Source organism: Carcharodon carcharias, chromosome 3 (assembly GCF_017639515.1).
Source record: "Carcharodon carcharias isolate sCarCar2 chromosome 3, sCarCar2.pri, whole genome shotgun sequence".
Classification (NCBI taxonomy): domain Eukaryota; kingdom Metazoa; phylum Chordata; class Chondrichthyes; order Lamniformes; family Lamnidae; genus Carcharodon; species Carcharodon carcharias.
The window spans coordinates 193,338,733-193,482,911 of NC_054469.1; positions in this window are offsets into that span (position 1 = coordinate 193,338,733).

Consider the following 144,179-nt stretch of genomic DNA (forward strand, 5'->3'; position numbering starts at 1 on the left):
GGCTTTGCTTAGTTACAGGCTGTAGGGTGCCCAGGACTACGACTTGTAATGGGGTGAGAGAAAAGCAGCTGGTATTTCTAGCGAAATGGTGAGTGTGTTGAGAGAAACATCTTTACAATTTTGCTCTAAGTACTGATCTTAGGAAAACCCCAGCAATAGCCACGAGATGGAATCAGCCTTAACGATTATTACATTCTCTAAATACTAAACAACAATCTCAAAGGAATGAGTAAATAAATGAACAGTTGCTCTTCTCCTTCCCAAAATGCGTTACTACTTTACTAAAAGCTATCATTACTATAGAACCATCAACAATGAGTAGCAGTGCTAAGATCACTCAGTCAAATTATTTACAAGTCAATTAACAATATTTGCAGGTTATATGTGATTGGACTCTTTCATAATAATCAATCGTACACTAACCTTGTGTTATATTACTAAACTAATAACCCAGAGGTCATGGCAAGTTGTGAAATTGAATTCAATAAATATAGTCTGATGTCAGGAAACAAATGATGATGAAAGCTGACAAATAGTCATAAAATCCCAATTAGTTCACGAATGCACTTTGGATAGGCAAATGGCACTCCTACCCAGTCTGGCCTACACATGACACCAGGCCTGCACAATGTGGCTGATTCCTCATGTCCTCAGGACTACAAAGCTTGAATACTGCCCACAAATGAATAAAAATTGACTTTTGATTGTAGTAGACTATTCCTTTTTTTGTTTTTTATTTGAGATTTGCTTGTCAACCAGCAAGACCAGCATTTGTTGCCCATCCCTAGTTGACCTTAGGAGGTCATGGTCAGCTTTTTTCTGGAACCACTTTTGTCCATGTGGTGAAGGGAACCCCACAGCGCTGCCAAGGTGAGAGACAGATAATATATTATAAATGTTATCACATTGCATTAAACAGGCAAGCTGAAGGGATCCTAAGAACCTATCAATATTCATTGAAGGTGGACCAAGACAAAAGGATTCAAAGACAATTTTACAAGCAAATGGGCATTGCGTCACAACCTACTGGAATTTTTCAGGTGTTTATTAAATTAGTGGATAAAGATAATCAGTGGTGTGTTGTCACAATTAAAGTATCCCTGGTCTAAGGAATGGCAAAGGGATTTTTTTGTGAATTGATGTAAGATATTTCACATTGAAACTGGAAATATTAAACATGCATACAATTAAGTTATCTCCATTCGCAAAGGTGGAGAAAGAAAAGGATTTGGTTGCAACTGCTGATCATGCATTCCAGATTTCCCATTATCCTAAGGTGGCAGTCAACAAAGTTAATGAAGTGCTGGGGTGCAGCTGAAAGAACTTTGACCAGAGCATTAATCTTCCAAGGCGCCCTTGTGATGCAGGCCCACATTAGCAGAGGCTGTGGGGTGTAAAACCTACCTAAATGACCAAATGATTGATCACCTGTCCTAATGTCTCCTTTACCTCGGTGTCAATGTTTGCCTGATTCCAATAGCTGTGAAGTGGGATGTTTTACCATGTTAAAGGTGCAATGTAAATGCAAGTTGTTATATGGTAACTCCATCGTTCCCAAGTTATATTTTGCCATTCTTGACTGGACCAATAACAAAAGCAGATTTTTTAAAAATTTGAAACACACTTGCATTTACCATATTCACTTGCAGGCTGGTATGAGGGACCAGAATGACTAGGTTAACTCTGTTGACAACTTCTCTCTGTGCAGCTTGGATCTGGTTTAACTGGAGAGTTCCTGTGGGTCCCAATTAAGTCCATTCTCCATTTATGCACATCTTCCAGTGACACTTCCAATGCTTCAGTATCCTAGGAGGAGAATTGTTCACCTATTCTCTGTGTCATGGTGAACAATTAACCCCCTTTTTATACCACCACACCTTCACCTCTAATGGTACCTTACATTTCCTTTAACAGCAATAGCTTGTATTTATGTAGCAACATTAGCATCATATAACTCTCAGTTGCTTCAGAGGAATGTTCAAACAAAATTTAACACCACATTATATAAGGATATATTAGTTTCAGGGGCCAAATGCTTGGTCAAAGAGGATTTTTTTTAAAGAAGTCATGAAGGAGCAATGAGAGGCAGGGAGGTTCAGAGAGACAATTCCAGAGTTTAGGGCACCAGACAGATGATGGAAAGGCTGTCAAAGGAGGAACAATGAAAATCAGGGATGTGCAAGAGACCAGAAATGGAGAAACAGAGATTTCAGAGGGTTATAGAGTTGGAGGAGGTTACAAAAAATAGAGAGGGGTGAGGCCTTGGAGGTATTTGAAAACAAAGATGAGAATTTTGAACATATTTTATACCCCCTGCCAAGTGTACCACAGGGCAGACTCTCTAAGTCTGGTTTTTGGATGTCAGTACAGTAGCCTATTCAAATTCTGCTCCCAACTCAGTGCAACACCCCACTCCATTATTATTACAGGTTTAACAGCTCAACCTCATTTTTACCAAGGTTTATAAATCAACACGTTTGGCAGAATCTTGTTGAGGCATCGGGGTGTCACCTGATGGACCGGTGGAAGACCCACACTGCCTCTTTTCAGGGAAAGCCAATGGGGGAGATGGTGGCATAGTGGTATTGTCACTAGATTGGCATTCCAGAGATCCAGGGTAATGCTCTGGGGACCTGGGTTCAAATCCCACCATGCAAGATAGTGAAATTTGAATTCAATAAAAGTCTGGAATTAGAAGTCTGATGATGACCATGAAACCATTGCTAAAAACAGACTTACCTGGAAAAACTCAGCAGGTCTGGCAGCATCAGCACAGAAGAAGAGAGTTGACGTTTCGAGTCCTCATGACCCTTTGACAGAACTTGAGTTCAAGTCCAAGAAAGAGTTGAAATATAAGCTGGTTTAAGGTGTGTGGGGTGGGGGGGCGGAGAGAGAGAGAAGTGGAGGGGGGGGTGTGGTTGTAGGGACAAAGAAGCAGATCATCAAAAGATGTCGACAACAAAATAACACATAGGTGTTAAAGTTGGTGATATTATCAAAACAAATGTGCTAATTAAGAATGGATGATAGGGCACTCAAGGTATAGCTCTAGTGGGGGTGGAGGGACCATAAAAGATTTTAAAATAATGGAAATAGGTGGGAAAAGAAAAATCTATATAATTGATTAGAAAAAAAAAGGAAGGGGGAAACAGAAAGGGGGTGGGGATGGAGGAGGGAGCTCAAGACCTAAAGTTGTTGAATTCAATATTTTATGCTCCCTCCACCCCCACTAGAGCTATACCTTGAGTGCCTTACCATCCATTCTTAATTAGCACATTCGTTTAGATAATATCACCAACTTTAACACCTATGTGTTCTTTTGTTCTATTGTTGTTGACATCTTTTGATGATCTGTTTCTATCACTGCTTGTTTGTCCCTACAACCACACCAATCCCCTCCACCTCTCTCTCTCTCTCTCCGCCACCCCCCCCACCCCCCCCACCCCCCCCTCCACACACCTTAAACCAGCTTATATTTCAACTCTTTCTTGGACTCGAACTCAAGTTCTGTCGAAGGGTCATGAGGACTCGAAACGTCAACTCTTTTCTTCTCCGCCGATGCTGCCAGACCTGCTGAGTTTTTCCAGGTAATTCTGTTTTTGTTTTGGATTTCCAGCATCCGCAGTTTTTTTGTTTTTATGAAACCATTGCTAATTGTTGTAAAAGCCCATCTGGTTCACTAATGCTCTTTAGGGAAGGAAATCTGCTGTCCTTACCTGGTCTGGTCTGGCCTATGTGTGACTCCAGACCCACAGCAATATCTGTCCTCTGAACAAGGGCAATTAGGGATGGGCAATAAATGCCTGCCAGCAACATCCACATCTCATGAACAAATAAAAAAAAACATACACCTTTCAGGCAGCAGTGAGGTCAGTATCTGGCCTTCACCTGGAATCTAGACCCTGAGGGTGGAAGTCTCACTACCATGAGTTGCAGACCAATCAGAGGCTGATAGCTCTTGCACTCAGCAGTGCCACTGAGGTGGCTGTTGCCCAAACAACAGGTGCCAGAACCTGAGGATTGCTGAGTGTCCCAGGCCACAGGTAGATATTGTGGTGAAGGGAAGGATAGGGGATTTGCTGGGTGGGGGTTTGCGGTGGCGGGGGGGGCCGTGATTGGGAGAAGGGCTGTCAATGTGCCTGTCTTCCCCATGTCCAGTTTCTCAATCAGGCACTGAGTGCCTTTGATCAAGGGCACCTCCCCTGACCCTGGCTCAAACATGTCAACATGTTTGCCTGCATCTGGATGAATCCCAGCAGTGGCAGGATGAGGTCATTAATTGGCTACTTAAAGGCTTCAATTGGCAGGTAGCACATGAAAGTCAACCATGGGCCTTCCCATCCAGAGCTTAATTCTGGCAGAGGCAGGAATATGGTGGGATTTCGCTGTACCACCATCCCATTTAGGTTAATGCCTCACCACTTCCAAGCTCATCACCAGCAAGAGCACATGATTCTGGCCATTATTCTAGCCTTGCATAAATACCAATGAAACCACATTTGCAGTATTTAAGCACAGTTTCAGGCACTCATCTACAAAGTTCTTCGAATCAACATCGATGCATTGGAACAAGTTCAGAGAAGAGTGGTAAGAGTAATTCTGCTATCTGGACCCTGTACAAATAAAAGAGACTCATATAATTTATTTTAATTTGACTGGAAGAAAGATTAAAATGGGAGACATTACAACTTTTCAATAACTGTTGAAGGACATGGATAATGTTGATTTTGGCAGGTTATTAAGCTTAGGATGGAGGTGCAGGACATGTGTAAGCCCACAAATTACACTAGGAATTAGATTTGACTTTTGTCATAGAGGATTGTGTGATGGCTGTCACTTTAAGATCAGTTCAACTGAATAGGGGTAACATGACTTGTTCAAATAATGTGTGGCTCGTGTGGGGGAATAAATTCTAGGGAGGGGTTCCCTAGAAAAAAATGGCTGTATGAGGGACTAGCTGGACACAAGCAGCCACGAAGCTCTCATGTAAATAAACTTTGTTTTGTTTGAATAAAAAGCCTCCCAGAGCGTGTTTCTGCAGAGTGAATATAAGGAATAGATGCCCAGCAAAAGCAATTAATGACGTCTTGATCAGATTTCTAAAAAGCAGTGTTTAAAAGCTGATTTGAACTTGACAATTAAAAGGCTGGATATAGACAACCAAATAGTTTTGGAACTTCTTGGGTTATCAGGTGGCTCAGTTGGTAACACTCTTGTTGGTAGCACTCAAGGTGGATGATTCATGTCCCAATTCAGAGACTTCAGCACATAACCTAGGCTGACATGCTTAGTGCAGTGCTGATGGGTTGCTGCGCTGTCAGAGGTGCTATCTTTCGAAGAGACACTAAATTGAGGCCCTGCCTTCCCTCTCAGCTGGATGTATAAGATCTAAGACTCAATTTCAAAGAGGAACAGGAGAGTTCTCCCCTGTCTTGACCAATTTTTATCCCTCAATCACAGAAACTTAGGAGAGCATTTTCCCCTCATCTGGGGGTGGAGGGAGGGGTGTTGTACGGGGCAGGGCTGGGGCGGGTATGGGCGCAGACCTGATCAGCACCCCTGATCGGGTCTGCACTGCCATTTTACGTGAGGTGCGCCCAGAAGCGCTGAGCAGTCCTTGTGCGGGGGTTGGTTCCCTGAGTCGGGCCCTGTGCTCTTTCGAGCATGCACGTGAAAGAATGCAGAAATCTCCCTGCGGCACAGAGCTGCCTCAGGAAGATTAGTTTAAGTTCCCAAAATTTTAATAAAGGAAAGAAAAAATTTTAAGACATGACCCCTCATGTGCTGGGACATGTCAATGAACATTAATGAAAAAAATTTATCTAATTTATAAACCCGTCATGAAACCTCATCCTGCCCGTGGATGAGGTTCCATGAATAATGCTCTTTGCCTGCCCACCAACCTTAAGGTTGGACGGGCAGCTCAGCTTATTAGTTTAATTGATATTTAAATGGCCTTAACAGGCCTTTGACAGTTTGGCGGGCGCTCAGCTGAGTCGGCTTACTGCCTGCCAAACTGAAACTCTAAATGACGCGCGGCGACTTCGGGACGCACACCTGACGTCACTGCGCGTCATTTTACGCCTCGGCGACTGGGCCCCACCCCTGCTCGCTGAGCCGAAGATTCAGGCTGTAGAAACTAGGAGCAGTGGTAGGCCATTCAGCCTTTTGAGCCTGCTCCACCATTTAATATGATCATGGCTGATCCTCTATTTCAATGCCATATTCCCGCTTTCTCTCCATAACACTTGATGCCCCTAATATCTAAAAAATTATCAATTTCTTTCTTGAATATACTTAGTGACCTGTCCTTGACAGCCTTCTGTGGTAGAGAATTCCACAGGTTGACCATCCTTGAGTGAAGAAATTTCTCCTCATCTCAGTCCTAAATGGCCTGCCCCATATCCTGAGACTGTGGCCCCTGGTTCTAGACTCCCCAGCCAGAGGGAAAACATTTTTCCTGCATCTAGTCAACATTCACAAAGCAGATTATCTGATCATTACTGTTGCCATTTGTGGGACCTTGCTGTGTGCAAATTGTCTGCTGTATGACAACAGAGAAAACATTTCTAAAGCATTTCATTGGCCGTGAAGCACTTTGAAGCATTCTCAGACCACTAAAAGTGCTATATAAATGCAAGCCTTTTTTCATGAATTGGTGTGATTGTATCTTACATAAATAATTGACTTGTATTAAACAACGTGGGGTGTAACATTTTGTTACTGGAATTTGACTTATTGACATTGGGCTGTCTAGAATTTTGTTTAATCATATTCAAGAGTTAAGTGAAATTTCAATCAGCTTTATCAATGATGATTTTAAACGCAGCTGGTTGTTTCCCTCAAGGCACAAAGCTAAAGAAGAGTCCAACAGAGTAATTTTATGTTGTGCATGGAGGAATTGGACTTCATACCCAAATGAAATTTTCTGTTCCTGTGTGTCTTTCTATAAGAATGTCTACACAGTAGGGTGGCATTTACCCAATGAAGCTACACTACTTGTGCAGTTCTCTTTCTTGTGTCAATGCTTTCCAAGTGCACAAATTACTTTTGATGGATGCTATACGTCATGTAGGGTTGGACTCTTTGTTTAATTTGGCCTTTGGTTGAAAATCTAAATTTTGCATTTAAATTAGGAACAATACCAAATCTCCAAGGGAACAACAATTTGTACGTGTGAGAAGAGGGTGCTGATTGGTTGGCATGTCATATATTCACACATAGGGCCATGTTCTTTGCAAACAGAAAGGACATGTCCACGCATTGCCCCTTTTTCAACTAATCAAAAGTTTGGGGGTCAGCCATTCCCTAGCTCATTTCCCATGGCAGTGCCTTGACCAATCAAAGTTGACCTGCCTGATTTGAATTTAAACAAAGCTTAGCAGTTAACTGTTCCCTGGTGCATTCTCCATGGCAATGTCTCTACCAATGAGAGTCCACTCACCAACCAATCAGCACCCTCTACTCATGCAGTATAAATTATTGTTCCCTTTGAGTTTGGTATTCTTGTGAATATGTCCTGATGAGTTCAAGATAAAAAGCTTCAACAGTGTGTCTCTTTCTTCAGCAACGCTCAAGGTCTGTACGGCCAAGCGACTATGTTGATTAGGATTAGGGCCAAGATCATAATGGCAGAAGGGTGTCAGGGATTGAATGGACACTTTTGGACATGGTACAAATATTCTCAGAAAATATAAGAACATGAAAATGGAACAGGAAAAGGCCTCTATGGTCAACAAGCTTGTCCCTTTTGCATGGATCAACCACCTCTAGTGGTTTCACACCTTTATTTTCAATCCTTTCTTTTTAGTATCTGGAACCAAACTACATGATTTGCTGCAGTGGATTTTCATGGTAACTTGCATGAAAAAGCTCTACTTGACTTTTCCTAGGACTAATGAGCTTCCTACTTTTTAACCGGTGTCGTCTCATATCTGAATCCTTCATGATAGTGATTGGTTTTCCTGGATTAACTTCCTCCGATCTCCTTCCTAATTTTGAACTCTTTGACAACAACATCATAAAAACCTTGGTCCTGGGGGAAAATAACTTTCTTCACAAAAAAAACATTTACTCTAAATCTGAAAACAAAAGCCCAGAAAATGCTGGAAACACACAGTCAGCATCTGTGGAAAGAACAGACAAGTTAACATTTTGGGATCAGCCTTTCATCAGAACTCACTGGTAGGGAAGCATTTTTTTGTGATGTAGTGTTTGCAGCTCAAACACCAAGTCCACAGGTTTTGACTCACTTGCAGAATGTCTCAAGCCTTTTCCCTATCTGTTTCCAATTTTCTTTACCTTACGCTGCACCTTATGTCCTTGACTCCTTGAATCAACTTGATTGTTTGGCTCTGTTCGCTCTCAATTGCATTAATATCTTCCCTATGATTTAAGTGACTAGAACTGCACATAAAACATCTCACGGGATCTAAACAACATTTTATACAATAATACAGCCACTCTGTTATGCTCTGCTTTTGTGTTAATGTAATGCGATACCTTATTTACTTATTTTTTATTGCAGCCAAGTACAGGTCCTTATTTACAATAAAGAGACAAGGAGCTTGATTTATACAGCACCTTATCACATCCCCAGGACACCTCTGAGGGCATTGAAGTCAATTAATTATTTTATTAAGGGCAGTCACTGTTGATATGTAAATGTGGCAATTATTTTGTGCATGGTTAGGTCCCTTAAATAAAATGAAAGACCAGATGGTCTGCTTTTGGTGGCGATGCCTAAGAGAGGGATGCTGGCCCAAAGGATTGTATGAACTCCCCTGCCCTTCTTTGAATAGTGTTATTAGCTCTTTTATGTCCAACTGAACAGCAAGCAAAGGCATTAACATCCCATCCAGAAGTTGAATTCAGGGCACTGCAGCACTCCGTCAGCACTGTACTGGAGCTTCAGCTTACTTTGCGCGTTCATGTCCATAAGGCTCGTGTGGGCCTTGAGCCAGAAACCCCTGCCCAGGTGTGAGAATGCTACCAACTGAGCCAAGTTGGCAGCTGCAAAAAGATCTCTTTCTGATGTTCAGCACAGCCTCTTTTGGTGCTTTGCTCCAGTACTGATTCATTTTAGACTTATCCATGTTGACATGTAAAGCAAAGCTTTGAATCATATCCCTTCCCAAATATGGAATACACATCCTCAACATGGAATTGGGCACACCCTATTTGAATTCCCTCCAATTGTTGCCTGTCAGCTCGCCTGATGTTGGGAAATTGTTTTGAACTAGAAGTACTCCCGCTAGACATTCTTTGACAATTATAGACGACTGTCGTTGTTGCATAACCATTAAGGCAACAATAAACTAGTTTATGCCATATTTTCCAATAACATTGTATGTTTACTAAACAATTCATCCTGAGGCAGAGTATTGACTGGAACTGGTAAATACATGCAGTGCATAAAAAAACAGCACATCACATGCCTCTGAATCATTCAATCAGTGATACTTTCTTGTAAACAAATAGTAACTTTTCCGAAATATAGTATGATTTTGGTTATTTCTGTCAGGAATGACCTTGCAATAGACTCGTTTATTAAAAACTTTTAAAAAAGCTTGCATTTACCACTATAAATAATCACTCCCTCCACCACCAGCACACCATGGTTGCAGTGTGTACTATTTCCAAGATGTACTGCAGCAATTTGCCAAGACTCCTTTCCCTACCTCCCAAACCCCATGACCTCTACCGCTCAAAAGGACAAGGGCAGCAGGCACACCACCATCTCCAAGTTCCCCTCCAAGCCACACAGCATCCTGATTTAAAAATATATCACTGGTCCTTCATCATCACTGGATCAAAATCCTGGCACACATCCCTTCCAAACTGTGGAAGTACCTTCGCCATACAACTACAGAGATTCAAGAAGGCAGCTCATCACCTCTGTCTGAAAAGCAATTGGGGATGGCCAATAAACGCTGGATTTGCCAGTGATGTCCACACCCCATGAATGAATAAGTACATTTATGAAAAAGAATCTATAAAGCACCTTCCACAAAGCCACTTAGCATTTTACAGCCTTTTGAATTATACTGTCATTATTGATGGAATGCAGGAAATGTGACAACAGTTCCCACAAACAGCATTGTGTTAATAGCCAGATAATCTACTGTAGTGATACTGGTTGGGGAATTAATGTTGGCCAGGACAACAGGGAGAACTCCCCTTCTCTCCTTCCCAGAAAGGGTGGATTGGGCCTCAGTATAACATTTCCTTCGACAAACAGCAACTCTAACGTTATAGCTCTCCCCCAGTACCAGAGTGTCAGCCTGGTTTAAATCTTTCTGGAATGGGATTTGAGCCCCGCAAACACCTGACTCAAACTACCAACTAACCCACAGTCAAAATGTTGAATATACATTGAGTAACATTGAATATACAACACAGAAACAGATCATTCAGATCAACTGAACTACGCTGATGTTTATGCTGCACACACTACCCCACAAATGGAAACTTATTCTACACATCTGCCCTATCAAACCTTCTCATTACCTTAAAGACCTCTATCATATCACCCTTCTCTTTTCAAGAGATAAAAGCCTCCAGCCTCTTCAGCCTTTTCTGATAAGTGTAACGTTTCAGTTCTAGCATCCCCTTTGTGAATCTCTTTTGCACCTTCACCAATGCATCTAAATCCTTTCTACAGTATGGAAACCAGAACTGTGCACAGTACCACAGTATTTGCTGTTGTCAGGAACTTGATCACAGAAAGGCAGTCATTTATTTCTTCACACACACTTGAAGCTAGCACTTAACAGAGGGATATTCAGAATCATGAGGGATTTTGATAGATTAGATAGGGAGAAACTGTTTCCACTAGCAGAAGGATTGATAACCAGAGGACACAAATTTAACACAATTTAATAGAAGAACCAGAAGGGAGATAAGGATGTTTTTTTCTCCCTATTATGATTTAGAATGCACAGCCTGAAAGGGTGGCGGGAACAAATTCAATAGTGACTTTCAAAAGGGAATTGGATAAATACCTGAAAATGAAATTCATGCTATGGGGAAAGAGCAGGAAGGTTGGACTAATTCAGTAGCACTTTCAAAGAGCTGACATATGAAAGGCACTTGGGCCAAATGGCTTTCTTCTGTGCTGTATGATTCTATGATTGTATAATAAATAGTGATTATGTAAGAAAACAAAAATACAAGCTGTTTTGAAAAGTTTACTGATCCTGTCAAACCAAGAGCTGACAACAGATGAATTAATGTGTTATTTGTATGGAAAATGCTGTCAGGAATGTGCATCTGACCAAGCAAATATAAAATTTGGCCTGTACTTACTCATGGACCATGAATCAGGGGATTCCTAATAAATTAACTTTTAGTTTTGCTGTATGAACCTACACCATGTTTTACACTGACTTATTTGGAATATTAAAACTGAATAACATTTTAAGTGTACTGTTGAAGTATGAGCCCATGCAGCGCAGGGTTAAAATCAAAATGCCCGGCCATTTGTGTTACTTTTCCTTTAATTTGTACAACCTAATGAAAACTCTCTTCCATGTTCCCTTGCAATGGCAGGAAAAGCCTCAGGAAATGTGCTCATGTTTAAAATGTAACACGTTGCAATCATCCTCCCCAAGGATAGAAAAAAAATGTTGATCTCCACAGGAAGAGAGAAAAAAAAATCACCATCAGTTTTTCCCTACAGATTCCCTGATGATCCAAGATGGAACTGCTAAATTGTGTAAAATACACGGAAGCTGCAGGAGAAATTTGGCTTGCAAGCAGTTAATCCTTAAAACACACGTTGGACTGTGCGACGGGATATACTTCTCATTTTCTTTCATTTATCAATGAATAAGACAATAGAAAATGTCTGCAAGAGCTAGTTATCTTGAATGGCATAGGCATCATGACTGCCAGCAGAGACACACTGGCAAGGTGCCAAGCTCAGTGTGCCACTATTCTGCCCTTCCTCCCCCACTCCAATCTTCTTATCAAACTGAAGTTGAGGTGAACAATCTCAAGGCACGTGCATGACTTCCGAGGTTCAGCACTGGAAGGTGCTTACTGTGAGAAGCTCACTTTGTCATTCACACAATCTCGTTCCGTGACCTTGTTTAAGCATCTGGACTCTAGTCAAGCGGCGACTTTGTTTACAGTGCCGGGCGTGTGTGGAAAGAAAAAAGACTTCCTGATCGTGTCGTGCAACCATGAGGTCAAACTGTTCACAGGTGAATAAACAAACGTCCTCCAGCCTCGTCTTTGTGCTGCATTGCTAGTGTTGTCACCTACAAAGTAATATTGCTGCCATCAAGCTCACAGCTGAGGAACAACATCCAGTATATCTCGATCATCAGAACTTTGTCTTTTTTTTTAAAAGAGGAAAGGACAAGAAAAGAAATTTTTTCTAACCACTAGAGAGAGAGCAAGTGTTGCTATGTGAAGCGCTCGCTTCTTTCAATAAAACAGTTGACCACATCATCATTTTCATCTGATTGCTTGGTCATGTGACTTTTGGCTCTGCTGTTCCAAGAAGGTTTGCTGCTCTGAAGAATTGTACAGCTCCATAAGAAGAAAATCAAAAGCCGTAGGTGCCATTGCCATTGTGGACATAGGAAGATTGTTTAGGGGTTTTTTTTCAAATTTATTTAGGTAGTTTATTTTTCTTTGCTTGCATAATGTTTTATGATCTTGTCCAGCATATTCTCTTCCAATGCCATATGTGATCGGTTATTTTTTTCTTCAATTTTTAAAATCTTGCCTGCGTCGCTAATGCTGGATCTTCTTGCTCATCGCTCTGATTTGATTATTGCTGATCTCCGTTCTCCAGGGAATGAGACTGATATCTGTCTCCATCAGCTGGGATCAAGGAATGGCAGGAATGCTGAAAAATAAAACACATGACAAAGGCGTCACCAGAAAAGTGGCAGGCAGTGTTTGCTAGAGATTGATACAGGGACATGATGGGCTCTGGGAGTGGTGTGGAGATCAGCGAGGTGTGATGGTGCTTTAAGTTGGAGATAGATTGGTGAGATATGTGACCTCCAGTCGTGACAGAGGTTTGGGAAACATACTGCCACCTGATTGCTTGCTTTCTTTTCTTCAAATCATTGCTTTACAGACAATAGATGAATCTACAGGTGGCACCAAAATCTACAGACAGCGCATGAATTAACAGGCAGCACCAGAATCTACAGAAAGTACATGAATCTACTGGCAGTACCAGAATCTACAGATGGTACATGAATTAATAGGCAGCAGCAGGATCTACAGACAGTGCATGAATCTGCAGGCAGCACCAGAATTTATAAACAGTGCATAAATCTAGAGGCAGTAGCAGAACCTACACACAGTACATGAATCTACAGGCAGCAGCAGAATTGAAAGACAGTACATGAATTAACAGGCAGCAGCAGAATCTACAGACAGTACATTAATCTACAAGCAGCAGCATAACCTACAGATAGTTCATGAATTATCAGGCAGCACCAAAACCTACAGGCAGTGCTAAAATCTACAGACAGTGCACAAATCTACAGGCAGTACCAGAATCTACAAACAGTACATGAATTAACAGGCAGCAGCAGAATCTACAAGCAGTGCATGAACCTACAGGCAGTACCAGAATCTACAGACAGTACATGAATTAACAGGCAGCACCTTCAGAGGCTACCAAGAGCAAGAAATCTTTGTGAATAGTACCAATGTCTCGGGGAATCCAACGGCCGTACAATTTGAATCATTTCAAACCAGTTGCACAGTGAATCTTGTCATCTTGCAGAATCGCTGGTCGAGCACAATGTTGCTAACCTACATGCACCTAACTGGCTTGAAACTCTGCAATTCTCTTGCGAAACCTCTCTATCTGCCTTCCCTATCTCTCTCTCCACCTTTCAGATGCTGATTAAAACCCTTGATCAAGTTTTTATTCATTTGGCCTTTTGTGGTTTGGTGTCAAATTTTGTCTAATAATGCTTCTGTGAAATGCTTTGGAATGGTTTGCTGTGGCTAAAGGTGCAACATCAACTAAGTTGTTAAATACAGGGGGTGCTTGATGAAAAACAGGGCAAGTGACGTAAACTTTCCAATGCAGTTTTCTTTGACTGAAAATAAACATCATTGTTAGCTGAGTGTTTTTAAAAAATGAGGCATTTTTAACCCTTCAGTGCAGAAATTGGTTTCTGAGGCTCTTAATTATACATCAGATTTGCTGAGACAGCAAAGGTTCCATATAAATCCTTTGAAATAAAATCAGCTTTCAAAAAAACTATTATCAATATTTCCAGTCATACGGGCTCAATTTTCACCTCTCTCATCCCATTTTCTGCTGCTTTCTGATTTATCAAGCCCCTCCCCCTCCACTTCCAGGGGCACCCTGATGTTTTCCTGAGAAGATTTCTATAAAGGGAGGGTGAGGTGATTGGAGAGATGCCTGACTGGGCCTTTCTCAATTAAGGAACCTCGAATCCAGCACCACAAAGACAGCCCTGTGTGTGCTTGGATTATGTTTGCCCAGCTGTTGGCAAGGCATTCCTGCGGCGAGGTTCTAATAACCTCGCGCCGCAAACTGAAAAGGGGAATATAATCTGTTTGGAGTTTAGGAGTGTTGAGCTCAGCAAAGAGCTATGTGCATTAAAGCACAGCTACTTTTCTAATGACCATATGCACTACTGGCATTTTTTTGAAAGCATAAGGCTGGCAAATTAAAGCTGCAGAAAGAGCCCAATGGAAATGATCATCCCTCTGTTAACAGCTTTAAGTCCTTTCAAGTGTTTTCAGCATCTAAAATGTGGAGTTTGCAAATAATATACAGGGTTGCCAACCCTCCAGGATTGCCCCACAGTTTCCAGGCTGCTGCTGAAAGCAAACAACTGGGAGAAAGATCAACAGGGCATTAAAGAAAATGGTGTCATTTTTCCCCTCCCTTTTCTTTGAACAATTTTGTTCATTTGTTTAAAAAAATCAGAGAAAGCTATTTGGCAGGGCAGTTGGTGGAGGAGGAGGGGGTGGGGTGGTTGTGTGGTGGGGGCATGGTGGCAGTGGGGGAAGGGGGCCAGTTGGAGGCCAGTGATGAAATGTCCAGGAATATGTCAGACCACAGTTGACAACCCAGCGACAATGAACATCACGAAATACAATCAGGACAAATTGGATCACACACAAATGAAATGTGCCTGTGTAGAAGACAAGGAAGGCAAGTCACTCATATGCACATGTACAGGTATGATACAGACAGATGGGAAAATGCTGCTGCTAATTTATAAACAAGCCTAATTGCTTTCTTACAGAAAATGGTGTTGCTGGGCCCAATTTTCCTCCTGTTGGTACCATGGCCTCGAAATCAGGCGGTGTTTGCAACTGATGCCTGCACAATATGGTTGGCAGCTTCACTTCCATCCCTGCCCCCACTTAATTTTCTCCATCACCCTACTCCCACCTTCCTCAAAGCACTGATTCCTTACTGTATGTGTTGTTTGAACAAATAACAAATGGCACCCTATTTCTCCAGAGTCACAAAATGGCCACCAGCTACTGGCAACTGCTCCCTTCTGTGAGGAAGGTACCACAATCGGCTCATGATGAACTGAAAGTGCATGCATAATTAAAATATGATTGGAGCGCACTTCCATTCACAACAGTCTCCTTGATGAGCCTTATGTTTGAGCCTTGATGGAGTGTGTATATTGACATGCTTTTTGATTGTGGAGCTATTGCTCTTTGAGCCCAACACTGTCCTTATTTGACATCCATGTATATCTGTACTTCCATTAGGTGCTGCTAGATAGCAGTCGGGTGGTGGAAACCTGGTTGGCTTTACCCACCAACCCCTGCCAGAGGTGCTGAGGCTGACTGCTGCACCCCAACCCCTGCTCTGACACCAATCTGCTAACGCACTAATGGGTTCATGCCTGGATCCTTTTTGGTGCTTGGGCTCAACTAACCATAAGGTAAATTACCTGAGTAATAGAGGGAGCCAGTGTCCAATTGCATTTAGAAGCTAGCATTGTGGTGATGTTAGTGATATTTGAAGTGGGCAGCTCTACAATCTTTCGAGATTTCTGTATTCCTCCGATTCTGGCCTCATGTGACTCCCTAATTTCCTTCACACTGAAAATGTGCCTTCTGTCGTCTAGGCCATGGGCTCTGCAATTCCCTTTCTAAACTTCTCTGCCTCCCCACCTCTCTCTCCTCCTTTAATACACTCCTTAAAACCTAACTCTATGACAAAGCTTTTAGCCATCTGTCCTAATCTCTCCTTATGTGACTCAGTGCCAAATTTTGTCAGTCTATGGCAAAAGAGGAATACATTCAGGGTGCATTTGAACTGGATTGGGAAGTTAGCCAGACCTGAGTTCTCATCCAGTTCAGAGTAAGGTCTCTACTATATGGTGAGGGCTTTGGGCCATGATGGTGTTAACAAGTCTGCCTTAAAAAAATAAAGTTGACTCAGAGTCCAGCTGTCCATAAAAGGAAAAAAAAATCCTGTTGAAAATATGGCGCTATTATCACAAAAATAGCAGCACATTGAGAAGCAAATTAAGGCAGGACAGTTCAAAATTTCTAAAATGTATACTGCATGCCAAAAGTCTCGATTTTAAAATAAGTCATTTTCTTTTTCCTGTGTTGGTTTCTCACGATGTTCATGTATCAGTTAACAAAGAAAGATGGAAATAACTTATCACATTTTCAGGATGTCCCAAACAACTTCACCGCAAATGAAGTGCAGTTACTTGCCAAGCAGGTCAATGCAGCAGCCAGTTCTCAGTGCAACAAAATTCCACAAATAGCAAATGAGCTATATTTGATCATACAGATTAAGGGGTAAATGCTGCCCACTGCATTGATAGGATTTCCTAGCTCTCCTTCAATGGTGGCTCAGACACCATTTTTTTGTCCACCTGAGTTAACAGTTGTTTGTCTTATCTGAAAGATGGCATCTCCAACAGTGTGGCACTGCACTAGGATTGTCAGCTGGATTATGCGTTAAAATCTCTGGAAGTGGGGATTGAACCGCCCTCCACCCTGAACCCCCTGACTTGGAGGCAGGAGGGAAACCATTAAGCCAAGTTGACAAGCAAGATTATTCATCTTGCTGCAAGGCAGCCGAGAACAGCCAAGTCGTCATTCCACACTGTGCCATTCTTGTTCTGGGGCTTGGCTAAAGATGGCAGTTTTCGTTTGGCTGATTAATCATTTAACCAATCAGGAGGCATGACCTTGAAATTAGAGCTGGGCAATTCAGGGGTGATGTTAAGAAACACTTGTTTACACAAAGGATATTGGAAATTCGGAACCCTCCTGCCCAAGAAGCTGTTGAGGATAGGACAGCTGAAAATTTCAAAGCTGAGATTAATAGATTTTTGCTGGGCAGGGGTATTAAGGGTTATGGAGATCATGATAGGTAAATGGAGCTAAGATACAGATCAGCCATGATCTCATTGAATGGTGGAACAGGCTTGTGGGATACTATCCTGTTCCTATGACACAGGACCTCCTGCAATTTTTCATTAATACCAACATGACTATGAGGGTAACAGTATGTGTGGAAGCATTTCAAATTATACACCATGTCAGCTTTGGCTCAGTGAGTAGCATTCTCACCTCTTGACTCCAAAGTTTGTGGTCCAAGTTCCACTCAAAAAATCTTCGCTAACCCTTCAGTGCAGTGCTGAGGGGGTGCTTCACTGTTGGAGGTGCCTTCTTCCAGATGAAACATTAATTTGAGGCCTTGTCTGCCCTCTCAGGTGGAAGGAATAGCACTATTTGAACAATAACAGGGAACTTCTTCCGAGCTACTCCACAACCAACATCACGTGAACAAATTATCTGGCCATTTCTGTTTGTGGGAGGATGCCGTGTTCTTTACATTCCATGTGATCACATTTCAAAAGTACTTCATTGGCTGTTTATGTGCTTTGGGATGTCCTGAGATTATGAAAGGCGCTATATAAATGCAAGTTCAGTCTTGCATTTATAACATAAATGCCAGACTATGGGGACATTTAAACAGTTGCTGTGTTAAATTGCTTTTAATTTGCAGCTCACTATTAAGTCAATGAGCATAACCTGACAGATGTGAATGGCGTGTAATGTCAGACAGGGTAGAGGACATTATTTTGTTTGGATATTAGCTCAAACAGCTGGTCATTAATGAAGGGAGCCTCTTGTGCTGAGGCCACTTATGCATGTGAATAGCTGGCTGATTGATGCTGCCCCTCCAGAGGCACCCAGGTCTGGCAAGTGATGCCCGAGGCAGAATAATGTAGCTGCAGTTTGACTGCGCTCTAACAGAGCAGTATGTCATTGTGTCACCAGGCAATTGAGGTTACTTCGGGGCAAAGGCAGACAGACGCGACCGATAGCGTCAGTCAGCCATGGAGTCATTAGAATACAAGCTGACCTACTTGAAGTTCAGCTGACGAGGTGAAAGCTGCAGAATGCAACGGGACCCCTGATAGGCTGAATGTTGTTGCTAGGGGTTTGGACTGAAGCTTTCCCTCCCAATGACTGTGATTGAGTGATAAAATCTGACTGGAATTCAGAGCTTCAACTCAGTATTGTTGCTGTGTTTTCTTTTCTCTTTGCTGCTCTGTGTTTGAAGTTACAATAGACACACGTGTTTTATCCGTACATATTTTTGGAGCATATTAGATTTGCTAATGGCAACATCTTTGCTCATACTTAAAAGCTTTTTGTCTCATTGGGCTGTGCATAAAATACATATTTTTAAGTATTTTGCCAAGTATGTCCCCTTTAGGTGAACGCTAACTGGAATGTAAGTGTAGTATTGGATCTTGCCAAATGTAGTTATGAAGAATGTCACCCCCTACCCCACATAAGGTTGCCAATTCTGATTTGACATAGTCCTGGAGGTTGTGCCCCACCTCCAAGTGTCCCATTCAGCCAAACTGCCATTTCCCTCCTCTTCCTCCAATATTTTTTATAGCTAACAAACAAACATTAAAAACACATTTTTTTTGCATCCCTATGAGTTTTCTCCTGGGTTGCTTGCAACAGTGTCCGTCCAGGAGATGGATCTTTAACTTCTGGAGGTTTGAGGACAATCCTGAAGGGCTGGTGACCCTAGCAGCTCTCTACCGCACCCGCCCCCCCTCCGCCCTCATCACCTCCAAATGCAGATGCTTGCTGAGCTGCAGCTAGACAGGCAACCTTCAGAAAATCCATCCGGTTATACATGGCCTGTCTCGCTCAGTTTCGTGCAGTCACGAAGGAAATCGTTTAGGGAATTGTCAGTAAGTGTGTATAGCTTTGGAAAAAAATCAATCAGAAATAGGGCAAAAGGTGATCCCTTTAATTATAGGCTAACAGACCCAGATTGATTAGATATGAGCTGGAGACCATAGGTCCTATTTACAGCTGTAAATTATTTAAAGTCGCTGTGCTATTTTTTAATGCCGAGAGCAGTTTTGTCGCACGCAAGACAATATTGGGACTCCGACAATAGAGGATCAGGGCTGTTAAGTAAAAAAAAAAAGTGCTTTACTCAGTAGAGCCTTTAACCCCTTGGTCATATAGAATTGCATTGAATGTACTGCAGAAAAACAGGCCACCCAACATAAATGGTCTACACCAGTGGTCTACATGAGTCTTTTCCACCCCTTTCCATCGAACCTTATCTATATATCCTTCTATCCTTTCTCCCTTATATAATTACTTAGCTTCTCCTTAAATAAATCGATGCTATTCACCTCAACCACTCTATGTGGTAGCACATTCCACATTCCAACCACTCTCAGATAAAGAAATTATTCCTGAGTCCCCTACTGGATTTATTAGCACTATCTTTTATTTATGACCTCTAGATTTGGTGTCCCCCCACAAGTAGAAACATCTTTGCTATCTAATTAACCCTTCCATAATGAATCATTTAAGCTGTTACATATTATCCACAGGCAGTGCATTCTGTGGCAAACACAGCATTTTCTGAGATTTGGGGCTGAATTTTTAGGTGTTGATGGTGGCAGGCAGGTGCAGAATTTTGCATTGCTGGCTGGTGTGGTAGTTCCCCAGCTCCATCCTTGCCCCGGGCCATTTTCCTGGAGGCTGGGTGTGGTGGGGGTGGTGGTGGCGGGGAGTGGGGGCACCCACAAGCATTGGATAACCAATTCAGATGGTTAATGGTCAGCTTCCGGGTACCTGCAGGCAGCAGAGGACAGTTTAGCTGCCTGGTGGTGGCCTCCCAGTGGCAGACCTGGAGGCCTGTACTCCAGGCTGGCTTAGAGGCCCTCTCTTCCTATCTAGTTTCAGGTGCAGCTGCAGGCCACACTGAGGGGGAGTTGCCCCCCCCCAACCCTCCCACAGCGGTAGCCCCACTGCTAAGGCCTTTTTCTAATTTAAGATATAAAAAGTTGGGCGCTTTTACCTTGGGATGTCTTCGCCCTCACTTACCTGTAAGGGCATCTTGCTACTGCCACTGCTTCCAAGCTGCAGGGCCCCCAACTGGTCCTCCAGCCTCAAGATCCTGCCCGCCATCTGTAATTGGATTGTGGGCCCTCCCTTTGGCCATTAATTGGCTGATCTGCAGAAAATCACAGGTGAGTTGTCTGTTTGCCATAAAGTGCAGGCTTCAGACCCCCTTTTGAGCCTGACAGCGGGATTGAGAAATCCACACAGAAAATCCTCCTCTTGGATGGTTTAATTAATCTAGTGAGGTTGCCGTGATACAGACATGGGGTGGGGTTGCCAAGGTCTTTAACCATGAAGGGTTTGGTGCATTTGAGAGGATTTAATAAAAAAAATGTTTATAAATAAGCACCAATTTTTTCTTCTTAATCATCAATCACTGCTAAAAAAAATGAGTGGTGCTTTAAAAAAAATCAAACATGTAATAAATTACAGTGCTAATGGGTAGAAAGGAGCAATGCCTAGGAGACTGACAAAGCTTTTAACTGAACGTGGTATTGATGATAATGATTCAAATATTTGAACATATCAGCATCATTGTAAAAATGGGGACAAATGGCTGAGTTAAACATATGTCTAGTCTACCAACAGTGGTATGTTTTCATGACATCAAAAGAGGGCTGCAGACCCCCACCACCGCCACTTCCACTTTTCTTCCCCTCATCTCCTGATCCTTCACTCCTCGCTCCTCCTTCTGTCTTGGTTCATCAGCTCACTCAGGTCATACTTCTCACATCTCTTGTCAGCTAACAAGTTAAAGCCTCAGAACGAAATTTTGGGCCTACCCTTTAGTACCACATGCTGGGGCAGGATCTGATTGGACAGGCTGAATGTGTGCAGTGCGTGCAGGCCTGCAACAAGATCCTGCCCAGCTTAATGACAAGTTGATTAATTAATTATTTAAATTTCTTGTTCAAATTAGAAATGCAATCAATTGATCAGCCTGGCTCCTAAAACGGCAGGGATGCAGAAAGCAAGGTGGATAGCTGGCTTCCTTTAGTCTCTGCACTTAACCTTTTGACTGCTGAAGGAGAATTTCAACACCACAATGAAGAGCCTGGTTAGGTTACATTCTGCATTCCATTTTTGTTTGACATTATTGTGAACTGAAAGGTCTCAGTTGGTCAGTGGAGTAACATCTTCCCTTATAAGGACCCTCCTGAAAATAGCAAGCCATATTTGAACATATCAGCATCATTATAAAAATGGGGACAAATGGCTGAGTTAAATGTATGCGCGGTACCTCATCCAGTTATACTAGACAATCGTGGCAAATGTTCCAGATGCAGAGAAGAGGCTGACTGTCAAAATGGAAGCAGATCATCTGGTCAACACATAGGAATAGAAACAGGAATTAAAAGGTCTTTTATTTTCATTCCAACTGCCCCTGTACCCTCCCCCAACATCCCCCAACCCCACAGCTCCTCATTTTCAGGATTCATTACATGGATGGATTTGAAAGACGAAAATGGAACAGGAGGTAGGAAGGTTAAGCTATGGGTTTTCATCTTCGAGGCGAGAAGTGGGAGTCGGGAAAATTCCCGGCTAAGCCTGCCCATCCAGGAGAAAGTGCCTGGGATGAGGGGGTGTGGGGGGGTTACTGTGGGAGGGAGGGGGAGTGTGGAGGCAGGTATGGGGATGGGTGTGGGCTGCAGTCGGGCCAGTTGACCCAAGAAAAGGTTTAAAGGTAGCCACAGGGGCTGCCGAGTCTGAAGCTGGCTCTTTAAAAGGCCCATCTTGGTGCTGTGGGACTTTGTTCCAGTTATAATAAAACAAGAAAGGCCCTCCAGACCTCACCCCTCACCCCACACATGGTCTACATGTCCTATCCATGCCACCTTATGCCCTCCACCACCCTGCATGGTCACTCATCCCCTCATAACTTCCATGCCAAGCTATGACCCCCACCCACCCTCTTATGGTCCCTCATGCCCCCTTGACAAGGTATGCCCTCCTGTCCACCCCCATATTGCCCCTCCTGCCCCCATGCCAAGCTTTGACCTGCTCCTTTTCTTAAGTTCCTATGATGGCGACCTTTTCTTGTAGATCCAGGAAGAATCCTGCTCCTCCAGGCTCCACAGGTCATTGTTTGCTCTAATTTTCTTTTGGGGGAGTGGGGGAGGGATCTCCTCTTCACCCCATTGCTGGGTTCAACTGGGCAAGTCTGTAGGGAGCAAGGAGATACAGTTAAGTAATTTTCCATAATTCCTTAAAAATGCAGATTTTACTTTTCCACGGTACACATATATGATATTTAATAATTTTACTTAATTCTGGTCCAAATACTTCACGAGGCTTAAAACCATATGGCAATTTGTCCTAAATACAGCAAAACTGACCTCTGAAACAAGGGAGTAGAGAAATGTTAAGTACAAGCATAAACAGGAAGGATTAAGTTTTATGGGGAATGGTGTAGTTTATAAGAGAGGCTAAATTCCAGTGACCAAGATAGTCCTTGGGTGTAAATAATCTATAAAAATGAAGTGTATGCAAAATACTGTATGTTTCATAGCAAAAGAAAATCGTGTTTTTTTTTACATAGTTGTTAAAAAACATAATTTCTGCTAAACCTTTAAATAGACGCTGACGACCCCTCAGATTTCACAAGATCGCAGCTAAAGATGCATGAGGAGTGCCATTCAGCCCATCTTAACGCATGCATTCAGAAAGGCTCGACAATTTTGCTCTCTCAGGAAATCAAGGGATATGGGGAGCTGGTTGGGAATGTCAAATTGAAGCTAAAACGCAGCCACGATCATATGGAATGGCAGAGCAGGCTCCACAGGCCGTATGGTGCACTCATGCTCCTATTTGTTATGTTTTTACGTTCTCATGTGAATTTCACTCCCCCCCCCGACCATTTCACCCCACAACCACTTCAGTATCTAATTGTTCCCCATTGGGATTTGGTCCAATACTTTGGAAATCCATTCCAAGTCTCGATCAATTTTTGATGTGAACAAAAAGTTCCTGACATTACTCTTAAAGCAAGAACTTGCAATTATTTAGGGCCCTTCACAACATCCAGTGCGCTTTACAACTAACTTTTGAAGTGCAGTTAATTATAATGTAGGAAATGCAGCAGCCAAATTGCTCACAGCGAGCCCCAGTAAGAGCAATAAGATTCATGACCAGACCATAGGTGATGAAGAAATGTTGACAGAACCTCCTTTGTTTTTCTTTAAAAAGCACCACTGGATTTTTTCACACCCACCGAGAGGGCAGACTAAAATATCTGAAAGACAACACCTCAAACAAATTAATACTCCCTCAGTAACTGTACTGAAGTGTCAGCCTAGGTTTTGTGCTCAGGTCTTTGGAGTGATTTGAACACTTCATCTTAACAAAAACAGAATTACCTGGAAAAACTCAGCAGGTCTGGCAGCATCGGCGGAGAAGAAAAGAGTTGACGTTTCGAGTCCTCATGACCCTTCGACAGAACTTGAGTTCGAGTCCAGGAAAGAGCTGAAATATAAGCTGGTTTAAGGTGTGTGTGTGGGGGGCGGAGAGATAGAGAGACAGAGAGGTGGAGGGGGTTGGTGTGGTTGTAGCGACAAACAAGCAGTGATAGAAGCAGATCATCAAAAGATGTCAACAACAATAGTACAATAGAACACATAGGTGTTAAAGTTAAAGTTGGTGATATTATCTAAACGAATGTGCTAATTAAGAATGGATGGTAGGGCACTCAAGGTATAGCTCTAGTGGTTTTTTTTTTTTTTTCTCTCCGCCCCCCACACACACACCTTAAACCAGCTTATATTTCAGCTCTTTCCTGGACTCGAACTCAAGTTCTGTCGAAGGGTCATGAGGACTCGAAACGTCAACTCTTTTCTTCTCCGCCGATGCTGCCAGACCTGCTGAGTTTTTCCAGGTAATTCTGTTTTTGTTTTGGATTTCCAGCATCCGCAGTTTTTTTGTTTTTATTATTATTTTTTTACTTCATCTTAACACTTAGATGTGAGCGGGCTAGCACTGATCCACCATTGACACCTGAAGTTCTGCCCATACCAGTCTGAACTAGTGTCCATTTGTCCTCCTCTCACTGACAAATTTCTCACCTTCTCTCACAACTCGGACCTTGGATAGGTAGGATCAACCTTGCTTCTCTCCATTGCCTTAAGTGGTCGAATGTCCACCTGTTGTTTCAGTGATGAGAACTGGACTCAGTTGTCAAGACGCGATCTGATCAGAGCATTGTTCAGTTTGATCACAACTTCCTCTGATGTGTATTCTGCTGATTTGGCTATGTAATTCAACATTCTGTTGGCTCTGTTGATTGCTGCTCTGCATTGGTTGGATATGTTGAACATCGGATCCACTATGATTCCTGGGTGTCTTTCAACTTCATTCTTAGCTACTTCAACACCATTCATAGAGTGTGTGCCCCCACCTTTCCTTCCTGAGCACAGTACTTTACAATTGTGAGCATTCAATTTCATCACACATTGTTGTACTGCCCATACATATTTTGTCCAACTCATTCTGTACTTCCTGAGCTGCCTCCTTTAACTCCTAGTTCTGTAAATGTGATTAATTCAAGTTTTGATTCTGAATCATCCATGCTGCTATAATGAAATAATTATCTTGAAATGCTGAGAAATTCTACCTTATTTGCAATAATCAGTCAATTGAAACATATCACTGCATTCTGTTGATTGTGTGAGAGATCAGTGCATAGGAACCATTGTATAATTTCCTTCAATAGCCTAGACAATTAAATATAGAAGATTAAGGGTGAACCAATTCGGGTGTTTTAAATGATTAAAGGAGTTGATAAGGTAAATAAAGAGAAACTACTGCCTCTGGTGGGGAATCCAAAACAGAGGTGTATAACCTTCAGATTAGAGTTAGGGCTGTTTGGGGTAATGTTGCTTCAGACAAAGGCTATTGGAATTCTGGAACTCACCCTACAAAAGCTGATCAGGTTAGATGCATTGAAAATTTTAAAGCTGAGATTGATAAATACTTGTTAGGAAAAGTTATTTAGAATTATGGAACCATAGCTGATAAATGAAGTTAAGATACTGATCAGCCATTATCTATCTAAAAGATGAAACAGGCTCAAGAGGTTGAATGGCCTACTACTGTTCATATGTAATAAATTAGAAATTGAACTTTTACAGTGATTTGACACACAACAGACTTTTTTCATTTATGACATTTTTATGAGACATTTCTGAATTATCTGCAATGTTGTTACACTGTTTTTGGGCAAGTTGCCAAGGCATCAGCCCTGCCTCAATTGGTAACCGTCTTCTCTCTGAGTCAGAAGATTGTGGGTTCAAAACCCACTCCAGGACCTAGGCGCAAAAATCAAAGCTGGCAGTGCAGCACTGAGGGAGTGCTGCATGGTCAGAGCTGTCTTTTGGATCAGATGTTAAATTGAGGTGCTGTTTGCCCTCTCAGCTGGATGTAAAAGATCCATGGCACCATTTTGAAGAGCTAGAGCAGGGGAGCTACCTTCACTCAACATCACAAAAACAGATTATCTGGTCATTATCACATAGCTGTTGTGGGAGCTTGCTGTGGCTATGGTCTCGAGTCCACTTTCCCCATCTGCCCCCAATAACCCTTGACTCCCAAATGGTCTATCAAAAATCTGTCTAACTCTGCCTTGAATATATCCAATGACTCAGCCTCCACTGCTTTCTGGGGAAGAGAATTCCATAGACCAATGACCCTCTGAGAGAAATAAATTCTCCTCATCTCCATCTTCAAAGAGAAATCTCTTATTCTTAAACTGTGTCCCCTAATTCTAGTCTCTCCATTATTATTTGTATTACTAATGTTACCTCTTTAGCTGTAAAGCACATGCAGATGTTAATTAGTCATGAAATGAGCTACATTGTATGTAAGTCTTTCTTTTCCTGGTGGAACTGGTGATGCCAATTCTGATTGGTTATATTCCTGGATGTTTCATCACATGCCCTCCCACCTGGCCAGTCAAGTAGCCTTTTCCCTCAACTCCAATACTTTTTACATACTGAAAAAAATTTGGAGAAAATGAGAAAAAAAAACAATTTTTGTTTATAGCTGCTTTGACTTTCCTCCCGGTTGATGGTAGCAATGACCAGGAGTGATTAATCTTTAATTCCTGAAAACTGAAGGACAGCCTAGGAGGGTTCCCGACCAATGATATATTTAGAAGGAAGTGGTGACCCTTCAAAATCATTTACACCCGTATAGTCAACCTCCAATACACAATTTTGCATTTACATCCTCCCACTTCATTTCAATTCTGTGTAATGCCTTTATTGAGGACTTTAAACATCCCTAGCAACCAAATTCCTTTCTCCTATTTTGTGATGGGAGCAAGTCGTGGAGCAACAGGCAAAAATGTGGGAAGACCTTTTCTCCTAACTCAGGCTTGCCTCTTTAGTCTATTAGTTTGAACTAATGATGAGAGGAGAACATGTTCCATCGTTTGCAAGGAGAAAGTGGACACACATTCCTGTTGCCGTGCTGTGCTTTAGGGAGCTGGCCAAGGCAACGGGAACTCTTTTATGAGGCACAATGATCTCAGAGAATTCTGGAAAGTTCTGTGATTGACAGGAGAAGCAGAAAGTTAAAGAATGTGTGTTAGGAATGCACGCAGCTACAAATCGAGTTTAAAATACCTGAAAACTAAAAGCGATTTCAAACAGCGACTTTCCTTTTTGCAGTTGGTGTCAGGCCAGCTCCAGGGGGTGAGTATATGTGAATCCTGTGCTTCTTAATCTACTGGTAAAGAGCAAAGGAGCTTTCATTCTCTGAAGCTTTGATGAAAATCTGCAGTGTTTAAAGTTACAGTTCATTCATGTTAAAGTAAAACGCCAGCACTTTCACTGAATTATTTTTTATAAATTCCCATTATTTCAGCAAGGTTGACAGCAAAGTATTTGTTGCATTGCCGACCTGTGAGAGAACTATATTTTTTGCCCTGGTTTGTAAAGTTTCTACAGCTTTGGTTGTAAAGTGCTGACATTTTTCCTTATCTGCTAAAGGTGTGCAGTACTTCTACATTTTTGATGTGGTTAACATTTGCAGATGGATGTTTCTTTCTTTTGCTTTCTTTGCCCCCTCCCACTCCTACTCCCACTCCCAACCCTGGGGCAGCCAAATAAAGTTTAGCAAGGTGGAGTTTTGGATGGAGGGGCCCTGCCTATTGCAGGAGGCTCCACCCACTCCTACTCTGGCTCATGGTCAAATAACTCAGCAGGAACCTAGCATCCAGTCAGGATCTTTCTGGCTTGTAGGGTTTATTGCCATGTTGCATTCTGCTTTTCCACACTGAGGTGTATTAACATAACAGGAGTAGGCCATTCAGCCCCTTGAGCCTGCTCCACCATTCAGATAGATCTGACTAATCTGTAACTCTTAACTCTTTATGGGGTATGTGGAACATTCCTTGTTCCAGTCCTACTCCGGCACCCTTCCACAACTCTTTCTCCAGTACATCAATGATTACTTCGGTGCTGCTTCATGCTCTCGTTGGGACTTGGAAAAATTTATTAATTTTGCTTCCAATCTCCACCCCTCCATCATTTTCAAGTGGTCCATCTCTGACACTTCCCTTCCCTTCCTTGACCTCTCTGTCTCAACCTCTGGTGATAGACTGTCCACCAATATACACTACAAGCCTACCGACTCCCACAGCTACCTCGACTACAGCTCCTCACACCCTGCTTCCTGTAAGGACTCCATGCCATTCTCTCAGATCCTTCGCCTCCGTCGCATCTGTTCCGATGATGCTACCTTCAAAAACAGTTCCTCTGACATGTCCTCCTTCTTCCTTAACTGAGGTTTTCCACCCACGGTCGTTGACAGGGCCCTCAACCGTGTCCGGCCCATCTACCGCGCATCCGCCCTCACGCCTTCTCCTCCCTCCCAGAAACATGATCGGGTCCCCCTTGTCCTCACTTATCACCCCACCAGTCTCCGCATTCAAAGGATCATCCTCAGCCATTTCCGCCAACTCCAGCATGATGCCACTACCAAACACATCTTCCCTTCACCCCCCCTGTCGGCATTCCGTAGGGATCGGTCCCTCCGGGACACCCTGGTCCACTCCTCCATCACCCCCTACTCCTCAACCCCCTCCTGTGGCACCACCCCATGCCCACGCAAAAGATGCAACACCTGCCCCTTCACTTCCTCTCTCCTCACCGTCCAAGGGCCCAAACACTCCTTTCAAGTGAAGCAGCATTTCACTTGCATTTCCCCCAACTTAGTCTACTGTATTCATTGTCTACATTGGAGAGATCAAACGTAAACTGGGCGACCGCTTTGCAGAACACCTGCGGTCTGTCTGCAAGAATGACCCAAACCTCCCTGTCGCTTGCCATTTTAACAGTCCACCCTGCTCTCTTGCCCACATGTCTGTCCTTGGCCTGCTGCATTGTTCCGGTGAAGCCCAACGCAAACTGGAGGAACAGCACCTCATCTTCCGACTAGGCACTTTACTGCCTTCCGGACTGAATACTGAATTCAACAACTTTAGGTCTTGAGCTCCCTCCTCCATCCCCACCCCCTTTCTGTTTCTTCCCCCTTCCTTTTGTTTTTTTTTCTCCAATAATTTATATAGATTTTTCTTTTCCCACCTATTTCCATTATTTTAAAATCTTTTATGCTCTCCCACCCCCACTAGAGCTATACCTGGAGTGCCCTACCATCCATTCTTAATTAGCACATTTGTTTAGATAATAGCACCAACTTCAATACCTCTGTGTTCTTTTGTTCTTTTGTCTGTGACATCTTTTGATGATCTGCTCCTATCCTAACATCCCCTCTCTACTTCTCTCCCCACCCCCACCTTAAACCAGCTTATATTTCCCTCTCCTTGTAAAGAAAGATCAGTTCTGTTGAAGGGTCATGAGGACTCGAAACATCAACTCTTTTCTTCTCCGCCATTGCTGCCAGACCTGCTGAGTTTGTCCAGGTAATTCTGTTTTTGTTTTGGATTTCCAGCATCCGCAGTTTTTTGTTTTTATAATCTGTAACTCAACTTCATTTACCTGCCTTGGTTTCATAACTCTTATTACCCTTATCCAACAAAAATCTATCAATACCCGTTTTGAAATTTTCAATTGGCCTATCCTCAATAGCTTTTTGGGAGAGAGGGTTCCAGATTTTCAGTATCCTTTATGTGCAGAAATGCTTCCTGATATCACCCTGAATGGTTAAGCTCTAATATAAAGGTTATACTCTCTTGTTCTGGATTCCCCCACCAGAAGAAAGTTTCCCTCTATTTATCCTATTCAATATATTAATAGTCCTAAGCACCTCAATTAGATCAGTTCTTTATCTTCCCTACTCTGTGTCCACCCATTTTCTCACTCCTCCCACAAACAGATGCCTTAGCCAAGCAGACATGGCTTACCTCTCCTTGGCATTTTCTCCCTTGTTGACTTGCCTGCGATCAGGAACTCATTCCACTCTGTGGTTCGGTGTATGTGTTACTCTGCCCAGGCAGCCCTAACTTGAGGTACAGTAAATCCTGAGGATCATGAGCAGGAGTGAGGTCCCTGTAGCTTCTCAGGATTTGGTTAGACTCAAAGTTCAATGTTTCAAGTAACCTGAAGCAGGGACCCAGGTCAGGAATTTCCTCAGAGCTGCTCTGGTGGAACTTTGCAGGAATTACGATGGGAACCTCATTTTTGCAGGTAATCTATGGCGAAGTTAAAGTGGCAGAGCAAGAGCAACTTGTAGATAATTCCCAGTCTATGTTGACAGTCACCTTTGAACTTAGGTACCGTCCTCACCTAAAAAACTCGAGATCAGGCACATACTTTCATAGGCTAAGAAGTAAAATTCAGTTCAATGCTCAAAGAAGGAAGAAATCTTTTCTGCTGTATTTGCCATCTACATTTAATACATCTGAGGATTCCCAACTGCCCAGTAAGGGTGTGCCAGCTATTGTGTTGGTTCCCAATGTGACAAATCTGCATCATTTAAACTAGAATTCCATCTGTATGTGGAGTTGGTATTCTGCTCATGGACTTCCTCCAATGCCAGGATAAGAATCATAGAGATTAAACAGCACAGAAGAAGGATATTTGGTCCATTGAAAGAGATGTTCAATCTCCTCCGCCATTCTTTCCCCACAGCCCTGCAGTTTTTCCTTCCTGAGTATACAGTGTATTCCAAATCATTGCTGCTCTCTGTGTATAACAAGAAAGATCTCCTCATCTCCCCTCAGGTTCTTGGCCCAATTATCTTAAATCTGTGTCCTTCAGTTACTGACTCTTCTGCCACTGGAAATAATTTCTCCTCATCTACTCTATTGAAACCTTTCATCATTTTTAACACTTCAATTAAATCCCCCTTCCTCTAAGAAGTTTAACCTCAGCTTCTTTAGTCTTCTCATGTAACTGCAGGTCCAGACGAGCCAGTAAAGCTCAGGGTAGATTGTCACTCAAGGAGCTGACAGGTCAGCATGCTCACAGCCAATTCCCAAAGAACTGATCCAAACCTGTAGACCACTGGTGTTTGTAATTACTGCCATCAGTGTGTTTGGTTGGAAGAGGGAAAACCTCTTCCCAAGAGGGTTTTTGCTGCCTCCAACAAGAGTGTCAGCTCATTTATATCATAGGGCTGCTGCCAATGGTATATTTGCCCTATGAACCAATGCTGTTGCATAAAGAGGGCACAGCATTTGTTTTCAAAAGAATTTTCATGGGCATAAACCACCCACAGCTGTCGGCAGCATTGCTATAATGTATTTGTTTCTGGCAATGCTGAGTACCACATTAGTTGATTGAGGAATCAGCTTACATCGCTTGTCACAGTAATTAAGAAGGGATATATTGCTCTAAGTGATTGATACACCAGCATTGGACTTCTGTTATGTTAACTCACAATTGTAAACAGCAAACATAAGCAACACTTTGTCAACCTTTGTCAACCACATTATCCATTGCCCCAATTAAAAATACCAACTAAATGGGATGATTAACAAATTGCAATTGATATAAAAACAGTACTACTAATAGGGCAAAAGAGTGTAATTTCTCCCTAGCATATATCAGAAAGACAGCTCAGCTGGTCCCTTACCACTCTTTGGTATAATGTCAGTATACTTTGATCACGCACACAGGTGCATATCAATGATACATCAACAATTTTATGTCTGTGTCCACAACATCTTACTTCCTACTGCCAAATTATATATTACAATGCTGACATTTATAATGAAAAAATCCAATGTAAACTTTGTCATGGTGCAATTATACCCTCCCACCACTGGTTGCGCAGTAGTGCTTCAGTTTTTGTCTCCCACTTTTCCTCAGCTGGTGCTGCAGAAAAACTTTTACATTCCAACCACTTGCATTCTTCCCAACAGCTCTAAGTTTTTTGCCATTGAACTGTGTTTAGAGAAAAGAACTTGTAAATGAGAACTGAATTACATCAGCATGCTCTGGTCCAGTTAACCCCTGCCTTGTGACCCAAGTTCACTTGAAAACTGCATTTGATCTTGACCTCTCTAAATAAATTTATTTTCTATTCCTGTCAAACATTTGAAACAGAGTCTTGAAGCAACAAAACAAAGAGCACAGCCATCATGCAAATCTTTGCACAAATATGGCTACTTGTGAGGCCCTTTGTAACTTTACCCATGCTTCTCCAGGCTTCTTCACACTGACTTGTTCTATTTATAATAATACATTAGCCCAAGCTACAACTAATTATACACTGGTGCAAGCAAATGTTTGCATGATGGATGAAGGGTGTATTAAGGTGTGTGAGTAACTTTTAGCAACAGTGTCACCCGACTTTTACTATCAATGCCACTGTTTGACTGACAATACCACAATTTTTACCTGGCAAATATATGAATAAAACAGCAGGATTACTACAGTACTACTAACTTGAAATTAACCAGAAATTGTCAAGGGCAACATTCAAAGAGATAAACTACAGCTGCAAAGATAGCACATAGAAATATTTTTCCCTTTGCGTCCTGATCCTAAAATCCCAGCTGTAACTCCTGCTGTGAATAATCACTTGTTTATGGATACTGATTATTCGTCTTTCTAAGGGATTATTCGTGGGTTCAGCTCAAGGTCAAGCAAATGAACTTCTTTAAGTTGACTGGTCTGTGTCCTGTTGATAAAACAGAGGTGGAGGAAGAGGCCTCTTTCTGATGAGTTGGAGTGTTGTGCCCAATTCCGGACACCACACTTGTCAAGATCTTAGAGAGGTGCAGAGGAGAGATATCAGAGGAATTTCAGTAATGTGGCAAAAATGGGATTGTTCTGCTTAGAGCAAACAAGGTTACAAGGACACTTAATAGAGGCGCTCAAAGTTGTGATGGATTTTGAGAGAGTAAGCAAGGAGAAAAAGTTTTCACTTGCTGGAGTAGCATTGGCAATCCTTGGGTTTGTCCTGAAGTCACCAAGAATTGAGGGTTGACCTTCTGAACACTGCTGAGAGTAAGCCAGGAGAAGAAACTGTATAGACAGAAAAATTGTATGTTTTTAAAATTTGCTTAAAACATTTTTATTTATTAGTCATTAAAATATAGGAGCTGGGAGTATAGGCACTTTGTGTGGGACAGCTGGAGATCATGTGATCAAATCTCCAACTAGAGTTAACAACTCTAGGCTGGAGGATCAATAACCAAGAGGGTGTAGATTTAAGATGATTGGTAAAAGAGCCTGGTGAGAGAGGAAGAGTATTGTTTATGTAGTGAGTTGTTGTGATTTGGAATGCACTGTCTGAAACGGTGCTAGAAGCAGATAAACCAATAACTTGCGAAAGGGAGTTATATGTATTTCCACTTGATAGTAGATGCAGCCAAGCTCAATAAGGATAAATTTATCCTTATTCTCTGGTCAGGAACTGCATGGATCAGATGGAACAATGGAGAGTAAACTGGATGAAGTGCAAAAGCAAAGTTGCTCCAACTTCATCAGTTTTGCTGATGAGCAGGTTAGGTTAAAATTAATCCCAGTAACTCAGTTTCCAATTTTTTTATCTGACCTTCCATGGTTCATCATTGACCAGGGACCCAATTTGGCAAGAATCATCTAAATAAGTCTCCATCTTATCACTGCATGGCACATATTGGCACACCAATGGTCTGTAGCAATGCTTTGACACTGAGGTCAAAAAAATGACAGAAAACTGGTATTAGGTTACAAATTGGTACAGCTATACTTTTATTCTACATGGCATTTACAAGACCTTACAGCAAGTCTGTTGGCATAGCCTTCAGGGCCATTAATGATGTGGGTGAAGGCATAACTATGTAAAAAGAAGAAAGGACGTGTGTTTATATAGCACCTTTCACAACTTCAGATCTTTTCAAATTGTTCTAAAACCGATGAAGTACTTTTGAAGTGCAGTGACTGTTGTAACATAGGGAAACAGGCAGCTGATTTGCAAGCAGCAAGGTCCCAAAAACAGCAATGTAATGAGTGACCAGCTAAGCTGTTTTAGTGATGTTGTTTGAGGATTAACGATTGGCCAGTGCACCTTGTCTTCTTCAAATAGTGTCATGGGATCTTTAACATTCACCAGGCAAGATAGTAAAGGCCTTGGTTTAGCCTTTCATCCAAAAGATGGTACCTCCAATGATGCAATACTTTCTCAGTTCTGCGCTGCAGTGTCTACCTAGATTGTATGTTCATGTTTATGGAGTGGGGCTTCAACACACTGACCTGCTGAGTGCTACTTCAGAGCTACTGCTGAGTAAGGATTTAGAGGGCTTTCAGTAGCAATGAGAGCTGTGCCCTTAGCAACAAGAGTTATTCTTCTCTCTGTGTATCGAAGGACCTGAAGATCCAAGAGCACTACTTTGCAGTAGTCTACTCAACTCTGGCACTGAATGACATGTTCCCTCTGCAAACTGCTTGCATTTGCTTCTCCAAAATGGGCAGGAATGTTTTTTGCAATGTCCTCAGTCCAAATATATTTGCTTCAGTGTGAATTCCTAAACTTAGCTGGGCTGCATACCAGAAACACCGGGGAACAAGGACAATGGTGAATGGAGACAAACACTCCCTGTACTTGTACACCCCTTAGTGGCATGTGAAAGAAGAACAAGAGGTTGAGGAAAGGTTTACTAGCTCACACTCTGACTCAGGAATGAGAATGAGGGAGGTGCTTAAAGAGGGGCTGGAGCGAGGCTGATAAAAATTAGGCATAAATTAGACATCACCTTTAGAATGCATGCAAGAGACAATGGGTGGAACTTTCCATTCTGGAGACTAAGTGCAGCAGCGAGTGATTCCCGTTGGGCGACGGGTTGGATTTATCTGCCTGATTTTCTGCTTTTCAGCTTATTAATTTTGCATCAATGAGGAGCTCATTGAATCCTGTGGCAGGGTGGATAGGGGTTCATCTGCCCCACTGTTACCTAAAGGGGTCAAAGGTCCTGGTGCCATATTTAATTGGAACCCACACACACATTTACTCACTGCAGGGCACATGTGGTCTGACCATCTGCTTCACCATGGTGCCCAAATGTACGAGACCTTCAGTTCCATGGTTCAGTGAGGCCTCACTGGGGATTCTCCTCCAGGCCATCCAGGAAAGATGAGAGGTCCTCTTTCCTCAGAATTGGAGCAGAAGGTCTTCCCACCTGACCTCGCCAGCCTGGGAGGAGGTTGCCACGCCCATGGCCAACAGAAAAGGACCGCTCTGCGGTGCAGAAAAAGAATGAATGATCTGATGTGCTCCGCCAGGGTAAGTGAAACTTCTACCCACTCCAAACTCTCACTCTCCTAAGGGCATCAGGCAGTCTAAGGATTAGAGGCCATAGGGATGTCACAAGCCACCAGCAGATGGGACATCAGCACTGAATGTCTGCCAGCCACATTAAAATCACCATCTTATGTAAGTTCTTGCACAAGTGGTGTCTTAATTCCTTACTGGGGAAGGCTCAGCAGACACATTAGGCATGCATGCTCCTGAAACGCTCTTTCATCGATAGTGCTTACAGTGAACCCATCTGTCTTTATGCAGGACAAGATCTCCCACAACTGATGGCAGAGGGCGAAGACTGGAAGAGGTACCCCTGAGCTTAGGACACTCTGCTCCCAAGAGGAACAGGCAGCAGAGCTGGCTGGTGAGGACAGAATTCACTCCTGGGTGGAATGTGAGATCAGCCTCCACTATCAAGCCACTGAGGGTCCATCCAGTATACATCGACAACATGGGAACAATGGCTGTGAGTGATCTATTATGTTGGAACCTGCCTAGTCAATCACTAACTATCTCTTCCCTCTATTCCAGCCACCAGCAGAAAAAGGCAGGGGAAGACGACAAGCAAGTGCTTCAGCCCCAGCCCCCAGATCACCTCAGATGAGGAGACTGAGGAAGCACCTGAGGAAGATCCATCACTGTGTTCACCTGCACCCTCTGCTAGCACAGATATATGCACTTCAGTGGGTCCAAGTTATAGACTAGGCGCAGGATCTCAATCTGGTGATCACCTCACTGGCATGTGTCCACAGCAGATGGAGGCAGTGGTAGCTGAGGTTTCTCACATGTGGAGGCTTGCTGGAGACCAGGCCCCTGCTGAGTCCAATGATGAACCTTTGCTATTGGCCCTGAGAGAAATGTTGAAGATACAAAGACAGGCAGGGGAACATCAGGCAGAATTGTCAGAGGCAGTCACCAGACTGGAAAGAAGGATGGAGGAGCCCATCCATGCTCTGTCTGATGTTGTAGCTCTGGCCTGCGAGTGCATCAAAGTCTCCAAGGGAAGGGTGGAGGCTGTCTTGGAAACCTAGGCCCAGCAGTTTCTGCCAGATTTGTGCTCAGACCCAACACCATCGAGTTAGCAATGGGTGTGTTCCAGCATTTGTTAGGCGAGAAGGGGATGGGACACCTCAACCTCCATTAGGGTGTCCCTTCTTCTCAAGGAGTCAGGGAGGGGCCCTCGGGCACCCAAAGAGAGAGAAGGGGTGCCATTCGGACATCTCAGGGGCATCCACGCAGGACACTCCAAGAGTACCCTGCTGCTCTAAATACCCTCTGCCTCTGACCCCATCAACTCCAGTAGGCCAGGCCAAGTGTGCACCTGCCCCAGAGCAGGAGGTCCTTAGCAGGGCGGGGCCCTCCAGGCCTCAGGCTTCCAGAGGACATCCACCAAAGTCATTTCAGATAACAGGGCATAACAGTCAGCAGGCTGCCTCCACCTCTGCTGCAGCTGTCGGGGTTACACCTTGATGTAGTGGTGGAGTTAGAAAAGTTAAAAAGTTTTGAATGCACAATGGTGGCACAGGTGTTCATTCACTGTATATAATCTGCACTATTATAAATATATTTCGCATTTATCCCCCTCCAAGTTTCAGGTATTGAATGGCTAATCAATGTGATGCATTCATTCAAGAGCACAAAATTAACCATCACCCCCCCCCCACCCCCAAATTATCTCCCATCTTTTCCTCAGTTCCATTAAGCCTCACAAAGTCTCATCATTGTGAATTGCCTTTAGTTCCACAACTGCGAAATGAACAAATGCACTTCCTATATGAAAATGATGGCTGGATAATACACATGTAAACCTTGCATCTCAGGCAGACATTATTTAACCTCATGAGAATTTTCATCAAGGTTAGTGATTATCCTGATCCTGTTGCACTGAAGTCTATAGTTTGTAGATGTTACAAGTATTTGTCACAACCAATGTTAGAGTCTTTTCACCCAGGTGCACTTTGCAATGGTGTTTATTTTATGGCTCTGAGTTTTTGGGAAAAGTAGTCTTCCTCACCAAGTATCATTGCCTTTCATGCCCCCCTGCACCATTTCTTTGTTTCAGTGTTTAAGACTGAACATTATTCCTTTATTAATTTCCATCCTGCCCTTGCATGTCACTGAGCAATGGAAGTTGGTTCCACTTGGTGACATTTGAAATATCTGCTGGGGGGAATGAATGTGTGCTGTCAGAGGTGTGTGCTCATCCTGATGAAGCCATTTACTTACCTGTGTGGGTCCTACTTTTCTCCTGAATGCCTGCCTAACTGTGCTTTATGAATCCTTATGTGAATTCACAGAACACAAATCCATATGGAATTCATTGCATGACCGTGCACTCATTGACTGAGGGTTCATAGAAATGATTGGCCTTTGTGAGATGGACAATTTTGAGAACTGTAATGCTATGAAACCAATGTTCCAGCACATCTCCTAAGTGCTCAGCAGGATCTATGAAGAGAAGAAGTTGTCATTCACTGCTGTGTCAAAACTGACTGGGCCACATCTCTCCCAAATGCCAAGGCAACGCAGGACGTAAACTTGGCATGCTTCCTACTAATACAGGGTAATGAGGGCTTGTCAATAATCAAACGATGGTCCTGCTGAACCCCTCTCTCTGTGAGGACAATGCTAACATAACTCACAGCTTTTGGTGCATGCTGTCGAATAGCAGATTGCTGTGTCCTGATGTCCGATGGTATCTTGGGGCTTGGTATAAAGATGTGGCCCCTGCATTAATCATGCATGAAAGTCAACAGTTGGAGTGATGGTTCTGTCCAGATGTAGCTCCCTCTTGAGATGGTCAAATGTTAACTATTGACAATTGTTTTTCATATTTGAGCCACATTGCTAAGCTGCTGTCATACTGGCATGAGTGCATCCATGTGTACAGTAGCGTTTCAGCCTCCTAAAGGATGCCATGGCCACTGAATTGTTGCTGTCATGATTGAAAGGATTGCATGATGTGTTGTTGCTTAAGGATGTGCGCTAGTGGAGTGCCTATCACATGCCACAGCAGCCACATGCCCCTTGGCTACTGCGTCTTCCAAGGGTGACCCCATCATTAGGTCAGAAGGTTATTTATACCTCCTCCATGATCATTGTGAAATTGATAACCTTTTGCATATGTTGAAGATGACAATGAAGGTGTTGTTGTGTTCTCTGCATTGAAGCATGGAGAGAACTGCAATCATGAACTTTTGACTTCACCTTATTCTCCTTGAAACCTTGGAGCTATGAGGGTGTCACAGGCATGTCTGCTGCATTATGCGTGTGCAATGGCATCTTCATGCGGCTTGTCTGAATCCTCACCCTCTTCAGATTCACCCCTTTCCAAGTCCTCCTCATCCAAGGAGACGTCTAGCTCCTCCATTTCTCTCTGTAGCAACACATTCCCCCTTTGCAGTGCTGGGTTGTGCAGGGTGCAGCAAACAATGATAATGTAGGACACTGTCTGTGGTGAATGTTGGAGAGCCCTGTCTGATCAGTCCAAACATCTGGAATGCATCTAAGAGGCCAATAGTCTGCTCTATTAAGGACCTTGTGGTTGAATGTGCAGATTGTATCTCTTCTCAGAAGCACTCTGTGGCCAACGGGCGCCATTAGCCATGTCTTCCCTTATCATCAAGGAGCCAAGCCTCTAAGCGCCGAGGTCCCTCAAATATTTCTGGCACCTGGGATAGATGCAAACGTAAGAGTTGTGTGATCTCCCTGGATATCTAGCACAAACCACGCTGAATTTACTTTCTGTGATCACAAATGATCTGACCATCCAGAAAGTGAAATCCTGTTCTATTAAGGAATCTCACAGGCTGCTGCCAGGGAGCTCTCAAGGCTACATATGTGCAGCCTATGGAAATCTGAGGTCGCAGCAAATCTCACAGCTTTGGCAGCCTGGCTTGCTTCATCCATGCGGAACTGTAAGTAATGGTGAGATTCACTGAAAAGGGCATCTGTCACCTCCCTTATGCATTTGTGTGTCACCGATTGTGAGATTCTGCAAAGGTCCCCAGTGAAGCCCTGGAAGGATCCACAGGCAAAAAGTTCAGTGCAGCAGTGAACTCCGAAGTAACTGACATTGGATGCCCTCCAAGTCCGTGCAGTGAGTGTTCCTCATGGAGAATGTGGCAAATATGAGCTACCACATCCCTGGACAAGAAAAGGTGGCTATGGCACTGACCTTTGCTCATCTCTATGTATGAACTGCATCTTCTGTAGACTCTTGATCGTGCCTGATGTCCTTGTGGATTTGACCCCTCCTTGTCAGCATCTGGGACTCCCTGGGGCCTCGCTGGCTCTTGTTCCTCAGGGCGACAGTCTCCCCTGAGCTGTGCCAATCGGCAATGGGCCCTTCTTCTCCTCATTATAATCAAAGCTATCCAGAAGACAGCGTTGCCCGCAGCCTGCATTCTCCACTCCTCTTTGTATCTCTGAATGGATACAATTGAGCAATCAATGGTAGCTTCTGTTCAATAGTCTCTTCCATATAGAAGGCAGGAAGGCAGTCTCTAGCCCTTGACTTGCCCTCAGTCTGCACATTGCATAGCAAGGCTACCCCTTGCAGGCTGATATCATTCTAGAGGATGACACGCGGCTGAGGCTTTCCCTCAGACATGACTGCCCATTCACAGTGACGGTCTTAGTTAGGCTGATAAAACCCAAGTCCTAGGATCAACAGTTAGCTTGTGTTGGTTGTCTCGCAGCGGCCTTGACAATAGCTATCGATTCTCAATTCTCGCACTTATGTCATGACTGTGGGTATGGTGCCTGGAATGCCACGACCAGTGCACGGGGAATATGGAGGTTTGTAGGACGCATGTTGCTTCTGCGCAGCAGATGTGGCCCTTGATTGTTTGACCCTACATCCATTCTCAGATACTTCTATAAGAATCAGATTCCAGTTAAGACTATATGCACCGCAGCACCTAAACTTAATGGATTCTCACCTGAATGCACACCATTGGTAAAGGAACCAAGCTCGTTCATTGTGCACTAGACATTTGAGTCCAGCACTCAGCTGAGCCATGCTCTCCATGGTTTGAACAGGACAGTTACAGGGTGCCCCTTCAATCAGTCAAAAATTGCTGTGCTGAGCCCCTCCCACATGCCCAGAGACCCCTCCCTGATGGATCCTTTTCTAGCTTGTTTTTTAAACTGCGTCATCGTTAGGTGAGATTGAAAATGGTGCTACTGACTTTTGTTCATGAGACCAACTTCCAACCTCCCTCTGTCACCCACCATGTTCCTCCCATCCTCCTCATCCTCACCACCTCCTAACCCCTCTTCCTCCTATCACTATCCCAGCATCCTCCTGTTACCCTTGACCCCATCATTATCCATGTGGATATTCCTGTTCCCCCCACCGAACCCTTTAAGGTTCATGGCCCCATGCCCTTTGTCGACCTGACCCTTCTCCTTCTCAAGGCACCACACACACTGACTTTTCGGGACTCCCCATCCCGCCCCTCCATAAGACTGTCCAATACTCTCTCATGAATTTTCAGCTAGCAGCGTACAGGATCCAGATGCCTCCCCTGAACATTACTATGCCCTCTGCCTCACAATACCATGACTCAAACCCCAGGAACAAATTCCTTAGTTGACTGACCATGGCCTACACACAATTCAATGCATGACTGTCACCCAGAGAGGCCTTCCCCTGCCCAAGACTGGGACCAAGATATGCATGCCATACAGGGCCCTCTAATATGGCCCACACAGCCCCAGGATGTTTTCTTAAATACATCCCTGACAGCATGGCCTCAGCCCCAGGACAGTATCTTCGATATGCCCCTGACATCGTGGTCTCAGCCCCAGGACAGTGTCTTCAATATGCCCCTGACGTTGTGGCCTCAGCCCCAAAACAATGTCTGACTCTGCCTTGGAGTTGTTCCACGACAGTGTTTCACTCCACTCTGCTCCTCGACACCCCCGAGTCCTGCCTCAGTCTCCCCCCTCATGTTCCAAACCCTCCCCCATGCTGCCTCCATGTCTCCCCTACTGGTATTGCCTCCCATGCTCAGCCTTGGTGCAGCTTGTTCTACAGGCACCCAATATCTTGCAGCAAATTGACGCGAAAGTGTCTATGCATTGCAAAGCCGTTGATGAAATGAAGTTCACCAGGTACACGCCACTTATATGGGAAACAGGCCATTCTAATTACTTGCTGGCGGGGCACTTAATTTGGAGGGAGAACATAATTCCAGTGAGTTGGCCTTTTAATGAACATTCATGAGATGCAAATGAATGCAAATATGGTTCCTAACATAGATCAGGGGGAAACTCGACCCGCCTTTAACCTGCCATCAAAGTTGGGAGAACAATGTTCCAAACTAATTTCCCACCAGCCGGAAACTGGCTTTTTCCATCACGCCAAATTTATTGCTCCTGTCCGCCACAATTCCCACCGCTGGTGAGAGCAGAAAATTCCATCCACTGACCTCCGCATTTCTTCATTCATGGGAAATGGTAGATTCTATCTGCAGACAGCAGGGTACAAACGCAGAAGTATAATTGGAGAAGGCAAAATGAAAAACCCTGAGGAGTCAGTCACATCCCTCTGTCAGTCATTCAAACCACCAGTAACTGCACAAAAATCCTGACCCAAAATGTCTCCTGTTTCTCACTTAAGGAAGTGATTGGGTAACAGAGTGAAAGAAAGACAGCCTTTCATTGTATAGAACCTCATCACTTCCGAAGTTGCTTTACACCAATGAAGTGCTTTTGAAGCACACTGTTGTAATGTGTTGAAACACAGTAGTCAACTTATGCACAGCAAGGTCGCACAAACAATGATGAAATAATGATTAGTGTGAGAATTTTTAAATTTAAAAATATTTTGGGGGAATATAGTGGTATTCTGTGAAAAAGGCTGTGTATGTGTGTGTAATTTAATTAAGCTGGGCAGAGATTAATAGGAGACAGGTTGTCTGAGGGGTTTAAAACATGAATAGGATAGAGGCATTAGGTTTGAGGTGCAAGTGAACAGGTTGGATTTAACATTAACATTTTTAGATACGTTTGTTTGAATATCAAAGGGAAGTCAGATGTGACAAGAAACATGTTTACATCTTGCAGCAGTTCCATAGGTAAATCGAAGGGAGGATATTATATTTTATTGACCCAAAAGCAAAGATGGAAACATGAAAGTCCTTATATTTGGAAACATTTGAGTTTCAAAGAAGTGTGAAAACAATGGAACCTGAGATGAAAGGGAAAAAAAGGTATCTTAGAGTACTGTGGAGAGCTTAGGTTAGCTGGAGCTGTTTGAGCTGCAGTGGCTGGAGCTGGAGCTAAGCTGTTTAGCTGGAGCTGTGAGATGTAGCTGTTTGAGCTATTGAACTGGGGCTGAAGTGGTGAGATGTAGCAACTGGAGCTACAGCTGAAACTGTGGGCTGATTGAGGGTGCAGTTTGAATCAACCGTCCAGTGAAGCCAGAAAAGTCTTGGGCTACAAAAATCAGTTTTATTCTGAAGTTTGGATTTTTACGGCAGGGTGGAAGAGAGTTACCAGATCATGTCGTATGCCTTTATTTAAGCTACAGCAGTTCGCCTTGGGTAATATTATTGCATTTTTTTTATAGTTAGACATCTATAAGGAAGTGTTGCCTGGAAGGCGTTTACTTGTGGGTCTGGCCAAGTAGCGAGTCTGGGGGAATGTTTTGTAAGACTAAGCTTAACTGTGTAACTGTAATCTTGTGTGCTTAAGTTTTCGTTTATCCTTGTTAATAGAACTTTTAATTTTTAAAATCCCAAAAAGTGTTACTGGACTTATTACTGCTGAGATCAATACACCCCCTTCTCGTTTTCAGAATACAAAAATAAAGGGTATGGCCCATAAACCAAGCTTTCCTCTGGGATTAGGTTGTGCAGCAATTAACATCAGCTGTGGTCATAACATTAGATTGGGAAACATATCAGCCCAGGAGAACCCCTCTAACTTGCAAATGCTACTACTTGATCTTTTACATCTGGGGCCACAGATAGGGCCTCAGTTTAACATTTGATCTGAAAGAAAACACCTCCAAAAATGCAGTACTGCAGTGAACATAGGTCTAGAATTTGTGCTCAGTGTCTGAATCAGTGATGACAGTGCCAGCAATGCAGCCACTGCTGACGCCTAACTTAAACCCTTGCAATGCTTATTAAAACCATTGGAACCATGTACATTTACTGGCTTTCTCGGGTCCTTTGTGAGAAAATGTTTGAGCCGTACACTGATCCTGAGGGGTCTTGACAGGGTGGATGTGGAAAGGATATTTCCCCTTATGGGAGAATCTAGAATTAGGGGGTCACTTTTAAAAATTAGGGCAGAATGTTTAGGTCAGCAAGCGGGCGTGATCGGTGGGTCTGGGATTGGCTGGGGAACACAATGCCGAGCATGCGCTGAAATGCTCAATGCTGCTGGAGTGGGAGGCGAGAGGAGAGCAGGTGCTGATGTAAGCATGGGCACGGGCATGGGCAAGTGCTGAATGAAAGCTCCCTGACGGCAGAGAGCTGCCTCTGGGAGCTGATGACTTTAAATAAAGTTTTTAAAATCAGGAAAAAAATGTCCAAGCATCACAATCAGTCACCTGAAGATATACATGATAAAAATGCTGACCATAGATTTTAATTTTTTTATTTAATAACAGAACCCTCATCCCGCCCTTGGATGATGTTTCATCAAAAATGCAAAGTCTGCTTGGCCGATTCACCTGTCCGCCAGCTGTAAAGTTGAACAGACCACGAAAAATCGGAGACAATTGCAACTTTAATTACACTAATTGGCCTTTTAGTTGTCAGCAGCCGCGCTTCTGACTTCTTTGTGCATCTGCCAACTGAAATATAACGCGAGCGCCAGATGACATCGGGACGTTGGCCTGATGTCATCTCTTGCGATTATGCATCCAATTGTGATCGCCTGCTGACCTAAAAATTCTGCCCAAGGGTCGCTCATTTAAGACAGAGATGAGGAGAATTTTTTTCTCTCAGAGGATTGTGAGTCTTCGGCACTCTCCTCCTCAAAAGACAGTGGAAGCAGAGTCTTTGACTATTTTTAAGGTAGAGGTAAATAGATTCTTGATAAGCAAGGGTTGAAAGGTTATCAGGGGTAGGCGGGAATGTGAAGTAAAGGTTACAATCTGGTCATCCAATGTCTTATTGAATAGCAGAGCAGGCTCAAGTGGCCTACCCCCGCTCCTGCTCCTAGTTCATATGTTCTTATGTACACCACACAAAAATGTGTATAATCTGGTACAGATTTGACAGTCTCATTCAAAGATGCCTCAAGGGCAGTTTATGTGAAAAATAGGGGCAAAAGTCATACTGGGATCTGTTGACATGTTGCATCCTGAGTCTGCTGTTAAAGTATAACATAGGGGCAGAATGGAGGGAGTTTTGCTTTGCTATTCTTGGGAGTGATTGAAGAGTGATAAAAGTGGCAACAATTCACTTTGTTGGTACAAAATATAATTTCTAAATGAGATGAAAATAGAAAGCAAAAAATGAAGGTAGAAAGGTGGTGGAATATAAATATATAAATTCCCAGATAAACCTATAGATTAACATTCATGGCCATTACAAATTACTTTAAAATATACTGAACAAAGTGGTGCTCTGTGTATTCTCATGTCTGCACTATGGTTAGCAGCAGATGCTTTGCATTACTTCTTTTATTGAATATAATGACTTAGAATTTCACATTTTTCCAGGCTGTACATGTTAAATCTGATGCTCCATCAAGCTGTGTACATTTAAAACCACTGCAGTATGAATGTTCAACTTAAGACCCTGCCATCTTCTAAAAAGAATGTTATAATTTGAAAGCATAAACTAAATCCATCCTAGTTACATTATGCAACTGAAATGGAAATATTTAGATTACTTGCCAGAACTGTTAATGCTTTTTTTAAGAATCTCCACATTTACTTATTTGGTAAAGGCCTTGATGGTAAATTGTCTTGACTATTGGTATCCCCTGTTGAAAAGTTTGCTGATTAGTTGACTAGAAAGGTTTTGTCGATGAAAGTAGGTGTTGTGTTCCTTTTGTTCATTTAAGTCAGTTGACTAATTTACCAATTTAACTGTATATTTTTCATCTAAATTTGCTTCAGCGTGTAGTAACATAGGTGGATATCGCAACTAGATTCCAACGAATAGGAATATTTCAACTTCAGAGCATACCAGAAGATTGTAACAGTCTCCCTATGTCTTTGTGGTCACATGCCTTTGATGCCTAATAAGCATGTGGTATCATATAATAGCTGGCAGAATTTGGCAGTTAAAATTGCAATGTGCACTATTTTTGTAAGGTTGTCAGCCAGTGTACTTGAACTGAGTTTAATGATGCAGGAATTTTATATGAACCAAGTGCTAAGCGAAATAAAATTAAGCATATACATTTATTTAGCACCTTTTAGGACCCCAGAACATCCTAAAACACTTCCTAGCCAATTTAATCTCCTTTTGAAGTGTAGCCACTGTTGTAATGTAGAGGAATGGAACATCCAGTTTGCACACAGCAAGCTCCCACAAACAACAACCGGATCAATGACCAGCTAATCAGTATTTTTTTTGTAGTGTTGCTTTTGAAGGATAAATGTTGACCAGAACAACTCCCCTGCTTTTCTTCAAATAGTATCGAATCTTCTACATCTACCTGAAAGGGAGCACATGGCCTTGACCTAACATCTCATACAATAACAGCACCTTCAGCAATGCATCACTTCATCAGTACTATGCTGAAAAGCTAGTTTAGATTCCTACTCTTTCCAGTCAATATTCTTACAAATGGTATACAAGTCTACAGCTTTCTTGTCTATAAAATATGGCAAGTAACTTGAGGAATAGGCTGAAAAGAACTTTTAGTGGAATTGTCCCCCTGAATGTTATTACACATATTTTTTATCCATTCTTGGGATGTGGTATCACTTGCAAGGCTGGTATTTATTGCCAACCATTGAGAGGTGGCGGTGGTGGGCTGTCCTCTTCAATCACTGGTGTCAGTTTGATACAACTGAGTGATTAGACCACAGAGGGCTGTTAAGAGTCAACAATGTTGGTGGGGGAATGAAGTTACATATAGCCCAAACTGGGTAAGGACAGCCAGACAATAGTAAACCAGTTGGATTTTGGCAACAACCTGAGAGCTTTAAAGTCACTTTTTCTGATGTAAGCTTTTGAATAACTTCTCAAACTACCATGGTGGGAATTGAATTCAAGTTCTCTGATTACAAGTTTAGTAACATGACCATTACACTACCATATAAATTAATCCCATTGTATGGTTAAATCCGGATCAACTGAATAAATGCCTAGAAATCTTCGGGATGCCCTAGATCAGTACATTGCCTTTACCTCTGGGAGCAGTGTTTACAGCTCACAAAGGTCTTTCTCTCTATTGTTTGTAAGGTTCTGCTTGAAACAAGAGTCCAGATCCTAATAGTGTCAACAAAACTCCCCGTAATTGTGATAGAAATTAAAATGGCAGTCTAAGTGGAAGAGCTTTAAGAATGGCTGGTGTGGGAAGTGGAAACATTTACACTAATCAAGAGTCTGTATAACAGAACTTTACTGAATCGAAGATAAAAACAAAAAAACTGCGGATGCTGGAAATCCAAAACAAAAACAGAATTATCTGGAAAAACTCAGCAGGTCTGGCAGCATCGGCGGAGAAGAAAAGAGTTGACATTTCGAGTCCTCATGACCCTTCAACAGAACTGGCTGTTTATCTGGCATTAATATGATTTCTAAATATCTTGATGGGGGAAAACACATTATGGGCTTTATCTATTACTCCATAATTACATTCAGTGCTCCAGCACTCATTTACATTACAGTGGGGACACTTTTACAGTGTAAAAGCCCAGTGTTTTATACTTGAATAAGAAAGAAATACATGCAATTATATAGAACCTTTCACAACCTCAATGTCCCAAAGCACTTTATAGCCAATTAAGTACTTATGAATTTTAGTCACCGTTGCAATGTAAGAAATAAGTAATACTGTGGTTCAGGCTAATTGAAGTAGTTAGCTGTAATGCTATAATCAACCTGTGGTGCCCTATTTCAGCACAAACTGTGCTAGTTCATTAATCACTTAAAGTGAAAGAGCAAAATCAAGTGTAGTCCAATAGTGCTCATTCAAGAACTTGCATGGTATGGGTTTTGACCTTTCAGGCCGTTTCAAGAAAGGAACATTCAGCTCACTCTAATAGATATTCTCTTGGCCAGCCAAGTCACTTGATTAGAATAACCTGTTTGCTAATGTAGGAAAATCATGATGCCATTAACACCAGATAAGTACCTACTCACTCAAACCACAGAATTCCAAAGGGCCAAATCACTTACCAATCATTGCTATTGTCCAAAACCTTAGTCCCAGTTTTCATGTTTACCATGTATTAAATGGTCAATACATGTCTTTAGTTCATGGAAAAGGACATGTCAATTTAATTTTAACATGTGTTACTAAAGATATAAATATTGGCAACCATTCTTTTATCTTGCCCACTCTAACATGTTGCAGTCTAGAATTATTTATTATTTATTTTCTTAATGAAATCTGGAGAGTTCAGGAGGCATGGTAAGTAAAGGTTAAATTATATTGGTTTGGCCATCTCATTGTTTAGTAATGTACATTTAGAAATATAGGGCAGAATTTTACGTCCTGTGGGTGTAAAATAGCGATGATGTCAGGTGAGCATCCCAACATTGTCTCATGCTCACATGATCTTTTGGTTGGCGGGCGCAAGCGGATTCTGGAGCCACACCCACCATTAATTAAGACGCCACTTAAGGCCATTAAATTGACAGCGATTTTTTGTTGCTCGTGCGCTTTTGCTCGTCGGAGGGGCAAAATGGGCAGGCGGCCAGCTGGCATTTTCAGGAACCTCATCCATGGGCAGGATAAAAGGAGTGAGCAGCATTGCCAGTGTCAGTAGTGGAGAGTTTGATACATAGTTTGTTGCTGGTGGCTTATTGGTACTTGGCAGCTTCATCTCTGTTCGGGGCTTCATCCTTAGCATTTCCAGGCTTCATTTCAGGACTCTTTGGTGTCTCCAACGCCCCTGGAGGATTCCATTACCCTGTTAATTGGGATTGTGGACTCCACTGGAGGCACCTCCTCTGAGGAGGAAGAGAGGGGCTGAAAGGAGAGGAGGCCGGGTGTCCCAATGCAGCTTCCAGGGGAGGACCTGTGGGAGGAGAGGCACAGGCACAAGGGGCTAGCAAGAAGTCAAAGGCAAAAGGGGCAGCAGAAGACACCACAATCCTGCTACCACCGTTTACAGGCAGTGATGCAGCTACCTCAATATGTCTGAGGTGCAATGCCAAAGGAGGCTCCTCCTCTCAAGGGAGACCGTGTCCTCCATTTGTCACATGATTGAGCCTGAGATCAGCTCCAACTTTGTGTGGGTGGACACACCATGCCCGTGGTTCTGAAGGTCACAGCGCCCCTCAATTTCTATGCCTCTGGTTCTTTCTAGGAGTCAGTGGGGGATCTGTATGGAGTATCCCAATCAGCTGTGCATAGTTGCATCAGGCTGGTGATAGAAGCTCTGTTCAGGCAGGTACTGACCTTTATCCTTTACTGTATTGACAAGGCCAGCCAGGCTGAGTGAACCAGAGGCTTTGCAGCGATTGCTGGGGCACATCCAGGGTGCAATTGATTGCGCACATGTTGTCATCAAAGCGCCAGTGGGTCAGTCGGGTGCCTTTGTCAACTGGAAGAGATTCTTCTCCATGAATGTGCAGATAGTGTGTGACAACAGGACGCAGATTCTGCAAGTCTGTGCAAGGTACCCAGGCAGCTTCCATAATGCATACGTCCTGAGACAGTCCCAGGCGCCGAGGCTCTTCAGTGCTCCAGCCCGACTGGATAGATGGCTGCTGGGTGACAAGGGCTATCCGTTGAAGAGGTTGCTCATGATGCCTCTCCGCCACCATAGAACAGAGGCAGAGAAGCGTTACAGCAAGAGTCATGCCTCCACGAGGCCAGTGATAGAGAGGACCATAGATCTTCTTAAGATGCACTTCCAATGCCTGGACCTAACAGGGGGTGCAGTATAATACCCTGCAGAGCGGGCATCACTGATAGTGGTCACATGCTGCACTATCCACATCCTGGCACTGGCAAGGGGGGACCCACTGGGGGAAGAGGATCTTGATGCAGCTGCAGAGGCCACAGATGATAAGTCCAGTCATGAGACAGAAGAGGAGAACGCTGAGGGTGTGAACACAGACCTTGGTAACCTCCATGGCGGCAGGGACACCAGGGGTGCCTTGATCCAACGCTTCTTCAGCTAGGCTACCAAAGATCAGCTTTAACTGCATGTCAGGGCTGCTGCTTCCACCCAGGATGTTTGAAATGACTCTTTCATTTGAACCCAAAGTCCACTCAGTGCCTGTGCAATAAAATTAAGAGCCAATCATGTCCAGCATTTCTTACTAACTTACCCTGCACCAAAAAAAACTCAGGCCATTATAAAAAAAACAAAATTTAACTCATTTTGACAAATCCAAACAAATTAACATCACCTTCTCTGGTTTTCATTCCCAGGCCAGTAAAGATAAACCAAACATAAATGAACAGAAAGTCACCCGTGAACTATCCCTTTTGTGCTCATGGTGCCTTTAATTTATGTTTCTGAGTGCTACGTCTTGGTAGCCCCCCCTCGCTGGCACTGGCATTGGAAGCAGCCTGCTGACTCTGTTCTTTTGTTGACCTTGGTGATCATCCCCTGGCCAGTGGAGCCTGTGTTGGCCCTGCCTGGGAGGGAGCGGCCAGTGCCACAGCTGGCATCTCCCCAGTCATCACAGCATCATCAGATGCGATGGTCACTGGTGGAAGGGCGGAGGAGCTGCTGCCGTCATCCAGAGCACTCTGGGAGGAGCCTGCAGAGACGACAAGCAGCTTGTGTGCCAACATGAAGTCGCTCTGGACCTCCCTGCTCACTATTAATGGACGGGTGTCCAGCTGGGACACTGGGTACCTCGTCCATCTACCACACTGACACTGACCCCCTGAGGCCAATGCCTGTGTGAGGGATTTCAGGTCCGAGCACAACCCCAGGAACCCCTCATTCTGTCCTTGGAGCTGCCTCTCCATGAGAGTAGCCGCTCTCTCAATGGAGGAGGCAGTGCACTCAGCCATGAGGATCAATGCAGTGCTCACACTCCGCATGGACTCCTCCACAATGGAAACCATGGCACGAATACACCCATAGATCTTTGCCAGCATGTGCCACCTAATGGATGACTCCAAAGTCTCATCATCTGCCTTCGACTGAGCATTGTTGACTAGGCATCTCTGTCTCCGCCTGTTCCTCAAGTGTGAAATGCCCTCACCAATGTGCACCAACATTCTAGCCACTGATTTAGTGCCCACCTGGTATCTGCACTGGTGCCTGCTTCAGAGGGCAGATGTGATGCAGGTGCAAGTGAAGCCCAGTGATCCTCCGGCATCAGGATTGGCCTTTCGGAGTCCACAGAGCGATTGTGTGCTGGTGAACCTAAAAGGGAGAACAAGGGCATGTCACTAGTTAAGGTCACCACACAGTAACTGCTCATGCCAGGCACTCCGGTGAGACAATGGAGATCTGCATCATGGTGCCCTCGTCTTCCAATGATCAATGGGGACTCCAGATTCGAGGCTCACACCAATGAAGAGACTACGCTAGAATGGTTGTGCAATCTGAAACTCTCACCTCTGTGCACTGCACTCTTACCTTTGACTGGCACCCCCACCTCTCCACATCTGGTTGCAGAGGGAGCATGCTGGCTCTCTAGCTCGAGGGCGTCCTGCTCGAACCTGCTGAGCAGCAGCATGTTGGGCGGGCCTCCACCTGCTCGTGACCTCCCTGCTTGGTTATGGCTTGTCTTCTCCTGAAAGAACAGAGGCACATTGATCAGTCCACTCTCTACCTGCCGCGCCATTGTAGCCTGGCAAGTCTCAGCTGAGGAAAACCTCACAGGGCACATCTGAGTCGTGGCCTTCGAGCCGCAAGGCACTCAGTCCGAACAGCCAGGGCTCACCCTCTTGGCCAGCTCCAGAGTGATTGACAGTTGGCACTCAGACTCTAGCACTCCTGAGGTCCACGGGGGGTGGACGGCCACACCTTAACACATCTGCACGTTGATCCATGCCAACACAGACTCACTCTTTCTGAGAGTAGCTGCTCATTGAACTGCTTCAGGCACTGCACCCAGGAGCACCGCACCATGTCATGGCTGCTCACCAGCACTGCCACCTCCTCTCACGCTCTCTTAGTGAGGTGCGGCGGCCTCCTCCTCCCATCTCTAGAGGCAAGGCTGTCCCTCCTGGCAGCCACCTCCTCAAGCAGGATGGAAAGGCACTCATCCGAAAAGCGGGGGACCGAGTGCCCGCCCACCTGGCGTACCAGCTGCATTCAACTCCATCACTTGAGTTTGCTGACGCACAACAGGGCTTCTTCCATGGCAGCCTTCCAGGGACCACCTGGGCCACTATTAAACTGGCTGGTGGGTTGCCAATGGACCTGGCGGTCGACAGGCGCCTGCCCCTGCTTGGTCCTTCCTGACCAGTGACGAGCCACGTTTCACGCTGGCCCGCTAATGTGAAATCGCGGTCGGGGCCTGATCACAGGTAGTTGACAGTTTCCCAGCTGTTCCTGGGCCCGTTGACCGTGCCTGCCTGGTGACTTCAAAATCTCGCCCATCAATACAATCCAGTTCAGTAATCCTTAATTTATTACCTATTTTGAATGTCAGTCATTCAGTGGGGCTGTTGGATGCGTTGACTAGATACCGGGCCTGCTATGTTCTGGATCCAGCAATATCATAAAACTTGGCTCTATTCTGCTTCAAGTCTGCCTAACTGAAATCTTTTATCTCTCCTCCAATCAAAGACAGTTCTAGCGAAATAACATTTAACTTTAACAAGAGCAGAGATATCGTGCCTGCCTGGCTGTACCAAGCCGATTTCAGCCCTTACAGTCTATTACTTTTTTGTTTATCTGTGGCCTGGTCTCTAAACTTTGACCTTGTTTTTGACCTTTCCTTGAAGAGCAGCCTGGGTTCACTATGTTCAGTTATAGTTGAAAGAAGGTCATGTCTCCAGAGATGTAATGCACATTTGGTGTTGCTGTGCTGTGAACTTTTACACTGCACAAACGCTAAATGAGTGATAGAAAGCTGCTGATGTTGCAGAAACTAGCAGTTCTGTGCTGGTTGTCAGAATATATAAAAAGTAAACTTCAGTGATATCCCTTGGCCAAAGCTTTGGTGTGAGATATTCAGTTACAGCACAGAAGAAGGCCATTGTAAGACTATAAGAAGCAGGAGCAGAAGTAGGCCATTCGGCTCATCAAGTCTGCTCAGCCATTGGCTGATCTGATAATCCTCAACTCCACTTTCCTGTCTTTTCCCCATAACCCTTGCTTCCCTTACTGATTAAAAATCTATCTATCTCAACCTTGAATATACTTAATGGCCCAGCTTGTACAGTCCTCTGCGTTAAGTAATCCTATGGATTCACTACCCTCTGAGAGAGGAAATTCCTCCTAATTTCTGTGTTAAATGGGCCACCCCTGACTCTGAGATTATGCCCTCTGGTCCGAGACTTTCCTGCATGGGTAAAAAACCTCTCAGCATCTACCCTGTCAAACCCCCTAAGAATCTTAAATGTTTCAATAAGGTCACCTCTTTTTCTTCTAAACTCCAGTGAGTACAGGCCCAACCAACTCAAGCTCTCCTCATAAGAAAATTCCTCCATACCCAGGATCACCCTAGTGAACCTTCTCTGGAATGCCTCCAATGCCAGTATAACTCCTTAGATAAGGGGACCAAAACTGTTCACAGCATTCTACATGTAGTCTAACTAGTGCCTTGTATAGTTTTTGTAAGACTTCACTATTTTTATGCCCCATTCATTTTGAAACAATGGCCAACATTCAGTTTGTCTTCCCTATTACCTGCTGAACTTGTGTGCTAGCTTTTTGCACGAGAACCCCCAAATTCTTCTGTGTTGTAGCTTTCTTCAGTCTTTCTCCATTTAAATAATATTCAGCTCCTCTATTCTTCCTGCCAAAGTGCATAACCTCATATTTTCCCACCTTATGTTCCATCTGCCAAGTTTTTGCCCATGTACTTAACCTCTCTATATCCCTCTGTAGGCTCTTAGTGTCGTCCTCAGCTCTTGCCTTCCCACCTATTTTTGTGTCATCCACAGACTTGGCGATAGTACATTCAGTTCCCTTATCTAAGTCATTAATATATATTTTAAATATTTATGGCCCCAGCACTGGCCCCTGTGGCACTCCACAACTTTCAGGTTGCAATCCTGAAAATGCCCCCCTTATCCCAACTCCCTCTCTTCTATTAGTTAGCCAATCCTCTATCCATGTTAATCTACTTTATTTGAACTTTCAGAAGGCTTTCGACAAAGTCCCACATAAGAGATTAGCGTGCAAAATGAAAGCACATGGGATCGAGGGTAGCGTATTGAGATGGATAGAAAACTGGCTGGCAGACAGGAAAAAAAGAGTAGGAATAAACAGGTCTTTTTCCGAATGGCAGGCAGTGACTAATGGGGTACTGCAGGGATTGTTGCTGGGACCCCAGCTATTCACAATATATATTAATGATTTAAATGACGGAGCTAAATGTAATATCTCCAAATTTGCAGATGACACAAAGCTGGCTGGGAGGGTGAGCTGTGAGGAGGATGCAGAGATGCTTCAGTGTGATTTGGACAAGCTGAGTGAGTGGGCAAATGCATGGCAGATGCAGATTAATGTGGATAAATGTGAGGTTATCCACTTTGGTAGCAAAAACAGGAAGGCAGATTATTATATGAATGGTTATAAATTGAGAGAGGGGAATGTGTAACGAGACGTGGGTGTCCTCATACACCAGTCACTGCATGCAGGTGCAGCGGGCATGAAAGAAGGCAAATGGTATGTTGGCCTTCATAGCCAGAGGATTTGAGTACAGGAGTAGGGATGTCTTGCTGCAATTGTACAGGGCCTTGGTGAGACCACACCTGGAATATTGTGTGCAGTTTTGGTCTCCTTATCTGAGGAAGGATGTCCTTGCTACAGAGGGAGTGCAGCGAAGGTTTACCAGACTGATTTCTGGGATGGCGGGACTGACATATGAGGGGAGATTGAGTCGGTTAGGATTATATTCGCTGGAGTTCAGAAGAATAAGGGGGGATCTCAGAATCTTATAAAATTCTAACAGGACTAGACAGGGTAGATGCAGGAAGGATGTTCCAGATGATGGGGGATTCCAGAACCAGGGGTTACAGTCTGAGGATACAGGGAAGACCATTTAGGACTGAGAGGAGGAGAACTTTCTTCACCCTGAGAGTGGTGAGCCTATGGAATTTATTACCACAGAAAGTAGTTGAGGCCAAAACACTGTATGTTTTCAAGCGGGAGTTAAATATAGCTCTTAGAGCCAAAGGGATCAAAGGATATTGGGAGAAAGCAGGAGCAGGCTATTGAGTTGGATGATCAGCTATGATCATAATGAATGGCGGAGCAGGCTCAATGGGTGAAATGGCATACTCCTGCTCCTATTTTCTATGTTTCTATATACTACTGCCAACACCATGGACTCTGGTAATTTATCGAACACCCTTTGGATCTCCAAATAAATTACATCCACTGGTTCCCTTTTATCTATCCTGCTTGTTACCTCCTCAAATAATTCTAATTAATTTGTCAGGCATGGTTTCCCCTTCATGAAGCTATGCTGACTCTGCTTGATTATATTATGTTTTTTCTAAATGTGCTGCTAATACATCCTTTATAACAGATAATAACATTTTCCCAATGATATATGTTAAGCTAACAGGCCTAAAGTTAATTATTTTTTGTCTCCATTCCTTTTTGAACAAGGGTGTTACTTTGGCAGTTTTTCAATCCTCTGGGACTTTTCCAGAATCTAAGGATTCTTGGAAGATTACTGCCAGTGCATCCACTATACCTGCAGCTACTTCCTTTAATATTCTAGGATGCAACCCATCAGGTCTAGGGGACTTATCGGCCTTTAGCCCCATTAGTTGCCCTAGTAACTTTTCTCTAGTGATGTATTTATTTCCCCACCCTACCACCCGCAGCCCCCCCCAGCCTTTTCCCCTTGATTATTTAGTATTTTTGGAATGCTATTAGTGCCTTCTACCATGAAGACTGATGCAAAGTATTTATTCAACTCCTCTGCCATTTCCTGGTTCCCCATTATTATTTCCACAGCCTCATTTTCTAAGGGGCCTATGTTCACTTTGGTATCTCTCTTGCTTTTTATATATTTAAAGAAGGTTTTACTGTCTGTTTTTATATTACTTGCTAGTTTACCCTCAAAGTTTCTTTTCTCCCTCTTTATTATTTTTTTGGTAATCTTTTGTTGGTTTTTAAAACTTCCCCAATCCTCTAGTTTACCACTAACCTTTGCCACATTTATGTTTTTTCTTTCAATTTGATACTATCCTTAACTTCCTTGATTAACCATAGTTGGTTTATCCCCATCCTAGAATCCTTCTTCCTCACTGAGATATATCTTTGTTGTGAGTCATGAACTACTTTCTTAAACTGTCATTTCTACTAAACTCCTTTCCCAGTCCACTCCAGCCAACTCTGCCCTCATTCCTTTGTAACTACCCTTATTTAAATTTAGCACAGTTGTTTCTGACCCAAGTTTCTCACTCTCAATTTGAATGCTAAATTCTACCATGCTATGGTCACTGTTTCCTAGGGGATATTTTACTCTGAGATCATTTATTAAACCCACCTCATTATACATTACCACATCCAAAATAGCCTGATCCCTGGTTGGATCCACAATGTATTGTTATAGGAAACTGTCCCAAATATGCTCTATGAATCCTTGCTCATAGCTACCCCTGCCAATTTGATTTTCTCAATCTACATGAAGATTAAACTCATTCATGATTAATATACTGCCTTTTTTGCATGCACTTATTATCTGCTGATTTATTATCCTACAGTATAGCCACTGTTAGAGGGCCTATAGACTACCCCACCGATGTTTTCTTTCCCTTGTTATTTCTTACTTCCACCCATATGGATTCTACATCTTCTGAACCAAGATCATTTCTTACTATTGTACTTATTCTATCTTGTACTAACACAGCTATCCCACCATCCTTTCTTTCCTGCCTCTCGTTTTGAAAAGTCACATATCCCTGAATATTTAGTTCCCAGCTTTGATCTCCTTGTAACCATGTCTCTGTAATGGCTATAAGATCATACCCATTAATATCTACTTGTGCCGTTAATTCATTTTTTTGTTCTGAATACTATATGCATTTAAGTAAAGAGCTATTAATTTTGCCTTTTTACCATGTTTCCCCCCTTTGAACCTATTTGCTGCTTTTTTTTAATGCTTGTACACTCTGTCCCTTCCTGTCACACTCTGGGTATCATTACTTATATAGCTGCCCTGCAATGCAACATTCTTTGGCTTTATAAGCCTAAGTATCCCCTCTCCAGAACCCTCTCCCCCGCTATTTAGCTTAAAGCCCTCTCTGTGTTAAAGTTCCATGTTGTCCACAACAAGTTCCATTTGTGCCAAAGACTTAATTATGGCTAAGAGTAGCAAGCAGAGTATAATTTTCCTACATTACAATAGTGACCACAATTGAAAAGTTCTTCATGGGCTATAAAGTGTCTTGGGACATCCTGAGGTTCTGAAAGGCTCTATAATAATGCAAGTTTTCTTTTCCTTATTGCATGGGGCACAGAGTGGAGCAAACAGCATTAATACATTCTTCACAGTTTATATTTCTTTTTCTCCCTGTATTTCTTTCTCTCTCTCCACTTACTTCCTCTCATTGCTCAGTTGTTTCTGATTTATTTTTAATAATTAAAAAATTACATAGCATTCTTTTTATTTAATCATGTTAGCATTTTTTTTCTCTGTTGAACTCGCTCCTGTTTCTGAAGACAGTGACTTGTAATGGAGTACAGTTCTATAGTTTGTTATGATATGGCAGGTGGTATTTGCCGGACTGACCAAAACCACAAGGGAAACTTGACCATGCTATCTCAATGCTTTTACAATTTGTATTTATTACGAGATGTGTGCACTGAATTCAAAAGTAATGAGTCCACTAACACCTTTAGAGATTTTAAAAATTAAATTAAAATATTTATTAGTAGAAGAAAATAATTAAAACACATGCACAAGATTACAGTTACACCATTACTTAATATTATAACAAATCCCAAAATTCCTAATTAACCTGACTCTCAAATACACATCCCCTTTGAGGCAACAGTCCAAAATAGATTTTAAATGTAGAGAGGCAATCCAGCAAGGTTACCACAGCACCCACTCAACAGTGGCATTCCAAAGGCTTTTTAACACAACTTTGATTACTGGAACAGCAACCTTCTGCGAAGTGGCTAGAGACTCTTTCCCCAAGTCTATTTCACACGGTGTATCTTTTAGATCTCACACAGCCACCCCTGCTGCAACCTTCCATCCTTCTTCAAATATATTCCTTCTTCTTTAATCGGTAAATCCCATTGTTTCATATATCATTGCGATTTTCTTTTCTCATATAAAAATCTTTCATGTTGGCAATATGGCCTTTTCCTTTTGGGAAAAATAAATGTAATAATCTTGCCCTATTTATCCTGTCAGTTGTAAAACTTCATCATGTTTCTTAGAAAACCAAACATCTCTCCACTTATCTTAAAATGCAAATTTCATTCCCACCCTATCTACTGACTTTACCCTAGCTCATTCATTAGCATTTCAAACACCCTTTTACACCTAACTCTTTTGATAATTTCAGTCTTACAATCTATCCGACTCTTAATTCAATTAAATCAACCACACAGGCAGAACCATCCACACACACATACATGCATACACACACACAAACATAAACCAACTTTACAACACCCCACTATAATATTATGAAAAATATGGTAGTTTTGTGACAAGCTATAGCCAGTTCTGTGGTATTTTGTCAATGTTAACAAGGTATTTACCCATTAAATCTGATTCAGACTCTTTCAATGTTCATACCCAACATAGCTTCAATTTTTTTTTGTAATGTGTGGCTGATTCACTTCAGTGTGCGGGGCCTTTAAATTTTTTTGCACGTTTGTGCACCCAGTAACTTATAGAGGTCAATTTGTGTTCAGCTTGCTTGGGATCTTTCAGGTGGTGGCTGCGTAGTTTAGAGGGAACATTGCTCACACCCATGCATTTTTTTTAACAGGACTTGCTTATTAGGAATCCAGATTAGATCTTCCGCATCACCTCCTAAACCTGCATTATCCACCACTAAGAAGGACAGGGGCAGCAAGTTCATAGGGATAACGTCACCTCCGCATTATTCCCCAATTCATATGCATACCAACTTGGAGATATATCAACACCACTTGGTCAAAATTCCTCCTTAAAAACATTGTAGTAATATCTTCACCACATAGACTGAAGCAGTTCAAGAAGAAGGACCATCATCACCTTCTCAATGACAGCTAGGGATGAGCAACGTTGGCCTTGCTGGTGACACTCATATCTCACAAATGAATAAGTAAAATGTTGGAAGCCAATTATGCCAGGGTCAGTTATTAATGCACAAATGTTGACCAGAGTGGGTCAATTTACTCCAAAGAAATCAGTGGCTGAAAGTGACATTTATTAAGTACCATATCACACTGGCTCAGATTCTCACTCCCAGGTTGGGTGCGCAGTGACAGGAGAACTGTGTCCACAGTTTAAAAATAAAGAATAAATCATGAAACGTCCCTCCAGCCCTCACCCCTCACCTCCACACACATTCCCCATGACACCTCCAAGACAACCCATGCCCCTCATGCTCCCCATCCACTCCCATGGCCCTTCATGCCCCCATGGCAGGCTATGCCCACAACACACCCCCAATGGTCCCTCATGCCTCCAAGGTATGGCCCCCAAAACAATCCCTATGACACTTCATACCCCCAAACTATGGTATGCCCCCTCAAATAACTCCCATGACCTTGCATGGCCGCATGTCAAGCTATGTCCATCCACCCACCACCCTATGGGCCCTCATAACATCCATGCCAAGATATGCCCCTCCACCCATCCCCATAACCCTTTATAGTCCTATGCCAACTTAGTTCCAACTTATGCCAATGCATGCCCCCTGATCCACCATCCTTTGTCCTTACACCTACCAAGTCACTCATCAATTAGCATGATGGACAGACCTCAGGACCAATGTAAAGATGAGATAAATTAAGTTCTATAACATGGGGCAGGATCTTCCGGTTGGCAAGCATGTGTAAAATGACGCGGGAGGAACTCCCGATGTCACCCCGCGTCATTTCCATTTTGAAGTCAGCAGGGAAACAGCTGAGTCAGCTGCATGCCCATCAACCTATTAACAACTTATTGAGGCCATTGAAAAACTAATTGACATTATTAATGGACCCGCCAGTCCAACCTTTGTGTTGGCAGGCTGGCCAGTAGCCCTGGCTGGCTTCAGATAAGCATGAAACCTCATCCGCGAGCAGAATGAAGTTTTGTGAGGGCATTTACATTTTTAATAATGGTTTCAATAAGTTATGGACATGTCCCAACTCTTGTGACAATGTCACATGAGGGGACATGTCAGGGAAATCTTTCTATCATTTGTATAAAAATTTTAAATTTGGAGCCGATCTCCCTGAGGCAGGGAGATCACTGCGCTCTTTTGCACGCATGCACAAAAGAGCGCACTTGCGGCTGAGGGAATCCACCCCCCCCCCGCCCGCCCGCGCAGGGAGTGCATAGCGCTTCCTGGCAGATGTCACACTGGGCAGGCCTTAATAGGCCCGCCCACGTAAAATGGCAGCACATCCCCAATTGGGAGCACTGATTGGTGGTGCTCCCACTCCTGCTCTCCCCCCCCCCCCACCAAAAGGGGGAAAATTTTTCCCATGGAGTTCTAAGTGTCTATTGCAGATTTGACTATATTGAAAAAAACACATTTACATTCCTTCAACTAAATAAACCCTTATATAACAAACATTTCATTTAAGTTCAAAATTCCTTATAACAACAAGCACTTGAATTCATAGTCCCACATCAAAGAGTCTATTACCACTTGTAGCTGTCAATCAAACTGTGAAATGGCAGGCATCCTACTGTGAAAATGGTTGGTGGTGTGACCAGTCGTTCAGCAGTAATGCAGTAATGGAAGCTCTCAGGCTTATGTCAACAGGCAGAGTGAGCTAGAGTGAAATAACAAGCAGTATTTTTTTAACATTCCACACATTTTTTTTCCCAAAGATTTAAAGGGCAGGGCTTTTAAATTCTTTAACATGTCCTGACATGTCCTCTTGATAGGTGCTCCTGACAGTTTTGACAGTTGATTTTGACAGGTCCATTGACAGTTCCAATGAGCTTGACAGGTATGAGTTTATGCACTTCTTATGTACATTGATGCCTACCTTTAACAATTCCAAAGCACACATTACCGCCCCCAAAGGACAGCTGTCCTGCCTCAAAGGACCAGATCCAAAGGAGAACCTTACCCCTCTAAAGGTGTACCCCAGCTATCCAAATGAATCCACAAAGTTCAGAACTGTACTTAACAGCTCTAATTTGCACACTTTGGGCTGCACACTCCAAGGCTACCAAAATCCTACTTCAGTAAAGGAAGCTTATGATTTAACTAGCCAACGGCCTCTGTAAAGTCCTCATGTGTAAAACGTGCCCTACTCCTGTTCCCGCACCCTCCCCCCCTCCAAAAATGGGAAGTGCCAAGTCTGGGATAGTGTCTTATGAGTTTTTGGCAGTTCCACTATTTTAGCTACAATAGAGAGACTGCTCATCATGGCAAAAATCTGGGCCACTGTGTGCAGTCATGACATTTACCCAGTTCCACACCACACAGTGTGCATTCACCCATTCACCATTCCAATGTAGGATAAATTCTTTTCTTAGAACAGAAGAAACTTGCTGTAACTGGTTTATTTTTGGAAATTCCAGTCATATTATTATGGAATAAGTATTACAGAGCAACAGAAACAATTAAGGAATTAATGATGTTCACAAACTTCAACAGCATAAGCTGTAGAATTCATTGAGTTGTGTTAATGTGTTAAAGGTGAATGATGAAGATAAATTATAATTGCGACCAAATTTCTGTGGTACTTTTATTAGCTGTATAGCACTTTGAAAAGAAAGAAAGGCAGCCTATACGACCTCAGGAAAGTCCGAAGCACTTTACCCCAATGAAGTATTTGGGTGTACAGTTACTATATGTAGGGACATGCAAAGCTCCACAAAGAGCAAGGTGATAATGATCACATGATCTGTCTTCATGGTTGAGGGATTAGTGTTGGCCAAGGCATTAGGGATAATCCTCCTACTCTTCTTCAAAATAAAACCATGGATCTTTCACACCCACCTGAGGGGGCAAATGGAGCCTTAGATTAATATCCCATCTAAAAAACAGTACCTCCAACAGTGCAGCACTCACTCAGTACTACACTGACCATGTTAGCCTAGATTTTGTCCTTAAGAACTTAGAATGTGGCTTGACTCAGAGGTCAGAGCACTGACCTGTAGGGTTGGGACATCCTGAAGTGGTGAAAAGTGCTATTTAAATGTAAGTCTTTTTCTCTTTCTTTTAAACATACGGGAGGAATTCCATCATCATTCAAAATGGTTTCACCAGTATTTAATTGCTTTCTGGAACTGAGAAATGCTGGTTCTATTTAAGCACTTCTATTTCATGCCAACATGTAGCTGGAATGAGTTTTCACCTGCCAGGGCTCTAACTGGAAGCAAAACAAATATTTTTGAATTAAGGACAGAAGAGTTGACATTGTTAAAGCTGAAGTCAATGTTGCATTAGGTCTACATCCAAGAGTCTAATGAATGGTTGGCATTCCAATTAGGCGCAATAGATTGATGGCCGCTGAATTGGACAGCCTGTCAATACAATAGAAATACAAGTTGCTTCAGTATTGGTAATCTGGCACTAGACACTACCACATATAGTAAACATTATACAATGTTGTTTCGTTAAACCTAAGGCAGAATGTTATTCCAGAACCAACCTCAAGTCACTTTGGGCCTGAATTTCCTTTCTCCTCTACTTTACTCTTTCCTTGTAGCTGGTGTGTCTTTAAAAAAAAACTATTAACAATTTAGAAATGTATAGAATCTTTAAGGTAACAAAGTTTCCCAAGGTGCTTCACACATGCCCATGTGGAATTGGACACCAAGCCAAAAGAGCAAGATTGGGGGGTGGGGGGGGATTTGCCAAGAATTTTTAAAATTGTGACATTACTGGAGGGACAGCCAGACAATAAGTCGCTGGATCAAAATTCTGGAATTCCCTACCTAACAGCATTGTGGGAGCTTCTTCATCATCTGGATCACAGCAGTTCCAACACCACCACTCTCTCAAGGACGACTAGGGATGGGCAATAAATGCTGACCATGCCAGTGATGCTCATATCCCCAGAATGAATTTTGAAAAGTGGACCAGAGACAGCTGAAGGCTTTGCCACCAACAGTAGTGCAAAAGGTTAGCGGGAATGAATAGAAATCAGAAGACAAAGGAAGAATACATGAGAGTGGTTATAGGACAAGAGGAGATGGCAGAGGTAGGGTGGGGTGATGCCACAGAACAGCTAATAGACAAGGATCTGGATTTTGAATTTTCTATATTAGAGACTAGAGAGCTAGTGAAGTTCAGCATGGACATGGTTGATAGGTGAGCTGGACAGGATCTGAGGAGAAGAATTTTGGAAACATTGTAGATTATGATCAGAGGAGAATTGAGGATAACTTCTTCTTCTTGTGTCATTACACCTTCCCTCGCACTGTTCCATACAGTCTCTGGAAATCCGGGCGGCAATAAGTTGGGTGTGGCATTGTAAAATGATTCACAGGCAACACAAAGCCTGACAAAGACCGTGATGTAAACACTCCTTCTGTGGCCCAAAGGGGACTAGCAAGGCAGGGGTGTTAAAGTAAATAACTGATGAAATGGCAAAGGTATGTATATTGATTTCATTGGTGGAAAGCCCAAGGTTGGGCTGAAGCAAGCAGTGTTATTCAAGTAGCAGTAAGAGGCCCCAGTGACAGTTAGGATGAGGGGTCCAACAGAACAGCAAGGTTGCAAGTGGTTTAGTTTAGCCTGAGGGCATGGCCTGAAACCTTTGGTGCTTTTGGGTCAAAGTGGACGTGGACATAGATTATAAGGGGATGTCATTCTGTGGGGTCGATATTCAAGTCTGTGGTCAAACAATAGCACAAGTTCTCTGTTTGTGCCTTGGTAATGTTCTTGTTCAGATTTATGTTTCTTTATTCAGTTATTTGAATTGCAATATTCCATTTACTTACCTTTCCTGTTGATGATTTTGCATTGATGGAATTCATTCACAAGTAAAACATTCATTGTCTCAGAAGGGAGACAACACTGCAGAAACTCAATTATACCTCTCTTCACCATCAGGACCAAATAGCTGAATCTTATTCTTTGTGCAATTGTATTACAAGCAAGTGAGAGGAAGATTTTTTTTTTGCGACACAAAAGCATGTTCCAAATTGTTGTTGTTTTCATATCCTCAGATTCTTCACTTGAAGGGAGTAATATGAGGTAGTGGAAGAATTTACTAGAATGGTATCAGGAATGAGTGACTTCAGTTATGTAGAGGGAATGGGGAAGCTTGGATTGTTCTCCTAAGGTTAAGGGGAGATTTAATGGAGATGTTCTACCATATGAAGGATTTAGATAGGATCAATAACTATAAACTGTCTCCAGTGGCAGGAGGGTTGGTAACCAGAGGACACAGCTTAAGGTAATTGGCAAAAGAACCAGGAGAGAAATGATGAGTTTTTTTTTAATGCAGCTCTTCTCTCTTTCTTACGATAGAACAACAATTGTTATTTTATATTCGGATAGCTAAGCCAGGTCCAGGTAATTATATCAGAAGTAGGGGAATGTCTTGCTGTGGTGCATCCCTGATATTTGTGAATTAGGCATTGTTGTATGTTCTGTGGTCTGCACTGGTGACCGCACTGGTGACCATACTGGGGAGTTTTTAGTTTTCCATTTGTGCATCAAGTATCCGCATCAGCCACAGTTTGTGCAGAGGCAGATTAGGATTGCCCATGAATTTCATGGAAGATCAACGCTAGAGATTTTCTGCACCTAGTTTTTCACAAGGTATTTGTGACCTCTTGTAAATTCTATTTGGATTAACAAGCTTCAAAAGGCTTGAAGTTGTATCATTGAAGGTTGAGCGCTTTGGTCCAAAAGAGTTTGCATGACTTCAAGTCGTGTGAAGGGATGTTGTTGAGGTGTGGCGGATGGGGAGATGTTCATTTTCCTCGAATCACTAGACTGCCAGCAAGGCTACAGCATTGCAGTGAATGGATGAGGAAACAATAAAATGGCAGTTACATTTGCTAGCTTCTAATCCATTGGGACCATTCTAGAATCTTAGGAATTTTGGAAAATCATAACCAGCACATCCACTATCTCTTGGACATCAACAAGTCGAGTATGGCTACTTCTAGTTCATATTCAGCTATGAAGTAGATGGCCATCGCAAGTATCTAAAGCACTGATGCTGATGCTCCCCAGCTTATGCTTGCCAGTTTCTGGACCACGTTTACTCTTGTCTTCATCTTAGTTTTGATCTCCATCAGGTATTCACACATCTTACAATCTGGAATCTCACAACCTGAAAGAGTGGTGGAAGTAGATTCAATAATTACTGTCAAAAGAAAATTGTATATATACTTGAAGGGGAATAAACTGCAGGTCTGAGAGAAAAGAGTGATGGAGTGGGACTAAATGGTTTGCTTCTTCAATGAGCACAGGCACAATGGGCCAAATGGCCTCATTCTATGGCCCACAGCTGATATGTCCGACAGACTGCAAAATAGTCATCCTTTCCATGGTCCATAACCATTGTTTTAACCAGCCACTACGTTAATCCTATATGGTTACGGTGGTAGTTGGATAAAGAATAATATTCTTCATTGAGCCTTTAAATGAATGCATTACACCAGTGTTAGCAGTAAACTCCTATGTGGTGAAACTCATGTGCAATAGATGTTTTTATGGATGATTTTTTTCCAAAGCTATTACAGCCACATTGCCCTGTTCAGGCTTCCACATACATCTAGAAGTACCAATTCACACATTTATATTTAGGAGAGGTGCCCATTAAATCATGTCAATATACACATGATAAAATAAGGCAAGGACAAGATTTGACTTTGTTTGGGGTCAAAGGTTTTTTCTGCTGTGGAGGAAGGTGACTGTTTGATTGATATGGCCTTTGGTTTGGGCTTAAAACTATTTCCATATGATGAGGGGCAGTCAGTCTTGCAGACTAACATTTTTAAGTAGCTAAAAAATAAGAGATAGGTCTGGAAAGAATAACATCCTCTAAAAATAAAGATGAATATTCCTTCTTGGCCCAACTTGCTTTTATTTATACAACTTCTTTGACATATTATTTAAAGCTGTGGATCATTTTAACACAAGGAAAACCCAGTTTACCAATTTCTTTGACGTGATTATTGTTTGCTTGCAACTGTCATATTTGTATATTGTGCAAGGGTCATCTCGATAACACTTTATTCATGCTTAACATTGTGGTAGTACAATATGTGCTTTTCTCCCCTTACCATTGGCATATTCTGTCAAAGATGTGTCACTCCTGGTACCTAAAAAAAGGTGTCAAGTCTAAGGCTGTTGCTCATTTCCAGAGGGCACACTGGTCTCCAAGTCTTTATTAACTTTTTTGAATGAAAGGGCAGGATGGGAGCAAGCATGGAGGCAGACCAGTGTGAAGATCTATGCTGCCAGCTGGCGTGGTAGCTTACTGGCATCATTCCGCCCTGAACCAGCCAATTAAGGGGCTTAAATGGCCACTTAAGGCCTATTGTCAGAGGCCAACTGGAATTTTCCAGTCAGCCTCCAGAAACCGCCCCCCAGGCAGGGGACTAGGCCAATTACCTTGAGGTGACCTTTCGGCAGCAGACTGGGGGACCAGCGCTCCAGGCAGGCTTTGAGGCCCTTCCCACCTGCCTGCCTCAACTGCAGCCGTAGGCTACCATGAAGGATTCCTCAAACATGCCCAGTTGCCGAGGGCATTTTTTTAAATTTAAAAGCTTAAAATATTTGAGAAAAGACACCTCCACCTTGAGGCACTATATCTCTCTCTTATCTGAAAAGACAGTGTTGCTTCTTCAGTGCTGAAGAGCCTCCCACTGGGCTTCTAGAGCCCACTTACCATCCTTAACTGGACAGCAGTCCCGACCTCTGGCCATTAACGATCCAATTTGGGGAAAATCACTTGCAGATGACAGTTATCCACATAATGCAAGGTTGTGACCCCATTTGGCCCCGATGTCAGGGTCACGACCCCAAACCCCAAATCTCAACCCGAAACCCGATGTTGTTCAAATCTATCAACTTGCTGTGGTATGGCTTGGATTATGGATGGATTTTAAAGAAAAAATAATGGCAAATGTCTAATGCTTTTTTTGGCCAGAATTGGAAGGCCGATTCAAAGTTTCACTTTACAGTCGAGGAAGTAGCGATTTCAGTGATTTGGCTTTGGTTCCCAGTCTGGTGGCCTTAGCTCGATTTGGACTGAATATCAGCACATATGCACACCTCCCTAATTAATGTTATCCCTCAGCGATTGGCAGCAGACACTGTCGATAGATCTACAAAGGGACATGAGGAAGAAAGGGCAACCAGCTGTCGCAGAATTAATGTCATTTTTACTGAGTATATTTTCCATTGAAATAGCGGGGAATGATTTTTTTTCCCCTCTCTGTAACTCTTCAGTCCAAAACTAATATTTTTATAAATTGTAAAATTGTAAAGCCGTAAAGATTGAAGAGGATTAGTGATGAGTGATGGGTTCTGCTGCTCTGGTTTACTAAATTTATGTAGGCTCACAGACCATTAATTGTTAGGTTCAGCTCTTCCATGCAAGACAAATACCTGCACATTGCGACCTGACACTGTGATTTGTCAAACCGTACAGCTGCTGCTCACCAGACCCTGAAAGAAGAAGCAAAAGAAAGCAAAAATAAAAAAGATGAGAAAACTTGACTTGACAACATTACACATCTCTGCCTCTACCTTACCCCCTTCATCCACTGGTACACTTATCCATGTGTTTGCTGTGTCTGGATTCGATTATTCAATGCTTTGCTTGATGGTCATCTTTTGTCCATGCTCCATAAACTCCAACTTGTACAAAGTGCAACGCCCATATCCTGTCTCACCCTAAGCCCTGTTCACTCCCAACCTCACAAATCTTCACTGGCTCTCTGTGCGCCAACACATTAAATTTAAAGGGACTGAATGGCCTACACCTGTTTTTGATGCTCCTAACCTTTGGTAAGATTGTGCTGAGTAGGAATGTTAGATAATTGAAAGAGTTAACAGGAATTCAATATGTTACCTCACTTCACTAAACTTGATGAAAACATTGACAGAAATCTCAACAATTTCGTTACCAAAAATGTCATTGATGTCAATCACAGTATTATCTACCCCATTTAATTCAATGTTGCTTAATTTGAATTATCTTCTAATTCAATTGTTTTCTTCGCCTAAAGCTTCCACCATCATACTTATTGAAATTGCTTAATTCCAAATACTGGATAATTCAAATTTTGGGGAAAGTGCAAAAAAAGAAATTTGAAGAACTAAAAAGAAAAGAAAGATTTGTATTTATATAGCATCTTTCACAACCTCAGTACATCCATGCCTCCATTTATAAAGCCAAGGATCCTGGTTGCTTTTTAAATGGACTTATTGACTTGTCCTGACACTTTCAAAGAACTTTGGAGAGAATGCAGAAGAGATTTGGTAGTATGGCACCAATGATGAGGGACTATAATTAGTTGAAGGGACTAGAGAGGATAGGGTTGTTCTCCTTGAAGCAGGGAAAGTTCAGAGGAGATTTAAAAGAAATACTCAAAATAATGACGAGTTTTGATGGGGTAGGTAGGAAGAGTTCCAAACCATTAATTTAAGAATATTGTCAAATTGGAATATTGGGGGAAGGTGAGATTTTTGGTTTGCACAGTGCATTGTATGATCTGCAATGCATTGTATAATTTGAAATTAATTGCCTGGAAGGCTGATGGAAACAGATTCAAAGTGAACTAGATATATGTACTTGAAAAGGAAATCTATTTTCCTGTTTTTCGGACTGGGGGAAGGTTTATAATGAGGTTCCCTGGAGGGTCAGTGTTAGGACCCCTGTGCTTGTTGATATACTTTAATGACCTAGACTTTGGTGTACAGGGCAAAATTTGCAGATGACACAAAACTTGGAAGTATTGCGAACCTTGAGAAAAATTGTGCTAAACTTCAAAAGGACATAGATGAGTTGGTGGAATGGGCAGAAAAGTGGCAGAAGATATTTAATACAGAGAAGTGTGAAGTGATTCATTTTGGTCGGAAGAACGAGTAGATGCAATGTAAAATAATGGGTACAATTCTAAAGTGAGTACAAGGAGAGGGATCTGGGTTATATGTGCACAAATCATTGAAGGTGACAAGCTTACAAAGCAGTTAAAAAGCACACAGTATCCTGGACTTATAAATAGGGGCATAGATTACAAAAGCAAGGAAGTTATGATAAATTTGTATAAAATGCTGGTTTGGCCTAAACTAGAGTTTGTGTCCAGTTCTGGGCAACAAACTTTAGGAAGGATGTGAAAGCATTAGAAAGAGTGCAGGAAAGACGCATGAGAATGATTCCAGGGATGAGAAACTTCAGTTATGTAGCTAGATTGGAGAAGCTGACTCTGTTTTCCTGAGAAGATTGAAAGGAGATTTGATAGATGCATTCAAAATCATGAAAGATCTCGACAGAGTACATAGGGAGAAAATGTCCACATTGGCGGAAATATCAAAAACCAAAGGACACTGAATTAAGGTGATTGACAAAAGAAACAATGGTGACAAGAGGAAAAACTTTTCAATGCAGCGAGTAGTTTCAGATCTGGAACGGACTACTTGAGAGTGTGAGAGAGGCAGGCAGATTCAACTGTGGCTTTCAAAAGAGAATTGGGTCATTATCTGAAGAGGAAATCTTGCAGGGCCACGGAGAAAAGGCAGGGGAGTGGCACTCGGTGAATTGCTCTTGTAGTGGAGCCAGCACAGACACAACGGGCCAAATGGTCTCCATCTGCACTGTAACCATTCTATGATTCTATGAATGCAGGACCAGGGGAAAAGGGCAGGGATGTGGAACAAATTGAATAGTTTTTACAAAGAACTGGCACCGGCACAATGGACCGAATGACCTCCTGTGCTCGAAAGATTCCATGATTCTGTAAGTAACCTATTTTCATCACCATGATCCCTTTTCCTTATATTTCTTTTCACACAGAATCGTGCAGAATGATTTCCTCTTCCTTATCTTTTTACTATTGTTATGGGGAATGACAGCAACAATGCTTTGGCAAACTGCACTTGAGTTTAATAATGAAGTCTGGCAGCTTAAGTGGTTCCTTTTCACAATGCAACGCTTTATTTTCATGGTTTCAGCAGTTTAGGGGGAATAATAGCTTCAACCTCGACCTCCATGCTAGTTTATCAGTGTTCTTTATATCTTACTAAAGTTTGCCTGGCAAACTTCAAAAAGCAGCAGGAATAGTTCTGGTACCTTCCATATGCAAGAGATTACAGTGTGTGCTGAATGTCTGCTGGACACCTCAGTGATCTGAAATAAAACATTCAACATAAGACAGTACATTGTACAGGGGCTGGAGGTGATTGAGAATGGAAATTCTCCGAATGGCAGGCCAGTCTCTTAAGTATGTATTTTTGCGTGAAGGCAGGGAGCCCATTTAATTTTAAAAGGAATGCTACTCTGGAGATCCCCTAGTATATCTGGATCTGCTCAGCTTAAATCCTGCAGTTCTATCAATCATTAGACTGACAAATAGTTTTCGAAAGATGGTGAGAGTTTGCACAGACAGTGAATTTAAACCTTGTTGTGTCCACTTGCCTGGCAGAAAACATGTGCAAAAGAGGTCCAATTTGGCGGGCCAACATCCTACGCCCGAACCACATTGCCACCATATTGGATTGGCTGAAGTTGAGGCATTCCCTGCGAAGCGCATTAGGCCCCTTTAATATGCTGATAAACAGCCTAACACCTGTTTTGGACTGTTCAGTGATCTGATTTGTGTTTTTCTATCTTGGACTCTAGGTGTGGGACTTGGTTAGTAGACAGACTGCAGACTACTCTAGCATCTGCTTAACTTAGTACTACATCTAAACAGGTTACAGAGTAGGAATGTTGCTCCTAGGAATGATTCCAACCTCACCCTCTCTCAGAGGGAGAGAGTCTAACAAATGACTGACTGCTGTCAGTGGACATCATCATCTATATCATAGTTAGCATATCCCACCTGTCAACCCTTTATACTACATGTCCCCCCAAGTATACGATCCTACTTTTTTAAAACAACAACATGAAACTATGTCTTTAGCTATTTATATTACATTTCTGTAGTTTCCATTTTACAACTATAGATGCTAGCCACCTCCAATTCCTACTCTTTCCCTCCCCAAATCATAGTCCTGGGGAATTCAATCTCCCACATTATGCTCGTCCCTTAGGGAAAACGTCTTGGAGACTTGAGAGCCACCTTCTGCATCTGGTATTACAACAATTTAGCAGTACCGCTGTCAGCATTGCTGGGAAGCAGAATGTAGGTTGCAGGTTGACTGAACTTCAAGGACAACAAAGATCTTTCAATAAAAGACTGATCCAAAAGAGAAGACTGAAGAAAATTGACCTTTGGACCCCCTGGGACTAGAAGAGAAGAACTTGGGACACTCTGAGGAGCTTGTTGCTCCCACGTAGGACACTCTGAAGAATCTTCAGAAGATAAATGATCTTCAACTGAAGAAAGAATTGTCACAGCTGTATCATCCACTACTGGATCAAAGAATGAAAAGGCATTGAAGATCTGAGATTTCAATGAACTTAGACTACATAGGAAAAAATGACCAATTTCCTGTAAAACTGTCAGGAAGAAGAGATGATTTCCCAACGATATTTCAGGAGATCATCTACTTTCTGAGGGCAGTGGTAAGAGAACCACACTTTTCTCTGTGTGAGGTTGCTCCACTATGGGTAATGGGAAGAACTGTTGAGGATACGAAGACATGACAGCCTCATCTTCTGGAATGAGAGGAATTTCCTGTAGACAATCAACTGGGGGCAAGATTGCTGCACAGTATTCTGCAGCTTCAGAGGTACTAAAGATTCTGTGCTGACCTCCAGCTGGGACTGAATTATGGGTGCCAATTGACTTTCACCCTGTGAAGCTACCAGCTCTCTATCTGTGTGATTCTCTATGGACTCTAATCTGGACTCAGGCATAGCATTCTCTGTGGAAGACTCTCCATGGACAACAGGAGATAAAGTAAGCACTACATCAGCAGAATCAGTGAAACTAAGATCTGAATGCTGCTCAACTAAAAGCACAGCTGATTCTTCTAAAAAGATAACAGAAATGTCATAAGGTACATCCATCAAAAGGAAAGACAATTCATTCTCTAGGGTCTCAACCTCCAAGAGATCACCCAGCACTGCAAGGGATTCTTCCTCAACACTCTCTAGAAGGAGCCGGTTCAGGTCCAGCTAGTCTTCATGTGGATGGTCACTGTCTGCTACAGTGCCTTCTGTATCTGCCACCTCTGGCTTTACTTTGTGAAGAACCAAGAGATTCATAACTTCCATGTCTGCCCTGGTCCTAGTGGATAGTGTCTCAGAGAAAGAAAGGAGCTTACTGCTGATTGTATAAACTTCCTCAGTGAGGGCTGAGTTTCCACTGCTTCTAAATAAAAGGTTGAAGACTGTTACGTGAAAGATAGGGAATGGTTCAAATGATGAGCATCATCTGTTTTTTCTAGGATTCATAGAAGTATGCCAACATCACCACTCAACAAGGATTGTGATTATGAAAAACATAGAGAAAATCAATAATCTGTCACCCCTTGCAGCTAAGAGAAGCAATAGTCCTGCCTTTATTTCGAAGGTCTATACCGCCTGGACCTTGTAGCTTGATATCTAATGGACGAAAGGTCATCGGCTGAAGACAAGTTCATCTGCTAATATATTAACAGCTGCTCCAGTATCAATTTTAAAAGTAGTATCAAAGCCTTGAACTTGGACTGTAACTGACCAATGATCTGGATTAAGATTATCTACTTCCCAAGGAGCTCTTAATTTCTTCTTTTTCTGGACTTTCCATTTCTTGGAAGGAATGTGTTTCATAAATACTTTCTGGTCTTCAGCTTCGATTAGAAATACTAGATTTGTAGAAATGCTTGAAATGTCCAGTTTTGCCACACAGGAAGCATTCCACACCCCTTGCTGGGCAGTCTTGGCACCTATGCTGAGTTTCCACACCACAACGCAAGCATCTCAAAATGGCTGTCAGTGTGGATTTTCACTTGGTTTGGCAGGCTTTCTTGTGGGTGGAGCCACTGCCCATGGGCCTAGCCAACATATGGAGTCATATGGAGCCTTGGAGTCACCCCGAATTAGAGCCCGATTCAGCGCTCAGAGTTGGGGCTGCATCATGCATTGAACCGCCTGCTCAATAACAGGATTCTGTGGTGGATTAAAGAAGGTATCAAAGGCTTCAAGAATGTATGAAAGCAAAAAACTGCGGATGCTGAAAGTCCAAAACAAAAACAAAAATACCTGGAAAAACTCAGCAGGTCTGACAGCAACTGCAGAAAGGAACACAGCCAATACTTCGAGTCATACGGACTCGAAACATCAACTGTATTCCTCTTCGCAGATGCTGTCAGACCTGCTGAGTTTTTCCAGGTATTTTTGTATTAGCTTTAAGAATAGAGTCAAGTTCCACGGTGGACTCCTGCCATGCCTTAGGAGAATGTTGTCTACTACTGGACCTACTGCATAAAGGAAGGAACTGACTAGGAGCTTTGGCTCCTTTTCGTGAAGGCCTGATGCTACTCAATACCGGAGAAAATGATGTTTCCATATCTCCAACTGCTGGCCTCTCTGTGGACCCTTGGAGCAGTCAAATGGGTGGGGAAAGGGCAGGGCGGTCATCGTTACCTCTCTCCAGTGTGCCTCCTTCGTCCGCTGAAATTTTTCGAACTGCTTTCAAAGGTTTCTTCACTCTATAGTTCCTTCAATAACACCAGTGTGTTTTTTACATCAATGTCTTCATGCTGCCACCATGTTCCGAGATATGTTCCTCTACCTTCAACTCAAGGCATGGGACATGGTTAGTAGACAGACTGCAGTTATACTCTGGTACCTGCTTAATACTCATTTATTAGTACTACATCTAAACAGGTACAGAGTAGGCATGTGGCTGCTAGACACGAGTCCAATCTCTCTCTTGAAAGTCTAACACATGACTGACTGATGTCAGTGGTAAATCATCCTCTACGTCATAAATTGGCATATCCCATCTGTTAACTTTTTATTACTACATTCAGGATTACTGGTCTACGTGCACCCTAACCTGCGGTCCTTTAAGGGAATGCTGGAGCAGCCACCAAAAGAGCAAGCTATTTATAATTTAAAAAACCCACCCAAATACTTACCTTCCTGCCTTCACATTAATGGCCACTGCTGGCCCTTGCTAACTCCCCACCTGTATGTTACCCCCTCCAGACTCACCAGAGGGCCTTGATGACCGGCGAGCCACCCCTAGGGTAACGATTGGCGCACTCAGCCTTTCAGTATGATCCTAATGAGGGTGACGGACCAACTTGCTGTGGCCACTGGCCTCATCAGGCACTTGCACAAGCTCCAATTCAGCTGGGATCCAACCTCGAGATGAGCATGTCAACAGGTTCTTAGGCTTTTCAGGAAGTCGTGTACCAAAGCTCAACCTAATCCTGACCTCACCCTTCCCAGCAGGAGTGACTGAATGATGCTGAGGGTCAGAAACCCTGGTGGATTTACACAGTCCCTTGCCTGGAATGTTGAGGTTAAATGCAGCCATTCAACCAAGGCCCAATGTGTCCTCAACGGGATCAGTTCAGGGGTGAAACTGGGGACCAGAAATCATTCATTGAAAAGTGTTCGCACCCCTTATTTTATTACACTCTGTGAGTATTTCCCCTCCCCACAATATTGCCTTGTAAATATGAGCTTTAAAATTTGAATAGTTAAAAATTATCGATAACTGGCTGAAGAAATAGAATTATGTATGCCTGATGTTCATTAGAAGGAAGGAATCATTGCGTTGGAGTGGGTAAAAAAATTGAAATTTCAAACCCGTCTCCAACCCTCGGCAACTTCCGGATTTAATAGAGGTAGGTCAGGGAGGGGTAGGTGACAAACCTGCTATCAGGAGGCGGGTTAGTCAGTAAAATCTTTCAAGGATGCTGTGTGCCTCTACTTTATTTTACTTTTAACCCATGGTACAAAGGATTCCTGGCGTCAAGAAAAGAGTCAAGAAAGGGCCTGCTATGGGATAAATGATTCTTTAAGACCAAGAGGAATAGATGTATTTCTCTAGCCCGCTATGGTAACTACTTCACATTCCCCACAATCAGGCCCCATGATTTCTGACGCACCTCCCCGGAGCCTCTGATCTCCCCACTCCAATCTCCAATTTCAGTCCCGGCAATCCCTGATTCTTTCCCCCCAACCCCCGCAATCTCCAATTCTCTTACCCCACCCCCCGCCATCTCTGAATCTCTCTGTGATCTTTACCAGGCCCACGCCCTGTGATCTCTGACTCCCCCAATCCCTGCGATCTCTGATTCCCCCCACACCCCCAGTGTGATCTGCAATACCCCTACTCCCCAGCATGATCTCTGACTCAATTCGGTCCTAAATCCTATCTGTGTCACTGTAAAACTCCCTGTGCCATGACCCAGTGATTTGGTAATTATGGATTGGGAAGTCAGTGCTGCAGATATCTCATTGCATTTTATTTCACACCAGCCTATTGACCTAAGAGCCTGATCCAAACCACTGTTAAACTCAGTGGTGCAACTACAAACTTGGTCTCTCTGTTAGATTATTTATTGGTTAATTGTCTGAATTCTCTTAGAGCTGGGAATTCTGGAAACTTCTCAAACAAGTTGCAGCCTGTCAAGTGCCAATCCAATCAAACGCAGCTTGTCTCAGCTATCATTTTTATTCCTCATCAGTTCACTTTGGTAACTGATTATTCAATCGGCAAAATGATTTCAGAAAGCCTTTTGAGTTCGTACCTCATCAACATATTTTGTTTTTGTGAAATCACTTTTGAGTTGTTCCCCAGGTGCACAGTACCAGACTGGTACAGTCCCATCTGCTTATTTCTAATTTATACATAACTGAAGGTACATTATTCAAATCTATTAAAGGGGTGCAGATATCAAGGTGAACAATCTTTTAAGACATTTGACACAGCCTATTGGCAGATAAGGGTACCACATCTTACTAATGTCATTGATATCTGCTGCATGGAATTATAACATCTTATGGCAAAGAAGGATAACAAATTGCGCCCTATGCCATCTCTTTGAAAGAGCTATCCAGTTAGTTCCATTCCCCCGCTCTTTCCCCAAAGCCCAAACAATTTGTTACTTTGGAGAATGTAGGTTTGATTGGGCTGCCAATTTGATGGGGTGACTGAATTGTCAATGTTTCAAGATTGTCTTGGCGTCTCCAAAAATCATAGGGGCATTTAAAAAAAATTGAGTTCTAATTTCTTTGAACACTTTTGATTAATAGATACAAAAATATTGGCGAGAGGAAAAAGGCCTGTTTTGCTGTGTGGAGCAGTTGATTAGGTACCGTGACCAAACCTCCAGGATTACATCCAACCAGAGTTAGTAACCCCAATGGCAGTAGATTGTTCAAAGTTGGTGTTTCCTAAAAGCAACAACATATATTCATTTAGCACCTTTAATGTAATAAAATGCCCCCAGGCACTTCACAGCAGCATTATAAAATCAAATATGACACCATGTACATAAGGTCAAATGACCAAATCCTTGGCAAATGTTCCCTGAAAGCATCTTTAAGAAGGGACTGACCCATGTACTGATGGAGGCTCTGCAATGAGCCTCCTTTTCTGCATTGGGTTCTCTGTCAAGCAAGAAACTCAGATGGTTTAACATCTTAGCTGAACAATGGCACCTCTGGCAGTGCAGCACTTCCTCAGACTGTCAGCCTAGATTTTGTGTTGAAGTCTCTGGAGCGGGGCTTGAACTTACAGCCTTTTGACTCAGTGGTGACAGTGTTAACCATGGAGCACAAGCCTGTACTGGAGGAACATACTTGATTTACTTTTCAGTTTCCTTCTTTGTCTACCTATCCTGTCAGCTCAATATCAATTTAATGTAATACAGAGCCAATATTCTAACAATTATTCAGTTCTGGGCAAGATTGTTTAGATGTTAAGAATTTCAGTGGGATTTTCCCAGTTCTACCCAACCTCGTGTGAGTGATGCATTTTTTTGTTTTAATTGCTCTTATCCTTTATGGAGTTCTTCCCCCACCCTAACCCAACCCACCCCACCCCAAACCACCCCTGTCACATGCAAACATCACCTCCCCAGAATTATAAAGGTGCAGTCACACAGACAGGACATTGAAGCAATGAGTCTTTTCAAGCAGAATACTTAAAACCATGGAGAGAGTGCTCCAGTGATTAGTTATAGCTTTAATGCATTCTGTGCCTATCAGTCACCAGACAAGTCACACAATAGCTTTAATACCATTACTGCTGGGACAACATTTGATTAGGATGCAAGAACCTCTCTGACTGGGCAGTAAAACTAAAGAGCGAGTTTAAAATCTTGGGTAACGATTTCAGCAAACAACGATAAGGACCCGCCTGGAAGAATCAGGACAGCTGCTGCTAAAACCCTGCTACCTGCTGAGTGTTGCCTGGCAACAAGGCCTCCTTCTTCCCCAGAGATTTTGTAATTCACAATTATGGTTTGCTTAGTGGTTTTGAAGGCCCAGCGACATCTTACTAGCTGTCTGTATGTTTGTTTGCATTTGAGGGGGAAGGGGGAAAGAAGGTGTTGTTTGCAACCACTTCTAATTTAGAACCTTTGTGGGGAATCAGATCCTTCCTGAAGTAAATAATAATAAATAAAACTTTGCAAATCAGTCAGGTGAAGATTTCAGTGTCAAATGAATGGAGTACATCAAGATGTGGTGGGAGAGTGTTAGAGGTAGTGCAAGTTGTTGTTAAAATTAGCCCGATATGTAAAAGAATTCAACATTTATATTCTGACCAGGGTTTCAGTAGATGAGCCATGCATGGAGTCAGCACACACACAGGTTGGATGTTTTTACTTTGATTAGCAAATGCGAGTCAGTGCAGCATCTTTCTGGTCTCACTGGGAACTGGGTTTTGTCTATGTCTGTCTGTTGTGTATCCGGAAGTTATTTTTTCTGTAACCAGAGGCCACAGATTTAAGGTAATTGGCAAAAGGAACACAGAGAAGGTGGGATTTTTTTTCACCTAGTGAGTTATTGTGACTGGGAATGCACTACCTGAAAAGGTGGCAGAAATAGATTCATTAATAATTTTCAAAAGGGAATTAGGTAAGTACACAAAAGTGAAAAGAATATATAGGCTATGTGGAAAGAGTAGTGAAGTAGGACTAATTGGATAGCTCTTTCAAAGATCAGTAAAGGCTTAATGAGCCAAATGGCCCAAGATGATTCACCCTAAATCCAGGGATCTGAATGAATGCCACTCTCTGATTGTATATCTGCAAAAATAGAATTTTCAGGTTGCCTGCTAAGATTTTGCTACATAAGCTGATCACTATAGAATCACACAACACAAAAGAAGGCCATTTGACCCATGTGTGCCAGTGTGGCTACATGAAGGAACTATCCAATGAGTCTCACGACCCTGGTCTGTCTCCGTAGCCCTGCAAGTTTTCCTGTTCAAGTATCTGGTATATTGTGGGCAGTTTTAGTCTCCACAATTTGCACTGGAGGCGGTACAACACTCACTAGATTGGTCCCTAAAGTGACAGGGTTATCCTATGATGAGAGGCTGAGTAAATTGGCCTTATATTCTCTGGAGTTTAGAAGAATTAGAGGTGGTCTCATTGAAACCTATAAAATTCTGAAGGGTCTTGATAGGGCTGATGTTGAGAGATTTTTTCTGCCAGCTGGGGAGTCTGAGACATGGGGGCACAGTGTTAGGATAAGGGGCCGGTCATTTAAGGCTGGGACGAGGAGACATTACCTCACCTAAAGAGTTGTGAACCTTTGGAATTCTCTGCCCCAGAGGGTGGTGGATGCTCCATCGTTGAATATATTTAAGGCTGGGACGGGCAGATTTTTGTCTCTCAGGGAATTAAGGGATATGGAATTGGGCAGGAAAATGGTGTTGAAGCCCAAGATCAGCCACGATTGTATTGAATGGCAGCACAGACTTAATGGGCCAAGGTGCTCTACTCCTGCTCCTATTTCTTGTGTTCTTATGTTCTTGTATGTATCTAATTTTAAAAGCCATCATTGAATCTGCTTCTGCCTCCATTTCAATCAGTGCATTTCAGATCATAACTACTGCATTAAAAAAATATCATCTCCCCTTGGCATTTTTGCCAATTACCTCAAATCTGTTTCCTCTGGTTACTGCCAGTGGAAACAGTTGCATTACATGATAATACAATAAGAAAGTATATGAATTTTTATAGTGCCTTTCACATCCTAAAATGCTTTATGGCCAATTACCCAGAAGGAAAAACCAGTAAAAACTGGGAAGTGAGAATACTGGTCCAAACCGGTCTTGTATACCTTAAAATGGAACACCAGTAAAAACCGGGAAATAAGAGCACTGGTCCAAAATGTTTTTTCCTCCTGGGTAATTACTTGAGTAGTATAGTTAGTGTAGTTGCACAAGCAAAACTACAACTAATGTACAGTCATGTTGCAGTTAGATGCTCCATAGATGAAAATGAACAGCTTCATTGAATTCTAAATGAAATTAAAGCGGTTATTCTGGACATTGGTGATTGGGTTTACTGCTAATTTCAAGGTTGTTTGGGTTCCCAAAGTGCAAAGTAAGCTGCAAGGCTGCTCACAATGGCCGGTAGAAGGGCTCAATAGAAGGCTTCTGGTGAGCAGGCAAGTCCGGAGGTTAGGGCAGTGGAGCAGGCCAGGCCGGAGGGTAGGACAGTGGGGCAGTGTGCCCCTCGGTTTTTGGATGAGTGCCTAGCTGCCCTCCTGGAGGAGGTGGCAGCAGCACGGCGGGAGGTCCTGCTTCCGAGGGACGGGAGGTGGAGGCCTCCCTACCCGACCAAACGTGCGTGGGAGGAGGTGGCCGAGGGTGTGAGCTCTCATGATGTGGTGCAGCGCACATGGGTCCAGTGCCGCAAAAGATTCAACGACCTCCTGCGCTCAGGAAGGGTGAGTACCATGTTGGCTGAGGTCACTTAATGCAGCCGTCAGCCTTTACCCCCAACCCCCAACCCCCAGCACCAACCCCAACACCCCAACAACTCTGGGTGCAGTTACAGCATTGAATCCTTCACAGCATGTTTCCCTCACTAGGTGGGTCAGCAGATATTGCCCATGCCTAGTTGACCCTGAGAGGGTTGAGCTGAGATGAGTTCTGCAGTCGCAATGTGTGTGACACTGACATCCAGAGTATAGAATGGGGGTGAAAGTCAAGGATCTGCACCTAGGCACAGTGCTGGAACTGGGAAGAATGTCAAAGTCAGGGTGCTAACATGCTGGGAGGGGAGCTTCCAGGTGGTGGGGCACCAATCCATCTGCTGGTCTTTGCGCTCCACGTGCTTGTGCCTCCTTGCTTAGTAAAGTTACACCTTGTGATGCCACATGTGAAAGAGGCAGCATTTGGGCAAGGTGGGGGGGTTGTCAGCCCTGGCTTCTTTGTGTGAATGTGTAGCAGCTGCCGGGTAACAAAGAACGAGAGCCCTGCAATGTCCCACTCTGGCTGGGTTGGCAGGGATGCGATGGGAATCCAGGTACAGGCTAGACTAATCAATGCTCTTCTCTCCTTTTCAGGAGAAGACTGCACACAATTTCGCTGAGCAGACGCGAGTGGTGGAGGCCAGGCCCAGTTGGCCATCATGACTCCTTTTGAACAAATGACCATAGATCTGGAGATGTGCCATGCGCCCAAGTCCACCCTTGGCAGTGAAGCTGGGGTGCCATGGGGACGTATGTTTGCCAAGCACTGTGGTCACCATGCGTGTTCCAGCAGCCATGGCACTGCTGAATGTTCAGTGATTGAAGTTTGCAACATGGGTTGACCATTGATTATGGGAGGATGAGCGCATAATGACCCGGGGACAGGCATGCACATTGACATTGTCTCCACTTTAACTAATCAAATGTCTTTGTTCTTCCTTTCAGCATCACTAGAGCAGGGCCGGGAGCTGGAGGCTGAGGAGCGACCTCTCACACCTGAGGGCACAGAGCAAATCCATTCACCAGCGTCACACCAACTCTGCCATGCAGGCACGAGCGCAGATACTAGGAGCTCGGTGGGAATTAGATCTTTGGTTAGTGCCCTGGAGCACACCGGTGAGGGCACTTCACAATCGCTTGAGGTGCAGGCGGAGACAGAGAGTGCCCAGGGCGCCGGCAGTTGGAGGATTGCTGGGAACCAGGCACATGCTCGGGTGGTGGCTGATGATGAGCCTCTGGAGTCATCCGTGAGGCAGCGAATGTTGGAAGTGCAGCAGGATATGCGGGAGGATCTGGCGGAGATACATGAGGCTGTGCATGGCGTGGTGCCCGTGCTGGAGGAGTCCACGGGGAGCATCACCAATGCATTGAGATTCATGGCCGAACACCATGCTTCCTCCATGGAAAGAGTGGTGACTCTCATGGAGAGGGTCTTCCAGGAGACCATTCAGGGCCTCCTGGGGTTGGTTGTGCTCGGACCTGCAAGTCCTCACATTGGCATTGACCTCAGTTGGTGAGTGGGAGGAGATTGTTTGGGCACCAAGTATCTCAAGTTGGTGCCCATCCATTCACAGTGAGCTCACCTCACATTGGTGCAGCAGCTGCCTGTCATCTCTGCGGGCTTCTCTCAGGGCCCTCCAGATGAGGGCAGCAGCTCCTCCCCCCTTTGCCAGTGACCATGGCATCCGATGAGGCTGCAGCGACTGGGGAGATGGCAGCTGTGAAACTGGCAGCTCCCCTCCAGGCAGGGCCAGCACAGGCTCCATGGACCAGAGGACGCCCACCAAGGTCATCAAGGCCAACAGAACAGCACAGTGAGCAGGCTGTCTCAGATGCCAGTGCCAGTGAGGGGACAGTACCTAGATATAGCACCCGTAAGCATAAATTTAAGGCACATTAGACACACCACGGGTTTCTCACTGGTGTTTTTATGTTGCCCCACTATTAGTTCATTAAGACTTGATGTGATTGCAACACTTTTTTGGTTTCTGAACTTCATTTTGTAATCTCGTTAAATTTTGATATGTAACCATGTCTCAGGGTGATTCCTTACTTCTGCAGGTGGATGGAACCCATGATGTTATGAGTGAGTTGTTTGACATTGAGCTTTATTGACAAGGGCCTTAGTTAATGTTCCCTATGCAGGCAGATTTAGCTCTCAGGTATCGAGTCTGGAGCCTGCAGCCCTGGCATGTGTTGGAGGTCCATCTGTGGTGGGCTAGCTGAAGTTTTTTGGATTAAAGCCTCCCTGGTGTCCTTGCCTCCCTGGAGTATGCTCGGGTCAGTGTCTACCCCCTCAGCATTTCCCTGAGCATGCTCATCCTCGGACTCACTGCTGGACTCATCATGTGCAGCTGCAGTCACTGCGTCTACGTCTTCATCATCCACTGCGTCCCCCCTTTCCAGCGTAAGATTGTGGAGAGCGCAGCATGCAACCACTATCAGTGACACACGATCTGGGGGATACTGGAGTGCGGCCACTGAGCGGTCCAGGCATCGGAAGCGCATCTTGAAAAGACCGATGGTTTTCTCCGCCACAGCCCCTGTGGAGCCGTGGCTCCTATTGTACCGCTGCTCAGCTTCTGTTCTTGGATGGTGGAGAGGCATCATGAGCCACCTTCTGAGGGGATAGCCCTTGTCACCCAGCAGCCATCCATCAAGTCGGGCTGGAGCACTGAAGCGCCCCAGCACCAGGGAATGTCCGAGTAGGTAAGTGCCATGGGAGTTGCCTGGGTACCTTGCACAGACTTGTAGAATCAGCATCCTGTGATCACACACTATCTGCACGTTCGTGGAGTGGAAGCCCTTTCTGTTGATGAAGGCGCCGGGCTCACCCGCTGGTGCCTTGATGGCCACATGTGTGTGGTCTATTGCACCCTGGATGCGGGGGAAGCCAGCAATGGCTGCAAAGTCTCTGGCTCGCTGTGTCTGGCTTGCCTGGTCCCAACGGTAGGTCAATGCACCCTGAACAGAGCGTCTGTAACCTGCTCCTCAGAAGTGTGAACAGCTGAGAGACACCACAGAGATCACCCACTGACCCCTGCAAAGAACCGGAGGCATAGAAGTTGATGGCAGCTGTGACCTTCAGCACCACTGGCATGGGGTGCCCACCCACACAGTTGGTGCAGATCCCAGGGCCTATTATCTGACAAATGGAGGCAACTGTCTCCGTTGAGAGATGGAGCCTCCTTTGGCACTGCACCTCAGACATACTGAGGTAGCTGCTTCGCCACCTGTATACCCTGGCAGCAGGATAGTGGCGTTTTCTGGGGCCCCTTTCTCCTTGGACTTCCTGTTGGCCCTGCGCCCCTTGTGCCTGCGCCTCTCCTCCCAACAGAAAGCTTTGGGTTCAAGCCCCATGAGAGGCATTTGCGTACAAAATCTAAGCTGACACTTTAGTGCAGTACTGAGAGAGTGCTGCGCTTTGGACATGCAGCCCCTTGGGATGAGAAAGATGAGAAGTCTGCCCTCTCTGGTGGATGCAAAAGATCTGGTATAACTATTTTGACAAAGAGTAGGGGAGTTCTCCTGGTGTCAGGTCCAATGTTTATCCCTCAACCAACATTACTAAAACCGATTGGTTATTATTGCATTAGTGTTAGTGGGAGCTTGCTGTGCACAAAAATGCCATTGCATTTTATACTTTGAAACAGTGACAACACTGAGAAAGTGTGTTTTTGGCTTTAAAAAGCATTGGGTCATCCTGCGAGGTCATGAAAGATGCTATATAAATGCAAGTTTTCCTCTGTTTTCCTGCTCATTACAGAATAGCCAGCAGTGAAAGAGATTGGGCAATCCTCGATCCTCCCAAAGCTCTCTCTCATTACCAGGACTCAACTATGGTTAGGAATGTGTCATAGGATCTGCCATATTACAGCTGGGAGCCATTTAGAAAAAATATCTGAGGTTTAAATGGAAGCATGTCGAAAGAGATTGGTCAATGAGAACTGCCTGTCAAAACGGCAACACCATGTATAAAATACAATGCATGGAAACAAGAATTACCAATAAGCCCCAATCACCATCTGTCACTGCCCCCATCACTGCCACCCCCCCACACCACATCCTGCAATTATTACCAGATTGTATTCCTGTGAGCTAAAAATATCTAGAACAATTTGGCTGGTCTCACTTTTAAGGCTAACACATTCCATTGTCAGTGGAGGGAGCTGACAGGCCTATGTGTCTGCTTGTTCGAGCCAAATGGCTATGGGAGCTAACTGTCACCTATGTTTTTAACTTTGTATCATTGCTGACGTGTTATATATTCCTGACACCAGATTCCCAAAGCAACTCCTCTACTTCAAACCCAGTCACAGCAGGTGACTCCCAGGAGAAGAACACAAATGCTTTAAGTATGTCCTCAAAGCATCCCTGAAGAGATTAAATATCCTCTTTGACTCTTGGGAGTCCCTGGCTTGTGACCGACCAAAATGGAGAAGGTTCGTTCAGGAAGGACCAAGCGCATTGATAGACTTCGTCAGGGACAAGCAGAGGCAAAGCCGAGGCTTGGGAAGGAGCGTATAAATCTCCCACCAATTCATCTTCCTGATCCTTCAAGCACCACCTGCCCCACATGTGGCAGAGTCTGCAGATCCTGAGGAACTGCCTAAGAAGAAGAAGGAGGAAATACTACTTTCTTTCCATGTATATTTTCTTGAGTTTGAAGAGATCACTGTATCAGAGCACTGGCTGTGAGGCATCATCTACAGTGATATGGTAAGAAAGAACTTCCCCTGAGTATTGCAGCACAGCGCTCCTTCATTTTCAAGGGACTGTTCCTCTGCATCCCATCTAATGGGGATAGTGTATTCCAGTGGTAGAACCTCCTCTGGAGAGGAAGAGAGGGGCAGGAGGGAGAGGACGCCAGGTGAGCGTGGGCAGCAACCCAGAGACGGACCTTTAAGAGGAGAGGCATGGGCTCAGTTGGTGTAGGGCCAGCAGGGAGGCCAAGGCGGGAGGACAAGTCGAATTCGCCACTACCCAGTGTCTAGAGTGTTCAGGCAGCGCTCCAACTACCTCCAGATGTGCCAGGTCCAGTGCCACTGGAGGCTCCACCTCTCCAGGGACACAATAACAGCAATATGTCGCATGATACGTCAGGAAATCGCCCCCAACTGTGGGCGGGCACCCCATGCCGGTGGCTTTGAAGATCACAGTGGCCCTCAACTTCCATGCCTCTGGTTCTTTTCAGGGCTCAGTGGGGGATCTGTGTGGCGTTTCTCAATCAGCTGCACAGAGCTGTGTTAAGCTTGTGACTGATGCTATCTTTAGACATGTCTGCACATTCATCCATTTCCGGACAGATGAGGCGAGCCAGGCAGAGAGAGCACAAGGCTTCACTGCAATGTCTGGGTTCCCTCGCATCCAGGATGTAATAGATTGCCCTTACACGGCCATCAAGGTGCCAGCGGGTGAGCCTGGAGCTTTCATACGCAGAAAGGGGTTCCACTCAATGAATGTTCAGATTGTCTGTGACCGCAGGACCAAGTTTATCCGTTATCCTGGGAGCTCACATGATGCTTACACCTTGCGGTGCTCACAAGTACCAAGGCTGTTCATGGTTCCTGCACGAGTGGATGGATGGCTCCTGGGTGACAAGGGCTTTTCCTTGAAGAGGTGGCTGATGACCCCATTCCGTTACCCAAGAACTGAGGCCGAGGGGAGATACAACAGGAGTCTTGCCTCCACAAGGGCAGCAGTGGCGAGGATCATCGGGGTGCTGAAGATGCACTTCAGATGCCTGGACTGGTTAGGGGGAGCATTGCAATATCCTTCAGAGCGTGTCTCCCTCATAGTCACCGCATGCTGTGCCCTGCACAATCTGGCTCGGTCAAGAGGGGACCCACTGGAGTCTGAGGAAATTGAGGCAGCTCCACAGGCCAGGCAGGATAACTCAAGTGACAGCTCAGAGGAAGTGCCAGGGGAGGAGCAGGGTGAGGACCTCGAGGCAGAGAACAGGAACCTTCATGGAGGCAGGGTCACCAGGGAAGCTTTGACCCAGTGAACCTTCAGCTAAGCATCCAAGGCATCAATGCCTCATCAAGCCAATGGCATTGTCTCCTTTGCTAACAATCAATAAATGAGAACTCAACCCAGTATGCCAGCACCACACAATGCCATACTTTTACAAGCTTGTGCTGCATCTGGCACCTATTCATACCACCCAGCCAATACAGCCCATTTAAGTCAAATAAATGTTTATGTTACTTCACATGAACATACAAAGAACAAACAGAGTGTCCATCTCTAACACAAGAGTCAAAATAATTAATGCAAATAATGTCACCAGTGACACACCCCTATTGCGCTCAAGTTGCCTTCAATTTATGTCTGTGGGTGCTGCGTCTTGATGCCCCCCATCACTGACAATGGAGTTGGAGGCAGCCTGCTGACTCTGCTGTCCTGGTGGTCCTGATGACCTTAGCAGCCGTCCTTTGACCTCCAGAGCCTGAGAATGCTCCGCCTGGGAGGGCGCATTCAGCCCCATGGCTGGACACTCCTCAGTCATCACGGCATCATCAGATGCAGTGGCTAAAGGCAGAGGGGCGGAGGAACTGGTGCCCTTGTCCAGAGCACCCTGGGAGGAGCCCACAGAGACGACAGGCAGATCGTCTGCCAGCATGAGATGCGTTTGCACTTCCCTACTCACCAACAGAGAGACTAGGTACCTCATCCATCTTTCACACTGGCAGTGACCTCCTGAAGTCTTTGCCTGTGTAAGGGCTTGCAGGTCCGAACACAACCCCAGGTACCCCTGATTCTGCTCCTGAAGCTGCCTTTCCATGAGAGTTGCCCCTCTGTCCAAAGAGGAGTCTGTGCGCTTGGTGTTAAGGGGCAATGCAGAACTCATACTCCACATGGACTCTTCCATGGCAGAGACCATGGCACTCAGACCTTCATGAATCTCTGCCAGATCCAACAATGCATTTGCTGGACATCCAGCATCTGCCTCCTGATGGATGACTCCAGAGGCTTGTCATCTGCCTCGGGGTCCTGATCTCCAGCTGTGCTCCCACTGTTGGCTCCCTGCGACCTCCCTGCCTCTGCCAGCTGCTCATGCAATGTGATGTGGCCTTATTACTGTGCATTACCCGTGGAGCCAAAGAACCGAGTATCTGCACTGGTGCCTGATTCATAGAGACGGTCTGGTGCTGGTGCAAGTGTGATCTCTTCCTTGGAGCTCAAGGGGGGTCCTTGGGGTCACCAGCCGCTCCTGTGGATGGTGCGTCTGCCTGAGGAAGGCAAAAGATCAGTACATTCAATTATCATAGTCACTATGCATGCTAGGCGGGCTGAGGAGACAGTGCAGACGTGCTGCATGGTGCCATCTGCATTGGAGCTTCAATGGGCTCCCTAGCCACAACAGTTCAGTTTCTGATGAGAGGAGCCTGTTATGTTTCCAGTACCCACCACACAAGCAACCGTCACCTGCATTCTTACCTTCACCCGAGAACCCCGCCTCACTGTGACCGAGGAGCGAGCTGGCCGGTGGCATTCCAGCTGCAGTGCATTGCTATTGTGCTTCATGAGGAGGCACAGATTTGACAATCTTCCATCTATTTTGCGGTGCTCCACAGCGATATGACTGCTCTTCTCCTACCAGTGAAAAATAGAAAGCTTCACTATTGCTCTGTCTCCCTGAAAGTCCGTTCCTGCTTCCCCCCCCACAACACCTCCCACACGGGCATCATGCGGGCCATGTCACTGTGACACATCTCACCCTGCAATGCACTGAGGCCAGTCGTGCTGACATCCAAGCCTTGACAGGGCAGGTTTCAGTGCCAGTTGGCATACACATTCTTAGACCCCTGAACGTTCCGAGCAACGGGCAGCCGACTAAAGTTCTCCGCACCCTTGCTGACCGCAAAAGATCATTGAACCTTTTGCGGCACAGAAGCCTTGTGTGGCACACTACATCATGCCCAATGACCTGGGCGGCAACTTCTGTCGACTTCTGTCCATCTTCTTGGTCACGTGGGGCGGCCTTCTCTTGCCAGCCCTGGGCATTAATATACGCTGTCTGGAACTGACCTCCTCGACCAGCACTCCCGGGCACTCACCTGAGAAACGGTGGTGGGGGGGGCTTGGGGAGTGGTTAGAGTACCCACCCAACTTGCCCCCTCACCTTCCATGACCACCAGGAGGCTATGACTGCACACCAGGATATTTCTTGGATAGCTTCAAAACAGCTCCCTCTGCTTCCCCCACAACTCCTTCAGGGAGCTGCCTCTTTCGTTTTTTGAACACCCCACCAAGTCCCCATTAGACCCGACGCCCGACACGTTCCCACACCCGTGCACGGCAAAAAACAACTGGCAGTCACGTTTCATGCTGGGTAGACCTTAATTGGCCACCCAATTAATATTGCATTCACAGTGCAATCTTGGCTGGGAACGGGTTTTACATCCGCTTTCGGCCGTGCTAACTTTGGGCGCTCCCCGAGGGTAGAATTCAGGCCCAAGTCTCATGCAGTGAGACCTGAACCCACAAACTTCTGACTCAAAAGCAGTTCTACCAACTAAGTGACAGATCGGATAGTGATTGGATTCTAGAGGAGCATGTTTACCATCTGGCTGCCAAAGAGCATTTGCTACTCCAATGTCTTCTCTGATTTCTCTGACAGTTGGATAATGTAATAGATGTTGTCTGATCACTGGAGCTCTAGCGTTTCACAGCAAGGGGAATGCTCAGATTGCAAAAATTATCGAGCTGCATTTAATTAAGATCATGATACAGTAGCAAAGCAAATGAGGCACTACCGGCACAATCAGGATTCAGGAATTATGCTAAAATCTAAAGCAAAATACAGCAGATGCTAGAAATCTGAAGTAAAAACTGGAAATGCTGGAAAAACTCAGCAGGTCTGGCAGCATCTGTGGAGAGAGAAACAGAGTTAACGTTTGGAGTCCGTATGACCCTTCTTCAGAGCTCTAATTACACCACTGCTTGATTATACTTAAGTTATTTCACAGTGAAATTTAAATTTAATTTAAAATTCTCATACTTGTGTTCCGATCTCTCTAAGGTTTTGTTTATTCCCATCTCTGTAACTATCTCCAGCCCTATAACCCTCCACAACCCTCCAAGGTGTTTGTGTTCCTCCAGTCCTGGCCTTTCGCATATCCCTGGCCTTTACTCCATCATTGGCAACTGTGCCTTCAACTGCCTAGGCCCTGAACTCTGGGACTCCCTGCCTAAATCTCTCCACCTCTCTACAAGCGAAATGCCCATCCTGTGGGTATGTGGGGAGACATGGACACTTCTCATGACCCAGACAAGCCCATGTGCAGCTGCAGAAGCTTGAGCTCCACGTTCAGAGCTTAAGCAGCAGCTGGAGTCACTGAGTTGCATCTGTGAGGTAGAGAACTACATGACTAGCACGTTCAGAGAGGTGGTCACACTGCAAGTTAAGGGCAAGCAGGCAGGTGGGAATGGGTGACTGCCAGGCAGTCTGAGAGAAACAGGCAGGTAGTGCAGGGGTCCCCAGAGCTCCCGCTTACTAACTGGTTTTCCAAGTTGGCTATCAGTGAGGGCGATGGATCCTTGGATGAGTGCAGCAAGAGTCAAACTTGTGGCATCACGGGTGGCCCAGCTGTACAGGAGGGCAGGAAGAAGAATGGAAGGGCAGTACTGACAGGGGAACAGATAGGTGTTTCTACGGCCGTCAATGTGATTCCAGGATGGTTAGTTGCCTCCCTGGTGCTAGGGTCAAAGGCGTCACAGAACGGCTGCAGGACATTCTTGAGGGGAAGGGCGAACAGCCAGAGGTCGGGGTCCACATTGGTACTAATGACAGAGGTAGGAAGGGAGATGTGGTCTTGCAATCGGAATTTAAGAAGCTAATTAGAAAATTAGCAAGCAGGACATTTAAAGTAGTAAGTAGTAATCTCTTGATTACTCCCAGAGCCACATGCAAGTGGAAGGAAGGAAGATAACACATGAATGCATGGCAGGAAAGATGGTGCAGGAGGCGGGACTTTAGATTCCTGGGACATTGGGAATGGCTCTGGGGGAGATAGCACCTGTACAAGCCGGACGGGCTGCATTTGTACAGAGCCAGGACTGAGTTCCTTGTGGGTCATTTTGCTGGTGCTGTTGAGGAGGGTTTAAACTAACTCAGCAGGGGTGTGGGAACCAAGAGAGAATATTAGAAAGTAATACCAGGGTGCATGGAATGTTGGGAGAGGTAGATAGCACTAAAATAGAGGATAGTGAGTTAATAGATGGAGTCCGAGTAAGGGAGCAAGTAATGAAGCCTAAATCAGGGTTATGCTGCATGTATGTGAATGCATGGAGAATCATTAATAAAACTGGGCAGTTACAGGCACAGATTGCCTTGTGGGATTATGATGTTGCAGCGATAATGGAGACCTGGTATAAGGAAGGGCAGATCTGGGTGCTAAATGTTCATGGTTACAAGGTGTTCAGAAAAAATATGAAAGGGAAAAAAGAAGGCATTTTTGGTTAAGAGTATTGCAGTACTGGAGAAAGAGGATGTGTCAGAGGATTCAAGGACAGAATCAATTTGGCTAGAGCTAAGAAATAAGAAAGGTGAAATTACATTGCTCGGTGTAATATGTAGACCAGCAGCTAATGGGAAGGATATAGAGGAAAAAATCTGCAAGAAAATTGCAGAGAGTTGTAAACATTGTACAGTAGTTATAATGGAGGATTTTAATTCCCCCTATATAGACTGGGATAGTGGTTGTGTAAGGGGCAGTGAGGGACAAGGGTTCCTAGATTATGGTTCAGTCCATCAAGAAAGGAGGCACTGCTGGAACTGGTTCTTGGGAATGAGGTGAGCCAAGTAGATCAAGTGACAGTGGGGGAACGTTTAGGGAACAATGATCATTGTATCATAAGGTTTAGGATGACAGTGGAAAAGGATCTTTGTCAATCCAGAGTAAGAATAATCAACTGGCAGAGAGCTGACTTAAATGGGGCAAGAACGGAGCTGGGCTGGATAGTCTGGAACCAAAGGTTGGCAGGAAAAATAGTAGCTGCACAATGGGCTACCTTCAAATAAGAGTTGGTTTGGATACAGTCAAGGTACGTTCCCTCAAAAGGGAAGAGTAGGACAAACAAATCCAGAGCTTTCTGGATGACAAAGGAGATAGAAATTAAGTTGAAGAAAAAAAGGTGTGCTTATGATGAATGTCAGGTAACAAATACAATTGAGAACCAAGCTGAATACAGAAGGCTCAGAAGGGATGTGACAAAGCAAAAACGAGAAACAAAGAGGGATTATGAGAAAAGACTGGCTGCTAACATAAAAGGAAATCCCACAGTATTCCATAAGGACATCAATAATAAAAGAGTGGTAAAAGGAGGAGTAGGGCCAATTAGGGACCAAAAAGGGGATTTACACATAGAAGCAAGAGGCATGACTGAGGTGTCAAATGAATTATTTGCATCTGCCTTTACCAACAAGGTAGATGATGCCCAGGCCATGGTGACAGAGGAGGAAACTCAGTCACTAGAAGGGTTTAAAATTGATAAGGAGGAGGTATTGGATAAGCTGTGGGTACTTAAAGTTGATAAGGCACCAGGGCTGGATGATATGCTTCCAAGAATATTGAAGGAAGTGAGATTGGAAATTGTTGAGGCACTGGCAATAATCTTTCAATGATCCATGGATTCAGGGGAGGTGCTGGAGGACTGGAGAATTGTAAACATTACGTGCTTATTCAAAAAAGTTGGTATAGTCACATGGAAAAATATGGACCAATCTGGAAAAGTCTGCATGGATTTGTTAAAGGAAAATCTTGTCTAACTTTCTGGAGATTTTTGAAGAGGTAACAGAGATGGTTGATGAGGGAAAGGCAGTTGATGTGGTGTATATGGGCTTCCAAAAGGCAAACTGTACAGTGCCACACAAAAGACTTGTGAGGAAAGTTATAGGCCATGGAATAAAAGGGATAATGGCGACATGGATACAAAATTGGCTGAGGGATAGGAAACAGAGCTAATGGGTATTTTTCGGGCTGGAAGGAAGTTTGTAGTGGAAATCCCTAGGGATCGGTATTGGGACCCTTGCTTTTCTTGATATATATAAATGACCTAGATCTTGGTGCGCAGCGGACAATTTCAGAGTTTGCGGATGACACAAAACTTGGGAGAATTATAAACTGTGAGGAGGACAGTATAGAACTTCAAAAGGACATTGACACATTGGTGGAGTGGGCAGATAGGTGGCAGATGAAGTTCAATGCGGAGAAGTGTGAGGTGATACACTTTGGTACAAAGAACATGAAGAGACAGTATAAAAGAAAGGATACTATTCTAAAGGGTGTGCAGGAGCAGAGAGACCTGGTGTATATGTACATAAGTCATTAAAAGTGGCAGGACTGGTAGAGAGAGCTGTTTCTAAAGCATACAGTATTCTAGGCTTCATTAAAAGGGGCATAGAGTACAAGAGCAGGGAGGTTATGATGAACTTATATAAGGCACAGGTTAGACCTCAGCTGGAGTATTGTGTACAGTCTGGGTGCCACACTAGTGGAAGGATGTGAGAATGGTTCCAGGGATGAGACACTTCAGTTATGAGGAATGATTGGAGAAGTTGGGAATGTTTTCCTTGGAGAGGAGAAGGTTAAGAGGAGACTTGATAGAAGTTTTCAAAATCATGAAGGGCCAGGACAGAGTGGATAGGGAGAAACTGTTCCTGCTCATAAATGGATTGAGAACCAAAAGGCACAGTTTTAAAGTGTTTTGCAAAAGAAGCAAATGCAAGGTGAGAACAAACTTTTTCACACAGTGAGTAGTTAGGATTTGGAATGCACTGCCTGGAAGTGTGGTGGAGGCAGGTTCGACTGAGGCTTTCAAGCGAGCATTGGATGATTATTTAAAAAGAAACAATGTGCAGGGTTACAGGGGAGAGGCAGGAGATTGGTACTAAGTTAAAATGTTCAGTGAGCCGATGCAGACATGATGGGCCAAATGGCCTCCTTCTACACCATAACAATTCTGTGATTCTGGGATCTCTTTCTACCTTTAACGTGGCAGTTAAAACCCACTTCTTTGACCAAGCTGTTCTAACATCGCCTTACGTGGATCAGTGTCACATGTAGGTCTGATTATGATCCTGTGAAGTGCTATGGTTAAAGGTGCTGTGTATATGTGTTGTTGTTCTGAGTTTTTCATGTCCTCCCTGTGTGTTATATCAAAGTGAGATAGAGGTCAGATTCTCTTGAGGTCAGTCAGCTGCTGGCCATGCTACTGACAGAATGAGAAGGAGAAATATCGGGTTTCTCATGGCACAGGTACAGGGCCTACCATCTATTTGTCTTCATTTCAAGTGTCTTTGTAAGTGACATTGACAATGGCCCTAATGTTCTGCCAACCCACATGATCTACTGCAGTTTGATATAGAAATGCAAATTAGATCTGAGTTCAGGGTCTCAAAATTTGTGCTGTAACACTGCTGGTTCCAGTGCTAAGGGAGTGCAGAGTTCAAAAGGATTGTGCTGGGTCCAACACCATTGACTTTCAGCATGACAAACACCGATTGCCAAGGGCAATGGTGCAGATGTCTCACCTGTGGGCTTGAAGAATGCAGAGCATAGGTGGATCACAATGCCAGTCAGTGTCTAACACTGATTTGGTGGCTGACCTGCCATTTTGTACCTCACCAGAACGGTTAACGTTCTCCCTTAAATCACTCCAAGCTGAACATGTATTCAGTAACGCACAGAGCCTCCACCCACACCATTAAAGGGATCACCATGGAATTTACATGTAAGATACTTTTGACTTACTTTTGCTGCTGCAGTTAGCGAGAGTATTGCGAACTTCGTGGCTGCAAGAGCTCACACAAGTTCTTTGAGTCAGAAGGTAGTGGGGCTGGTCCTTTGCATGGAGTAAAGTGGATTTTAACGGCCTCTAAGCAGGTCTCAGTCATGGGGGTTATATTTGCAGCTCCCTCATGGGCTGCAGCATGACAGGGAGATGCAGCAGATACAGCAGAGAGAGAAAGTTATGTGCAGAGGGAGAAGGAGGGCTCACCACAGAAGGTGATAACCAGCTAGGATCTTCGGAGAACACTTCTTCATCCACCTCAACCAGAAGCATTGTCTGCAGCAGCTACACTACACCAAGGAAGTGGTCACTGAACTGTGCCACCTCCTCAAGCTGAACCTGAAGCTGCAGAGTAGGGTGAGGATGGCACTGCCAGTCACTGTGAAGATCACTATTGCCCCATGAATGTGATTCTTCCTGACTGGAAGCATCTACTTTGCCAACATCACTTTGTTTGCCATGCTTCGCTGCATCAGGGCAGTAAACCGAGGCCACGTACACAATTAGAGGGGATTTCATTGTCTTCACCCTAAGCAGGGAAAAGCAGGAGGAGTTGGGCACATGGGTGGCATAGCCAGGGTATTGGTCTTCCCAAAGATGGAGGTAGCCATTGACTGCATGCATATGGCTCTGCTGGCACCACATCTCGATGAGGATATGTACAGAAACTGCAAAGGATTCCAGTCCCTGAATGTACAGCTGGTATGCGAGCACGCACAACCCATCATGTTGCTGAATACCCACTATCCTGGCAACAGGCACAAAAGGCTGAATTTTCCTGTGGATGTTGGGAATTTGACATCAGGACCATATGCAGGTCCCAAGACCATGCTTGTTGTTAAGGTGCCTGTCTACACGACTTTATGTGAGGCAGATTCAAATTGGCCACCTCTGCACTCGTTATCCAATTAAGGGTGGCAGGCAGGGTCCTGAGGCAGGAGGTCCAATGAGTGGGCACTGCCCTGTTGCAGCCCCAATGGCAGAGGTGAGTGCTACCAAGGTAAAAACATAAGCGTGAAAATACCTCAAAATGGAGGGGCTCTCAGAAGCCTGCTGACAATTTAAATTAAAGAATGCCCACAGTTGTTAGGGCCATCAATTGGAGAGGAAGCCCTTTCACGGGAATGGTTTTGGCTGCAGTCCTTTCATACTGATGGCTCATTTATTGGTCTAGTGAGAGGAGAAACCCATGGCTCTCCGGCCTGTTGCTGGGAGGCTGTCTCCAAGTTGTTGCCGGCCTCTGGACCTGTCATTCTGACACCGGGAAATCACTAGCAGAATTGGACAATGTCTCTGAGTGGGACCTTAATTGGCTCCCCAGTGGAACAGGCTTCTGAAATCCATGGCAGACCACCCCTAGGAAACTTGCCCAGAGGTGGGACAGTGTCAGCAGCTGTCCCGAAGCCCAACTCTCTGAATTCCCACCACTCCCCCCAACCCGCCTCTGTGTGTGGGCCAAAATTCAGTCTGATGTTTTTATCCTTCACCAGTTAGCAGTCAATGCCATTTCAGGCCATCATGTTGAAGCAGAGGGTGGCTGCTCAGCAACCAGAGCTACCTGCTTTATACATGGTTCATGATTCTGCTGCACTACCAAACCACATATGGGCACCACTCCTACAACGGGAGTTGCTCTGGAAATAGGAACACCTGGAACAGATCATTGATGTCCTCAAATGACAGTTCCACTGGCTGGACCACCCAGGAAGAACCTTTCAATAGCTGCTGGAGTGTGTTTCCTAATTCACGATGGTCTGATGCAGCCTACACAACCTGCCAATCATGAGGATGCAGCCCTTACCACTCAGCCTTCAGCGACCATCCCAGGAGGAACGGAAAGAAGAGGAGAAGGAGGAGGAAGGAAGGGGACATCTGTAACCTTTTCACTCCTGCTGGGCTGTCCACGAATGTCTCATAAGGCCCTGAAAACAAACCCAGAACACCGATGCTCCACATTTTTGCACCCTTCCATCCCTCTATTATGGAATATCCCGCATTCTCTTGGCCAAAGTCATGAAATAAAAGGCACGACAAAACAATCATTCCATACCAACTTTATCCAAGAACATTTCAAAACACTATAAGATACTCAACTATTCACTCTTGTAAATTCTCTTAATGCCTGCCTTGCTGATGCCTTTGCCTGTCCTAATGCTCCTATGAGATGCTACCCCAGTGACTACAACATGACTGGTGGAAGACTGCTGCCTTCCAGTGGGGGAGACTACAAACAGTCTTGTATAACGCCTTCAAGCAGCTCTGGGTCTTGGGGGCTGATATTTGGGCAGTATCACAGCCGGGGCAAAAGCATTCTGGGCTGGCTGGCTGAGAGGCCATGGCAGGGGCACCAGTGGAGTGGCAGTGGTGGGAGCATGAAAGCTGTCACTCTGAGGGACGACAACAGTTTTGTGCTCTACAGCATCACTGCCACTCCCCCAGGGTAGCAATTCCAGTAATCTGTTAGAACACAGGATGCTGGGCTGCTGTGAGAGCCTGTAAGTACCTTTGAGCACTGGTGTCCATAGGCATAATGGCAGTGGTCTGAGCCAGCATAGCACCAACATGGGTTTGCCTGGCAGCAAACATGTCATGACTTCCACTGCAGCACTCAGATGTTGGGTGACTGCTGCCTGTGCTGCAGTGGAAGCTGAGCATTTGACAACCAGGCACTGTATCATGGCTGGGTCTGCAAGCTAGCAGCCACTTCCATGCTGGAGAGATGGGTTCCAAGCCCTGCGCAAAGCTGTGTGCCTAGTTGGATCTGCCCTCTTCCACGTTCCTTCTCGTTGACAACTGGCTTTCTGGCAGGCCTGCCAATGCCCAAACATTTTGATGTGCATCCCCATCAGCCTTTTCCTGTCTGCCAGCCCATCAAAGTCATCATGATTCCTCAGCAGCAGAACTCATCTGCAACCTTGTCCTCCAGTGAATTGTCAGATACACTAAGTTTTCCCCTTGCCTTGCTGAAATCCACTTATGGCCAGTAGCTCACCACACCCCCTAAGGCACCAATATCTGAGCTGGTGTCTGCAAGTGTCAGAGCAAATGACAGTGCTTTTCCCTCAGATGAGTGCTTTTATTCTCAGTCTTCATCACCAGGTTGCATTGGTTGGCCAGGAGGCAGGTATCAGAAAGCATAAATACAGAAAGGGAGGGTTGTTATAAGGGAAGTGAGGGTTGGTGAGTTGCATGGACACAAGAATGCAACTTATACCATATGCCAGATTGTGGGATGAGGGTGAAGTCACATTTGAGAAGATGCAAAAGGACACAGGATTCAACAGCCTCAGCGCCAATAATTCAGGGCAACGTCTCTCCCAAGCTGTTGAGCAGCCATGCCAGTTCGCCACCAGTTCATTGCTTCTGCCTCCTATTATGGGCCACCTTATTCTGCAAGAGAAAGGACAGAGTACCAATGAGTGTGTTGTAATGTACTTAGGGGATGTGCCTGTTATAGCTGAGTAGCTGAAAGTATGTGGAATTTGAGATGTGTGTGTGAAGTTTGCAACAGTGGCAAGTGTGTGAGGGTGAGCTGGAGCATATGAATGTTAGGCATGAGTTCTGACTGCCGGAGATTGTTGATGGGTGAGTGATGGAGGTATGGTGCATTGGGCAGTGTCTGAGGTTGGTGGGGTGGTGGATTGAAAATGGCATTTGAGGAGGTACTCACTGACCTTGACCACTCATGTGAAGTCATTGAACTTTTTCGGCACTATAGCCAGTCCTTAGGGCCAGCTGTTTTGCATTGAGCTCTTGACCATCTGTCCCAATTCCCTTCAAACTATATATCTGATGAGTTCCCAGTAGAATATGAGCTCTCCCGCCCTTTTCAGCTCTATCACTAAGATCCCAAGCACTGCACAGGGGAAACTGGGAATCCACTCTTTGCCCTGCTGTCCCATTATACCTCTTCCTTCCTTCTGAATAACCCTTTCACAAACAGTTCCAGTCTTTGCATCAACCAGATTTCACCTCACTTCTAAGGTGGGCAGGCTGACTTTAAAAGATGTAGGCTAGCTTTAACTTATGTTAGTCTCGCACTAACCTGCTTCCCTGGCTGAGCATACAGCCAATCAGTAACATGCCCTGGGCTGCATGCCCCAAACGTGGAGATGAGCAGGCAGCGCAATATTTGCATGCTGCCTGCATCACCTCAATTGAGCATGGGGTAACTGTGCATTTTGCCCCTGTACCCACAAATGGGCCTTATTCAATTTTTAACCCTAGGAATTAAAAAAGATTGAAACAAAACAAATTTGAACTAATTAGTTACACTGATATCCTACTATTCATAACAGATGTTAAAACTTAATACTTTCTAAGGCAATATTAGAAGCTTAACGGTAAAGTTGGCTTTGAACAATCTTCTCTGGCACATTAATATTTTTATCCTCATTTCTTTTCTTTTGTTTTCTTTTGGAGAAAATACAATGTTTTCTCTATGGATTGATTTACTAACAACTGCTAGTGAGAGAGGGAGAGATTCAATGTTGTCAGGCTGACTACTGGCCATTTAGCCTTTCTTCATTGGTGGGGGAGGGGGTCCAAAGGTCATCTAGGCTTGGCCTCTGCCTGTCTAGCCTTCATTCACTGAAGGTATGAACAGCCGAGGCCTGATCATTTTCTACATTGCTCTCCCTCCAGTTGATTGAGAATTCTCACTGTCTTTCCGCAGATAATTGAAGAGGTGGATTGGGGCTTTGATCCAATCTCTCCATGAATATATCAAGTCCACTCAGAATATCCAATAGAAGGTAACAAAAGCAGAAAATGCTGGAAGTTGTCAGCAGGTCAAGCCTCTGTGGATGGAGGAACATAGTTAACGTTTCACGTCGGTGACTTTTCATCAGAACTCAATCGCTTTCGTTCCAATAGTAGGTATATGTGTGGCCTGGATTGACTAGCTGACCAAACATCTGTTTTGAGGGCATTTCATTTGCAGTCTGTAGGACTCTGTATTGGGAAACATGCAATTTTACTACATGTTGTACAGAATAATTTTTGGTTTCTGACTCTGTGATTGTTAAGAGCAAAGGGTCAGTCAGCTTTCTCTTTGAACAAACCACCAGAATTTCTAATCTGCAGTCCTCTAATTTAGAAATGTACAATTTACCCAACACGTTATGCTTGGAGTTACATTTTTCAAGTAGAGCATTTTTTTACACAGAACACATTATATGAGGAGGAGCAGCAGCTGTAGACAGATGATAGTGCAGGAAATTAGACAACTTATACGAAAATAGAAAGAAAATAGGAATTCTGCGATAAGACCTGACCTGAGTATATTCTAGGCTATCATTAGAGTGCAGCACTGCAGGAATGTTACACTGTCAGCGGTGCTGTATTTTGGATGAGTTGTTAAACCAAAGCCCTGGCTGCCTCTCAGGTGGATGTAAAACCAATTTGAAGAAGAGCAGGGGCATTTTCCCTGGAGTCTGAACCAACATTTTTCTCCCAACCAACAGCAAAAACAGATTATCCATCACTTACGTCATTGTGGTTTGTGGGACTTTGCTGTGCAAACTGGCTGCCATGTTTACATCAGTGACAACACTTCTTTCTTAGGTACGCTTGCAGATTCTTGATTTTAACAGGTTTTCTTCCACTTTCATGCTGCTGGTGGTCCATCGATGGCACCAACCCTTTGTTAGTTTGGTATCACCATCGCTGCTACCGTGTTTTTGTACGTTGGTTGTGTGGCCTATCTTATCAAGTAGCTCTGGTCTGACTCAGGTAGTTACTTCAAACTGCTTTATTAACACTATGTGCCAGATAGGTTACAGAGTAGGCATGTCTCTTATGAGTATGGACTCTTCCATCTTCTCTACCGAGTCTCTAGCACATGACTGCTGACGTCACTGTTACATGATGACATACATCACTAACTTATTACCGTAACTATTCTATTAACCCATTATATTACACTTCATTTGCTGTTCAGCACTTTGCAACATCCTAGGGCAACAAAAGGAACTATGTAAATGCAAGTCTTTCGTAAAACAACAGGACAATAGTCTTGGTCAATTATACCAACTCATAACAAGACAAAGATTGAAATATGAGATATTTTGGTAGTTTTCTGGTGTATTTCAGATCAGCTCTGAAATAAAGGAGCACTTACTTACTTCAGAATAACAGTTGTGGGTAGAATGCCTTTGCCTCCCACAGTCGCAGCCTTAAAGTTTTACCCTTGTAGTGATCTCTTCTCACAAATTTCTCCTTAATTCATTTACAAAAAAGAAAGCTTAATGTAAATTTTCAGCCATTTCCCTCCACTTGCTAGTTGCTGACTGCTCATACTATTTATTCATCAAATTGCAGAATTGTGGAAGTTGCCACAAGCTGTGAGGTTTTTGTTGTTGTAAAATATTCTCTTGCTTTTTCATTCCATCAAGGCAATAGGCTCACAACTTGGTGTTCCTGTGTTTTACACCTGCTGGTCTGTGCATTAGGACTTTATGTAATATGGGAACTCTGAGCTGCTGCTACTCACAAAAACTACAGACACCACAAAACTCTGCTATTGAATGGACTTCTTACAATGTGTTTTTCTTTCATTACTGTAGAGGTGACAGTACAGTTGGTGAGATGGTGGATGTCAGCCTTCTGATTCAGAAAGTTTGGTTTCACACTCTAGCGATTTGAGCACATAGTTAAGCATATAATTCAGGCTGCCACTTCAATGTACTGTTGCATTATCAGAGATGATATATTTTGAATGGGATGTTTAACTGAGGCCCTGTCTAATCACTTTAGATCATGTAGCACTATTCCAACAAAAGCAGAATTCTCCTGGAGTCTTTTCCAACGTTTATTCTGCAACCAACATCACCAAAAACAAATTGCCGAGACATTTATCTCTCTGACATTGCTGTGTACAATATGACTGCCATATTTCCCTGCATTACAACAGTGACTACATTTCAAAATTATTTCATTGGCTGTAAAAAAGCCCCAATCCACCTCTTCAATTATCTGCGGAAAGACAGTGAGAATTCTAAAGCTCCCTTGGCACTGCAATGAATGCTAAAGTGTCTGTAGTGGGGCTTGGACCCTCTAACTCTGTCTCAGAGACATAAGTGCTACCAACAACTAGTATCTGGTTTCCTAGGTGGCAATGGCAAATCAAACTCAGCGTCTGCCAAATTACAATCATTGCAAAGGTTCTGGGTCTATTCAATTGCAACATGGAGCTTTCAAATCTCCTCCTTTAATGGCAATAATATGCTTGATTAGTTCCTTCAGGACAAATAGGTCTTCTCCACTGGGCAGTGCTAAGCAGAGCAAGGTCCCCCGCCTCTTCCTTTGTGTCACTCCACCATTAATGGGTGTGTATAAAAGATCTCTTTGTTTCAGACACCTCACTGCTGTTACTGTCAAGTCGTGCCTTGTGCACCCTCAGGCATGTCGAAAATGTTGGCTCTGGCAGTCAGGACGACCAACTCCCAATTTTGCATTTAAATTTAAAGAGAAACATTGGTGCAGGACCAATGTTCGTCTTGCCACACAGAACCAGGGTTGTAAAAAGAAGACAGGCTAAATTAAGAAGCAGCAGCATAGGTTTGAAAAGCCAGTGGACTGTAGAAGCAGGGGAAGATTAAGGACAGAACCTTTCCAATGGGGGGTGGGGGGTGCAGGCTAGAAAGTGGGGCGAGGAGGAGTTTCACAGCTGCTGCTGCCAGACATCCTGTGGAGAGGTTTCCCCTCCGCAGGTTGGCATGGCAGCAATGACCACCCTTTATTTTATTAAATTCTAGCCTCTTTAGAGGACACCTACGGATGTGCCTCCAATAGCAGTGGTGGGGCTGCCGTCCTTCCAAGGTTGCAGGCCCTCAGATTGGGCCTGCAGTCTCAGGGTTCCGCTCACCATCCTTATTTGGATAGTGGGCCTGGAGGCAAACTTTCAATTGGCTGCATCTGGGAGGATCCCACAGTTGGGCACCCTGACACCCAGAGTGGGGATGGAACCTGGAAATGGTCCTGACTGACCATCAGCTTCCAAGAGTGGAAGATTCTGTCCTGAAGGAGGGAATGAGATAGATTCCTTTGAGTTCAATCCTGGGGAAAGAAACAAACAAATTGGAGTAGGAAGCTCAAAATTTCTCTTTCTGGATTTGGCAGTTTTGCAGCTTTCAGCAAAGCGTTTGCATCAGCTGGCTTGAAATGAACTCAGTGCTGTAATTCGCATTTTGTTATATTGCCGCACAATTGTTACCACACACCTGTGAAGCTTTAAAAACTAAGCGTAATCAACAAAGCTAGTGACATTCAGCAAAGCTTCTGCAGCACGTTTATGAGAAATGTGCTGGAAAAACTACTTGCTGTTTGGGCTGTAGTAAAATGATCAAGATCTATCAGTGATACCCGAGGAACATAAAAAGCCTCGAAACCATATGTATTATGTATCATGGACTTATCTAAACACTGCCTTTATTAATGGTTGGTAGATTGATAATAAAGTAAGACAATGTAATGACCTGTATCATGTACCAGAGTGACAATTCAAAGTGCATCTGTTCTTATCATCATAACTATGCCAATTTACATGTCACTGGCACTGAGAATTTCAGAACCCATGGTGCTGGTTAAACTGTCAGGAATCAGCAAAAGTAAATCAGAGAAATAAAAAGATTAAGGAACTAAAGGAAAAACAGAAACATCTCAGAATTAAACAACAGCTCCATCAGAATCTACAAAGGGAAAGGGCAGCTTGACATTTTAGAAGTGGGCCATTCTACAGAGCTGAAAAGAAGGTGGGGGAGGGGAGGAAAGAAGGAACATAGGCAGCATAAATATCAGTTTCTATTTTTTAATTCATTCACTGGATGTGGGCTTCGCTGGCTAGACCAGCATTTATTGCCCATCTCTAATTGCCCTTGAGAAGGTGGTGGTGAGCTGCCTTCTCAAACCACTGCATGTGGTGTAGGTACACCCACACTGCTATTAGGGAGGGAGTTCCAGGATTTTGACCCAGCAACAGTGAAGGAATGGCGATACATTTCCAAATCAGGATGGTGAGTGGCTTGGAGGGGAATTTCCAGGTGGTGGTGTTCTCATGTGTTTGCTGCCCTTGTCCTTCTAGATGGTAGTGCCCATGGGTTTGGAAGGTGCTGTCTAAGGAGCCTTGGTGAATTCCTGTAGTGCCTTCCAGATGGTACACACTGCTGCCACTGTATGTCAGTGGTAGAGGGAGTGAATGTTTGTGGATGGGGTGCCAATTAGGTGGGCTGCTTTGTCCTGTATAGTGTCAAACTTCTATGTTGCAATATATGACTTTAGATTTCTTGAGAAAATATCTATGTAGTAAGCAATCTGCTAATTCAATATTGCAGCAGTCAATGTTGGGAAGCAAATAATGAAACCACAGGGTAGAAAATGTGTGAGTAGAAATAGTTGCCTCAAACACACTCAAGTTGATTTCCATGTCTAACTGTTTGTGTAGACGTGTCAATGGAAGAGAGTGTGAGAGTGAGAAAGAGAGAAAGATGGCCTTCTACCCAGTCTGCCTCCGCATCCGGCATGCTCCACACTTGCTCCAGGGTCACCTAGCCCGACTCCTGGGGAATTCCGCCATCCCGGAATGAAAATCCAACCTTCTGGGTCACTTTCTCCCAGGTCAGGTTTGTGGAGCTGGGAAAGGTCCCAACTCAGGATCAAAAATCCAGGCCTTGGTGTTGCTTTCTAACATATATCCACACCATCACTAACACTACCTGTTTCAACCTCTGTATCATCAACCCACTTTGCACCTGCCTTAGCTTATCTGCTTCTGTAATCCTCACCCATACCTTTGTTACCTCCAAACTTGACTATTCCAATGCACTTCTGGCCGGCCTCCCTAGTTCTACCCTCTGCAAACTTGAGGTCATTCAAACTCTGTTGCCTGTGTCCTAACTTGCACTATGTCTCCCTCACCCATCTCCCTTGTGTTCACTGACCTACACTGGCTTCCAGTTAAGCAACACCTCAATTTAAAATTCTCAATCCTTGTTTTCAAATCCTTCCTCAGTCTTACCCTGTCCATCTCTGTGACCTTCTCCAGTGTAACAACCCCCTGAGATCTCTGCACTCCACCAATTCTGGCTTCTTGAGCATTCCCGATTTCAATTGCTGCACCATTGATGACCATAACTTCAGCTACCAAAGCCCCAAGTTCTGCTATCCTCTCTTCCTCTCTTTCCTTCTTTAAGACATTACTTAAAACCTATCTCTTTTACCAAGCTGTTGGTCAGTTAGCTTAATACCTCATGTGGCTTGGTGTCAAATATTTTTTGATATTGCTTGTAAAATGCCCTGAGACATTTTATTATATGAAAGACACTATATAAATGCAAGTTGTCGTGTAGTAACTAAAAGATACTAAACACAATGCAGGATATCCCTCCAGAAAGACCTGGTATAAACAAGTAACTTTAACATACTTGTGCCCATAAAGTATTGATCTCGTCCCTGAGCACAGCAGCAGTGCAAGTATATGAAAAATACTGTGTTATTTGTCAGCTTCCACTAAATTGTGATTAGCTAACCATTAAACTATTCACCTAACCGCAGTGGAGGAAAAGTAATTATGCTCTGGTGGAGTTTTAAATTAATTATCTGTCATTAATGCTTGTGCCAAGTCCATTATTGGGTTGTGAAGACAATAATTAAAAAATAGAAACAATTTAGTAAGGTAATTTCCTGCATCCACATTGATTAAGTTGACCAATTTGTCTTTTGTGTTTCCTGAATAAATCAAAAACTTGGCCAAATTCTAGTACTTGTTCTTAAATGCATTTGTTACTTCCAGCAATTAACAATGCAAAGAGGTTGCTATTTCTCTTCATTCTCTGAACATGCCAAATTACTTTGGCATGGTCAACATTCTTGGGCTTCTGTTATCAGTGATGGCAGGGAGTGACCAATCACAAGGCAGTTATTTTTTGGTCGGTGTTAGTGTCAGCTGCTTTCTGTATTGGTTTTCTGGTTCTTGAAGGGACTGTCTCTGTGGGGCTCTAATGAGGTAGAGGATTGTGAATTCTGTGATCTCTGATGATTTGATATGGGGTTTGTGTCCATGCTTTGGATATCTGACAGGATGGATCTATCCATAGTTCTGTTTCTCTGGTATGTGTGTGCACATAATGTATGTTTATCTAATTGTTGAAGTGTATCTATCCCTGGTGCTATTTACCAAGTGGTTTGAGGTAGAGATATCCCTTCACATTAAGCTCAAAGCAGAATTTTTATTTGGTGGACTGAGGATATCCATATGGCATTCTGTTCCTGGTGGTCTACCATGAGATTGCACAATCCACGCCTGTCACATTTCTATAGTAGTCACTGGATCTCCCTCCATAATTATTTGGCTGGTTTTTCATATTTGAGGCAGGAAGCACAGGTCGGGAATTTTCCTGGTTCAGCATGCCTGCCTTGGGGAAAAAGTGCCTGAAAAGACAAGATATGCGTTCTAGGGGATTGGATGTGTACTGGAGTCAGGCCTGCTGCCCCCAGAAACAGTTTGGAGGCAGCAACCGGGTCTGCCAAGTGCCAAGGCAGGCTGGTTAAAAGGCCCACCTCAGTGCTCTGGGACTTTGCCCCAGTTGTTTCATTTTATATCAGGCCATGTAGCCGTCAGTCTTCAAATCCCCTTTGAAACCAACGCACTCCCTATCATTTTAAATCATGCCCCCTAGCCACCCCAAATGGCCCCTCATACCCTCCATGCCAACCTATGCCCTTCTACCCAACCTCCATGGCCCCTTTACCCTCCAAACCAGCCTATACCCCATAGCCCCTTATACTGTGACAATGTACGCCCCTCTACCCATCCCATGGCCCCTTATAGCCCCTATGTCAACTTAGTGCCAACTCACGCCAATCCATGCCCTCCACCCACCATCCTTTGCCCTTACACGGCCCATCCCAACTAACATATACCTCAGAAGCCACGCTTAGATGACATATAAAACTATATGAAAAAAACACTCATTGATAAAGTGCAACAATGCACTTAAATCTCTTCACTTCTTAAACCCTTATAAAAACTAACATTTATATTCATAGCTCCACATCAAAAATACCTTAATAATCTCTTGGAGCTGTCAATCAAACTGTGAATTGACAGCTCTCCACTGTGATGGTAGGTTGTGGAAACAGTCAAGCAGTATTGATACTATAATGATGGCACTCAGGCTTATGTTATCAACAGTTCTTGAAATTGCAATTCAAGACACAATAGGCTGTTTTTTTCAAAATATAAAGGACTGGCCATTTAAATAACTTGACAGCATGACAGTTCTACATACCTTGTCTGCCCTTCAACAGCAGTTATATTTCCACCTTGAATTAGTGGAACACAGACTATGGGCTGAGGCCTTTCCTGGAATGAAACTTGGATCTGCTTTTCCTGTGCACTGAGCTTAAATGGACCAAGTGGGTTTGGGTTTCCCTCATGTGTGATTCATGCGCTGCCCTTTTTCTCCTACTGGTGAGAAGAGGTACTGTCGGAAATTGGGGCAGGTGCCAGCTCGAGGTTCTGCTCTCTAATTTTAAAGGTCCCTGGAGTCTCCTGACTCTGTGAAAATCCAGCCGTATGCCTCTGTACTAGAAGGATCTGTGCCTCTCCATTATTCATTCATCTGTGATAGAACAACCTCTCGCTCTCATCTCCATGATTCATTCCTCTGGGGTTGGAGGATTTCTCTTCCTCTCTCTTCAGAATGTATTCTTGTAGCGAGGCGAGTTGCATTATTCAAGCCATCCAGAAACCTTGATGGGCAAAAGTACATAAAACGGATCAATCTGTGACATATTTCCGTTATAGTTTTGAGGAGTTCATGTCTTCATCTTCCCTGTACCCCTCACCCACCACACTTTCTGAAACTTCCACACAGCCCGGCTTCTTCTTCAACTTTCAGGTTCACATCAGGTGAATTGTTGGTGATCTTGAATCATACTCAATATGTGGATCTTTACTCTGTGTCAATACTTGGCTCATCAACCGGAACTACAATGACCCTGTCTACATGAAATGTAATATTACTGGAAACTCCTGTGCCAGTCACAGCATTATGTAAGCAAACTTGGTCTGACTGTAGGATACAAAAACATAGGGCTGAATTTTCCGTGCCTGTTGGCTTCAGGTGGCATGGCAGGTGTGAGCGGACAATATGGCTGGAAGGCCAGAAATCGATTACATGCCGTTGTGATTGTCCACACCCGCTGCTTTTCTTGCCGCCGGACATCAGGAATTTTATTTTAATACATCTGCATATCATTATAAGTCCTGCTCGCCAGAATTATCCCCCCACATCAAATTTAACACCCACGTCGGCGGGAAAACACGCCAGTGCAGAACACGTCTTGACAACTGTGACGTGCAGAAGTCAGGACTTACCCACCAGGACCTTGCTCACATCTAGGGAGCAGAAGATGCTGGAACCCTACAGCAACCTGGAGGAACAGGTGCATCGCACACTGCGTGGATTTATATGGACCTGGCTCTGCCGTGAAGCAGCTCACAGAAGGCGGAAGGTCACCATTGAGGGTCTGCTTTGTAACATCAGTGTCTTGGCCATGGTCTGCAATGGATGATCATCAAGGGGGTGGAGAGGAAGGTCTAGGCTTGACTGGGAGAGGAAGGTATACCAGGGTAGGATGAGGTTGGGAGGGGGGAAACAATGGTGTTGTGGGGGTGAAGGTTGGGGGCTGGGGAGGAGGGTGTAACAAGGGAGAATGTAGCAACTGGGGAGGTAGGTGTAATGGAGGAGGAATTTGGAGGGGGGCAGGAGTCCGGAGGAGGGAAGGAGTCTGAGGGGAGGAAGGAATCTGAGGGAGGAAGGAGTTTGGAGGTGGGAAGGAGCTTGGAAGGGGGAAGGAGTCTCGGGAGGGGGAGGGGGAGGAGTCCATTGGGGAGGAAGGAGTTTGGGGGGAGGAAGGAGTCTGGGTGGGAGGAAGGAGTTTGCAGAAGGGTAGGAGTCCAGGGGGAGGAAGGAGTAAGGTTGGAGGAAGGAGTAAGGAAGGGGGAGAATGTCCAGGTGAACATGCAAGGGAGGGGTCTGTGGAGTCAATGACTGTCTCCTGGGGAGCAAAAAGACGATGGGCATGATAGGAGGGAATGATGACAATGAGAGAGGGCAGAGTGAGCCGGTAGGGTGGGAGGGTAAGGGTGCGACAGTAGCGGTAGAAGGGATAGCGAGGGTGGTTGGTGGGGACTTGGAGGCAGACACAGACCCTGGGGGTGGGAAGGAGGAGGTTGGGGAGGTCAATGTGGATGTGGATGAATTCTCAGGAAGATAGGGAATGTGCACTTTCACCTGGACATCCTGGAAAGAAAGGGTTTGGGTTGATAGGTGACAGTAGGGAGGTGGAAGGTGATGCCAGGGGGTCAAAAGTAATGGGGGAAAGGACATGGGTAACTGGGGGAGGGGAAAAGACGAGAGAGCTAAAGACATACTTCACCAGTACGATTTTGCGAAGTTGAAAGTGAAAGGAGCCTTGTGTCAGGTGGGAATAGCTGCTCCATGGGAGTGTGATCAGGGGTGGGTGGAGGTGCAGGTCAGCTCAGATGGACAACTGAAAGAGAACCCCAACAGGCAGCTTTGAAAAAGCTCAGAACATTGAGAGGAATGTGATTGAGGAAAGATTCGCTTGCGTGGGAGAGTCCTTGTACGAGGCTCCGAATAACCCTGCCACACTTCTCCCTCCAGAATCACTCGTGGCTTGATGTATGCAGCTGAATTGCTAGGGGTGAGGTGGGGATGGGGGCTGTGGGATGCAGGGGTAGGACTTGCAAAGCCTGTAAATGAAGCTGAAAGACACTATTACACGTTATTGAGGGAAAGTGAATTTTTTTCAGATTATAAAGTGACAAAATGTGTTCACCCTTGCAACAGCTTGTGATCAAAAATTCTCAACTTCTCTAAGCCTACCACTTCTTCCAGCTGCTGCCCTGACATCCACAGCAGGGGTGGAGACAGCCTGTACAATAGTTGGTCCAGTTGCCTCTGATGACATTGGTGTGCGTCCCTGCAGGAACTCACCCATGGCTACTGCGATGGAGTGCGGGTCTGCGTGCAATTCCGCATTTGGTTGGGCCAGAGTCTTCATGGCGTCCGCCATCCTCCACATGGAGGCCTCCATATGTGCACATGTGGGCACCGCTTCATCAGCGAGCAGGAGGACACACTCCTTCAACTTGCGTGCCACTCTGTTGAGGGATTCCAACTGCTCTGCGTGATGTTCCCTCGCCTTCTGGTGACGCTCCACGATGAGTCGGAAGGCCGAATCCAGAGACTTGTCATCTGACTCGGACCTCATAGATGCCTCTTCTTCAGCAGTCTTCCACGTGTTGGAGAGCTCGGCTGAACCTGCATCCTCCTGCTGCGGACACATGGCCATGCGGTGACCACCAGATTATGAACCCGAGCCTCAGGCAATACTCATGGGCTTATTCAACTTTTCAAACCAAAGTCTTGCAGGGTAACAGAACAAAGTAGAATTGGACTCGGCCTGAGTTTAGATCGCACCATGGAATGGAAAACTTGTATCATGTTGAAAGAGTATCTTGATGAACACACCATTCTATTGCTATGCACTGTATCTTGCTCTCAATTGGGATGAATTATGTTTCACGATCTATTCTGAGACCTTCCTCTTGCATTGGCTTTGTGTACTCACCCTTAACTATGTCATTGGCACTAAGCGTTTTGAAGTTGATGATTGTACAAACCGTGTAAGTGCCACAATGATCTGGCATCTGGACCTTAAACATGTCAAGTCAACCTTATTGAAGCCAAGCCCTCCATTTGGGGGAATTCTTTGAAATAGGTTGTCGCCCAAGATGATGAGCGGAAGAATAAATAGTACACATTTAAAAATGCAGCCTGTGCAGAGAAACCTAGCCTAATTCACTTATGAACATTGTGTTTGAAACTGATTAAAGAGGCCAAGTAAACCTCCGGCCACAGGCTTGCTGAAACTCGCTGATGATTGATCAAGCTGAGTGCTCAACATGCTTGACTAAGTGTTTAGTTCAGACCCTGGTTCCGCCACATTATGAGCCACATATCATGAGGAGAGATCCTTATTGTTCCAAACGTTAAATAAACAGGTTAACCTTAGACTGTTCCTGTTTTTTCACCCATAAGCTTTTCCTCCATTAAGCCCCAGATCAATAGCCCATGTTTTGTACCTTGGCAATGGTTCTAAACATCATTATTGTGAATGCCCACCAACGCTGCTGTCCTAATGCATTTTTAGATCCCTCCATCCTCATCTGTGACCTCCCTGACAGAAATTGCTTCATTTCGCTTTTGTTAAATTTATGCTTTGGAACAATTGATATATATTCTGGAAAGAAAGAAAGAAAGAAAGAAACTTTCATTTATATAGCACCTTTTAATGACCTCAGGATATCACAACACACTTCAAAGCCAATGAGGCATTTTTGAAGTGTAGTCGCTGTTGTAACATAGAAAACGCAGCACCCAGCGTTCACACAGCAATGTCTCACAAACAACAATGTGATAATAACCAGGCAAATCTGTTTTAGTTCTACTGTGGAATAGATATTGGCCAGGATAATGGGGAGATCTTACCTGCTCTTCTTCAGATAGTGCCGCAGGATCTCTTGCATCCACCTGAGAAGGCAGACATCTCCTCAGAAAAGCAGCAACTTTGACAATGCTGCACTCCCTTTGTATTGCACTGGAGTGTCGACCTGGATTATGGACTAAAATCTCTGCTACGGGAATGGAATACCTGATCTTCTGACTCAGAGATAAAGGTTTCTACCATTGAGCCATAGCTGGCTCCTGTAGCTCAATTGGTAAAGGGAATGAGTCGCGAAATGATATAAACTGGGGAGGGGCTAGGAACAATCCCTGGTCGGTTCTACAATTAGCCGCAACTTCTACGGGTTAGTGAAAGTGACAAAAAGAGTCAGGGTCTCTCTCCAGTGATTTCTATCCAGCAACCCAGCTTAAGAGATGCATATGTGTGCCAACTGAATGCAAGTTTGAGCTCAGTTGTAATGCCTTATGCAATCAAACAGTTTGCTGACATTCGCAGTCTGGTTTAACACATAAATGATAGATACTTAGGAAACATGCTGGAGGATGCTGTGGAACAGTAGTACAGGAAGGGAGCCAATGCCTTGAAGAAAGGAACAAATTGTTGGGAAAAAATAGCTAGTCTGGATAAAAGTAACTAAAAGTGACCTAGTTTAATTTGGAATTTCTGTTTGAAAAATCAGTTATTTTTCCTATTTTTAAAAGGGCAGATGAGAGGGTTTTTTTCAAATTCATTATATCATAATTAAATGCAATCATATCTGGGAACAAAGTAAAATGTTTCTCTGCCACATTCTCTCTTTCTCTCTCTCTTCCTGTGCATGTGCATGTAATATATATATATATGGATGTATATTTATATATGGATAAAGAAACGTTTTGAGAGGCATTTTTGTTACTACTAACTGCTTGACAATATCAGCTGCTGCTGGGTGTATTGAGTAAGAAAAACAAATCGTACAGAAAAATGTTCTCATTTTAGCATAGATTCCATGCACTCAACTAGGTTACAAATCTCCATTCGTTTTGGAGGGGATGGAGCTCTGTGTCAGATTATGTTTACACTGGGTGTCGGCATCTTAATTCCAGCTCAGTAAGTGAACTTGCGTGGGCAGATTGAGTGCAGCTGCCTTCTTTGTACCACAGACAGTAATCAGGGCTTTTCCGTGGATGTTGGTTTGGTTTTATTTGATGGCTGAACATTCTCATTCACAAATGACACAGTGCATCCCATTGCAGGCCATGCTTCTGATTGAATATGTGAGGTGCTATGTATGTGTGTGTGTGTGCGCATGCATGTGGGTGCCCACGTTGTGTATATACATCTGAATGTTTACTGTATCATAATGATTGATTTTTCTTTAATTTAATGCAGAAGGTTGAATGAATGATGGTTAAGAATCTGTTGAGGAATCAGGTGAGTGTTCAGAGCTGCCTTTAAGTTAATCTTAGTATGAAACCTACCCTCAACACATCTAAACTCTTCTTTCTATTAATCGTTTCCCACCCTAGTGTTCAAACGGATTTTGAATGCCTTGAATATTTTTGATTCCATTAACCTAGTGAGCAGATTGTTATAAAAAATTGAAAAAATAAAACCCTTTTAATATTGGTTTTAAATGTAGTGTTCACTGAATTAAATTGATTTTCCTAATGTAATTGACTTGACTTTATCTTATCTTTAACATTTTATACTTTTTTTATTTTAGTGACACCCCTCCCTCCAGTGCTACATTTTGCTGTAGACTATAGAGCTAAATATTTCCAATCTTCCCTCATACTTATCATCTTTACACTTGGGATCATTTGTTGTTCTTTTTTGCAATCCTTTTTAAAGTGTGATCTAAAGTGAGCAGGGTATTCTCCAAGTGCGGTCTACCAGTTTAAATACTTAGCACCATCTCTGTAGACTTTTATGCCATTTGTCATGAAAATGTGCTTCATGTCAAATAATGATTTTTTTAACCCTCCGGCTGGAAACCTGAATTGAACTTTTAAAAACATAGCTTTTTAAAAGCAGAGACTAAAGGTGACTTGCATGCATGACAAAGATGGCTACAATAATTTGCATCATTGTACTCTCCACATTGCAATCCACTGAGATGGAGACACTGCATCTGCAAAGATCAACCAAGGACAATGGCCTCAGGAGAATATGAGTGAGCCACATATCCTGTTCCATTAGCAAGGCATCAAGGCAATCACCTGGGATATTCAACACAGGATTCCCAAACATGAACTGATTAAGTTACAAGGGGAAATACGTTAGTCACAACTATGTTTGAATCAGTGGGTGACAATTATGTGGCAGGTCCATCCTTTGTGTGTTTAAACTTCTGCTTTTTCTGCAATAAGAGGACAAGCAGCTGAGACGCTGAGAGAGAAAATCTGAAGGGGGTTTCTCCTTCCTTCCTTCTCCAACCTACCTTGCAAGCTTTGAACCCTGTTCGCTGACCCTGACCATCTAGGGACGGCCCAATGCAGCCAGAGACTTTTTTAAAGAATTCAACTCAGCACTACCATCTCCAGGAGAACAGCCACATCAGCTGTCTACATCTTTAAATCGGAAGCATTGGGACCACTGAAGGAAAGTTGCAAGGCAGTCGAATTCAGCCTGAAGCCAGCAGAGTCATCAAACTACAGAGTGTCTACTCCTTTTATTTTTATGGACTCTGATTTGACCAAGCTAGCCTTCCCCACTTTGTATATTATTTATGTGCTTGTGACCTTTGAGTGTGTGTGTGTGTGTGAAACTCAGAGCATATTTTGTTATTATACTTAGATTGGTTTAGGCATAATAAAGCTAACCTCTTTCTTTGTTAAACTCAAAAAAACTTGTCTGATTTGTTCTTTTATGAACATAGCGCATAAACAGTTAAATACTCACTAGCTTGGCAAGTGTATCCCTTTCAAAACAAACTTGTTGCCGTCAAACTAGGAGAGGGAAAAGAGGGGAGCCATTTGTTCCTTCCTCGCCTGATCTTAACACATTGTTTTGACTCTATATCCCAATATGTTGTTTGCTTTTGCCAGTGAAATGGAAAGTGACAAGTCTACTATTATTCTCAGATCCCTTTCAAAGTCTTGCTCTTTGTGGCTTAATTAAAGCAACAGTAAAGGAGAGAGAAGGAAAGAAACTGACCCTGTTGGGGTACTGGCAAGAAAGAAAGACCTGCGCTCAGTTCCTCTGTAGCCTTACTCCTCTCTATTTTTGTAACCTGCTCCAATCCTAAACCTTCCATACATTCCAACTCCAGCCTATTGTGCGTTCTCCTTCTTTGCCCTACCACTGGCGACTCTTCAGTCACCAATAACCCATGCTCTGGAATTCCGTCTTCAAATCTCTCCCTCTTTACTGCTCTCTCCTCTTTTAAGTATCTACTTAAAGCTTACCTCTTTGGCCAAGCTTTTGGTCATCCTTCTTTGACTTCACCATTTTTGCTGAATAGTTTTCCATGGAGTACCTTGAGACAATTTTCTACATGAAAAGCACTGTACATGCAAATTGTTGTTTTGAAGGAAGGGGAGAAGAGAGATACAGCCTTTTTGAGGGGGAGAGAAACACATCTTATTGAATGGGGGTCAGGGGAAGAAATAGAGAGAGAGAAAAAGAGTTGATGAGAGAAGGGCATCTTTAGCTGTGCCCAGAGTTCAAGGCTTGGTTTCTACCAGGACTTAATGGATCCACGTTATAAAGCAGATTATCTTCCAACACACCACAAGAGATCTACATGTATCTTAAATAATTGAAGGAAATTTACAGATTTCAGCAAAAAGAGTCCACAAGTCATTTTGCATTTCATTATTAATGTAACACTCCCCAAATCCCCTTTCTGCTTCTCTTCTTAGTAACAGCAAATGTGAACGGACAGTAAATAACACAAATGGCCCTGGTTCCCTTCAATAAATTACATCCCCTGCTCTGCAGCTCAAATAACATAAATTTAGCTGAATACCATACTAAAGCCCACAGTTTGTGTTTTGGGTGCAATAATCTGGGTGCGAATTATATAGTTCTGAGAAATGTTTTTTGCCTTTCAAGTTTCCACTCACATTCATTTGCACATTGGCAAACATAAAATCAGCCATGAACCATCGCAACTGGGAAGCATTTTAGTACACAATTTAAAACAAGAGCTGCATTAAAAATATTCCTTGATATAGTTAAGAGCAGTAACTTGGTGCAGCCTTATTAATATGATTGAAACTGAGTTTATTGTTAAAGACAGGCATTTTTAATCAATACCTAGTCCACTACCTGTGAGTAACCTGATTTTAAATAACTGAAAATGACTTTGAAAAGCCACACAAAACCATTTACTAGTTACATTGATGGATAGTAGTCAGTTTCTTAATAAACTAAAAAAAATTAAATGCTCTTAAAATGTGCCTATTACTACATTCTGCCAAAAAAAGGCTTAATTTTAAGAGCTGCCTCAAAGGTCCACTAACAGGCACCATTAATGGAAACTCAAAACAATGATTAATTTGAACTGGGGGCCTGGTTAGTTTTATGAATGGGGCCAGCATCTCATGTGATATTTTTTTAAGCTAGCACAAAAGATTACAGAAACTCAATTTGTGTTGGATATAATTCGTGCTTGAAATTCCTCAGTCTTTTGCACTGGTTTAGTTGATTTTGGGTGGATTGCATCACGACCTGGCAGAAACACCTGCCTTTAATATCATGGAACAATGACGTTACAGAACTGTCCCCTTGCTTGCTTCATTGACTGGGTTCAAAGTGTGGCAGGCCTTGGCCTCTAAAATCGCTTATCATTATGACAAAAACAAAAAAGAATCAAGGAATTCACAGCACCGAAGAAAGCCACGAGGGATATCATCTCTGCACTGGTGCTAGATCCTTAACTGGAGCTATTTCCTTTAATCACATTTACTGTCACTATGGTTGGAGTTGACAAGGTCTGGTAACTACATTGTCAACTTGCCATTTTTGTAAACTCAGATAACAAGCCACCATCCACTATCTGGTTGTGAAAACTGAGGTGGTGATTAACGATCTAGTTCTAATTATTTGTCCACCAATTTACTCTAGTCCTCTCATTAAGGCACTGACTCAGATTTGGATATAGTTCCATGGCTCCAATGGCCAATAATGAGGATTTCCATGATGAATGACTGTCCAGTAACCCGTCTAGGAAAGTGTACTTGTGCAAGATTGGATGTTGGTGAAGATCAACAGCAACTTGTATTTATAGCTCCTTTAACTTAGGAAAAGAAAGGCACCTTACTAAAGTGTAACCAAGCAAAATATAGGTGTCAAACCAAGAGATATTAGGAGGCATGACCAAATCTTTAGTCAAAGGGGTTTAATTAAGGAGGTTATTAAAGGAGGAGGGATTTAGAGAGGGTATCCCAGTGCATAGTGCCTTGGCAGTTTATGTCAGAAGTGAATGGGGATGACAGGAGACCAGAGTCAAATGACTGTAAGATTCTCAGAGTATTGTAGGGCAGGAAGAAGGTATGGAGTTATGGAAAGGGCAAGGCAATGAAGGGATTTAAATGCAAGGATGGACATTTTTAATTTGAGGTGTTGGGGGACTGGAAGCTAAGTGATTATTGACCAGGAGTGACAGGTGAGCCGGGATTTTTTGTGTTATAGGATATGGGTAGCAGGGATTTTGGATGAGCTGAAGTTTATCCTTGTGTTCAAGTTCCTTCGTGGCCTCACCCTTCCTGACCTCCGTCACCTCCTCCAGCTCTATAACCCTCTGTGAGCTCTGCATTCCTCTAACTTGACCTCCTGTGCGACCCCCAAATCTTTTGCTCCACCATTAGCAGCTGTGTCTTCAGCTGCCTAGGCCCTATGTCTCGAATATGCTGCCTAAACCTCTGCATCTCTTCACTTCTCTCTCTTCATTTAAGATGCCACTCAAAGCCTAATCATTTGGTCCTTATCAATATTCTTGTCTGATTACGCTGCTGTGGAGCTCTTTGGGACATTTTACTGTTACAGGTGCTGCATAAAGGCAAGTTAGTGTCACCTGCCCTCACCATGACCAAATAGCTCACTAGCACTCTATCTGTCTACACTCACCCATTTTGATAAGGAAACAGAGAGCAATGAGCATCTACGGACTGTAGCTCAATCTTAGTCACTGCCTTCAGGAGCACAGAGGAAAAATCCGAGAATAAAAGGCAAATGAACCTTTTCCAAGAAAATAAAGCTATGTCGATTCGGTCTTCCAGACCCGAACCACACGTGTTAATTTTGGATATTATCTTGCGTGTGTGTGTACATAAATAAACCAGATTTATTTAAAGCACCTCTGCTAGTGAAGTTTGCACTCCTACTGAAAAATGTACTGATGCAATGAAACAACTCTCTGCCAGGCTGCCCAACATCCTCCAATAACAATTCTTTTCTGGATGAAGGGAGGAGCTGGTGTGAACTTGTGGCGTTTGAGGAGAAAAGATTTCAGCCGTGTAATGATTCGTCAATGGGAAGATTTGAACTTTATCCCCGAGGCCCTGGCGTTCTGTGAAATAGATGTCATGCAAATAGCTGCTTTAAAGGATAAACTTTGCAGGTCCAGATAAAACCAGGCTTACATGTTTTCATCAGCTCTCTGGCTCTGCATTCCATTTCTGACATCTTCTTGATTCTACAATCCCTTTGATAGATAACCAGACAAATATTGCATTCAATGTGAGGTAAAGTGAACCGTCAATAGTTTAGGAAAGGAAGTATTGATTACAATGGAAATTGTGTATGAAAACCCTCCTCTGTTCATGCAGCAGATCACTTGGGATTCTTTTTTGCAGAAGATCAAAGTCAATTTATTAGAAAGAAACCTTGCATTTTAGATGCACCTTATTGGAAGAAGGCTCACAAAGGTTGCAAGAACATTTTGTGAAATTCATTCCTGGGATGTGGCTGTCACTGGGAAGGATGACATTTATTGCCCATCCCAAGTTCCCCTGAAAAGGTAGAAGCAACTGCACTTCCACTGTACTCGTAGCTCTGCATTCAAGGCAATATTTGAAAGAAAATGTTAACTAGTTGCCGATAGTTTGCAGAGGTCCCTTTAAGGACCCATGTGTCAACCACAGTTGGTATCAGATGTTTCAGAGCTAGCTAAGTCTGTAATGAGGACCACAGATAAACATCTATAGCCCTTATTTAAATGCGCAAAGGGCCTGTTGCAGGCCTGACTTCTGCAAATCAATTTTTGACCTTTGCCAATATAGTAGATGACACATTTTCAGCTGGTAATGCGTGTCCATTTCCTGCCAGTCATGAAGGAAGTTTAGGAGGATGTTCAGCACCTAATGAGCAGGCATTGCCCACCCAAATTTCTGGACTATCAGTCCACATGCTACCAGAACAAATTTAATTGAATAAAAATTGCATAATTTCCCTAATCACCATAGTAATGTTTGCAGCAAATAAAATGATCAATTTATTGACTTTTTAAGAACCTTTACCGGGATGCAGGCATTGCTAGCTAGGCCAGCATTTATTGCCCAACCCTAATTGCCCTTAAGAAAGTGGTAGTGAGCTACCTTCTTCAATTGCTGCAGTCTGTGCTGTTTATATAGGTACACTCAACAGTGCTGTTTGGTCAGAAGGCCAGGGGCGGAGAGGGGAATGCTTACAACAGAGATGACTTTGGGGAGGGGTGGGGGGAGTACCTCCAATGAGCTCTTTGCCCAATACCAACTCATACAGCCAAAGTTGCAGGGCTTCCCACATGGCGTGGGCCTTCCCTGGCCTGTGTGCAAAATATCCACAGGGCTGGGATGAGGCCCTGAATGGCCATTAATTGATATTTAAGGGCCTCAATAGGTCCAAGGACGGGTGGACCACCCACCATGTCCCCTGCCCCCCCGTAAAATTTTAAACAATTCGGGGATGGGCGGTAGGTGGCAATAAGGCCACCCATTGGATTTTGTCTCCTCCTGCCTTCAAACCCACAGGCGGGACGGGGTGCAAAATCCAACCCATGAGTTCAAAATCCACCATGGCAGTTGGGAAATTTAAATTAAATTAGTTAAGTAAATCTAGAATTAAAAATCTCACATCAGTCACATGGGCCAGAATTTTCACGTTGGCGAGCAGGGGCGGGACCCACCCGGACCCACCTGGACCCACCCGGACCCACCTGCTGACGGGTAAAATGACACACGGTGATGTCGGGCACGCATCCCAACATCACCGCGCGTCATTCAAATATTTCGTTCGGCAGGTGCCCGCCCGAACTGTCAAAGGCCTGTCCAATTAAAGTAATTATCAATGCTGCCCATCCAACCTTAAGGTTGGCGCAGGTGAAGAGCGTTTTTCATAGAACCTCATCCACGGGCGGCATGAGACTTCCTGAAGGTTTTATTAAATAAATATATATTTTTCCCACAATTAATAAACATGTCCCAGCTCATGTGACGCTGTCACATGAGGGGACCTGTCTAATTAACTTTTATCTTTCTTTATTTAAAACCTTCAATATGAACTTAATCTCCCTGAGGCAGCTCCATGCAGGCCCCGACTCTCCCTCCTCCCTCTGCCCGCACAGGTAGCGCTGAACGCTACTGGCCATGCATCATGCTGGGCGGGCTTTAATTGGCCCACCCACATAAAATTGCAGGTGGTGATCGGCTCCGCACCAGACCACGCCCACCCCTGAGTAGATTCTGCCATGGTCTTCAAATGAGCAAATTGACGTTAAAAACCCATCTGGTTCATTAATTTTCTTTAGGGGAGAAAATCTACCGTTCTCACCTAGTCTGACATATATGTGACTCCAGACCAATAGCAATGTAGTTGACTCTTAACTGCTTTCTGAAATGATCTAACAAGCCACTCAAACCACCTCAAGGGGTCTAATAAGAATAAAACCAGACTCACCAACTGGAACTAACCTAAGCATCAGACACAACAAAGGTACACCTAGCCCAGTCAATTTGACAAAGTTCTCCTCACTAATATCTGCGGACTTGTGTCAAAATTGGGAGAGCTGTCCCACAGACTAGTCAAGCAACAGCTTGACATAGTTATACTCACCTAATCATAAGTTGTAGCCAATGTCCCAAATCCAACAGCATCCCGGGGTGGCGGCACAGTGACATACAGTCGGGAGGACGTTGCCCTGGGCGTCCTCAAAATTGAGTCTGGATCCATTGAAGTCTCATGCCACCAGGTCAGATTTGGGCAAGGAAACCTCCTGCTGATTACCACCTACCGCCTTACCCTAGCTGATGAATCAATGCTCTTCTATGTTGACTTCCACTTGGAAGAAGCATTAAACATAACAAGGGCAAAGAATGTACCCTGGGTTGGGGGGCTTCAATATCCATCACCAAAAATGCTCAGTAGCATCATTACTGATCAAACCGGCCAAGCCCTAAAGGACATGGCTGCCAGACTGGGTCAGTGGCAGACGTGAAGGAACAACCTGCTTGACCTTGTCCTCATGAATCTACTCCCTCAGTACTTCACAGAAATATCATCCTGGATCTTCGTACTCAGGTTTCTGGAGCAGGAGTTGAATATGCAACCTTCTGACCCATAGGCTGGAGTGCTACGAACTGACCCACAGCTGACACCTAATTTTTCCTAATTGGCACTTAAAACTGTCCAGTGCGACTCAAATTTAATCTTCATCAAATTAACTCCCATTGGTTTAGTTCAGGGTTGCTGGGCAATCCTGTGTTCTGCTGATTGCTGCAAAAATGTTAATCATATTTGTTTGCTGCTGATTGAACTGAATTCACCAAACAAAATGGTAATAATGCAGTCTGAACATAAACTGTCTCAAACCGTTCCTTCTTACAGAATCTGTATTCTGCCTGGGAAACTCGAATGAAATTCGATCAGGTAAATTGATCTCCATCCCAGGCTGGGGGCAAGTTCGAGCTGAGTGAACAGAACAGTCTCTCTAATTCTCCCTCCAAACATCACATTTCCTTCACTGCTGCCCTACTCCTTGTTATGTCCTACCCTGTTTCCCACGAGTCCTCCCATCTGTACTTCGAACAGCTCCAGCATGCAGCCTTTTTGCTCATTTTTACACATCAGCAGTCCTACTGATTTTGCAAACAGTTGATCGTCTCAAAAGAATTAAATTAAATAGTTGACGAATTGAAGACAAATCTTTGATCAACTTTAAACATTTTCTCCTAAGGCATTGTTAGAATCCTCCAAGCAACCTTTCATACATAGATTCTATTGTGCAGAACCCTATTAAGCTACAGAGCCTAATCGCTGACAGCTCAGAGGCATGCAGATGTTTACTATACCTGTGCAGCACAGGTGGGACCCTGTTATCAACCAGTAGGTTCAGGTTACTCAGCTCGAGAATTTAAATTGTTAAAAATCAGACAGGCGGATTCTTCCCAGAGATGAAACAAAAGGCCTTGCATATACACAGGATGTACCAAGGTGCTTCACAGTCAATGAAGAAAGAACAAAGTACATGCATTTATATAGCATCTTTCACTGCCTCAGGACATCTCAAACCATATTACAGCCAGTAAAATCCTTTTGAACTGCAGTCACTGATGTGATGTAGGTTCAGACAGCGCCCATTTTGTTTCCTTTGCTTGGTTTGCATTTTCTCTTATTTTCGCTGTCAGACGGCAGCAAGCCTGCCCTGGGCACATCTTTTGTCTCTTTGTTTCATTTTTTGCCTCATCTCAATTCCCTTGGCCCTGGGTAACTTAACTCTTCTGTCATTCAATCTTTCCTATCTTTTTCACCCTATCACAGACCTTCCTTCTGTCCTTGCCCCACCCAACCCCTTGCTCAAAATTTATTACGTTTCTAACCTTCCCCAGTTCTGATGAAAGCAACTGGAACATTGGCCCAAATCTTCCAGTCTCCAGATCATATGAGGCTGGACATAGGACTGAGATGCACATCAGGATACTGTGGAAGTCCCAACATGCTGACCTATGTGGAAATAGCCTGGGAACTTTCAACTTCTGAAGGGCAACTCCCCTGCTCCCTGGAATCCTGCGTGAATGTCTCCAACACTGAGTTACAATTGGACACTTCAGACATTTCTGTAGTACTCACCCAGATAGTTATCTGGATAGGAAATGTTAGGCAAATTAAAATGTAGTCTAACTCCTGAGTAAATACAGAACTGACCCCCCAATCACTCAAATTGAACCCTCACCCCACCCCCAACTATGCTCCAGGCCTGTCTACTACTGCATGCACCTGCCACCTCACCCACCTGCCACCTCACCCACATACCACCTCACCCACCAACCACCTCACCCCCATATCACCTCACCCACCAACCACCTCACCCCCATATCACCTCACCCACCAACCACCTCACCCCCATACCACCTCACCCACCAACCACCTCACCCATTACCCCCTCATCCACCTGCCACCTCACCCACCTGCCACCTCACCCACATACCACCTCATCCACATACCACCTCACCCATTACCCCCTCATCCATCTGCCACCTCACCTACCTGCCACCTCACCCACATACCACCTCATCCACATACCACCTCACCTGTTACCCCCTCATCCACCTGCCACCTCACCCACCAACCACCTCACCCACATACCACCTCACCCATTACCCCCTCATCCACCTGCCACCTCACCCACCTGCCACCTCACCCACATACCACCTCATCCACATACCACCTCACTGATTACCCCCTCATCCATCTGCCACCTCACCCACCTGCCACCTCATCCACATACCACCTCATCCACATACCACCTCACCCATTACCCCCTCATCCACCTGCCACCTCACCCACCTGCCACCTCACCCACATACCACCTCACCCATTACCCCCTCATCCACCTGCCACCTCACCCACCTGCCACCTCACCCACATATCACCTCACCCACCTGCCACCGTAGCTACATATCACCTCACCCACCAACCATCTCATGCACCTATCACCTCACCCACCTGTCACCCTACCCATTAGCCACCTCACCCACCTACCAACCTATCCACCTACTGCCTCACCCACTTCCCACCCTATGCATCTGCCACCTCACTTAGGTGCTACCCTACCCACCTACCACCTCACCTACATACCACCTCACCCATTATACCTCACCCACCTGCCACTGTAGCTACATATCACCTCACCCACCAACCATCTCATGCATCTATCACCTCACCCACCTGTCATCCTACCCATCAGCCACCTCACCCACCTACCAACCTGTCCACCAACCGCCTCACCCTCCTCCCACCCCATGCATCTGCCACCTCACCTAGCTGCTACCCTACCCACCTATCACCTCACCCATGTACCACCAAACCCACCCAACACATCATGCACCCAAACCTCACCCACCTACTACATCACTCGACTGCCACCTTACCCACCTGTCACCCTATCCGCTTTCCATCTACCATCTCATCCATCTACTACTTCATCCATCTCCAACCTCAACCCCCCACCACCTCATACACCTACCTCTAACCACTTATCCACCTGACCACCCTACGCATTCACTCATTCATGCATTCACCCATTCATTAACATTCAAACTGGACCTTTAAACTTATCATACGGCAACTAATGTTGTAATAAAGGGGTGTTTCCTGTCTTCCTTCAGAATCTACTCTACTGTGACAAAGATTTCCGAGTGATGCTATGCTCCAAATTTTAGGAAAGCTGGGCCTGGATGGTCCCAGAAGAAACACCCAGAGCAACATTGAATTGGGGAATTGTTCAGGTGGAGCGGCAATCTGACGATGATGAACTCTGTTTCCCTTTCCAGAGAAAATGCCTGGCTTGCTGAAAATCTCCAGCATTTTCTGTTTTTATTCCTTGTCCCAATGTTTGTTTGCTTCAGTTATATTACAGTGCATCAAAGTTTTTCCCTCAAGGTGACTGTTGCTGGCTTTTGAAATAAAGTAGTCATGATAAGTAACCATATAGGAGAAAGGAGGGTGAAGGTTACAGAAGAATGTGGATCTTCATAGTCTTCAGTAGGTTAACTGTAAGTCTTTATTAACTACTGGAACTATTAACACATGTACAGTAAAAGGTACAGGCCAGGAGCTGTCCCCATGCTTATGTCTTTTCACGTCCCTGCTCAATACCACACTGACTCCTGGATCTGGGTCACGTGCCTTCTAACATCACTGTGTGGGTGGTACTGTAGTCAGTCCCACATTAACATTGTATGAGCCAGACCCTTATACTACATCTCCCCCAAGACATTACCCAATGTATACGGAGTTGTACTAGTTTATTTCATGTCTTACATTGTTATTGGTCTCATACCTTTGCATTGTTGTTACTACATTATTGTTATTACTATATTAGCATTATTACAACATTATCACTTTTCTATCTCACCCCTTTCAGCCCTAGAACTTAAAGGTGCAGGTGGTCTGGAGGCCTTATAACTCTTCCATATCTCATTCGCCATTCTTTTGGAGGAGTGGCAGGCTTTGTTGTTGCTGGTTCTTCCTGTTGGCTTGGAGGTTGAGCTGGCCTCTGGGTATGCTTTCATTCTTTTCTTCCATTCCTTTGCATTGAACCTCACTTGGTTGGTTTGGCTGTTGTGTTGATTGGTGGTTGCTTCTGCTGTAACTCATTTCTTGCGGGGTGGTCAAACATTGTGCTCGTCTCCTTGTCGATTCTTTCTCTTCTTCTGTCACTGTGTGGGCTCTCAGTGGCTGAGGAACAGCGTTCCTGTGGCGAGAAGAAGGTTTAATGGTACACCCACTTTTGCTTTTATTTGTCAACTGTGGCCAACTGCTACCAGGTTCCAGCACCTCTCGTGGTTGTGGCGTGCTGGCTGGAAGTTGCAGTGTATGCACAATGTTTGCAGTGTTGACCAGCTGTACCATCATTGGGGCTGGAGGTAGAGACTTCTCAGATTGCTTATTGCTCTCTTGCACACTTCCATGTCATGGTTATCTTGTTTTAGCATTTTTGCGAGGTTGAGGGTTTTTGATCCCTTGCTGCCACCATTTTGGGAGGGTGTTGGTTACAGGTATGTTTTAAAGAAGCCTTCTTAGTCTTCAGTAGGTTAACTGTAAATCTTTATTAATTACTAGAACTATTTATGCATGTACTCTAAAGGGTACAGGCTAGGAGCTATCTACATGCTTAGGTTTTTACATGTCTCTGCTCAGCACCACACTGACTCCTGGGTCATCACTGTGTGGGCAATACTGCATTCAGTCCCACATTAACTCTGTATGTGCCAGATGCTTATACTACAATAGGGTAATTTGATCTGGGCTTAAGATATATAGGTGGCAAAATGTGGCTCTGTAACACTACTGGTGCCTGTGCTATGGAAGCCCAAAACTGCAAAAATGTCAGCCAAACTGTTTCTTGCCATTTACAGCTGCCTGCACAGAATGCCCTGACTGGGGACACCAGCATTGGGGTGCCAGGCTCAATGGGCCAAATGGCCTACTTCTGCTCCTGTTTCTTATGATCGTGCACTGGAAGCATGCAAAGTGGGCACATTGTGACTTCAAATAGTGTCAATCACTGATTGGATGCCTAACTGCCATTTTGGACCTCAGATACCCTGTTAACGCCTTCCCTTAGTCACTCGCAGCTGAATATGTATTATTGGAGGAGTTTTGAAAAATTTTTGGATTCACAAGTGAATGGTACTGGATTAATTGACAAGGAGGTCAGAAGAGTTGGAAGGCCTGTCAGAAGAAAGGCTGCTTTCAGTAATGCGGGGCTATTGCTGCAGTTCCCCTGGGCTGCAGCATGACTTGGAGACAGATCAGAGAAAGCATTGAGGTGAAGCTGTGCTCAGAGGAAAGAAGCCATATTCATGAAGTATCTTCAGAGAGCACTTGCCCTACCTATGTTTCATCAGGCAGGTGATGACTGAACCATGTAACCTCTTACAACTGAACCTGCAGCCACACAGCAGGGTGAGGACGGTGGTGTCAGTGGCCATCAAGATCACTGTGATCGTCAATTTGTACACCAGTGGATCCTCCCATACAGGAGCAGGTGACATTTCCAACATTCAGCATTTGCAGTGTGTCCTTGTGTCCTTGCATCAGGGAGATGACAAAAGGCGAGGGGTCATCATCATCATCTTTCCTCTAACCAGAGAGAAGCAGGAAGGGCAAATACATGGCTTTACCAGACTTGCATGATTCCCAATTGTGCAAGGCGCCATTGACTGCATGCATGTGAATCCATGGGCACCATATATCAACAGGGAGATCTACCGCAGCCGGAAAGGTTACCACTCCATGAACCTATAGTTGGTGTGTCATCGTGCGCGGAAGATCCTGGCAGTAAATGCCCACTATCCTGGCAGCAACCACGATGCATTCATTGTTTGCCAGTCAGCTGTACCTGCCATCTTCGGACCACCAGAATGAACCAGAGGCTGATGGTGACAAGGGCTCCACACCCTATACTTGACTCATGATTCGTCTCCGCTATGTGACCACATGAGGACAGTGCACCTACACTGAGAGCATGCAGCCACCAGGGGTGCTGTGAATCAAACCATCGGCATCCTGAAACCACACGGGGTGGTCCTCCAGAGTTGACAAAGTATATCTCCGAGATTGTGGTGGTCTGCTGCATCCTCCATTACCTTGTCACCTGGCCTTTGGAAGATGGGGAGGAGGGGAAGAGAGGAGTAGCCATGATGATTTTGCTTTGGACAGGCTGTCCGTGAACAAGCACCCAGGCTTCAGTTCCCCTGAAGTCTCATCCCCACATGATAGTTGCTTGACAATTCCCATCTTTCAATTCTTTTGTTACAGACCAACATAGTGTCCTGTTGGTCCAAATCTTCAGTTAAAAACAATCAACAAAAAAAATTCCATTCAACGCCATACAAAACTGAACTATTCACCCTTGTGCATTCCTTTAGTGCATGTCCTGTGTGCACCTTTACCTGGCCTTGTGCTCCTACACAGTACTAACCCAGTGGCTGCAGCCAGGCTAGTGGAAGGCTGCTGTATTTCAGTTGGCAAGACTGCGGATAGTTTTGCAGGTGCCCCTGAGCAGCTCTGAACCTTCAGGACCTGGCTTTGGACTGCACCACCATGACATGGGTGGCAGCAGTCTGGCCTGGCTGGCTAACAGTAAGAACACTGACAGAGTGACAATGGTGAAAGCATAAATGCTGTCAACCTGAGAGAGGACAGCAGGTTTGCCACTACTCTGGGGCAGTGCCTCAGCAATCGTAGTAACCTGCTGGAACACAGCTTGCTGGACAGTGGTGAGAGCCTGCACAGCCCTTTGGGCACTGCTATCTGTAGCTTTGATGGCAGTGGTCTGAACCTGCATGACACCAAGATGGGCTAGCAATGGCAAAAAGCATGATTCTCAAGCCTCCACTACAGCAATCGCGTGTGGGGCGGCTCCTGCCTGTGATGCAGTGGAAGCTGAGACATTGACCATCAGACAGGGCATCACAGCTGAGTCCACAAGTGCAGTTATGTCCATCACTCCCATGTTGGAAAGGATGGGCTCCAGCCTCTGCATAAAATCCTGTGCCAATCTGAAGCCAGACTCCTCCATGCTCCTCGACAGTTAAAAAGGCTCTGTAGCAGGCCTGCCAATATGCCAAGCATCTCTTTGTGCATGCCTTTCAGTGTCCTTCTATACATCATCCCATCGATGACCTCACCTGAGTTTTTAGCACTGTGGCCTTGCCTTCTGGGAAGCTGCAAGTCACACTACTCTTTCCTTCTGGTATGCTTGCAGTCCATTTGTACCCGGTGCCTCACTGCGTGCTAATTCCATATCTATACCAGCTTGTAAGGTACATGAAGTGCCAGTACCTGAGTTGGTGGCTGTGATTGTCAAATCAAGTGGCAGTGCTTTTATCAGCAGAGGTCTGTGTTTGCTCAATGCATGTAGTTTTTGCAGGCCACACCTGCATCTGATCCCTCTGCTGAGCAGTCAGCAGTGGCTTTTCCTGCTGGGCTGCACACTATAATCATGATGAGGAGCTAGCAATATGAAGTTTGTCTGATGCCTGCATCAACAGGACCAGACACTGGGTAATCAATTAACAGGCTTAATTAAACTTTCCCCTTATTGTTTAGGCAGACAAACAAACTTAATGAGCATCAAAACAAAAAAATAATGCAAGATGCAATGATTAGAGCAGGAAAATATGACATCTAAACATTTGCACTGTTCATCAGGTTACATTAAAAAATCTAGCAACAGCATCCAGCTAAACTAGGGACATTTAGATCTACACACTATTCGAAACTGAGTAGGGGGCTCTCGCCAGCATCCTGGCCAACATTTCTCTTTGAGCCAACAGCCAAAACAGATTATCCAGCCGTTGGCTCATTGAAGTTTGTGGAATCTTGTTGTGCCTATGTTGACTGACTTATTTCCTACATTGCAACAGTGACTACACTTCAAAGAACCTCACTGGTTTTAAAATGCTTTGGAGTGCATCCTGAGACCGTACAAGGCTTTGCAAGCTTTATTAAATCCGGCCAAAATCTCCATGCAACAGTGAACCGGACCCCAACTGCCTAAACATAATCTATAAAACATATACGTTCTTGCAGTCTTTCATATTTAGGTAAGATAAAATATTGCCAATGTCTGTATGGCGAAACAGAACAGCTTATATTCTATTGTAATTCCTGAAACAATTGTTAAAAGCACTAGAAGAAATCTGTTATTTTTTTAAAAAAGCCACAAATTTTACTGTTAGCAGATGAATCATTTAGAAGAATACAAAGAAACAATAAGCACTATGAAAATTTGAGTTCCTTTTCTGAACGAGCTAGCTCTGACCTAACCAAATGGCATGCGGTCCTCTTTAAAAGTGCCCATAACAGAAAGAGCTTTCAGATTTAAATTGCTGACAAATTTTATTGTTTACAAGAGTAGTTACAGGACTTGTGTCTCTGGCAGTTGTAAAACATCTTTCTGTGCTTAAATTATTGCTCGTCTTGTGTTCAACAAATGTGGTGTGTTTAACTTTGTGTGCTAACACCGTTATAATGGAAACAGGATGGACTTCGGTGAAGTTTAATACAAGGGGGTAATTTTGACTTGACTTTATAGAATCATAGAATCTTAAGACAAAGTAGAAAGTCATTCAGCCCACAGGGGCTGGAGGCTTTTCACACTTGTGTTAGATCTAGAATGTCTTCTCCTCTTAAACATAACGTAATCTTCTTCATACATGTTTCTCCCTTTTTAATGCAAATTCCATTGTTCCTATTTGTTTTTGCAACTTTACTTTTTCATAGTATTAATTTTATCAGCAACCTTTGGGAAGAATAAACATTGGCTGTTTGGCTTCGTCTGACTAGGTGTAACATCCTTCCATCTCTTTGAAATTCAAACTAGCCTAATTTATGTAAAAATCCCAAATGTCCCTTCCACCTCACATTCTAAAACTTCAGTCATGTTTATGTATTTAGCATTTCAAATTTCAAACCTAGCTTCTTGTTGATAACTCAAAACATCCAGACCAGCTGTCTCCAATTCAATTAAATCCCACACATACACACACACATACACACAGAGAAACTAATCCAAACCTTACTATCAACTCACTTTTACAATAAATCACAATAATATTGTGAAAATTATTATATTTTCATGACACATTGTTAATGCTCTACACAAGACTCCATCTACTTTACTTCACCTAACCCCATGTAACCTGAGCAATAAAACCTTCTATACTTTCTCCTTCATGCTCTATTCTAGTTTCCCTTTAAATGAATCAATGCTATTTGTCTCAACCACTTCTATTTCTTTCTCTCTCAGGTACTTATCTAATTTTACCTCAAATGCATCTTTGCTACTGACCTCAAATTTTCGTTGTGGTAGAAAGTTCTATATTCAAAACACTCTCCGGAAAGACATTTCTCCTGAGCTCCTTATAGGATATATAATGCTTATCTCATATTGATGCATCCCTAGTGTATGTTTAGCTGCGTGAGTGCAACTGGTTCTTAGTGCCAGTTTCTATGGCTGCCCATTCCCCACTGTGCCTCTCCTCCTTGCAGTAGGACCGTGAAGTTATTTTTTTATATTTTTGCTGCTCCCTCTCATATTCCCCTTACATTTATCCTTTCTTTTTTTTCAGAGTTTGGATCCCACCTTTTGACATCTTGGGGAGAATGTCAAGTTGCCCTCATCCCACCCCTAAGGCGAGCCAAGATCTTCAAAAATTATTTTTTCCCCAAAGCTGGGAGGGGATCGGTCAGTGCGAGATACAATTAGCTTTCATCTGACAGGACCCATGACAAAATGTCAAAGATCTACCCCAACAGATTGCAGGAGCCTTTTTGGTTTGCTGGAAAGGCTTTGGCCAGTCCACTTCTGGATCATCAAGTTCCACCCGTATCTGGGCAAAAATCACAGGGATTGTGGTGGTGGGAAGCAGGGGTGAACAGAGAGAGAGAGTGAGAGAGAGAAATTCCCTGCCTCAGAACTTCTAGCACTGATTAGAGAACAAAAATTTCCTTTATGAAGGAGGAATGCAAACACTTGGGGGACCTGCCTTGTTTTTGGAACACTTTTTTTTTAATACATGTAATAAGGAGGTTTGTGTTTAAAAATAGCAACTTGTAACCATGTTCCTACGGATCTGATTAGAGCTACTGTATTAGGTCACCCTTCAGGCTCGGCACTGACTGGCTGCTGTCTCTGGGACCCTGGGCAGCAGTGTTAGCTGGAGTAACACAGGCCAGCAGAAGGAAGAGAAAACCTTCCAGTGAAAAACTCTTTCAAAGCAGCAATTTTTTAAAAAAACTCTCAGCGAAGAAGTCGTCCAAAGCAGCAATCATAAAGCCAGAGTTAAAAATATTCAGATTTATGAAGCCATGAAGTACAAAGTTAAACCCTATCCCCAACTTCAAAGGGTGTAGTACCCCACCGAATGTTTATCTGACTTCTGAGGATTCTCTAAATTCCATGTCTGTTGAAGTTTACATTATCAAAGGAATGACCTAAAATTTTATTTAAGGTTCTTTTTAAGCATATTGATATCCTTGAGCTCGCTATTCCAAACCTGGCCGTAACTCTCTCACTCTCTCTCTTTCTCTGTTAAATTTCCAAACAGGAATTCAATCTCCAGACTATGTTTTTTGTTTTGACAGTTGGCGACCTTTGACCTCCTGGCCCTCAAAATGTTTTGGCTGGAAGAGGGCAAGAGCTTTCTGCAGAGTCTTGTTACTGCCTCGCGATGAGACTGATTATTGTTTTTATAGTGGAAGGACTGTTCAACTTGTCAACTTGTTGTTTAATCTGTGGGAAGTACTGTACCACGACATCTCAGATCAAAGACTTCTTTAAAGTGCTGGATAAATTAATATTGTCACTGCAGTGCAGCAACGCTTAAGGGGAATCAATAATATCATACTCAGTCAAAGCTCCCAACAGTTCACTTCAAAGTTTTACCTAACATGTGGTCTCGATTTCAAAGAAAAATGTAAAGCAAGATGCCCACTCTTCTTTTCTGAAACTATTTCTTAAAACTGGCTCAACGGGTTTGAGATTTTTCATTCTCCTGAGAACCTATAATCAGGAACAAAGAATGCGTCTCTTCTAAAGTAATCGATTTCATAATACATTTTCCATTTTTTTCCGAGGGTGGGATTGTTAATGTGTAAGAGGTCACGAATTTACAAGATTCTCCTTATAAAAGATAATGTGGTGAATACTCATTGCACTGGGAACAGAAGTTGACCATTTAGCCAGTCAAACCAATTCCATTATTCAATTAGAACATGGATGATCAGTATCATAGCTCAAGTTCCCCTTAAAATTTAAGTGTTGCAAGGAACCAGCTTTCTCAGTGCTTGATATCTTTAAATTTCTTGGAGAGGGCATGCGCATGATATTTAACAGGGAACAAAGCCTGTATGGCACTTTCAGGGCTGCAGCACAGTCTTGCCCATGCACAGCTTAGCACTCCATAGAAAAATAGAAAGATTTCTGGCACAGAGGGAGGCTCATTGTGTCCAGGCTTGGTCCTGTAGCCCTTAATACCCTTGCCTACCAAAAATCTATCCATCAATCCTGATCCCTTGATACCTAACACAAATATATGGGGAAAATAAGTTAATTCATACAAACCACCCAGTTGGTCTTTTCCACAATGTCCTGCAAGACTGCATGCAGCAGCCTCCATCAGATTTGGTCCAGAGATTCCTTATCCGATGTGTGCTGCCAGTCTATACCTGCAACCAGTTCATTAAGTAAAAAATAGGATTGATAAGTATTTCCATATTTAATCAACTTGATGAGATCTTTCAGTGTGCAGTCAATTGAAAATCCACCTGAGCGAAAGCTGGAAAGACATGCATTTCCAATAATGGTTTCCAGATCTGTGTGGAGAATAATAAAGGTTTGTTTTGGTGAATGTTATTCTGCTCTTCTTGTTTTTCAAGTTCCGTGTATGATACTCCAATCAGGCATATTAGAGCTGACTTTATTTTGGGGTGATTACGTTCCCTGTAAGGAGACTGCAGAGGCTGGATTTTCAAAGTGGACTCAGGAACCTGACACCCCGATGAATTCCAGGCCCTGGCCTTGTACTTTTCAATGTATATGGGCTGCTTGCATAGGAGGCAAACTTAGTGCCTCTAAAAGGCGGGAGCTGCCTGTCTGGAACCAGAGGCAAAGGCAGGTGGAAGCCATGTTGAGGTTGCTGCAGCATTGCTGAGCAGACCAGTTGGCTCCACAGAGAGCTAGGAGAATGAAGATGGTGCAAATTGGCCATGGATGCTAGGTTGATGTGTAACACTCGAGACGGCACTAGTTGACCCCTTAAATGTCACAAAAAAACACACAAAGGAACAAACATCCTTATGTCCTGTCATGGTCCCACGTACACCAGACAGTTTGGCTTTGTCCAGAAGAAGGATTGAAAAAAAATCCCATTCTGTTCAATAAAGGCCCCTGAACAAGCTCTTTAAGGAACTTAAGGGGCCATTAAATGGCAGTGAGCAGGTTTTCTGTTCCTTGACCCCCACCGCAGGCCCTTTGAAAATTGCAAACTCTCCTGGAGACGGTGGGATCCAGTGCTGTCCTCTGGGAATGCAATTTTGAAATTGTGCCCACAGCCATTCTTGTCTCCGCCAGCAACCGAAAACCCAGACCCATGTATCTCCTGGTGCCTTCCTTCCTCTCCCCCACATTGCTCAGACTACACCCCCCTCCCCCCAACACCTGGAGAGCAACAGCAAAAATATAGAACAGGGCATAGCTGACAATACAGTTCTAATATCCCAGTGTAGAATGTTCAGAGGGTTCACCAAAATATGCAGAGTTGTCGGGAGGAGCTCCTTAAAGACCCAGAGCGGGTGTCCATGATACCTTGAGCTGTGGTGAGGAGAGCCTAGAAGAGATGTTATTGGAGTGCTTCCCTGAAAAGCAGCCATTTACTGAGGACAATGCAACAAAGAAAAATTATCTTCCTATATTGGAGGACCAGCAAACAAACGAAGCCTCGTTACTAAGTAGAATCCACTTATACCAGTTAAGCCGTCCCACTGTCGTTCATTCAAGCTCCATTCCAGGGATCTGAGTATGGAACCTAGGCTGGCTGAGGGAGTGCTGCAGTATCAGAAGTGCTGTCTTTCAGATGAGGCATTAAACCAAGGCCTCCTCTATTTGAAGAAGAACAGAGACCAAGCCAATATTTATCCCACAACCAACATCATCAAAATAGATTATCTGGTCATTATCTCAGTGCTGTGTGTGGGACCTTGCTGAGTGTGCAAATTGGAACCACATTTCTTACAATAGTGACAGCACATCAAATGTAAAGTGCTGTAAAGTGCATGTCTTGGGAGGTACATCTGGTCTCCAACTAACCGGAAACCAGAAGATATGGGCCAACATATTTCTGTACTTTTCTACGTATCAATTAGTACAGAATCAAAATTTAATAACACTAAAAGGTTAATTACCAGGGTTTTAGCACCAAATTAATAGTTACATTAGGAAAATCTACAATCTCCAAATGTGACCTCCCCCACCAGCTCCTCTGCTAACTGGCAATAGCAGACTTGTAATCTAAATCCCCTGAGATTAAGTCTGTGTAAATGGGGTTCATCTTGTGTTTCTTACTTTCTGTTAAAATATTTATCTTTTTGCACCATTTTCTCGGATTTAAAAAAGTCAACTGAGCTTCTGAGAAACAACTTTTTGTATATCTTTTAGAGTTTGTTTGTTTGTGTGCATGTGTATGTGTTTAGAGGGGGGAGGGGGAGGGGTGTGAAATATCCATAACACAGCAAGTTCTATTTTTAAAATCTCTGGCTTAAAGAATCACTAACCTCAAGAAATGGCCCCTGACTCTCCAAGCTCTGCTCAAATTGTGCAGCTGCCTGATCTATCAACTGACAAAAACCACAGTCACCAGATCAAGGTTTGGGAAAACTCCTTCAAACCTAGCTAGTGTGACCAAGAAGGATGTCTGCCCTTTCAGTCATTTGTAAAAGTGAAGTTCAAACAAGTGAACAGACAAGTGAATTTATTTTGGCTCTTAAGCCAGAGTTTTAAACGATGGATGATGTGTTCTGGCTTACTTTGTCTTTGGACTGCTACTCGAGCTGAAGAAAGATTGCTGCTCTGTCCAGAACGTTTTATGGCAGTTGGATTCCAGAAAGGGAAAGACAACACATAATACTTGTGGAATATATGGGCAGAATTTTGTCCTTGTCGAGCGGGCTCGGCTAGGGGTGCTGCCGCTGACCACCACCCGCAATCAGGGCCGGACCGCGCATTCACACTGGTGGGCCAATTAAGGCCCGCCCAGCATGAAACGCAAGCGGCAGCGCTGCCTGCATATAGGGGTAGGGGGGAGCAGGGCGAGCGTGAACTTTGCACATGCGTGCAATGTGCGCTTGAAAATCTCCCTGAGGCACAGGGCTGCCTCAGGGAGGGGAGCAGTTTTCAAAACAAAAAATTAAGATGTTAACAATGTTATAAAACATGTCCCCTCATGTGACTCTGTCACATGAGCAGGGACATGTTATTAATTACATTAAAAACATTTTTATTTTCTTCTTATTTGCTGTTAGAAACATCATCCCGACCATTTCAGACCTGTGACTTTAGCAATGTATAGCACTAACCATATATAATAATAGCAATAAATAGCATTAACTATATATAGCTTTAACAACATGAAGCGCTAACAATGTACAACAGCACAAGTTGTAATCATTCGTCTCCCAAATTGCCAGGGTTGGCATGATCATGTTGGCTGTTGGTTGTGAGCCATCTGTTGTAGCTAACTCAGACTCCGTAAAAGCAATCAGCTGAAAATATTGTACTCTTGGTATCACTTAGTTACATAAATGAGACTCGTGTTCCTGAATGGAGTCAGGATATGATGAGGAAGGAGGGAAGGGCAGCAAAGAGCCACTTCAGACAGGCAGGCAAATCAGTGACATTTTGTCATTCTGATATCTCAGGTTTCAGCACAGAAGCATAAAACGTGACAAGGATATGACCTTTGCTTGCCACTCCAAGCTCTCATTCTGCTCATAGTGCATTAGCGATTGGTGACTTCTTTCTACTGTCCATTCACTAGTTAAAAGCACAGCTTGAGCAAAGATGCACTTCAGATTAGCTATCTGTGTTTCTTTTAATCCAACGAGCTTGAATTCATCACAGTAGAGACATTGCATTCAGAGATGGTTCTGGCAGGCTCATACTGGGAACGACATGCTCTACAACTAATAATGAGCAGCTATATCAGGAAAAAAAAGTCCTCTTAATTGCAGCAACGATTCACATTTATATAGCACCTTTAATGCAGAAAAATGTCCCAAAGGACTTCACAAAGATTTAATGAGAAAGGGAGTGATATTACAGGAGGTAAACAATAGCCTGTTACCAGGTGGATTTTAAAGGGGTGTTCAAGGAGAAGAGTGAGGTGAAGAAATGGCATGATTTGGAGGGAAGTCTCAGAAATGAAGTTAAAACCATCAATGGTGGAGAAGTGGGGTAGCAGATGGGCTGGGAGTTTGAGTGGGGGGAGTCGAGATGTACAAGTGGCAGAGCTGGAGGAATGAAAAGTTTGTGGAGGAGAGTTTGTAGCACTGGAAGAGGTTACAGACATAGAGAGGGATGAGGCTATGGAAGGATTTATTACCAGATCCAATCCTCCAGCCTCTGTTGCATGACCTTAGAAAAAAATTGGACAGCCTGCTTTGCTATAATGCAGAGTGACAGAGGAAATACCTTATCTACAAGAAATGCCATTATATACAATGTAAACTTTGTGTGTGCACATACAAATGCAACGTGCTTTGAAGTGTGAGTCGTAAAGCATACTGGAGTAATGAGTCCCCTAGTAAGCTTGTTTGGAAAATGGGACTCAAATTAATATAATCAGGAGAGACAGGGCACATCAACATTTAAAACTGCTTGAATTTGAGCAGCAGATCTGAAAGCATGATACCCTTTCCTAGGTTTAGAGGCAGACCCCCAGAGCTTTGACAATGGCAGCATCTGCTATGAGGTCTGTAGGGATCAAGAGGGTGAAGGGCACTCACTCTCTAGCGAGTGATTCAACATTTTTCAATGTGAACTTTAGAAAATATCTCAAGGCATTTCACAGAGGAGAAGCAGATGCCAAACAGCGGTGGGAATGCTCAGCACCACAACTGAAAACAGCATAAAAAAACGTTTTAGGGAGGATCTTAAAGATGGCCTAAATGTTGGAAGATAGCGGGATTTAGAAACTTCAGAGTGCAGGGCTGAGTAGGTGAACACTCTTTTGCTAATGATGGAATGGAATAAGTGGACTGAACAGGAGGCCAGAGTCAGAGGGCCAAAGGGCACTGGTCAGGATTTAGGACTGGCAATGTGGTATGACGCAGAGTAGATCATGGTGAGATTTGTAAATGAGGATAATGAGGATGATCAGGAGGATTTTTGAATTTGAGGCATAGAGATGCACAGGGAAATAATGGGAGTTTAGCATGGTTGGGACCATGGGTGAGAAACACTGGTATGAGTGGTAGAGTTTTGGATGAGTTTCAAGTTTGTAAAAGATGGAATTGGTGAAGGCAGGATAAGAGACTTTAGAGAAGTTGATTGTATGAGGTAACGGGATGGGGGAAGGATTTCTGAACGGAAGAAACTTTTGTGAAGCTGAACCTTTTCAACATAATCTGCCCATGTTACAAAGAAAGTGAATTTTAGTTTTATTCCAAAATTTCAGCATATGCATTAAAGCTTCAGATGAGACTGATTGGATGGCCCTGATATCTCAGTTTCATTAAGGCTCCTAAAGCTGTGCAGTTAGAGGCTTGAATTCAAATTGTGTCTGAAATTTTGACTCGGATCAAGTGAGGCAAGATTTTCATTGAACAACACAGAATGTACAGTACAGAAACAGGCCATTTGACCCAACCAGTCTGTGCTGGTGTTTATGCTCTACTTGAGCTTCCTCTCATCCTTTTTCATCAAACTCTATCAGCAAAATCCTTTATTTTGTTCTTCCTCATATGTTTATCTAGCTGCCCCTTACATGCACCTGTATAATTCTCCTCAATAGCTTCCTGAGTCAACCAAGTTCCACATTCTCACCACTCCCTGTATCTCTGTATGAAGATGTTTCTTTTAAATTTCCTATTGCGTTCCTTGCTGAGTATCTTGTTTATGGCCTCGAGTTTTGCTCTTCCCTACAAATGGAAGCACTCTCTCTGGCTGGGATTTTCAGGCCCCTTTGCAGGTGGCTTTGGAATTTTGGGGAGGGGGTGGGTGATATAATTGAGTGCGATGGCAATGGGATGGAATTCCAACATCATCACGCCAGGTCCAGATTTTACAATGGATGGATGGCAAGTCCATTAGACCATAAGACATAGGAGCAGAAATTAGGACATTCGGCCCATCGAGTCTGCTCCGCCATTCAATCATGGCTGATAAGTTTCTCAACCCCATTCTCCCGCCTTCTCCCCGTAACCTTTGATCCTCCTACCAATCAAAAAACTATCTATCCCGGTCTTAAATACACTCAATGACCTGTCCTCCACAGCCTTCTGTGGCAATGAATTCCATAGATTCACCACTCTCTGGCTAAAGAAGTTAGCCTTTACACAAACTCTGAAATATGGCAGGTTTCTGCAGGACAGTTGCCAAATGTGCTGTGCTGTCATCTGACACTTATGTACTCCTAACAGGCAAGATGGACAATATTCACATTTTCCCCCTTACTTGAGATGAAACATTCCATCATCACAAATGTATTGCCTTAATGGCCTGACAGAGAACAGACATAATCCATTCCTTACCGTGACAGGCGTCGCTGGGAATGGAATCCAGAATCATCCATTTAGGAAACCAGCAATAGGATAACATGTTGACTTCCAAACAAATTCAATGAAGTGTTGAAGCATTCACTATGAATTGATTTGGAAATTAATTCATACACCGTGTAAGCACTTGAAGTGTCCTCTAATGTTAGAACACTAATTCGAACTCCTACACCACATTGACTGAAGGAGTTCAAGAAAGTTGCTCATCACCACCTTCTGAAGGACAATTAGGGATGGGCAATAAATTCTGGCCTGGCTTGCGATGCCTATATCCCATAAAAGAATAAAAAAAGTCTTCAGTATGAAAGAGATCCTATCAATTGTGAGTCGATAAATGAGTTAGAAGGAACAAAGCAACGACTGAAAGCGAAATTACAAATATTTGGAATAGAAAATTGATTTTTACAGCTACTGTCCTGAATCTTCCTAAATGCCGGTGTTACTGGGAACTGAAATTACATTGTAGACTGATTAGCAACTGAAGGACGACATTGAGTTAAGGTTTCAGGTGGAAACCGTTCTCAGGACCAGGTTCCTGGTGCTTCAGAATGGCTGTAGAAACAGGTACAGAAGTTAGTCTCCACTGCCATTTACGCCTTGCTTTCCTTCCCTAGTTTTCCCATTAGAACTGCATTAGAACCAATGATGAACAAGGTGATGTCAGCTGACACCAATCTTCTAATGCCAAGTCATATGCTGCTCCTTAATCCTCATGAATTTCATATCTGCAGTTCAAGTGTACGAGGCATGAACATGCATGAAGTTTATCTAATCTCTTCTGAATCAGTTTGTTTATTAAAGCCCTGTTTAACAAATAGGAATGCATGGGGTGTGTGATGCATAGGGATTATGTGACTCCTTTGACTGCCCTGATGATGCCCAAAAATGGAAAGTGGTTGAAGAGAAATGGGTGGTGGACCAGGGTAGTGGATTGGTTTCCTCCCAAAAAATGAGGGAATCTCATGTAAAAAATAGGAGCACATCACTGATAATAGAGCATTATGGAATCATTCACTTGAAAAGTCTCCTGTTATCCTATATGGCAAATCTGCCTCTGGTGTTGGCTACACCATCCCATGACTTATTACGCTAGAGCCTCTTGGCACACACACACACCACTTTGCCCTTCACAAAGATTTCGTTGAACTCCACTTCTCTCTTTTGTAGAAACATTAGGGTGACGTAACTCTTCTCCCAGCAACAATTTACTTTTTGAATAGTTATGGTCCGCCTAAAGACCAATAAGAAATTTAAACTTCCAGTTGATAGCTGAAAGGATGATATGACAAGATTTCACATTTTAAGACTTTTATTGTAACAAACAGCCTAAAAGCACTAAAGGCAACTTATATTTGAAACTAAAGAACAGAACTTTCCCCTTTCATCTTCAACACAATTGTAAAACTCACTTCAGAGCTATACCTTACATTGTTCCTCAAGTAGTCATTCAATTTTCCTGGACCCAGTTCAAAGGAATTCTCAGCTCCCAAGGATTTACTTCTGTTCTTTTCCTTTCCCAGCTTGGTAACTTCTAACTCAGAACTGACTTTCACAGTGAGGATTTTTTCCTGACTATTCGCCCTCTAGCTCAATCTAGGCGAATCTCTCAAACTCATGTCAAAAATGGTCTTTTCAATCCGAGCATGAGCTCCCACCCCTATTCCTGCTTGGTGAACCGCAATGGCTTGTGGCCTCCAACTGCTCTCTCTGTCCTGGATCCTGGCAAAATTATTTGTCTGAGAGTATCAGGGATAACTTAAAATCCTTCCCTTCTCTAAGCCTATTTCCATGGCAACGTGAAGCACTTTGGCATTGTATCCAGATTGAAATGCTGATCAGATATCCTTGGGACCCCAACTTTCTTTTACCTTGGAAGTAAACGGACAGTTTAAAGCATCACTGTTTACAATGTTGAACCATTGCAGCATTCATTATTTGTTAACTTCAAATTGCTACTCAGGATCATGATGGTTCTTGTAAATCGATGATGCAATAAGACATTATGAGTAAAGAACAGGATACGTTGGGTTAATCAAAGCATCTATCTGCATGGGCTCACCGCTCTGGAGGCTGCTGCCCCAGAAACCTTGTGGACAACTTGCCGTGCATCAATACCGTGGCACCCAATCCAGTGGGTTATTTGTAATTGTAATTTAATTGTAATTGTATATTTAATTGTAATTGATATGTCCAAGGAAATAAAGACTCGTTTGTAATGGAATCTGGTTTCTACCAAGAGCTTGAGCAGGAACAACCATGATGGATCATTCCAATGTTTCAGCTGTGACTCAGGGCTCTCATTCCTGCCTCTGATTGTGGGTTCAAGCCCTACTCTCAAGACCTAAGTACAAAAATCTAGGCTCAACTGAGATATTAATCCAAATCCCATCTGTCCTTTCGGTTGGATACACAAGATCCATGGCACTATTTTGAAGAACGGAAGAGTTCCCCTGGCTAATATTTATCCCTCAACAATCGTCACCAAAACAGACGAGATATCAACGACCTGAATTGTTGGCCAGGATTTTGCTTTCCGGGCCTAAGTGCTGTGGTGGCGGTAGGAACCAGGAGTATTTTTTGCTGCAGAGCCTGGTGGGAATTCGTGCCAAATCGCGTGATGCTGGGCTCACTAATTAGGCAGTTGAGGGTTTCTCGATATATTGCACAGTGGGGAGGGCTGGATGATGTGTGCCCCACCATCATATCCCAGTGCCAAATTTAAAAGGCTCCTGGATGTCAACTTCTTTGATGTGAACCCAGCGTGGAAGGAGGACATGGCCTGGTGATCCCAGGGAGCTTTGGCCTCTAGATTCAGCAACACTTCCATCGAAGTACTGCTCAATGTAGTGGAAGCCAGGAGAGGCATCAAATGCCCCGAGGATGGAAGGAGGAGGCCGAGACATGTGACCAACCGTGCATGGGAGGAAGTCGACAGGGTGGTCAGTGCCCACAGCCTCCACTGGAGAACTGCCCTCCAATGCCGGAAACGAATGACTTCACCCATGCTACCGGGGTAAGTGAATCCTTAACTACTCACACTAACTTCACTGAATGGTAGAGGGGACATTGGCCTCAGTGGCAAGGACATGAACTGTTCGCCCTATGCATAAAAGGTTTATTCAACATGATAATGTGATGCCTCGTAGCCCCACTGCAGTCCATCTACTCTGCAGGTAGAGAGGCCACTGTGGGTCCCTGACCCTTCCACACAGGGAGCTCAGATGCTGACTGGGACAGTGGGAGGGGAAGGGGAGCCAGGCGTTGAGGGCATCAGCAAGCACTACTAATGACATGCCTCTGAGAGCCTTATCCTTCTATCTGCATGGGCTCACCGCTCTGGAGGCTGCTGCCTCAGAAACCTTGTGGACAACTTGCTGTGCATCAAACCCGTGGCACCCAATCCAGTGGGTTATTTGTAAGACAGGAAGCCTGAGAAAGGTACATGAAACCCAATTGCTCTCAACACCGTATTCTCTCTTTGCACAGGAAAAATTAGGACACAACAGGGGAGAGTGAGAGAAAATGGGAGGGGGCCGGCCTGAACTGAGGAACCTTACAGAGTTCGAGCGGCGGGCAGCCAAGCTACCAGGGAGGAACCTGAACGAGCCAGCGCAGATGGAGAGGTCAGTGTACAGCCTCCATCCAGTAAGGATTCATGCATAATGAAGTCACATAGAAACCTAAGGGTCATGCGTTCCTCCATGTTGGAGGCAGCTCATGCAGTCACTCGCTCCCTCCTCTCTTACTTAAAGCTTCCAGCAGGAGGAGGGGAAGGCTAAAGAAAGAAGCCCTGTCTAGCAGTACCTTCAGTCCACAGAGGATCAAAGACATTGGTAAGGAGGAAGAAAGTACCCCTGTGGAGGCATCACAGCAATCACCTGCACCCTCCACCAGCCCAAAAACACACACCTCGGTGGGTACTAGGTCTAGTTCAGGCAGGGTCTCACATTCGGGTGGTCGCTGCATGGACACATGTCCGCAGCAGGAGGAGGCAGGGTCAGCTAAGCTCACTGGCACTCAGAAAACTGCTGGGGAAGAGACATCTGCGACATCTGGGTCGGATGACGAATCCCTGGGATCGGCCTGTGCGAGATTCTAGGAGAGGCGGGAGAACATTAGGCAAAGGTGGCAGAGGCCCTTAGCAGAGTGGCACGTGAGGCAGAGGGGTTTGTCCGTGTGCTCACTGACAGCGAACATCATGGAGAACTTCACTCAGCAGAACACCCAGTTTCGGTCGGAGGTACACGCAGACCTGCACTCTATCGCTGTAGCCATGGGTGTGATCTTGCTGTGGCTATGTGAGAGCGGGGATGGGATAACTGAACCTCCATCCAGATGACCCTTCTTCTCAAGGAGTCAGGCAGGGGCCCTCGGGCACCCAAAAGGTGGAGGAGCAGTTGTTGGACACCGCTGCAGAGTGAAGATCCACATCCTGGAAACTCCTGGAGTGAAGACCCACATCCTGGAAATGCCTGCAGTGAAGATCCACATCCTGGAAGCTCCTGGAGTGAAGATCCACATCCTGGAAACTCCTGGAGTGAAGACCCACATCCTGGAAATGCCTGCAGTGAAGATCCACATCCTGGAAGCTCCTGGAGTGAAGATCCACATCCTGGAAACTCCTGGAGTGAAGACACACATCCTGGAAATGCCTGCAGTGAAGATCCACATCCTGGAAACTCCTGGAGTGAAGACACACATCCTGGAAATGCCTGCAGTGAAGATCCACATCCTGGAAGCTCCTGGAGTGAAGATACACATCCTGGAAACTCCTGGAGTGAAGACACACATCCTGAAAATGCCGGCAGTGAAGATCCACATCCTGGAAGCTCCTGGAGTGAAGATCCGCATCCTAGAAGTTCCTGCAGTGAAGATCCACATCCTGGAAACTCCTGGAGTGAAGATCCACATCCTGGATGTGCTAGGAGTGAAGATCCACATCCTGGAAACTCCTGGAGTGAATATTCACATCCTGGAGGCCTCTGCAGTGGGAAGATCCACATCCTGGAAGTTCCTAGAGTGAAGATCCACTTCCTAAAAACTCCTGGATGGAAGATCCACATCCTGGAAACTCCTGGAGTGAAGATCCACATCCTGGAAACTCCTGGAGTGCAGATCCACATCCTGGAAACTCCTGGAGTGAAGCTCCACCTCCTGGAAGTTCCTGGAGTGGAGATCCACATCCTGGAAACTCCTGGAGTGAAGCTCCACCTCCTGGAAGTTCCTGGAGTGAAGATCCACATCCTGGAAACTCCTGGAGTGAAAATCCACATCCTGGAAACTCCTGCAGAGTGAAGACCCACATCCTGGAAATGCCTGGAGTAAAGATCCACAACCTGTAAACACCTAGAGTGAAGATCCACATCCTGGAAATGCCTGGAGTAAAGATCCACATCCTGGACCTACCTGGAGTGAAGATCCACATCCTGGAAACTCCTGGAGTGAAGTTCCACATCCTGGAGGCTCCTGCAGTGTGAAGATCCACATCCTGGAAGCTCCTGGAGTGAAGATCCACATCCTGGAGGCTCCTACAGTGTGAAGATTCACATCCTGGAGGCTCCTGGAGTAAAGATCCTTATCCTGGAAACTCCTGGAGTAAAGATCCACATCCTGGAGATGCCTGGAGTGAAGATCCACATCCTGGAGGCTCCTACAGTGTGAAGATCCACATCCTGGAGGCTCCTGGAGTAAAGATCCTTATCCTGGAAACTCCTGGAGTAAAGACCCACATCCTGGAAATGCCTGGAGTAAAGATCCACACCCTGGAAATGCCTGGAGTAAAGATCCACATCCTGGAAGCTTCTGGAGCGAAGATCCACATCCTGGAAGCTCTGGGAGTGAAGATCCACATCCTAGAAGCTCCTGGAGTGAAGATCCACATCCTGGAAACTCCTGGAGTGAAGATCCACATCCTGGAAACTCCTAGAGTGAAGATCCACATGCTGGAAACTCCTAGAGTGAAGGTCCACATCCTGGAAACTCCTGGAGCGAAGATCCATATCCTGGAAGCTCCTGGAGCGAAGATCCACATCCTGGAAACTCCTAGAGTGAAGGTCCACATCCTGGAAACTCCTGGAGCGAAGATCCATATCCTGGAAGCTCCTGGAGCGAAGATCCACATCCTGGAAGCTCTAGGAGTGAAGATCCACATCCTAGAAGCTCCTGGAGTGAATATCCTCATCCCAGAAGCTCCTGAAGTGAGGATCCACATCCTGGAAACTCCTGGAGTGAAGATCCACATCCTGGAAGCTCCTGGAGTGAAGATCCATATCCTAGAAGCTCCTGGAGTGAAGATCCACATCCTGGAAACTCCTGGAGTGCAGATCCACATCCTAGAAGTTCCTGGAGTGAAGATCCACATCCTGGAAACTCCTGGAGTGAAGATCCACATCCTGGAAACTCCTAGAGTGAAGATCCACATGCTGGAAACTCCTAGAGTGAAGATCCACATCCTGGAAACTCCTGCAGTGATGCATAACTGCTTTCAGCTGGCCTCTGGTGGGAATGTCAGCCTGCCATGAGTGGGAGCACACATTCCCACCATCATTTCACGCTGGCAGGAAACCAGCTCCTGCCATATTGTAACCCCCACCGCACCCCACACCCCCCCCACCCCCTCCCCCGAGAACAGATAATTTCGTCATTAATTGCTCTTTGTGGGACCTTGCTGTGCACAAATTGGCTGCCATGTTTCTTACATTACTTCAAAAGTGATTCATTGGCTCTAAGATGATGAGGTTGTGAAAGGTACAGTAAGTTTTTTCTTCCCTAACAATCTTTTAAGTATAGGAACAGCTCTGATGGTTTATAATGGCCATCCCAGCGTGTTTAAACAGGAACAGAACACTGAAGAGCTGATTAAATCATGAGGTCGAGCCAATTGCTTTTAATCATTTCAAGATTCCAATATTGCAGCATGAAAAGACCTTAAAATGTACATTATAAACCACAAGTAGACAGGGCCAGAGCAGGCAAGAAGGAGCCAGAGTGGGGGGAACTTTGGAAAACTTATGTGAGGAGGTTGTCCGCTAAGTTCATTTCTAAAAAAAGAAATGCATGGTTTGATCGTTTATTCCTTGACCTCCACCAATCAGAT